General features: G+C 38.2%; 1 protein-coding gene and 1 pseudogene across 1 annotated transcript; one reads left to right on the forward strand and one right to left on the reverse strand.

Annotated features, from left to right (window-relative positions):
• Positions 1-543: 543 nt before the first annotated feature.
• Positions 544-93338, reverse strand: WDR44 (WD repeat domain 44). Its single transcript, XM_012475991.2, has 20 exons — positions 92864-93338; positions 63358-63391; positions 54597-54671; positions 48711-49347; positions 47802-47932; positions 46640-46735; positions 44879-45015; positions 43573-43656; positions 38798-38904; positions 36520-36671; positions 33901-34039; positions 32614-32678; positions 17358-17471; positions 14003-14125; positions 9059-9250; positions 8272-8373; positions 7938-8053; positions 6325-6452; positions 5823-5957; positions 544-1600 (listed from the first exon to the last, which is right to left on the reverse strand). Exons 1-20 carry the CDS (start codon positions 92938-92940, stop codon positions 1506-1508), a joined length of 2739 nt encoding a protein of 912 aa, XP_012331414.2. The 5' UTR covers positions 92941-93338; the 3' UTR covers positions 544-1505.
• LOC105733532 (large ribosomal subunit protein eL21-like) lies at positions 80506-80991 on the forward strand (annotated as a pseudogene).
• Positions 93339-144179: the final 50841 nt, after the last annotated feature.

Below are 144179 nucleotides of genomic sequence, written 5' to 3' on the forward strand. Positions count from 1 at the left end.
ACGAAAAATTGGATCAATCACAATGCCACCCAGACCCTGAGACTAAAGAAACTGTGCCTGGATTTTAGAACGTCAATGGCATAACAATTCAGTCAGTCAGGGAGAGTACAGGAGAATGAGGGAGCCAAAGTAACCAAAGAGAGATGAGGAGAGGGGAGGAGGGAGGGGAGGGGAGAGGGAGAGGGCACAGCACTGGCAAGAAGAAAGCAGCAAACAGTACGTAATTTACTAGAAAGCCCAGAACACTCTAAGACCATGCTAGATTAACAAGGATATGACTGTGGCTCCGCAACTTCTCAATTACATGCTGAAAACAAATGCAGTAAGGAACATATAAGCATATAGATGAATTCTTAGCCATGTTCAATTTAAAGCTAGAATTAAAAAATGTTTAAAGGTATGTAACTAATGCATTATAATTTAGGGATCTAAAATCTGGTCTTCTGTTTGCTAAAATTTAAATGATTAAAACAAGAGTTTATTTTTCTTGCATTCCTTGATTTACTGAAGTTAATTAAAAATAAAGCCATGTTTAAACAAGTGTTGGAGACCAACTTTTAATAATACATATTTTATTTTCAGAAACATATGCTAACCATCAACAACATGATCAGGGTTCCATTGCCCCAGATGTTATTTCATTGGTACATTGCATTGATATTTACAAAGGCTTTCGAATTCAACAACACAAAACAAAACAGCTTAATTTTTAAAAACTACAATGCTTTAAAAAAATGTAAACAGTTTCATTTTTACATTATTGTAAAAAAGAAGACTCACTCCTTAATGTGGCTTAATTTTTTTTTAAGTGAGCAAAGCCTGGTGCTCATGGATAAAGAATGAAAATAATTCTTTACATAGAAACATTGTGCTCCAGTGTGGCAAAGAAAAAAAATTATATGTACACATATAAAGAAAAGAATCTTAAGCCCACAATTTAGACCACAAAAAAATCTTGTCCCCAAATTGAGAAATTTATAAAAACCATTTACACATGGTTATTGACCTACTGGAAACCAGATAACATTTTCAAAACAATAACTCAGTCAAAAGATACCACTTTTCTTAAAAATGAAATTTTGTGCAAAAAAAAAATTGTTTAAGCTAGAAACAAGACTATCTCCCCTAGTAAGAGGCCAAAAGAGCCACTGAAATAATTTAACTCTGTTAGATTTAATGCATGTAACCAAAAGGCACACACATGTGATTAATATATTAATATCTTCTCATGCAGAAACCTGTGCATGTTCATAATTATACAACAAAAACACAAACAAAACACAACATAAAGCCTAATGTCTGGCAATGTTATTCTAGCCATATTCCTTTCTATTCTATCATCCCAGGGTTTCCTAGATCATTAACACTGCCTCTCAAAAAATATATTATATTTGAACAACTTTCAATAAAAATTAAAAAAGTATGTTAGCCTGGAACACTATATTTTTTCAGTTCTGATACATATAGAAACTTACTGATATGTTTATTTTAAATGTCATTTCAAATTAAGATACAGTTTTTCTTTTATTAATAAACACTTTGATTGCTCCAGTGAAGTCAGCAGAGAGAAGAACTTCTGTGTTATCTGTCCTCATAATACCTTAAAAGCATAAAAAAAAGTTTTAAGTTGGTTTGTAAAGGAATATGAAATCTGCTGCCACAATTATCACATGCCCATGACCCTCCACCTTCAGGGGAGAAGATCCCCACCTTTTCAGTCTCCTTTTCTGGCTGGCTCCTGTAATTCTTTCATTCTGCTGAATCTCTCCTCCTCTCTGAGGCTCACTTCGACTTGCTTTGTCTTACCTGGTCTTTCCCTGGCTTGAGGATATTATAGTCTCTTGGGGCCTGGATGCTTGGATTTATTCCTAGGCAACCTAGGCATCTAAGTCATCTAATGCTTCATTGCATGGCAAGAAGCTAGTGTGTCACTCAGCCCCAGGACTTGAGTACTGGCAGAACGGGACCAGCTAGCAAGTCTGTTGCTAACAGGGGTGTCTAACAAGGTTGCCAGTAAGGTTTACTGTATAGCAGACACACTGAAACTGCCATGAAATGAAGTAGACACATTCGCTGTGTGAATGCTGACAGAACCTTTTGCCATATGGTCCTTACTGTAAAGCTATATAACTATGCTGAATGGCATAGATGCTTACCTCTTACATTTGCCAGTTGCATAAAAACATTTAATAAACAAATTCAGTGTTAACTAACTCTATTATACATAGGTAAAAATTGAGATTTTAACTTGAGATTTAAAAAAGAAAATAATCCAAGCTTTAATTGGCAAGTTGTGTACAGGATGAGTCACACAAATGGTTTCATTTAAATGTGCTAAAAACATATCCTAAGCCTTTGAACATTCCTTTACCACTCTTTTGGTGTATCTCATAGCAGTGCTGTGCAGTAGTAGCAGCAGCAGCAAAGGACTCAGGGATATGAGAAAGGATAGAGAAGAAAAGAATTCATCATATACACAAAATGCTTTGTAAGACACAATAATAATGAAAATAACAATAATGCCTACTACATGCCAGGCATTTTGCCAGGCACTTTTATACATACAAGTATATATATATTTTTAGATACAAAGTCTCACTCTTTTGCCCAGGTTGGAATGCACTGGCACCATCATAGCTCACTTGTAACCGCACACTCCTGGGCTCAAAGGATCCTTCCAACTCAGCCTCCCTAAGGCACACACCACTGTGCCCAGCTAGTTAATTTTTTGTGGAGACAGGGTCTTGCTATGCTCTCCAGGCTGGTCTCAAACTCCTGGCCTCAAGTGATCCTCCCGCCTTGGCCTCTCAAAATGTTGGGGTTACAGGCATGAACCACCATGCCCAGCCTATACATGTCATATTTAATTCTTAATAAAACCCTGTAAACTAGGTTATCATTTTACACATAAGGAAAATTTGGGCTAAAATTGCTAAATATGTCAGGAACAAAGAAAGAGGGCAATTGGATGTATTTTCTGATCCCACACTTTCAGTTTAAGACAGAGTTTATTCTTTTTTTTGAGATGCAGTATCACTCTGTTGCCCAGACTGGAGTGTAGTGGTGCGATCTCGGCTCACTGCAACTTCGCCTCCCAGGTTCAAGCGATTCTCCTGCCTCAGTCTCCTAAGTAGCTAGGATTACAGGCATGGGCCACCATGCCCTGCTAATTTTTGTATTTTTAGTAGCGACAGGGTTTCACCATGTTGGTCAGGCTGGTCCTGAACGCCTGACTTCGTGATCTGCCTGCCTTGGCCTTCCAAAGCGCTGGGATTACAGGCGTGAGCCACCATGCCTAGCCTGAGAGTTTATTCTTAGACTACACCTACATGGGTACAAATGACAAACACAAATCTGAGTACAATCCACTAAAATTTGTGGTTCTTGAAAAAGGACCCAGTTAGTTAACTGAATCTTGTTAAAGTGGTACATTTTTGAGAAGTTAAGGAAAAAAACTGTATTTTTTACTTTTCCTCAAATTGTTTTAAAAGCTAGAACTTCCTGTGGAATGTGCAGGGGAGGTATATAGAATGTAAAAAGGTAGCGCTGGGGAAAAAAGAAAAGAAAAAAAAATAGGCCAGGTGTGATGGTTCATGCCTGTAATCCCAGCACTTTGGCCAAGCAAGGTAGGAGGACTAACCTTTTGGGGGCTACAAGTTTGAAACCAGCCCAGGCAACATAATGAGAACTTGTCTCTACCAAAAAGCAAAAAAAAAAAAAAAAAAAAAAAAAAAAAAAATTAGCTAGGCATGGTAGTACGTGTAGTCCTAGCTACTCAGGATGCTGAGGCAGGAAGATTGCTTAAGGACAGGAGTTCAAGGTTGCAGTGAGCTAAAATTGCACCACTGCACTCTAGCCAGGAGCGAGACCCAGTCATTCATTCATTCATACATACATACATATATATATACCTACCTACCTACCTACAAACAAAGGTAATTAAAAAGAAAGAAAAACTTAAATGACTTAAGTTAGAAGAGAGAAGCTGGATTTGATTCTGAGAAGGAAAGAAAAACAGAACATAAATAGGCATTTAGTAAAGGTTTAATCATTCTAACTTGGTTTATTTTTGTATCTTGTACTGAGAAGTGCTAAACTGAAGTTCATCTTTGTTATCAAAATTTTTCTTCAAAGACGAATAGTGTAGCGAGTGGAGTAGATAGTGCAAATAATATTACAAGAAAAATTACTTGAGATTAAAGTACTTGATAACTTTTTAGCATTCAAATACTTTAGAAGTACTCTTTGTATATTGTATCTATTCTTGTGGCTTTATGACCTGTTTGTAATCTGTAGTGTGAGACAATACATTCAATAAACTATTATGCAATAATTTAAAAATTAAAAACAATTTATATATATATAAATTAAAGCAATTCTCCTGCCTCGGCCTCCCAAGTACCTGGAATTACAGGTACACACCACAATGCCTGGCACAATTTTCTTTTTTTTTGAGACAGAGTCTTGCTGTGTCACCCAGGCTAGAGTGTAGTGGCAGGATCTCAGCCCAATGAAACCTCCACTTTCCTGGGTTCAAGCATTTCTCCTGCCTCAGCCTCCTGAGTAGCTGGGATTACAGGCATGTGCCACCACACCTGGCTACTTATTATATTTTTAGTAGAGATGGGGTTTCAACATGTTGGCCAGGCTGGCCTTGTACTCTTGATCTCAAGTGATCTGCTCACTTTGGTCTTCCAAAGTGCTGAGATTGTAGCCATGAGCCACCATGCTCAGCCACGATTGGTATTAATAATACAAACTTGTTTTCACTAACAATTGGTCCAAATTTTCATAGTCTTACCATACTCTTAAGGACTAGCAGGACTACTACAGATTTTTATATAACTGATTGGCACTCAATATTACTTGTTTTCTTCTTCCTTTCTAATATGAGCACTTTGTAAAACTGGAATACTTGTTCTCAAAGCATATGCTACAAATGGCAAGAAATTTGTAGTTCAAGACCAGCCTGGCCAACATGTTGAAACCCTGTCTCTACTAAAAATATACAAACATGTAAACAGCCACCTATCTCGAGAAGCTGTTAACTTGTGGCAAGTAGAAAAATTAGCCCTGCTTCATTTGGGTTTAACTCATTTCATAAGACAGCTGTTCATTAAGCACCTACTATATGTAGGCAAGCACTGTGTAAGACACTGGCAATACAGCAATAAATAAGACATGAAAACTCTCTGTCTTCTAGAGATTAGACTAGTAGAAGAGACAGATAATAAAGAAGGTTTACATTTGTATATGTTGTTTGCACTTCTCTAAAGAGAATGGTTACCTATAAATAGTTATAAACATCCAAATTTTTCATTTTTAATTCTCAGGTGAATGTAAAAGAAGTAAAACTTTCAGGAAATATATTACTGACATGTTCAGAAATGGATATCTGACAACCATTAAGTTGCAAACAAGAAATATTCTTTGGTGGCTCACGCCTGTAATCCCAGTACTTTGGGAGGCTAAGTTGGGTGGATTTCTTGAGCCCAGAAGTTTGAGACCAGCCTGGGAGACATGGTGAAACCCCATCTCCACAAAAAACACAAAAATTAGCTGGGCATGGTGGCATAGGCCTGTAGTCTCAGATACTCAGAAGGCTGAGGTGGAAGGATCACCTGAGTTCAGGGAAGTTGAGGCTGCAGTGAGCTGTGACTGGGCCACTGCACTCCAGCCTGGATGACAGAGCAAGACCCTGCCTTAAGAAAAAAGAAAAAAGAAATATTCTTTATACTAGTGAAAACCTCATTATACTGATATGAGATAAATGAGGCTACTAAGTGCTGACTAGAAAAAAAATAGGGCAAATAAAGATTTACCAGAAGGTGTGGCATCCAAAACTTCAGCATCTTCACTTTTCTCATTCCCTTCTGATTTTTCAGATTGCACATCCAAAGATAACATCAAACTTGGGTTTGGAGCAAAGATGGCTGATGTAACAACTGCATTGTGGGCTGTGGAAAAAATTTACTTCAAGATAATTGACAAATGGAATACCAAACATCAAGATAAACACAACAGTGTATGTTATATACCAAATATCCTTAAAAACTAACACAGAAGTAACTACGAGTGATTTAAAACTCAAAAACATTTTCTAAAAACATGCCACATAAAAGTTCTGAAACTCCCTGACTTCTCAAATTTTAGACCAAAGTTCTTCCTTAGTATAGATAAATCAAACAAGCAAAGCCAAATGCAAAGCAGTTTATCACTGTCAAACTGCCTCTCTAAAATAATGCCTAAATGAATTTACTTCTAGTACATATCCACTTTAACCTGATTCTCTTATAAGACACACAAAAGCAAGTATTTACTTACCTTTAATACCTTCCCAGAAGTCATTACGATCTCTCCTGACTGAAGTAAACTTGCTTAGGTCATGGTAAGTACTCCATATGTAAACATACTTATCTTCTGAACCACTAACGAGGTAAGTAAAATCATGGCTGAATTTGGGAAAGAAAGAAAAAACAAATAAAATGTGAGTGTGTATGTTTAAAGGTTTCCTTTATCAGTGCTTCCTACTTTGTGATACCTAAAATAACACACGAAGGATCTTGTTGAATACACAGACTCATGGTGTCACTCAAGATGTTCTAAATGTGTAGGTATGATGTAGTGGCCTGGCACTTGTATTTGCATCAGTGCTCTAGGTAACTATGATGTTAGTTAATTTACATTGGGAGGAATGATAATTTAAGGTGTGAAAGACAGAAGACGAATGCTTTACCAGTTGAATTACTGGGTAATTACTGTATAATTCAAGAAAAAAGAATTGGTAAGAAAAGGGCTGAAAGAAGAGGGCTAGAAAGAAGAAAAGACAGCTAACCCAATTTCAGGAGAGTGTCCAGAACCCAAAATTTTCTTTTTTTTGAGACAGAGTCTCACTCTGTCGCCACGTTGGAGTACAGTGGTGCAATCTCGGCTCACCACAACCTCCGCCTCTGTGGTTCAAGCAATTCTCCTGCCTCAGCCTTCTGAGTAGCCAGGACTACAGGCACGTGCCACTACACCCAGTTAATTTTTATATTTTTAGTAGAGACAGGGTTTCACCATGTGGGCCAGGATGGTCTCGATCTCTTGACCTTGTGATCTACTTGCCTAGGCCTCCCAAAGTGCCAAGTGCTGGGATTACAGCCGTGAGCCACCGTGCCTGGCCCCTCCTTTTTTCTTTTTGACACAGAGTTTCGCTCTTGTTGCCTAGGCTGGAGTGCAATGGCGTGATATTAGCTAACCGCAACCTCCACCTCCTGGGTTCAAGTGATTCTACTGCCTCAGCCTCCCGAGTAGCTGGGATTACAGGCATGCACCACCATGTCCAGCTAAGTTTGTATTTTTAGTAGAGGCAGGGTTTCTCCATGTTGGTCAGGCTGGTCTGGAACTCCCAACCTCAGGTGATCCATCTGCCTCGGCCTCCCAAAGTGCTGGGATTACAGGTGTGAAACACCTTGCCTGGCCCCAAATTAGAAATTTAAATAATAATGATATGTAAAGTTTTGAATAGAGGACACTGGGCTGTCTGGTGTTAAAATGCTTTCTTAGTGTCCTAAAAGGTTCCTTCCTTTCCTAAAAGGTTCAAGACAATGTGGCAGGGAGGGGAGTGGCAGGATGAGCCCCCTCTTAAAAGCATAAACAAAGGTACAAAAGCAAAAACTTTAGAGATGAGAGTTTTCTAATCCAGGCTCTACAACTATGACTTTAGGCCAATCACTTAATTTTCTGAGTCTTGTTTTCTTCATCTGCGGAACAGGGGAAATTCTAATCCTATAGATTATATAGGTGGACAAGGTAAAGTATTGCATGATAATAAAATACCAGTTGCAAAAGTGAAAAGAAAAACCCCATTAAACATAAGGCACAGACCAATGGAAAAATAGAAGTAGGGGAGAAATGTTCTGATCTCTTTTGGGAATATCTCATTGCCAATTTACCTGAAACTTGCTTTGATCTGGCTGCTGCTATTGACGTAACCCTTATACTTCATGGAGAGTGACAAATCTCTCAAATCATATAGTCTGATTCTGGAGTCATTTGAGGTTACCAATATCTAAAAGTAGATCAAATGAAAAGTTAAAAATATCATCTTTTAATACAAGTTAAGCTACAACCAAAAAAGGGTGTTACACACATACAAATGTACCCCAAAACTAGAAAAAATAGTATTCTACAAGAAAAAGAGTACATTTTTTGCCAAGATAGTAATAACTAACTTTCAAGAATCTAGGTATATAGTATAGAGAGACATGGTTTTGAATACTGTAGTACCTTATTTTCTCCAGGTAAAGGCTCAATGCCAGTAATTTTTCTTCCAACTTTGTTGCGCCCTCTAGTAGATCGGACATGTATTTGTGTATGGTATTTCAAATGCTAAAAATAAATCATACATTTAACATATTAGAATTAGGAGCATGTGTGGTAGCTTGCATCTGTAATTCTAGCTACTCAGGAGGCTGAGGCAGGAGAATTGCTTGAGCCCAAGAGTTTGAGGCTGTAGTGAGCCAGTAATTGCACCACTACACTCTAACTTGGGTGACAGAGTGAGACTTTTGTCTCTATAAAATAATTCTTTTTGCTTGGAAGTGGTGGCTCACACCTGTAATCCCAGCACTTTGGGAGGCTGAGGCAGGTGAATCACTTGAGGTCAGGAGTTCAAGACCAGCCTGGCCAACATGGTGAAATCCCGTCTCTACCAAACAATACAAAATTTAGCTGGGTGTGGTGGCATGTGCCTGTAGTCTCAGCTACTTGGGAAGCTGAGGCACAAGAATCACTTGAATCCGGGAGGCGGAGGTTGTAGTAAGCCGAGATAGCTCCACTGCCCTCCATCCTGGGTGACAGAGAGAGACTCCGTCTCAAAAAAATTTTTTTTTAAATTCAAATTAGAAGAAATCTCAAAAGTCATCTGTTCCAACTCTTAAGACAGACATTGTATTATTTCTCCCAATTTAGAGAAAATGCAGTTAAAGCTCAGAGGAGATAAACAACTTGTCCAAAATCACAAAAGTGTTTACTAAGTATAAAATTATATAATTTACAGAAAACAATAATTTACCTCTGTATCATAGAAAATACATCTGCCATCATATGTCCCAATCACTGCATATTTGCCATTTTGACAGAAATTTGCAGCTGTGATCAATTTCGTCTGACCATCTACTTCATTCCACAAAGCCACTTTTTTGTCAGGTATGTTCCAAAGGCGGAGCTTTCCATCCAATGACCCACTTAGAAAATACCTGTCATCCTAAAAAGGTGGCAAAAGAGAAAGCTTCCATTTTACCTCATCAAGAAAAAACTCATTAGCATATCAAATCAGTAAGTCTATTATAATAGTTTAAAAATGCAGATTTCAGGGCCGGGTGTAGTGGCTCATGCCTGTAATCCCAGCACTATAGGAGGCTGAGGTGGGTGAGTCACAAGGTCAAGATATTGAGACCATCCTGGCCAACATGGTGAAACCCCATCTCTACTAAAAATACAAAAATTAGTCAGGCATGCTGGCACGCGCCTGTCGTCCCAGCTACTAGGGAGACTGAGGCAGGAGAATCACTTGAACCTGGGAGGCGGAGGTTGCACTGAGCTGAGATCGCGCCACCGCATTCCAGCTTGGCGACAGAGACTTCCGTCAAAAAAAAAAAATTCATTTAAAAATTACTATTCTTTAAGCAAGCCTTATTTTATGCACCGAAAGCAGTAACAACAATTAGAAACCTCACTATTCATTTTGCAGAAATAAGGTTCTAATTACTTTATCATATCCTTAAAATGCCTTTCGCAAGATACGGATGGTAACAGATAATGTGTTTGAGTGTGTAGTGTATGGAAGAAGGTTCTGTGATCAAGTAACTTTGAGAAATTCTGGGTAACAGAAAGTTAAACATGATTCTCAGTTAACCTGCATTTTGAACCTCCAAAAAGAGGATAAAGTAGGTAGCATTTTTCAACATATTTAAACACAGACTTTTTTGGGGGGGCGTGTTAGGGGAGGTGCTACACCCTTCAGGAACATGCTATGGGAAATCTATCGTATATTATACCTTCCTCTGGGATACATGTAATGCTTGGATAAAAGAGCAACATCAGTTAGTGGCCCCCAAAACCAGTCATTTTTGGAACTCTAACACCATGTCAACAGATAACTGCTTCATTATTCAAATTCTGCTCTCAAACCAGGGATTTTCAACCTGTGGCAATTTGATCCCACAGGGGACATCTGGCATTATCTGGAGACATTTTGGTTGTCACAACTGGTGGAAGGATCAGGATGCTACCAGTATCTAGTGGGTAGAGAGGCCAGATGCTGCTAAACATGCTATAACACACAGCCTTCTCTCCTCCTATAACAAAGAATGTCAATAGTACTAGGGTTGAGACACCTGCTTTAAACTAAATCAGTCCTACCACTAAGCTTGTTTTGATTTTGGCAACGTAAGATATATATACACATGTATTTTTTTTGGTGATGGGGTCTCCGTTTGTTGCCCAGGCTGGAGTACAGAGGCTTGATCACGGCTTACTGCAGCCTCAACCTCCTGGGCTCAAGTGGTCCTCTCACCTCAGCCTCCCAAGTACTTGGGATCAAAGAAGCACACCACCATACCTGGCTAATGTTTAAACTTTTTATAGAAATGGGGTCTCCCTGGCTGGGTGCTGTGGCTCACACCTTTAATCCCAGCACTTTGGGAGACCGAGGCAAGTGGATAACCTGAGGTCGGCAGTTCGAGACCAGCCTGACCAACATGGAGAAATCCCATCTCTATTAAAAATACAAAATTAGCTGGGCATGGTGGTGCATGCCTGTAATCCCAGCTACTCAAGAGGCTGAGGCAGGAGAATCGCTTGAGCCTGGGAGGCAGAGGTTTCGGTGAGCCAAGATCATGCCATTGCACTCCAGCCTGACAACAAGCACGCGAAACTCCATCTAAAAAAAAAAAAGAAAGAAAGAAATGGGGTCTCCCTATGTTGCTCAGGCTGGTCTCGAACTCCTGGCCTCAAGTGATCCACCTGCCTCAAACTCCCAAAGTGCTGGGATTATAGGAATGAGCCACCATATGCAGCCAAGATTATTCTTTTTTTCCCCTTTCCCTCCACCCTAAGAGTTTCTTTCTGTTCTTTGCAAAAGATTATTATTCTTACCCATCTCTGAAACCTGCCAGAGACAAGCTACAAATGATGGACATTTCCATGGTTATGGTATAGTAGGCTCTATTCAATGTCTGCCAGTAGAAGAGTCGAACAGGTAAAAATACTTTAACTTAGTCTTCTAAGTCAGAATTTTTACATATATCTATATCTATATCTATATCTATATCTATATCTATATATCTATGTGTGTGTATCTCCATTTTGTTATACAGTGGCGGGATTTTGGCTCACTGAAATCTCCACCTCCTGGGGCTCAAGCAATTCTCCTGCCTCAGGCTCCTGAGTAGCTGGGATTACAGGTATGTACCACCATGCCCAGCTAATTTTTGTCTTTTTATTAGAGATGGGTTTTCACCATGTTGGCCAGGCTGGTCTTGAACTCCTGACCTCGGATGATCCACCTGCCTCAGCTTCCCAAAGTGCTGGGATTACAGCTGTGAGCCACCATGCCCGGCCTGTTTTGCTATTTCTTTCATAACTCTGCTACTTTGCTTCCTTTGACATTATAGTAGGAGTCATATTATTTCCTAAAAAAAAAACCTCATCACTACCCTATTCTTTCCCAGTTCCCCTGCCACCGCTGCTTTATTTATTTTTTTTTTTTGAGCAGAGTTTCGCTTGTTGCCCAGGCTGCAGTGCAATGGCACAATCTCGGCTCACTGCAACCTCCACCTCCCAGGTTCAAGAGATTCTCCTGCCTCAGCCTCCCAAGTAGCTGGGATTACAGGCATGTGCCACCATACCTGGCTAATCCCAGCCCTTCTTAAAAACACTCCAGGTCAGTAAAATTTTTAGAAATAGGGCTTCATAGTTTCCAAAATAAAACCAAATAAAAGCACTATGAAAAATCATTGGCTGGGTTGGGTGCAGTGGCTCATGCCTGTAATCCCAGCACTTTGTGAGGTCAAGGTGGGCAGATCACTTGAGGTCAGGAGTTGGAGACCAGCCTGGCCAACATGGTGAAACTCTGTCTCTACTAAAAATACAAAAATTAGCTGGGTGTGGTGGTGCATGTCTGTCATCCCAGCTACTCGGGAGGCTGAGGTAGAATTGCTTGAACACGGGAGGCTGAGGTTGCAGTGAGCTGAGATTGCACCACTGCACTCCAGCCTAGAGACCCTGTCTCAAAAAAAAAAAAAAAAAAAAAAAACTGGCTGAACAGAAACTTTAATAAATAATAAAATACTGCATGGAAAACAATCAGATGGGTGCGGTGGCTCACGCTTGTAATCCCAGCACTTTGGGAGGCTGAGGTGGGCAGATTGCTGGCGTCCAGGAATCCGAGACCAGCCTGAGCAACATAACAATACCCTGACTCTACTAAAAATACAAAAATTATCCAGGCATAGTTGTGCATGCCTGTAGTCCCAGCTATCTGGGGAGCTGAGGCAGGAGGATTGCTTGAGCCTGGGAAGTTGAGGTGGGAGTGAGCCAAGACGGCACCACTTAATTACAGCTTGGGTGACAAAGTGAGGCCTTGTCTCAAACAAAAAAGAAAAGATAAGAAAAAGAATAAAAAAGAAAACGATGACAACCAAATATCTCTTTTCACCCTGATACTTTATAGTTAAAATAGAGTTAGGAAAGATTTATGGATGGAAAGATTTTGCTCACAGTGGTTGATGGGGTAAATGTATCCTTTTGTTATATGTATAGGGGACAGGGATGGGGGTGTTTTTCAGAAAGAAGACTCTAATGACTTGATCATCAAAACTGGTAAGCATTAACATAATCTTTTTTGTGTGTGTATGATAAGAGGTGGAGTCTCACTGTGTTGCCCAGGCTGGTCTTGAACTCCTAGCCTTAAGCCATCCTCCCACCTTAGCCTTCCAAGGTGCTGGGATCATAGGCGTGAGCCACCATGCCTGGCCTAGATTAAATGTTTGTAAATTTCAAAAATTTTTAACCAAGTCTTCTAAGGGTTCAGAATTATCACTGCTTATGTTATAAGCTTGCTCAGGGAAGGAAAGCATATTGAAAACAAGTCAGTCTTCTCCTTTATCTGGGGGAAAAGATGAAGAAATATGAATATGATTAAAATGTTACATTAAAAAGATAATGGGTGTTAAACATATAGGACACCACTGGAAATGTGATCGTAACATCAACATAGGTGAGGGAAACTTGTTGCTAGGGTCAGCTTGAGACCTCTGCTTATTTTAATCGAGCTAGTGTAGTCAGCACCAACACGTGATTTCCTTTTTGCTTACAGTTGCAAAAAACTATAACTAATTTAGCCTTAAGCATTTGGTGGCTCTATCCTCTAAGGGCATATAATAGGTCTGCAATTCCATGACAGCAGATTTTTCTTTGGTTGAAATCATATGAAATACTTGCTTTCTGGGGGAAAGATATGAAATGATTTTCACACTGAAAAGGAATAAAGAAGAGATATCAAGACTAAATACAAATTCAGTATATCTTGTAATGAATTTTGGTCTTTGCCTCTTTCAGTTTTTTCCTCTGTCTCTTCCCTCCCCAGTCTTCTATTTCTGCTGAGGTACTTCCCTTTCTCATTTATCCATCTGCTGTCTCTTCTTCCTCCATGTGCAGTATCTCTCATCTTTAACAGGATACTTAATTTCATTATTTATACTCTGCATGTCTTAATAAAGATTTAGGATAACTTTTTACTATTACGTTTAGAATATAACATCCCCAGTTTTTCTACTGCAGATCAGCAGAATATTTCCTTTCTCATTTCTAAAGCAAAATGAAACACAAAATTAAATTGCTCATAACTATGTAGCTGTTAATAATTTTTTTCCTGTAATCCAATTGCCCTCTAGAGAAACCAGGTTCTCTCACCTTCCTTAGAGGGTAACAAAAACATGTATAAACAGTTACTTACTCTTGGATGGAAAGCTATGGCAGTGACAAAATCTATATGTTGAAAACAGCAAAGGCATTCTCTTCTAGAAATGTGCCATAATCTGACTGTTTTATCCATTGAAGAAGAAAGAAGAAAGTAGTTCTATGAAGAAAATGACACTGATTAGGTTATCACTATATGAAAAAGAACCCTATTTATACAATAAAAGTGAACTTTTGGTTTTTGTATCCCAACAGTTTTGTTATTGTTAAATGCAGCATTGGAAAGAACAAAAGATTATCAAATACACTTGGAGGATCCTATTTTCTCGCAAACAGCTAAATACCATATTTCATTGATTGTAAAACTTTTTCACATTACCTGTTCTGAAATTAGGATGAATCTTGTCAATGTCTAAAGAAATTTGCCAGGCAGCAGCAGAGAACTCTACGGTGTGCCTCAGTTATCATTGCCTGCATATATTGGAACTTAGCTATCAGTATAAGGCATCTATTCATTTTATTGTCACTTTAGTTCAGTTATTTTCACACTGATAACACTGGTGAATTTTAACTCATAAAGATCTCTAATTGTCATTTAAAATGTCTTCAAAAGATTATCCTATAATGCAGCATGGAAATGAAAAGTTATTGTGTACCTGTCAAATCCTAGGCAAGAAAATTAGAGAAGAGCAATTGTCAAATCTTTCAGAATAGATTACAGAATGTTCAAGGCTAGAAGATGGTAGTGTAACTGACTTAGGCACTGTGATGGGCCCATTGCCCAGGAACCAACCATCTATCTATCAAAAGCTTTCAGCTGGCAGAAGCTCATTAATTCCTAAACATAATCTATTTAAGGAGGAGAACTATGAGTTATACTGAATGAGAAAACTCAACTGACACCCCTGTATTCTTTGATGTGCCTAAAGGTGCTAAACAAATCAAGGCAATGATGACATTTATTGCATATTTACGATGTGTAAAGCATTGTTCTTCACATTATATAGCAACCCTGTGAGGTAGACACACTTTATGTGGTATACCTGTTTTCAAATAGATGGTATACTTTATGATTAAAAGTAAGGAATTAAAAAACAGAATTTAGAAGATCTACAATAATCTTTGAAATAATAACTTTTATTTTCAAGATCCACTCAGTTCCAGAAAAGTTTTGAAGAGTAAATGCAGTTTGCCTTATAATTTCCTGTTGACTATTAAGAGCACTGTCAATTGAGTGTGTCCTTAATCAGTCTGAAATGATTTTAACATTGACTTTAATATGTATATGCTTTGAGACTAAGTATTAGGAATAATCTCACAAAGGTCTCATCAGGGGATGGGAGAAACCCTTCCCACTGTGCTGAGAGGGATGAGGATACTGCCAGCCTGCTGCCTGCTAAGCTCCCCTCCAAAAAATCCATGATGTGGAGGAGAAAAAAAAAAATAACAAGTGTATAAAAACAGTCATGAACCTATGTTCATGAAAACTGACTTTATTTGGCTAGGCGTGGTGGTCCATGCCTGTAGTCCTAGCACTTTGGGAGGCCAACACAGGTGGATCATTTGAGGTCAGGAGTTTGAGACCAGTCTGGCCAACATGGTGAAACCCTGTGTCCACTAAAAATACAAAAAAATTAGCTGAGTGTGGTGGCCCATGCCTGTTATCCCAGCTACTGGGGGATACTGAGGCAGGAGAATTGCTTGAACCTGGGAGATGGAGGTTGCAGTGAGCTGAGATCGCACTCCAGCCTAAAGACAGAGTGAGATTCCATCTCAAAAAAAACAAAAACAAAAACAAAAACTAACTGTATTAAATTCCTGCGATAGTTCATTGCTTTGAGCATATGAAAGAGGTATGCAGACATCCCTAAAATATTAAGTGAAGGTGCAGAAGACATGTTAAGACTTGTTCTTAATAAGTATTCTTTAAGAAAGACTTGTTCTTTTATAAGAATTTAATACTTATTAAATAAACGAAATTAAATAATTTTCTTAAACTAAGCACTGGTTTTGGAAGTCAGATAAATTAGATTAAAACCTAAGTTCTACCCATAACTAGTTTTGTGATTTTAGATAGGTCACAGGGGCTCAATCTCTTCATCGAGACAAAATCAAAGCTTGTCTGCCTCATGGGGTTGTTACTGTAAGAATTAACAGGGTAATTCTTGTTATTGGCACAAAATACATCTTCAACAAAGAGAAAAACTCACTATAAACACTGTGCTAGACATTAAAGAGAAACAGTATCTGGTTTGAGTTGGTGTTAAAAAACAAACAAACAGTAAAATAGTATCTGGTTCCTACCCTGGAGGGGCTTAGAATCTTGCTGCAGAAATTTTGTTCCTTTCCTCTGGATGGGGGTGGGGTGGAGGGGCTGGGGATATGAGGATAGACCCTTAGGAACCATTCCTGTATGGGGCAGCACCTCATTGAAATAACTCATCTAGACTAGTGCTTCTCAGACTGGTGAAGGACTGTTTTTTTTTTTTTTTGATTTCTAATGAGTTGTGGACTGAAACTATTTTAAAATACAGAAAATAATTACTACAAAACTGAAATAAAAATAAAAGGCATATAAAATATAAGCCCCATTTTGTATTATTATACAAAATAGAAGCCCAGGTTTTAAAAGATTAAACAGGCATAAACTTATTCTGAAAAACTGCCATAAACACTTCTAAACAGTTTACTCTTGGTGTCTGTACTTATCCCTTCACAGACTGGTGTTCTATATTCATATCATCAGGGACCAGGAAGACCAGGTTGTTTATAGGCTGGCACCAGTTCTTAAAAATGCACATTACTCACTTGAGACAATTAGGTAGCTGGATAGATACTAAATCATATTACTGCTGTCTCCTAAGAGATAGAACGGAAAGAACATCAGGAAAGAAAATATACTCCCGAATAGCTGAGATTATAGGCGCATGCCACCACATTTGTTATTTTTGTCATCCTGTTTCCTTGTAGTGATTAACTATTTTGACACTGGAATGGGCTACAGAGTAATGCTCCAAAGTCATGTGGTTTCAACCTAAAATCCCCTAACTGTAGCTATATGCCTTTAGGCATGTTTCTTAACATGTATGATCCTTGGTTTTTTTAATTCTTGATAAGGAAACATCAACAATCTCATAAGGTTGTTTTGCGGATACGAACAGAGCACATGTCAAGTACTTAACTTTTGTCTGTGTCCTCAGTGCCTAAAATGCACTAGTGATAGTGATAATGATGTGGTAGACAGTGATAATGATGATGATGATCATCACCATCCAATCAGTTGAAGGCCGTAAAAAATCTGACGTTTCCCAGAGAAGAAACTGTGCTTTGAGACTACAGCATCAGCTCGTTACAAACAGAATTAATATGCGATTCAAATAAGAATTTCTTACTTTAGACCATGAAAGATCAAGGAGATCAGCAGTATGTCCTTTATATTTGCAAAATGGCCGTTGCCGAAAGGGTGCATTTTTATCATCAGGGTCTTCATCAGTTCCACCGCATACCTACTTGGACATAAAGATAAACTTTGAAATTGCAATGTAAAACTAGCGAAACCAAAGGTTCACATTCTTCCCACCCCGTCTGTTCTTTCATCATTTTGTATAATGCCTGACTGAAATCTTGAGTCACCAAAAGCAAGCTCCCCTTTATGCTGATTTACTACTTAGCACTTCTTCCTTTCATCTCCTTGCCCTAACAAACCTGGGTCAACCCTGAAGACATCATGCTATCGTAATCTTTTCCCTCCCTAACAAAGCCCCCACTTTGTCCTTTTCCTGAGCATCTGTTCCTTCAGGAGAGGTGAGGGCCAGTACCAGGGGGTGAATCATGATTGGTCTAAGCTAATGAAGATTAGCTGATTTCCCTTCCCAGTGATGACTGGTTAGGTGTTGGTACAATTTCTATGAATTAGACATTAGGCAAAGTTTATGGGGTGGGGTGTGAGGGGAGGCTTCTGGAGAGATTTCCTCACTCTTAAAAAGGGGCATACTAATGGGACTTCTCCTTTCCTGCACCTGAACGTTGCTGTCTTCATGTGACAACTAGGACTATTAGCAGCCATCTTAGGACCATGAGCGTAACAAGCCCAAAAGAACAAAACAAAGAGTACAAAGCAGGAAGATAGTAGGACAATGCTATGAGCTGCTGAATTTAAAAACCCTGGAACTGCCTTACCTCCAGAGTTGCTTCCTCATCGTTTAAGCCATTTTCAGTTGGATTTCTGTTATTTGAGGTCAAAAGCATACTGACAGAGGTAAGTCGAAAATAATGCCATACATGTGTACTGTGCATCTACTTACAACATGCTTTCGTATTCATTATCTGAATGAATTCTAACAACTTTTGAGGTAGGTATTAACATTATAAAGATGAAGAAATTAATTTTAAAAAACCCTGAGGCTCAAAGAGGTTAAAATAATATATTAAAGTCCACATAGCCACCTATGAACAGCAGAATCAAAGCAGTAATACAAGTCATCTTAACTGTAAGTCCAAAGTTTGTCCTTCACATGTTTTACATGATGTAGCATGAGTAAGAACAGAGTGTTAGCCAAGCCTTGCATATTTAGGGAAAGGTAGGTAGGATGAGGACAGAGCAAACAGTACATGGAGATGTAGTAGGAAATTAGGGTAGAAAGGTAGTTTGAGATCACATTTAAAAAGGCCTCAAATTTGTGGCTTAAAAGTTCAGACATGGATAGCCAACACAGGTTTCTGAAGGGGAAAAAAAAAACACCACCATCTTACCGGTGCTTCAGAAAAAGAACTCTGGGCAGTAATGTAAAAGATGATTTGGAGAAAGAGTGAAGGCAGGAAGAGTAGTCAATAAGTTCAGGTAAGAATAATGAGGACTTGAATTTGGACAGTGGCATGGGGATAGATCAAAAACTACCACTACTATATGTGTAGAACTTTACAGTTTATAAAAAACATCTTCACGTCAACCATGGAAGTAGACGAGCAACACGGATTCCTGTAATCTTTGCCAAACACATCTAATGCTAGATGACTACCATCCCCTATTGCCCAATTTTGCTACCAGACTAGTGAGCACTGCCAGGAGACATACAGCTAAACAGGCTTCCCTCATTATATACAAATCAGACTCAGAGTTTCATTCTTATTGCCCAGGCTAGAACGTAATGGCACAATCTCGACTCACTGCAACCTCCACCTCCCAGGTTCAGGCCATTCTCCTGCCTCAGCCCCCCGAGTAGCTGAGATTACAGATGCATGCTATCATGCCCGGCTAATTTTTTGTATTTTTAGTAGACACAGGGTTTCACCATGTTGGCCAGGCTGGTCTTGAACTCCTGACATCAGGTGATCCACCGGCCTTGGCCTCCCAAAGTGCTGGGATTACAGGTATGTACCATCATGACCAGACTAAATTGTTTAAATTATAAAGTAATACATGATCAGTGTAGACAATTCAGAAATAAAAAACAGAAAAATTAAAATCACCCCAAACCTGCTCACATTTTGTCTGTCTCCAATCTTTCATTTTTAAAAAATGTATTTGAAATCATATTGAACATGTAATTTACCAAGCTTTCTTTTTATTATACCATGAGCATTTTCTGTATTTCATACTTTGAAAACATTTAGTAGCTGCATATTATAGATGGATCATGACTAATCATTCTTCCTTTGTTGGTCACTTAGACATTTCCAACTTTTCTGCTAATAAAAACAGCAATTCAGCCCGGCAAGGTGGCTCATACCTGTAATCCCAGCACTTTGGGAGGCTGAGGCAGCCGGATCACCTGAGGTCAGGAGTTCAAGACCAGCCTGGCCAAAATGATGAAACCCTTTCTCTACCAAAAATACAAAAATTAGCCGGGCATGGTGGTGTGTGCCTGTAATTCCAGCTACTTGGGAGGCTGAGGCAGGAGAATCACTGGAACTCGAGCAACAACAACAAACAAACAAATAAAACCCAGCAATTCAATGAATGCCCTGGAACATGAATCTTGGAATCTTTATCCATATTTGACTATTTCCTTTGTTTGTTTGCTTTTTTGAGACTGAGTCTTGCTCTATTGCCCAGGCTGAGGTGCAGAGGCATGATCTTGGCTCACTGTAACCTCTGCCTCCTGGGTTCAAGTGATCCTCTTGTCTCAGCTTCCCAAGCAGCTGGGATTATAGGCATGCGCCACCACACCCGGCTAATTTTTGTATTTTAGTAGAGACAGGGTTTCACTATGTTGGCCTGGTTGGTCTCGAACTCCTGACCTCAAGTGATCCACCTGCCTCGGCCTTTCAAAGTGCTGGGGTTACAGTTGTGAGCCACTGTGCCTGGCCGATTTCCTTATCCTTATATTAGGTTTATTACTGGGTCAAAAGGTCTAAACCTGAAAGTTTTGTTTTTTTTTTTTTTTGAGACGGAGTTTCACTCTTGTTACCCAGGCTGGAGTGCAATGGCGCGATCTCGGCTCACCGCAACCTCTGCCTCCTGGGTTCGGGCAATTCTCCTGCCTCAGCCTCCTGAGTAGCTGGGATTACAGGCGCGCGCCACCATGCCCAGCTAATTTTTTGTATTTTTAGTAGAGACGGGGTTTCACCATGTTGACCAGGATGGTCTCGATCTCCTGACCTCGTGATCCACCCACCTCAGCCTTCTAAAGTGCTGGGATTACAGGCGTGAGCCACCACGCCCAGCCAAACCTGAAACTTTTATAGTCTCTCCTGTTTTTTTTTTTTGATGTCTTGAATTAAAAAATAATACTTCTTAAGTTCCAGGATACATGTGCAGAATGTGCAGGTTTGTTACATAGGTAAACATGTGCCAGGGTGGTTTGCTGCACCTATCAATCCATCACCTAGCTATTAAGCCCCACATGCATTAGCTATTTTTCCTGATGCTCTCCCTCCCCCTCCCCACAACAGGCCCCAGTGTGTGTTGTTCCCCTTCCTGTGTCCATGTGTTCTCACTGTTCAGCTCCTACTTATAAGTGATAACCTGGTGTTTGGTTTTCTGCTCCTGTATTAGTTTGTTGAGGATAATGGCTTCCAGCTCCATCCATGTCCCTGCAAAGGACGTCTTCTCATTCCTTTTTATGGCTACATAGTATTCCATGATGTACATGTACCACGTTTTCTTTATCCAGTCTATCATCGATAGGCATTTGCGTTGACTTCATGTCTTTGCTATTGGGAACAGTTCTGCAATGAACATGTGTGTGCATGTATCTTTATAATAGAATGATTTATATTCCTTTGGGTATATACCCAGTAATGGGATTGCTGGGTCAAATGGTATTTCTGGTTCTAGGTCTTTGAGGAATTGCCACACTGTCTTCCACAAAGGTTGAACTAATTTACATTCCCCTCTTCTGCTTGTTTTAATAAAAGTAGGTAAGTATATCAAAGAAAATTTTAGAAAAACAGAGCATAAAGAATCAAAAGATCTAAAATTTTATCACATAAAGAATATTATTAATAATTGAGCATATTTCCTTAAAGTCTTTTATCTATAAATATTTATAGGGCCAGGCATGGTAGTTCACCCCTGTAATCCTAGAGCTTTGGGGGCTGAGGTGGGAGGATTGCTTGAGGCCAGGAGTTTGAGACCAGCCTGGACGACATAGTGAGACTGTCTCTACGAAAAATCATTATTATTATTTTTTGAGATGGAGTCTCACTCTGTTGCCCAGGCTGGAATGCAGTGGTACAATCTCGGCTCTCTGTAGCCTCTGCCTTCTGGGTTCAAGTGATTTTCCTACCTCAGCCTCCTGAGCAGCTGAGATTGCAGGTGCCTGCCACCACACGCAACTACTTTTTGTATTTTTAGTAGAGACAAGGTTTCACCATGTTGGTCAGGCTGGTCTCAAACTCCTGATATCATGTGATCCACTCACCTCAGCCTCCCAAAGTACAAGGATTACAGGTGTGAGTCACCATGCCTAGCCCAAAAGTTATTTTTTAATTAAAAAAAAAAAATAGCTAGGCATGGTGGTGGTTGCCTGTAGTCCAAGCTACCCAGGAGGCTGAGGTGGGAGGACTGCTTGAACCCAGAAGTTTGAGGTCACAATGTGCTATGATGGTGCCACAACACTTTAGCATGGGTGAGAGTGAGACTCTTATCCCTTAAAATACACATGTATATTTATAGATACTTTTCAGTCAAAATTGTGATAATATTGTATCCAATTTTCCATTCTGCTTTTTTCACTTTATGTTTTATTGTGACCATTTTTAACATCATTAAATTGTCTTTGAAAACAATTTAAGGACTGCGTGTATTTTACCACATGGGTTATACCATAGTTTTTATTTTCCAACTGTTAGAAATTTAGGTTATTCAAATTTTAGCTATTATGAGAACACTAAGATGAGAATCTTTTTACTTATCTTTCAGAATATCTAATAATTTTTTGGTTTGTTTTTGGTTTTTGTTCTATTTTTTGTTATTTATTTTGTTATTTTTTCTTGATTATTCCTTTATGATAAATTATTGAAGGTAGAATTACTTTACTAAGTAAAATGTTATATACATATTTTTTTTCTCTCTACATTTTTTCTTTTTTTTGAGATAAGGTCTTGTTTTGTCGCCCAGGCTAGAATGCATTCACATGACCTTGGCTCACTGTAACCTCTGCCTCCTGGGCTCCAGCGAGCCTCCCACCCCAGCCTCCTGAATACCTGGGACCACAGCCATGTGCCACCACACTCGGCTAATTTTTTTTGTTTGTTTGTAGAGACAGGGTCTCTCTTTGTTGCCTGGGCTGGTCTTGAACTCCTGGGCTCAAGTGATCCTCCCACCTTGGCCTCTCAAAGTGCTGGGATTACAGGCATGAGCCACCATGCCTGGCCACTGTCTACCTTTTATTATGGGCATTTCAAATATATACAAAAGTAGACAGAAGAGTATAATGAACTCCATATAATAACATAATGAATCCCATGCATCCATCACCTGCTTTAACAATTATCAACATTTCACCTACTTTGTTTTATCAATCCTCCCATTTTTGTTTATTTTTGCTGCAGCACTGAAAGCAAGATCTAGACATTAATAATTTTACCAGTAGATACTGGTAATATATACCTCCAACTGATAACCTTTCTTTTAAATATGATTACCATGCCATTCTCATACCTAAAAAATACCATTTATATCATCTAGTATCTAATCCATACTCAAATGTCCTAATCAAAGACATATATATGAGATGGAGTATTGCTCTGTCACTCAGGCTGGAGTGTAGTGGTGTGATCTCGACTCACTGCAACCTCCACCTCCTGGGTTCAAGTGATCCTCCTGCCTCAGCCTCCTGAGTAGCTGGGACTATAGGCACACACCACCATGCCCAGCTAATTTTTTGTATTTTTAGTAGAGATGCGATTTCACCATGTTGGACAGGCTGGTCTTGAACTTCTGACCTCAGGTGATCTTCCTGCTTCGGCCTCCCAAAGTGCTGGGATTATAGGCGTGAGCCACCATGCCCGGCCCTTATCTTTTTATGATTTGTTCTTAGTATAGAAGTCAGAATGATCCTGTTAAAATATATCAGATTATGTCATTCTCTGTTTGAAAACCCCTTGATTCCCATCTTACTCAGAGCAAAAGCTAAAATTCTTGCAATGGCCCATAAGTTCTGATTCCTGCTTCCACACCTCTGTGTTTTCCCTTTCTATTTTCCTCTCCTTCTTACTTACTGGCTCCAGTTGCTTAGTCCTTGTTGCTGTTTCTTGAGCACACCAGAACTCCTGCCTTATAGCACCTTCACTTGCTGTTCTCTCTACCTGGAATAGTCTTATCATATGATCATTTCCTTACCTCCTTCATACTTTGCTCAAACAACTTCTCAATGAAGCTTTGCTCACCCACCTTATTTACTCCCTGCCATCCTACTTTGTCCACTTTATTTTTCTTAACAAAACTGATTACTTTTGGAGATATACATGCAAGAAAATGAAACTGGACTCCTATATTACACCATATACAAAAATAAACTCAAAATGGATTAAATACTTAAATGTAAGGCCTGAAGCTGTAAAACTCCTAGAAGAAAACAGGGGAAAAGCTTCTTGACATTGGCCTTGGCAATGATTTGTTGGATATGACACCACAAGCACCAGAAACAAAAGCAAAAATAGACAAATGGGACTGTATCAAACTAAAAAGCTTCTGCACAACAAAAGAAACAACCAACAACATGAAAAGGCAACTTATAGAATGGGAGAAAATATTTGCAAACCATATAACTTATGAATGGTTAATATCTAAAATACATAAGAAACTCCTACAACTGAATGCCAAAATCCCCAAAACTCAAACAAATAACACAATTTTTAAAATAGGCAAAGGAACTAAATAGACATTTCTCCAAAGAAGACATAAAAATGGCCAATGGGTATATGAAAAAGGTGCTCAACATCACCAATTATCCAGGTAATTTGATTTGCACTGCAAATCAAAACCACAATGATGTATCACCTCATACCTGTTAGGATGACCATTATAATAAAAAACAAACAAACAATTATTAGTTAAGATGTGGATAAAAGGGAACCCTGTACATTGTTGATGGGAATGTAAATTGGTGCACCTACTATGAAAAGCAGGATGAAAGTTCCTGAAAAAATTTAAAATAGAACTACCATATGATCCTGCAATCCCACTTCTGGGTATATATTTAAAGTAAATAAAATCAGTATGTCAAAGAGGTATCTGAACTCCCACATTCAGTGCAGCATTATTCACAATAGCCTAGACATGGAAACAACCTAAATGTCCACTGACAGATGAATGGATAAAGAAAATGTGGCATATACACACAATGGAATATTATTCAGTAAAGGAAATCCTGGCATTTGTGATAACATGAATGAAACTGGAAGACATTATGCTAAGTGAAATTAATCCAGATACTTTTTGGACAAATACTACATAATACCATGTATGTGATGAATCTAGAAAAATCAAAGCAGAGTAGAACAGTGACTGCCAGGGCCTGGGGGCTGGGGAAAAAGGTGGTATTAGTCAAAAGGTACAAAGTTTCACTTTCAAAATGATTAAGTTTGAGAGATCTATTATATAGCACAGTGCCTATGGTTTACAATACTGTATCGTATACTTAAGAAATAAGAGGATGAGAAGAAACTTTTACATGTGATGCTTGGGTTATGGTACAGATTGTGGTGCTGGTTTCATGCTTGTATACTTATCTCCAAACTCATTAAGTTATATACAATAAATATATACAGCTTTTTGTACACCAATAATACCTCAATAAAGTAGTTTAAAAAATTAAAGTCGGGTGTGGAGGCTCACACCTGTAATCCCAGCACTTTGGGAGGCCATGGCAGGTGGATCACCTGAGGTCAGGTGCTTGAGAACAGCCTGGCCAACATGTTGAAACCCCACGTGTACTAAAAATGCAAAAATTAGCCAGGTGTGGTGGTGTGTGACTGTAATCCCAGCTACTCAGAAGGTTGGGAGAGGAGAATTTCTTGAACACGAGAGGTGGAGGTTGCAGTGAGCAGAGATCTCGCCACTGCACTCCAGGCCTGGGTGACAAAAGCCAAACTCTGTCTCAAAAATTTTTTTGTTTTTTGAGAATAGATCATTAGACTCTAGGACTTGGGTAAAGGAAGCTAACTATAAGGGAATGAAAGAGAGTATTTTTGTGAAATGTAGGTATGCAGCATTTGATACAGATTCGTCTTGGTACTATTAATAGCCCCATTTTACAAATGAAGGTTTAGAGATGTTAACTCGACAATTTCACACAGTCATAGCATCAGAATTAGAACCCAGCTCTGTCTCTAGAGCTTATGTTCTTAACCATTATGCTCCAATAGTTGACATCTCGAAGTCTGGGACTATATCTTCATTCAGTCTACAGATATTTATTAAGTGACTACTATTTTTTACTAATCACTGTTCCAGGAGCTAGACATATAGTAAGTAAACAAGAGACAAAAATACCTGTGAACAAAAGAGACAAAAATAGAATGGAGTACACATTCTAGTGGAAGAAGACAGAAAATTAAGTAAATTTCGTAATATATTATAGGTTAATTTTTTTTTTTTTTGAAATGGAGTTTCACTCTTGCTGCCCAGGCTGGAGTGCAATGGTGATCACAGCTCACTGTAATCTAAAACTCCTCAGCTCGGGTGATCCTCCTGCCTCAGCCTCTCAAGTAGCTGGGACTACAGGAGCATGCCACCATGCTTGGCTATTTTTTTAAAAATAGAGACATAGTCTTGTTATGTTGCCCAAACTCCTGGCCTCAAGTGATCCTTCTGCCTGGGCCTCCCAAAGAGCTAGGATTATAGGTATGAGCCACTGCACCTGGCCTATTCTCAAAAATTTTAAGCAGCAGTTAAATGCTGTAACACTTATGCTGACGTTCCCCTAATCATGCACATTAAACATAAATTTGCAAGAAAAACATTAATTGCTAGGTAAACAGCATACTACAGCTTCTAGTATCAAAAAGAAAATTTATACTTGTTAAAATGGATGCAGTATTGATATTTGCAATCTGATGTAATTATCAATTCTTAGAAACCATGAGGTCTAACAGTCTCTGCAAGAGCCAACTATTTAAAAAATCCCTACTTTGTTAAGTCTCTAAGATAACGAAGCAAATTCTTCCTGTCTTCTGACATTTATTGAGCTAATTTTGAAAATTAACAGAAACAGAGAATAGCTAGAATTCTAGGCTTGGCATTACCAATGCGAAGGTGAGCGATCTTGGGTACATCACTCTGTATGTTCAGTGGCATAATACTTTTATATATTATATTTCACACAGATGCTAAGGCAAAAGAGGGAAAAAGTACTTCAAAAGAGATGAAAAAGCTATCACTATCACAAGGAAAAAAGGAATATACACATTAGGAAAATAAACTCCATTGTGTTTACTGTGCCTCACTGTGGCTAGCACTAGGTTAAAAGATAATTCCTGGTGGCAAACTCTAATGGTATGTGCAATAGAAGCCTCTTTTAACTGTCCCCAAATAAAATGACAGAAGGGAAACAAACCTCAAATGATCTCTTCCCAAAAACCATGGATATAAATATTATTTCTCATTTAAAAGGCTTTGTATTCAATAGAATTGAGTTACTTAGGTTTGTTTGGGGTTAGATAGACATAGTTAAGGATCTGTAAGTAGGATTGCTGAAATAAGCACAATGAAAGCTAGTACAGATAGTCTCTATTTTTAACAGTAATCAATGCCTGGAAACTGTATGGTAAATTAAACTAATAAAAGTAAGCCCTTTTCCCTAAAGCAAAGCAGTTAAAATTATCACCGCTACATTAGTCAGTGAGGCTTTATGGAGGAAGTGGGCCATGAAGAATGGGCATGCTTTGAATAGAAAGAAGATCAAGGCATCCAAATAAGGGGAACAACAGGAATAAAGGTCCATAGGCAGGAATTCAACATGATTACAGGCCTAGTACAGTCAGGAATGGAGTTAGATTCAAAGGATACTAAAATCTGTGAAGTACAGTTCTTTGCCTTAAGTCAGCCCACAGCCTAGCCAGGGAGACTAACAAGAAAGACATGGTAATATCAGTACAGAAGTACCTATTATGTACTATTAGAATACAAAGGAAGGACAATTTTACCTGCTGGACTCAGGGGAAATAATATGTTTGAGTTGAATCTTGAAGGGTAAGTAGGGCTTTGCCCTGTGAAGGAAACACAGGGCATCTGTGGCAAAGCAAACAGCAGCGACAGACATGAAGGTGAAAGTGTTTAGTGCACAGACCTATATCAGGCATGCAGATAGGATGCACAGGCACTAGGGAATTAGAACTGAGTTAAAAGTTAACATTAGGCAATATAGTGAAGAATCGTGTTGTGGAGGCAATAAAGGGCCATCAGAAGATTTTAAACCACAAGGCTGGGCGTGACGGTTCATGCCTGTAATCTCAGCACTTTGGGAGGCTGAGGTGGGTAAATCACTTGATGTCAGGAGTTCAAGACCAGCCTGGCCAACATGGTGAAACTCCATCTCTACTAAAAACACAATTAGCCGGGTGTGGTGGTGAGTGCCTGTAATCCCAGTTACTTGGGAGGCTGAGGCAGGAGAATCCCTTGAACCCGGGAGGTTGAAGTTGCAGTGAGCTGAGATCGCGCCACTGCACTCCAGTCAAGGCAAAAGAGTGAGACTCTGTCTCCCAGGACCAGATGGATTCACAACAGAATTCTACTAGACATTCAAAGAATGTGTACCAATCCTTTTGACATTATTTCACAAGATAGAGAAAGAGGGAATCCTCCTTAATTCATTCTATGAAGCCAGCATCATCCTAATATCCAATCCAGGAAAGGACATAACCAAAAAATAAAACTACAGACCAATATCCCCGATGAACATAGATGCTAAAATCCTTAACAAAATATGAGCTAACCAAATCAACAACACATCAAAAAGATAAGCCACCAAGATCAAATGGGTTTCATAGCAGAGATGCAGGGATTGTTTAACATATGCAAGTCAGTAAATGTGATACACTACATAAACAGAATTAAAAACAAAAATCACATGATCATCTCAATAGATGCAGAAAAAGCATTCAACAAAATCCAGTATCCCTCTATGATAAAAACTCTCAGCAAAATTGGCATATAGGGGACATACCTCAACGTAACGAAAGCCATCTATGATAAACCCACAGCCAACATAATACTGAATGGGGAAAAGTTGAAAGCATTCCCTCTGAGAACTGGAACAAGACAAGGATTCCCACCCTTAGCACTTCTCTTCAACATAGTACTGGAAGTCCTAGCCAGAGCAATCAGACAAGAGAAAGAAATAAAGGGCATCCAAATTGGTAGAGAGAAAGTCAAAATGTCACTGTTTGCTGACAATATGATTGTTTACCTCGAAAAGACTCCTCCAGAAAGCTCCTAGAACTGATAAAATAATTCAGCAAAGTTTCCAGACATGAGATTAATGTACGGAAATCAGTAGCTCTTCTATATACCAACATCAACCAAACAGAGAATCAAATCAATAACTCAATGCTTTTTACAATAGTTGCAAAAAATACAATATGTAGGAATATACCTAACCAAGGAGGCGAAAGACCTCTACAAGGAAAACTACAAAACACTGCTGAAAGAAATCACAGATGACACAAATAAATGAAACACTTTCCATGCTGCTGGATGGGTAGAATCAGTATCGTGAAAATGGCCATACTGCCAAAAGCAATCTACAAGTTCAATGTAATCCCCATCAAAATACCACTATCATTCTTCACAGAATTAGAAAAAACAATTTTAAAATTCATATGGAACCAAAAAAGAGCCCATATAGCCAAAGCAAGACTAAGCAAAAAGAACAAATCTGGAGGCATCACACTATCTGATTTCAAACTATACTATAAGGCCACAGTACAAAAACAGCAGGGTACTGGTATAAACATAGGCACATAGAGCAATGGAACAGAATAGAGAACCAAGAAATAAATCCAAATGCTTACAGCCAACCGATCTTTGACAAGGCAAACAAAAACATAAAGTGGGGAAAGGACACCCTTTTCAACAAATGGTGATGGGATAATCGGCTAGCCACATGTGGGAGAATGAAACTGGATCCGCATCTCACCTTATATAAAAATCAACTCAAAAGGGATTAAGGACTTAAACCTAAGACCTGAAACCATAAAAATTCTAGATGATAACAATGGAAAAACTCTTCTAGACATTGGCTTAGGAAAGGATTTCATGACCAAGAACCCAAAAGGAACTGCACTAATAATAAAGATAAATAGTTGGGACTTAATTAAACTAAAGAGCTTTTGCACAGCAAAAGGAACAGTCAGCAGAGTAAACAGACAACCCACAGAGTGGGAGAAAATCTTCACAATCTATACATCCAACAAAGGACTAACTAATATCCAGAATCAACAACAAAGTCAAACAAATCAGTAAGAAAAAAACAGTCCATCAAAAAGTGGGCTAAGGACATAAACAGACAATTCTCAACAAAAATATACAAATAGCAACAGACATATGAAAAAATGCTCAATATCACTAATAATCAGGGAAATGCAAATCAAAATCACAATGAGATACCATCTTATTCCTGCAAGAATGGCCATAATACAAAAACAAAAAACAGTCGATGTTGGCATGGATGCAGTGATCAAGGAACACTTCTAAACTGTGAGAATGTAAACTAGTACTAACACTATGGAAAACAGTGTGGAGATTCCTTAAAGAACTAAAAGCAGAACTACCATTTGATCCATCAATCCCACTACTGGGTATCTACCCAGAGGAAAGTAAGTCATTATTCGAAAAAGATACTGGCACATACATGTTTATAGTAGCACAGTTTGCAATTGCAAAAACATGGATCTAACCCAAATGCCCATCAATCAACAAGTGGGTAAAGAAACTGGTATATACATATGATGGAATACTACTCAGCCATAAAAGGAATGAATTAATGGCATTTGCAGTAAGACTGGATATTATCATTCTAAGAGGAGTAACTCAGGAATGGGAAACCAAAAATTGTATATTCTCACTGATATGTGAGAGCTAAGCTACGAGGACACAAAGGCGTAAGAATGATACAATGGACTTTGAGGACTTGGGAGGAAGAGTCGGGGGAGTGAGGAATAAAACACTACAAATAGGTGCAGTGTATACTGCTCAGGTGATAGGTGCACCAGAATGTCACAAATCACCACTAAAGAACTTATTCATGTAACCAAATACCACTTGTACCCCAATAACTTACAGAAAAATTAAAATAAAAAAATATTTCTATGAATGACTGTTACCATTTAGCTAACTACTCAAGCCAGATACCTGTGATTCATCCTAGGCTACTCACTTTTACTACCCCAGCTAGTCAGTCACCAAGTCCTAGAAATTAGACTTCTTTTACATCTCTCAATTTAGCTTATCTTTACAGTTTCTAGCTCTACTGCTTTCATAATCACAGTAATTGGAATTAGTCATTTCTCTGGGTTTATAACCTCTTACATGGTCTCCTCGTCTCTAACCTGAAGCCCCCATCTAGTCTATCCTTCACAATACTACCAGAATACTCTATTTTTTTTTTCTTGAGATGGAGTCTTACTCTGTCACCCAGACTGGAGTGCAGTGGCGTGATCTTGGCTCACTGCAACCTCTGCCTCCCAGGTTCAAGTGATTACCTGCCTCAGCCTCCTAAGTAGCTGTGAATACTCTTTCTAAAACAAAAATCTGAACATGGTAATTACATCTCTGAGTGAAATCCTTCAAAGCCCCACCCTGCTCCCAGTAGTTTGCAGGATAAAGTTCCAATGTCTTGGTTTAACACAAAAAGCCACTTTAAATCCCACTCCTGCCTACCTCTCCCACCATTCTCACACATGCACCTTTTCCAGTCATGTGCAATTCCTTGTAATACCTTTAACTTACCATGCTACTTTATTCTCCATACCTTTGCACTTGCTATTCTCTGTGTCTGATATGCTCCTTCCTTTCTTCTCTCATATAGCTAAGTCCTAGCTTAAATAACAAGCTTCCAGGAAACTATTCCTGACACTGTGATTTCTAAGGCTAACCTATACTTGTGTAGTGCCTTCCGTAGAATATCACCATCTAATATTGTAATTGTGAGTTTACCCATTTCACTAGTCCACAAGATCCCTGAGGACAGAGAATATGTCTCATTTGATTTTACAGCATGTAGCAGTGTCTGCCACATATAGCAGGCATTCAAAAAACATTTGTTGAAGGAGTTTAGTTTTGGACCTATCAGCTGATATGCTTGAATTATATGTAGGTGAAGAGATCCTATATACTGCTATGTGAAAAGGCAGCAAGCACAATAATATTCTTGTTTAAAAATTATAAAGTTACTGAAAGTAAACAAAGAATTACAGATCTAAAGCCAGTTTAGGACTAGAAGCAGCTCATAAATATGTCTATTGAGAATGGCCAAGAACAGACCCTGAGAAACAGTAAATGCAAGGAGGTGGAAGAAGAAACAGTGGGAGTATAAGAGAACAAGGGAAAAGAGAACCATGGAAAGCCAGGAGAAGGGGCAAAGTTAGTGTCAAATACTGGAGCCAATGAAATATCAGGAAAATACGGTTAAGCAGGTAGACATTTTAGATTCTCTTGTTTATATCACCCTTACCTAATGTAATACACAAGAGGCACAGGTGACAACTTAGCACAGTATTGTGTATTCTGCTTTTTAGGTTTAAAATTGGTTTTATTTAACCTTCCAGCTCTAAAACCAAATGAAAATCATTAAGTTACCTTATCTGAAACTGTGATAAAGTGTTTATTAAACCAAGAAGATTAGAAAATTAAAATACTTAAATATCTTTTTTCTTTCTTTAATTACCTCTTACTTGGGTATCTATTATCCTTATTTTAAAAATATCTAACATGGATTTGAGGGGAGGGGGTTTTGTATTATTTAAGTTTCCATTAGTGGTATAGTACCCTGAAGAATATTACTCACTGTCTGGCAATGTTTAAACATAAAAATTTTCATTTGCCAATTTATTCTAATTGAAGAAACTCTTGTTTCTAGTGATGCATCTTAATTTTAATAAGGTGTCTTTATGCAACTATAATTTCTGATAAACAAAAATACTTTACGAATAACAAATTAAATCATACCATTTCACATAGTAACCATAAAACAATAAACATACCCCTGTATCTGTATCCGATTTTGATGAATTTAGACTTTCCTGAGAGGGTGATGGAGACACACGTCCTAAAACCAACATAAGTATAAAAAAGGCATGTATGTACACACAAAGACCCACCAACATACAGCATTCAAAAGTAATGATACAGCAATGTCTAATAGTTAGAGAACATAGTATTCTTGAAAAATACTAACAAGGGAGGCATAACCCTGTAAGAACCAAAATATTTGTTTCGATCATTTTTACACAAAAACTTCATAAAATGGCTTAACCATTTCCGTAATTTAATAAACAAAATACCACTAAATTCTCAGTATTCAAATAGGACACATTCTTATTAATCATAACAAGTAGCAAGAGGAACAATAAAAGGGCAGAAAGGGTCAGGGCTAGGGTTAGTCTCAAGGGCCACTGAAAATAGTCTTTTTGCTCCTGGCAGGGCAGTAGAAGAAATGACAAACAGCTAGGACTAGACAAATTCACCATATAATAAACATGGTTTAACTTCTTGTTAAATCATCATCATCTTCAACTAAATATTGCAACATAATGCAAGCAATACTCACAGGGTTTACTCAAGTATATGAGGCCTAGCTTGCCAGTTCAGTGAATCTCCCTAGACTTCTATGTTCCTCAAATTGGAGCTTTGACTATGTACTCTCACCCAAGGCCACCTTTTTTCTCCTTTCTCCTATGCCTTATTTCTTGTTTGCAGCCTTACTTGATAGTGGGGAGAGTGTGGAAAAAACTTATTACATGGTTAGTCATTAGAAAAGAATCCCATAAACTAAAAGCCCAAATTTACATCAGTTCTACATACTTTCCCGATAACATCATGATACAAAAATATGTGTACATAGCTGTAATCAGTGTGTACATACAGAATGCTCTGAGCCTTCTCTTTTCAAAATTTTTTCATATATCCCTTGATAGACTGACAAGTCACATTTATTTTCCATGACTTTCCTTAATCATTTTTACTTAATGGATGTATATATGATTTTCATTCTTTTTCTAGTTTAATTAGCAATTCTATTATAACATGTTCTCAATAGTTGATGAAATTAACTACTTACTACACCTGAAAGGGATAAATCAAAAGCTTTGTGGAAACTTTTTTCATTGGGTTTAGAGACTTTTGCTGTTGATGTGTGTCTTACTTTCAAGTTTTTGGCCATTATGATAAGTAATGGTTGCTGCAAATGACTGCCAGAAAAGTAGGGCATTAGTATACCTAAAATGTAAAAATTTCAGATTTCTGTAAATTTTTAAATACATGAAAAATACCTTCAGTATTGTATTTCATTCGCATATTGTTGAAATAGTCAAAAGCATTTTTTAAGGCCCATATTCTCACTACATTGTCTTGTCCAGCTGAGGCAAGTAATCGGCCACAGTGAGAAAATTTCATGGTCCAAACAGCTCCCTATGAAAACAAAAGAAGGTTCAAAGTTAATACTTTACAACTTTAGAGACATTACTTTTGGCTAGGCGCAGTGGGTCATGTCTGTAATCCCAGCACTTTGGGAGGTTGAGGCAGGCAGATCACCTGAGGTCAGGGGTTTGAGACCAGCCTGGCCAACATGGTGAAACCTGGTCTCTACTAAAAATACAAAAATTAGCTGGGCATGGTGGCAGGTGCCTGTAATCCCAGCTACTTGGGAGGCTGAGGCAGGAGGATCGCTTGAACCCAGGAGGCGGAGGTTGCAGTGAGCTGACACCATGCCATTAAACTCTAGCCTGGGCAACAAGAACAAAACTCCATCTAAGAATAAATAAATAAATAAATAAAATAAAGCCATTACTTTACAGCCAAAGTTTAAAATTATGCCAAATTATACGTACTAAGATAATGCTCACATTGCTAACAGGTACTTAAGGCTTTTGGTTCAATGGTGCTATAATACCACAAAAGGAGACTTTCAGAAGAAAGGCAGAATAAGATAGTTGTACTGTTCCATAATCTAAACTAACAATTTCAAGAACTCAAACCTTGTCCACATATTCATGAAAATGGGAGTTCTAAAGTGGTCAGAAATCTTAACTGGAAAAGCACAAATCCTAGTTGGGGATCTCAGTGCCCTAGCTGAATGTAAAGACGGATGGCAGAGCCCTCAGTATAGCACTAACAACTGAGCAGGACTGAGGAAGACTAAAGCCCACCTTGGCAGTGACCCTCACAGCATCAGGCACTTAGAAGTATTACAGTATTGCAATGGGCTGGGTGTGGTGGCACATGCCTGTAATCCCATCCAGTACTTTGGGAGGTCTAGGCAGGCAGATCACCTGAGCTCAGGAGATCAAGACTAGCCTGGGCAACATGGCCAAACCCCATCTCTACAAAAGATACAAAAAATTAGCCAGGCGTAGTGGTGCACACCTATGGTCCCAGCTACTCAGGAGGCTGAGGTGGAAAGACTGCTTGAGCCCCGGAGGCAGAGGCTGCAGTGAGCCAAGATCCTGCCCCTGCACTCCAGCCTGGGTGATAGAGTGAGACCTTGCCTCAAGAAGAAAAAAAAGATAGTAGTATTGCAATGGTGTGGTCTCATCCTACTTCTCTCACTATAAACAAGGTTTCATAGTATATGGCCAGAATCTCTAGATACTGAAAACAGTAGGAAAGTATGTGTGTGTGGCGGGCGTAGAGGAGCAGGGGGCAAGAACATGAACCCCTTAAACTGGAAAGAGCAAACCTTATTACAACAAATACTATTATATACACATCCAAGTGTATCAAAAGAATTATGCAAAAGCCCATTTACTGAAATAACCATTTACTTCTGCAAAATTCAAGTGTATTAAAAAATGAGTCATTTAGAGCCTACTATAATGAGATTTTATTTAAAAACAGGAAATAACGAGTCAATACAGTACTAGGAAATTCACCAATTTCCTTAAGGAAAATACTAGAATCAACTCAAACATTTTATCTGTAGATTGTAAGTAATAATATTTAAATTTGAATTTGGTTGCCATCCAATATATTTATGGTTGCTTCCTTTCAGTTAAGCCAACTTTTAGACTTAAAATGTAAATAGATTCCCTAATGAAGGGCATAGTATTATTTATTCAGTTCTTAATTTTATCACTGCCTTCCTTGTGTTCCTAGCATTTTCAGGGGTTCACTGCAATATAGTTTGTGCACTTCATTTACATTGGTACATCTGAACTTTAAAGGAGAACTTGAACTTCTACCTCTCTCCCTGTTTTAGCTGAATATCTCACTTTATAACATATATTGAGCTGCTGAAATATTTTATAAATTATTTAAAATATGGTTGGGAACATTTTAAACATTTTTCTGAAGTTACAGACCACCCTCTAATTTAACTGCTTTAAAGTCTGGTGCCTTTGCATAGCCTTCTTAGTGATACAGGCTGAGAGTCTGACAATAACCAGTAACACCCTTTTCTTTTTTTTTTTTTTTTTTGAGACGGAGTCTTACTCTTTAGCCCAGGCTGGAGTGCAGTGGCATGATCTTGGCTCACCACAACCTCCACCTCCCAGGTTCAAGCAGTTCTCCTGCTTCAGCCTCCCAAGTAACTGGGATTATAGGCACAGGCCACCAAGTCTGGCTAATTTTTGTATTTTTAGTAGAGACGGGGTTTCACCACATTGGCCAGGCTGGTCTCAAACTCCTGACCTCAAGTGATCTGCCTGTCTTGGCCTCCCAAAGTGTTGGGATTACAGGCGTGAGCCACCATACCCGGCCCGATAAGTCACTTCTGGAATAATTTAGAGACAGACTCTGTATTACCTATTCATTAAATCATGTTAACATAAATGCATCGTTCTTGAGCCAGGCTAGCAAAGTTACGTACGTAGAAGGAGATCAGTTTTGTAGAAGCCAAAGTATTTCTCTTAACAAAGACAGTATCAATCCTAAAAAATGAAAAAGTTGCTTACCATATGTTCACCACTAAGATCTTGCACCACTTTGATCTGATCAAAATCATAAGGTCCTTTGAAACCGTGTGCTGCTTTGAATTTAACTGGTCTTGTATATGGCATTCCTTCATCATCACTTGATGAAGGATCATCTTGATCAGTATGAAACACTGAACAGAAAAGCAACAGAAATCACTACTAGCTAATATAGATACTGCTACTATCATATTTTCATATTTCCTGTTCACCAAGAACATTCACAAAATGGAAGAGCAAAATTTATTTATTCTATAACATACTGGTTAAAAACATGGAGTCCAGGCTGCCAGGTTCAAATCCAGCTCTGTCATTTATTATCTGTGTGACCATAGGTAAGTTACTTAACTTTTGATTTCTCTTAGTTTTCTTATCTATCAAACGGGGATTATGATGGTACTTACCTCACAGGATTTTTATGAGATTAAATGAATACAGATAAAAGTGCCTGGTATAGTCCTAGGCACTGAATAAGTACTATGTATGTTTTATTAAACAAATGAGCACAATAATGACAAAGGCATAGGAGGTTAACATATGTGCAAATTTTGAAAATTTACCTAATTTAAAAAAATTATTTATTTATTTATTTATTTTTATACAAATGGGGGTCTCACTATGTAGCCCAAGCTAGTCTAGAACTCCAGGGCTTAAGTGATCCTCCTGCCTTAGCCTTCCAAAGTGTTGGGATTACAGGCATGAGCCACCACTCCCAGCCCTACCTAATTTTGAAAATATAATAATTCCCTAGTGTCCATGGCAGGACCTGCTATGGGTACCAAAATCTACGAATGCTCAAGTCCCTAACATAAAATGGCACGGTATTTGCATATGACCTACGCACATCCTTTCATGTACTTTCTTTTTTTAAAGACGGGGTCTCAGGTTGGAGTGCAGTGGTGCAATCATAGCTCACTGTAGCCCTGAACCCCTGGGCTCAAGCAATCCTGCTCCTCAGCCTTCTGAGTAGCTGGGACTATAGGCATATGTCACTACACCCAGCTAATTTTTATTTTTTAGTAGAGACAGGGTCTCACTATATTTGACCAGGCTAGTCTTGAACTCCTGGCATCAAGTGGTTCTCCTGCCCTGGCCTCTCAAAGTACTGGGATTATAGGCATGAGTCACCATGCCTGGCCCTGTATACTTTAAATAATCTCTAGATTACTTATAATACCTACTGCAGTGTAAATGTGATATAAATAGTTGTTTTGTTATTTTTTGTATTATGTTTTATTGTTGTATTGTTATTTTTTACGGTTTTTTTTTTTCCCAAATATTTTTCTATCTGCAGTTGTTTGAATCCCTGCATGTGGAATCCATGGATATGGAGGACTGACTGTATTTGTAAAAACCAAATAGCTGGCTGGGCACGGTAGCTCATGCCTGTAATCCCAGGGCTTTGGAAGGCAGAGGCAGGCAGATCACCTGAGGTCATGAATTTGAAACCATCTTGGGCAACATGGTGAAACCCTATCTCTATTAAAAATACAAAAACTAGCCGGGAATGGTGGCAGGTGCCTGTAATACCAGCTACTCCAGAGGCTGAGGCAGAGGAATCATTTGAAACTGGGAGGCGGAGGTTGCAGTGACCCAAGATCATGCCACTGCACTCCAGCCTAGGTAACAGAGTGAGACTCCATCCCAAAACAAAAACAAAAACAAAAACAAAATAGCCTTGGCCTGGCGTGGTGGTTCATGCCTGTAATCCCAGCACTTTGAGAGGCTGAGGTGAGCGGATCACCTGAGGTCAGGAGTTTGAGATCAGCCAGGCGAAATCCTGTCTTTACAAAAAATAGAAAAATTAGCCAGGTATGGTGGTGTGTGCCTGTAATCCCAGCTACTTGGGAAGCTGAGGCAGGAGAATCTCTTGAACACAAGAGGTGGAGGTTGCAGTGAGCTAAGATCATGCCATTGCACTCCAGCCTAGGCAATAGAGCAAGACTCTGTCTCAAAAAAAACCCAAAAAAACAAAAACAAAAAACCAAAACCGAAATCAAATAGCCTTAAAAAACTAATTTATAACTGATTATTGAACACTCAACCCTTTCAGACTGTCAAAGTCACAAAATATGCATAAATTCATTTTTCTTCAAACTCATAAAATGAAGAGCTAGAATACCTTATTTATTGAAACAGATGTCAGCTATAAAGGTTTACTGTTTTAAATAAAATAGAGTGCTTCTTATACACTACAGGCTAAATTTAGATGATTACAAATTAATTGAATATTTAGTTGAAATGTTCTGTTTTAACTCACCTTCATCTCTAACACTTTTAACTTTATTTATAGCACGTTCACCATATTCCTCAGCAAGGTGCTTTGCTCTCTTTACTGATTTTCCAAGAAACTTCTTTAGTTGAGTCCTTAACAAAAATAAAAAAGGTATCAACTCAGTTAACTGTAAAAGTTCAACAATTTGCAGATAAATGTATCAGATGTGACTGATAAAGCACACTATTTGGAAATAACCTTTTTTTTTTATCATAAATAATAGGTGTTTGAGTTCCAAATCCCTTATTCTATGGAATAAACATATTTAAGTCAATATGGCAAAGGAAACACATGCCCTTTCCCCCAATTTACAATATTCATATATTCTAGAGCTTTGGTTTTCAATGGTAAATAAAAATTGATTGGCAGAGGTAGTGAGGGGAGGGAAGTGTTTAAAGTCTAGATACCTGGGATCCACCCCCAGATAATCCAATTCAGAGAGCTTGGGGGTGAAGCCATGAATCTACGGTGAGAGCTTTGAGAAGACTGCTTTAGAGAGCTGTCCTTAAAAAAACATCTTACCAATAGAAAGAAAGGGCAAAGAGATATTTACTTACAAAATTAGATGCTCTGGTAGCTTAAGATGGTCCCTTGTCCCTTCTCTTTCAGTTTGGGTAGTTGCGTGTAATGCTACCCAAGGCTGAGCTTTCCTGGCAGGTATTCCCAAACACCAGGTAATGCAAGTATGCATCTCAAGCTTCCATAAATAGGACTTATTTATTGCTTTTTCAATTAGCTAAGTCTCAGATTTCATGTATTAAGATTATAAAAAGCAAAACACAGTACATGATGATATTTAAAACCAAAGGAAATATGAATCAGAAATACATTTTTACTGATTCATGGGAGCTCATGAGGGATAGTATTTTTAAAAGTTGTTAAGTTACATATACAAAGATGTTCAATGTAACACTGTTTAAAATAGTTAAAAAGTGGAAATAAACTAAATTTTTGTCAATAGAGGAATGGATAAATAAGTGCTGGTATGAAATACAATAAAATGAATGAAACAAACCTCAGCTTTTATATGTGCCAAGCTCTTATAGCAACATCAGAGGCTTTGCATGTGTGGTTATTTCTGCCTGGAACGCCTCTCCCTTGACTAATTCCCACTCACTTTTTAGGTCTCAGATCAAATAGCTCGCTCTCAAAACGGCCTTTTTGACTTTAGACTGAGTTTTTGTTATATAGTCCTCCTTTATCCAAAGTTTCACTTTATATGGTTTCAGTTACCCCAGTCAACCATGGTCCAAAAATATTAAATGGAACATCTCAGAAATAAAACAATTCATAAGTTTTAAATTGCATGCCATTCTGAGTAGCATGATGAAATATCACATCATACTGCTCCATCCTACCTGGGATGTGAATCATCCCTGTGTCCAGTGTTTCCACGCTGTATATGATACCTACTAGTTACTCAGTAGCCTTCTTGGTTATCAGATCAAAGAAACACAGTAGATACAGAGTCTGGTACTATCCATGATTTCAGGCATCCACTGGTGATCTTGGAATGTATACCCCATGGATAAGAGGGGACTACTGTAATACTTCCACAGCACCTGAAACTTTTCTTTTATAGCAATCACTACAAATGTAACTAGATTTATCTGTAGCTAGATTTATGTGTTTAATGCCTATTTCTCCCATTTACCTGGAAGTTCTATGAAGGCAGAGACTATGAATGTCTTTTTTTTTTTTTAATTGAGACAGGGTCTTTCTCTCTTGCCCAGGTTGGAGTGCAGTGGCATGATTTCGGCTCACTTCAGCCTTGACCACCCAGGTTCAATGGACCCACCTGCCTCTGCCTCCTGAGTAGCTGGGACTAGAGGTGCACACTACCATGCCCAGCTAATTTTCATATGTTTTTGAGAGACAGGGTCTTGCCATGTTGCCCAGGCTGGTCTTGAACTCCTGGACTCAAGTGATCTGCCCGCCTCAGCCTCCCAAAGAGCTAAGATTACAGGCATGAACCACTGCACCCGTCCTGAATATCTTCTTAACTGTTATATCTCAAGCACTTAACTCTCATGTCTGGCTCACAGAAAGACTGCAATATATCTATTATTGGTGCTAATATAAAGAGATGTCCATAATATATTTGATTTTCTAAAAAAAAAAAAAAAAGCAAGTTGACAAAACTATAGACATAGAGTAGCCCTGCTTTTGTGAGAAAAAAAAATTCTATGGAGAATACACCATGCTATTAAAACTGATTTCTTTTGATAACCAGAAAACATAGATGATAAAGAAATCATTTTTAAAACCATTATAAGGTCTCTGCTACCTATAACTGAAACTGTATTTTCTGGAAAATTATAGGTTTAGTACCACTTTAAAAGCCAAGAAAACAGACATTTTAATCATTTCAGATGAGAATAGTTCTAAAATATCTACTTTTATGCCTTCTTAAATGGCACTTAATGTTCTCTAAATTTCATTCTTTGATGAATAAGATCGTTGTTACTATCTTTTTGGCTGGTTAATACATTCAGAGCCTTTCTAATGCATTGCAGGTGGGCTATACTATTGTACTGGTTCCCCACTCAGCCTTCAAGGCAACAGGGCAGGACCCAGGGAAGCCTGGGTCAAACTTCTCTGGCCATCAGTTGCCTTATCAGCTTACCCCAGCATTCAGTGCCAATACTACTATGTTCTCTGTGTGTCATGGCATGAGAAAAGGTTGAAAAGCACTGTGGTACAAAATGATTGTGCTATATTATGAGTTCTTTCTTTCTTTTCTTTTTCCTTCCTTCCTTATGAGTTCTTTCTTTTCCTTCCTTCCTTTGGTTGTGCTATGAGTTCTTTCTTTCCTTTCTTTTTGCTTCCTTCCTAATGAGTTCTTTCTTTTCCATCCTTCCTTTGGTTGTGCTATGAGTTCTTTCCTTCCTTTCTTTTCTCTTTCCTTCCTTCCTTATGTGTTCTTTCTTTTCTTTTTCCCTCCCTCCCTTCTCTCTCTCTCTCTCTCCTCTTTCTTTCTTTTTGACAAGGTCTGGCTTGGTCATCCAGGCTGGAGTCCAGGATGAGATCATGGCTCACTGCAGCCTCGATACCCCCCAGGCTCAAGCAATTCTCCCATCTTAGCCTCCTGAGTAGCTGAGACCACAAGTGTGTGCCACCACGCCTGCCTAATTTTTAAAAATTTTTTGTAAAGAGTGAGTCTGTGTTGCTTAGGCTGCTCTCAAACTCCTGGGCTCAACTGATCCTCCTAACTTGGCCTCCCAAAATGCTGGGATTACAGGCATGAGCCACTGTGCCTGGCTATATTATGAGTTCTTTTATCATTTTTCTGGTTACCTGACATTCTTATGTGTCAACTTACATGTTGTCACAGTTTGCTGCTTCTTTTTTTTTGTATTTTTTTTTTTTTAGTAGAGATGGGGTTTCTCCATGTTGGTCAGGCTGGTCTTGAACTCCCGACCTCAGGTGATCCACCCGCCTTGGTCTCCCAAAGTGCTGGGATTACAGGTGTGAGCCACTGTGCTGGCAACAGTTTACTGCTTCTATTTTGCAGTGAGCTCAGACATTAGATGACCAGAGTTTTCAAAAAATGATGTAACAAATAAGCAATAATGGCTCTGAATAAACCTGAGGAACTTTTCTCTTAGAAAAATAATGAGTTTTAGTGCATGGACTATGTGATATCTCTCCTGGATGTTTACCTGTCTCTGAATAATTGTAGTAATTCCTAATTCTCAGGTTCCCAACAACTGCAACTACTAGATGGCCAAGTTCCAAATATCTGAGGTACTATAATATGCCTACAATTTAGGTACATCTTTCCTAAAAATTCTCAATACTTTCTTTGATACACACTAGGAAAAGATAAGACTCAAGTGGAGAATTTACTTTGAACCTTAGACTTAATTATTATCAATTTAGTGACTTGTGTATAATCAAACAAAATGTATAGGCCTGCCATTGATCTAGAAGTTTGTAGGAGAAACAGAAGGATGGCATAATCACAATCCTTTTGCAACATACGCTTTGATTGTTTAATGTGTATTTGTCTGAAAACAGTTTAAGATAATATATGATAAAGGGAAAAAGTAAGTTATAGACTACAGGTATTGTCAAAATTGAGAAAAGAAAGAAAATTGCTATGGACTGGAATAGTCAGGAAGAATCTCATTATAATTGGGTTTAGAAAGACAAACAGGATTGCAGAGATGAAGAGAAAGGGAAAAGACAACCTTAAGGACAATCATGTTCTTCTACTAACACTTCTGATACCTACCTACCAGTAGAAAAACAACACAGGTATTGTGCAACACTTACTGGTCATTTTCTGCATGTCAGATGCTTTATTATTATTACATTTTTTTTTTGAGGCAGAGTCTTGCTCTGTCGCCCAGGCTGGAGTGCAGTGAAATCCACCTCCCAGGTTCAAGTGATTCTCCTGCCTCAACCTCCCAAGTAGTTGGGATTATAGGCACCCATCACCATGCCCAGATAATTTTTGTATTTTTAGTAGAGATGGGGTTTCACCATGTTGGCCAGGCTGGTCTTGAACTCCTGATCTCAGGTGATCTGCCTGCCTTGGCCTCCCAAAGTGCTGAGATTACAGGTGTGAGCCACCGCGCCTGGACCAGATGTCTAAACTAATTAATACAACTTCGTAATTCATCAGCGAGGGGCAAGGAGGATTGGTGGTGAGTAGTCATAAAAACTATATGGAGCACAATTTAAAATAGTATGGTAGTTCTCATTTTTTTAAAATTAAAAGTTGAAATGAAGAAAAGGGATGTACTATAACTCACGTTTTCTGTTTTAACCTTCCACCATCAGTATCTGTTGGCTGAGACTGTAACTTCTCTTCATCATCTGACTGTGCCGCGTCATTACTGTAAGAAGGGGAAGTTGTTTTAAAAGAAACCATTTCTTCTACACTTCTTCTTCTTTTTTTTTTTTTTCCTGAGACGGAGTCTCGCTCTGTTGCCCAGGCTGGAGTGCAGTGGCGTGATCTTGGTTCACTGCAACCTCTGCCTCCTGGGTTCAAACAATTCTTCTGCTCAGTCTCCCGAGAAGCTGGGACTACAGGAGCATGCTGCCATGCCGGGCTAATTTTTTGTATTTTAGTAGAGATAGGGTTTCACTGTGTTGCCCAGGCTGGTCTCGAACTCCTGAGCTCAGGCAATCCACCCGCCTTGGCCTCCCAAAGTGCTAGGATTACAGGCGTGAGCCACTGTGCCTGGCCTATATAATTTTAATTTAAATGATGGACCTTGAGAACTGAAAGGCTTCAGAAATTGAAGAAAAGAATCTTTAAGCAAGGTACAATGTACAACATATAAATGAATGCAATTTAGAAACTTATGAAAAACCTACAAACAAGGCTTTTGCTTGGCAAAAATATGCTATAGAGAAATAATAAAGTAACTTGAGGGCATCTTCCTTGCTACTTATTAGGTACAACATGCATTACATTTAATAAAATAGCTCCTGCTTTTGCAGAAATGATTCCTTAGGTCGACATACATCTCATAGTAAAGTCACTCATTTCATTTTAAAGCCATTTTCTGATCCTACAAAAACAGTGCAAATATTTATACAATTTATGATCCTTAAAGCAAGGTTTCAGAAGACTAAGTGTTCATTCTACACAGCTTTTTAGCCTCAATGTTTTTTGTTGTTGTTGCTGTTATGATTTTTTTTTTTTTAGTAGATATGAGGTCTTACTATGTTGCCCAGGCTCCTCTCTAACTCCTGAACTCAAGTTATTCTCCTGCCTCAGCCTCCCAAAGTGCTGAGATTACAGATGTGAACTACCACACCTGGCTGCCTCACTGTTTTTTATTATCTCAAGTATAATATAAATCATTAAAAAAAAGAAACTAAGTGCTATGGGATTTAATATTTATACTATTTCCCCCAAGTAACTGTACAGTCATAATGGAGAGTCAAGTTAAAGAATACATACATTATCTAACTCTATTTTAATTTCAGAATAAAAAAAAAGGGTGAATGAAACCAAGTTAGGGATTGTCATAGTTTATTAACAGAGAAATCTTAATGACTCCGAAATAATATAAATGACAAATGACAAATAACAACATTAGGCCATACCTTACATATTCTTTTGTCCTTCTCATGATGTGTAGAGTGAGAGGATTAATGCCTGTTGGTAGTTTCTCTTCTGCAAGACTCAAAGGTATTTCTTCTCCAGTATCCAGGTTCTTAATCATTACACTGGCTAAAATTTCCTGAAGTTAAAAAAAAAAAAAAAAATCACACCAAGATTACCTACAATTTAATTATATTTTTGAGTCTACAGAATCTCCCAAAATGTAAGCTAAAGGGCTAAAGGCTTTTTAGATACATTCAATACTGCCACAATAAATTCTAAGATTTTTATTGAGATATAATTCACATACCACAAAATGCGCTCATTTAAAGCACATAATTCAATGGTTTTTAGTATATTCACAGAGTTGTACAACCATCACCACTAAGTCAGAACATTTTCTGCACCCCAAAAGGAAACTCTCTACCCATTAGCAGTCACACCTCATTTCCCTTTCCTCCTAGCCCCTGGCAAATACTAATCTACTTTCTGTCTCTATAGATTTGCCTATTCGGGACATTTCATATAAATTAAATCACACGGCCTTTTATTTACATCGGTTTCTTTAACTTAGCATGACGTTTCCAAGGTTTATCCATGCTGTAGCATGTACCAGTACTTTATTCCTTCATTCCTTTTAATTGCTGAAAAATATAACATTGTATGAATATACCACATTTTATTTACCCATTAATTAGTGATGGACATTTGGGTTGTTTCCACTTTTTGGATCTTATGAATAATGATGCCATGAATATTTGTGTACATTTTCTGTGTGAACATATGTTTCCATTTCTCATTGGTATATACAAAAGAATGGAGTTGCTGGTTCATGGTAATACTATGTTTAACATTTTGAGGAACTACCAAACTGTTTGCCAAAGTGCAATATTTAAAAAAATGTATTGCTTTAAAGAAACATAAACTAAAATTTTGCTGTAAAATTTAATTCTGAATAAGTTGGCTAATAGGCGCATACTAAATTTTAATGGTAAGAAACCATTAAAATAAAAAAAAATTATGTTGGTATAACATGTATTTATAAAATCAAGTTCTTTTATTATTATTATTTAAACAATTCTTTTTCTTGAGACAGAATCTCACTCTGTCACCCAGGCTGGAGTACAGTGGCACAATCTCAGCTCACTGCAACCTCTGCCTCCCAGGTTCAAGTGATTCTCCTGCCTTAGCCTCTGAGTAACTGGGATTACAGGCGCACACCACCATGCCTGTCTAATTTTTGTATTTTCAGTAGAGACAGGGTTTCGTCATGTTGGCCAGGCTGGTCTCGAACTCCTGACCTCAAGTGACCTGCCCACCTCAGCCTCCCAAAGTCCTGGGATTACAGGAGTGAGCCACCACACCTGGCCTCAATATCATGTTCTTTTAAAGCTCACTTTCTATAATACATGAACCTTGCTTTTAATATATTTATTCCACTATATAACAAAAAGGGCAAGTTTAAGTCAGAGATGCAACATCCAACATATCAACAAAACAAAGACAATCTTCAATCTTCATTTTTTCATCTGTATTTTTTTTTTTGTCTAACAGCAATAAACTTAAAAAAATGTTTAAATTGTAATAAACTACACATAACATAAAGTTTAACATTTTAACAATTTTTAAGTATATAGTTCTGGGTCATTAAATACATTCACATTGTTATGTAACCATTATTATCATCCAACTCCAGAACATTTTCATCTTCCCATTATGTCTTTTGTACTTTATGTTTTAAGAACAAAAAAATCTATTTCTACCTCATCAGTAAGCTCTCTCCCAGAGTTGGATCTAGGTCTCTGAGGGCCCATCACTTCACCTGCTATCGTCTGCCCATCAGGTGCTTTTCCATTTTCCTGGAAATATAATTTTATAAACAGAAATTAGACTGAATCAATTTCTATAAATTTTCAATTACCACACACAGTTCTAAAGAATTTCATAATTCAGATAATGGAGTCTGCTGAAAATCTAAATGGAACACTACATTTCAGTCCTTCATTTTTCCCAGCATGCTGAAAAACATTAGGAACCAAAACTATTGCTGCCCATGAAATAATGTCTTAGTATTCTTGAAAACAAATAAATGTTCTATTTGAACCTGACCAAAAAAGTATTTCTCTACTAAGAGGGCTATTAATCTGGACTGTATGTAGCTATCTCAAATGTAGGGGTCAGAAAACTTCTCTCTATAAATAGCCACACAGTAAATATTTTAGGCTTTTTTGTTCATATAGAGTCTTTATTGAATATTCTTCTTCTTATTTTAAATGACTTTTAAAAACGTAAAGAACATTCTTAGCTTGGGGACCCTACCAAAGCAGGCCACGACTGATCCTTGCTTTAAGGCTATAACAAGACTATAGTGTCATATGTTCTAGTCCAGTAACACGGCCCACCATAGCTACCAAGTAAGTAGCTCTGAGATGCAGAATCTAGCTGTGGTAAAATTAATGTTATCAAGTCTTTTGTGTAGCCCACTGCCTAGTATATAAAGTTTTTTCTGATTGGGAAAAGGAAATTATAAAAAAAAAGTCTTCCATTTTGAGCAATACAGGACAGGTAAATATAGACTACAGTTGGTGTTTATTAGTACCAACAATATTACAAATAGTAGCATCTGTCATTTTTTGAATACCTATTACCTGCTAGATACTTGGCATATTTTAGCTCATTTCAAACCCTCAAGGAAGGATTTTTCCTCCATGTTATTGATGGAGCATCTGAGATCCAGATGCTAAACAGCTTGCTAGGCTCACCCAGTTAGTTTGCAGCAGAGCTGATCAAGAGAAGTAAGGAGGCCAGATTTGGGGAACAAAGAAATATTTGGTCTGCAAAACATAGAAGCCTCAACAATCAACAAACCAGTCAGTTGGAGACAGCTGATAAAGCCTATATGGAATAGAACACTAATTCACCAACCTGGGCAGTAACTATTTTATCTCCACTGGTAGCACTTGCCAAATCAAGAGAAGGCTGAGACTCCTTGACCGTACTCTCTGAAGCCATGTTTGCAGTTAGGAGAGAATCAGACGTAATATTCTCTTTGGGAACTGCAATGATAATGATAATAATAATAATAACAATTACAACCTTTTTTGTTTGATTCTTATAACAACCCTGTGAGGAAAGTGGCTTGATTATTCTCATTTCCTATTCAGGGAAATCATGGTTCAAACAAGTTATTTAAGTTCCTCAAGACTAGACAGCTCATACAAAAAAAGATGCAGGACTTGAATTCAGACTTTAGGTCTCCAAATCCCATGTTTTTGTCACCGTTCCACTCTCTCTCAGATGGTAATAGATTTGAAAGTTTGAGTCTGCTGAAGTGTTCAATTAAAGTAACTTTCACAAATGTAAACATTTTTACATTTTGTCTATTACTAAAGAAATAATTTTAATAACTTGGTTGCCAGTGTTTTTTTTTTCAATAAACTGAAATAAAAGCAGAAAGGTAAATAGTTTCAACTCTAAAATTTCACCACAAAGAGTTATTTCTCTCTCTTTCTTTTTTTTTTGAGACAGGGTTTCACTCTGATCACAAAGGCTGGAGTGCAACGGCATAATCTTGGCTCACTGCAGCCTCTGCCTCCCAGGCCCAAGCAATTCTCCTGTCTCAGTCTCCCAAGTAGCTGGGACTACAGGCATGTGCCACCATGATCGGCTAATTTTTTTATTATTTTTTTGTTCAGATGGGGTTTCGCCATGTTGCCCAGGCTGGTCTTGAACTGAGCTCAAGCAATCTGCCTGCCTTGGCCTCCCAAATTGCTGGGATTACAGGCGTGAGCCACTGTGCCCAACCAACAGAGTTATTTCTCAATTAATACTTGCCATCTAGATCAGGCGTTTTCAGAGTCTCAAATTCCAGTTCGCTTTTCTTTTTTCTTGGTGGTGGAGCAGGTCGAGATGGAGGTGGAGGTCTAGGAGGTGGGAAATTAGTTGGAGGAGGTGGGCGTGCTGGAACAGGCTTCTTTGTACTAGCCACTATATCAGGTTCGGGAGTAAGGTGTCTTGGGGGTTTGGCAGGGGCCACTTCTTCCCCAGTGGCAAAATCTTTAGTAGATAAGGAGTCTGAGGACACAGGCTCTAGAACATCACTTCCTTTGACTTCCACTGCCTCCTTGTTGAATACTTCTGTTTCAGTTTCAGGCACATTAAGCTGCTCAGTTGAACTTACTTCAGTTAACTTCATGGTTTCATCTATTGGTTTCTCACAGGTTTTATCAGAAGGAAAACATTTTTTTAATTCTAATTCAGTCTCTTCAAATGTATTCTGACTCTCTGCTGTTTGGGATTCTTCCTGTAGTACTTGATCTGTGGCTAACAGTCCGGGTATATTGCTCAGATCTGTTCTAGCCACAATAGGACTGGCAGTAGCCTGATCAGAGAGTTCTTTTCCTTTGGAATCCAAAGAGTCATCTTCAAGCTGTAGTACTTTCTGACTCTCCTCAATAATACTTTCAATAATCTGATGAAAGGGTTAAAAGCAGTTTTTAAAAATGAAGCTATTTATAAGAATATAATAACAGCTAATCATTTACATAGTACTTAGTACATGCCAGGCAATGTTCTTAGCACTTTACATATTTTAATCTTTACAACAACCTTATGAGATTCCACTCCTACTGTCACCATTTTACAAATGAGGAAACTAATCAAATGATTTGTCCAAGGTCGCAAAGCAAGTGAGTGATGAAGTAGGTATAAACCCAGGGAGTTTGATTCCAGAATCTATACTCTTAACCCTCATAATAAGGAATTTGTGTTAATACTTAGGCACAAAAGGTCAAATAACCCTGTAAAATCAAGTTCAATCCTAAACTTACATTAAGACTCAATATCCTGATTCATTTACATATTTATGCGAAACTAGTTATAATACCAGCCTACTGGTTTGAGCCTACTTAACAAAACCATGATAATCCAAATCCGCCCAGGAGAAGAATTCAAGTTGTTTAGCTCTGAACTCAAGCTTATGACCCAAAAACCAGCAGATGCAGGGAGATTAACATTCTTAAACAGACTACACCTAAACTCCACTATATAGAGTGATGGCAGGACCATGAAAAGAGTCCAAATACCCAGTTAACCTTGTCTTATCCCTCCTTTTCTTTCTTTCTTTTTTTTTTTTAAACGGAGTCTCACTTTGTTACCCAGCCTGGAGTGTAGTGGCATGATCTCGGCTCACTGCAACCTCCGCCTCCCCTCAAGCAATTAATTCTCCTGCCTCAGCCTCCCAAAAAGCTGGGATTACAGGCGTGTGCCACATGCCTGGCTAATTTTTGTATTTTCAGTAGAGATGGGGTTTCACCATGTTGGTCAGGCTGGTCTTGAACTCCTGACCTCAGGTGATCCGCCCACCTCGGCCTCCAAACATGCTAGGATTACAAGCATGAGCCACTGTGCCCGGCCCCCTTTATTTCTTACACGTAGTTGAAAATATAAACAAGCTTTCTATTATCTTCTACTAACATTTAGAAAAAAATATATTTTCTCCCCAGTCTTGTCATTAAATCTCCCAGATCACTTATCCCGCCACCATGTCCAACCATGAATAACTTCTGCTTTCTCAATTCCTTGACTTCAGAAAGTTAATGGAATGTATCACAGAATCATCCTAATCTGGTTTACTACAATTTCATGCAAACTTGAACTGGGTATTACTGCTGCTCAGTAATATTCATCCTTAATTCCTTAGCATGTTTGATATGTTAGTTTTTCTCAATCTTCAAATTGTTAACCTTAGAAATTACCTTGTTTTCACCAGAACTAACCAGAGTCCAACTAATTTGTCAATTAGGTGGTTACTGAGCACTGAGAACCTCAATGATAACAGTGATAGCAGAAGTCATACCACAATGGATTTGGGAATTAATAAGAGGTAAAGATATAGAGACATTAGCACGGTCTGCATTTTCAAAAATCTTAGCTATAAATGCAAAAAGACTTCAATAAAGTGACCTAGCACTTTTATAACCTGAAGGGAAGAAACCACTGGAAAAGAAGATAATAGAGCAATGTTCTGGAAAAGAAAGGAAAGAAGGCCTACTGTGTATTAGAACTAGTATATACATTTTCATTTAATTGTCATACAGGCCTTTGTGAGGTAGCTGGATTACCTCCCTTCTAGAAAAGCAGGACTCCGAGGTAAAGGCATTAAGAACTTTGCCAGTCACACAATTAATAAGCTACAAAGCCAAGATTGAAATCCAGGTCTTTCTTAAAAATCCAGCGATCTTTGTATTATACCATACTACTCTGGACAGAAAACAAGAATACTAAATCTTCAGTGATGGATGACATGAAAAAGAGGTAAGAAATGAAAATATATAGGTAAAGGAAGTGAGAGATGATAGAAAGGAATGAGTTCAGGCTTATTAGCCTCTAATACTTACGTGGAGTAGAAAACAAGGTTATCTGCCAAAAGTAAGGGGGGGTGTGAGTGGGTACAGTGAGCATGAGGAGAGTATAAAGGTTTGAAATAATCACTACGCATAATGGAAATGTCTGTGCCATAAGAGGGGTCTAAAATGTGGTTGAAAATCCTGTCTTCCCCAATCCCTTATCTAAGAACAATCTCTCCCTCCTCTGAACTTCTATTTTTCTTCTTACTGTTCAGTAAAGTATGAACTATAAAACAAATACAGAGCAGTATATGGGCTAGCTCTATTTACTTTCTCTACACCAGATAATTAGTTCCTGGAGAGCAAGGTCCATGTTTTCTGCCTCTTGATATGCTCCATGATGCCTTCTTATGGTGCCTAGCCCTGTCATTTTTTTCTGGGTTTTAGGAGGCAGTTAAAAGGGAAAGAATAAGGAACAGTGAGAACCAAGACATACATAGAGACGATTATGCTAAAGCACTGTTTGCTTCCAAAAGCTCACTGCAGCCAGGCACAGTGGCTCACGCCTGTAATCCTAGGACTCTGAGAGGCCGAGGTGGGCGGATCACCTGAGGTCAGGAGTTCAAAACAAGCCTGGCCAACATGGTGAAACCCTGTTTCTACTTAAAATACAAAAAAAAAAAAAAAAAAAAAAATTAGCCTGGCGTGGTGGTGTGTGCCTGTAATCCCAGCTACTTGGGAGGCTGAGGCAGAAGAATTGCTTGAACCTGGAAGGTGGAGGTTGCAGTGAGCTGAGATCACACCACTGCACTCCAGCCTGGGAACAGAATGAGACTCAAATCTCAAAACAAAAACAAAAACAAAAACAAAAACAAAACAAAAAAACAAAAACCTCACTACTTTCCCAGTGATTACAAAATAAAAAGCACAGTTTAGTATGACACAAGGCATTGCTATAATCTGGCCCTAACTTTTCTCTCTAGTTCATCCTCAAATGTTCTGCACGTTCCCTACCTCCATGCCTTTAGAAATGCCTTTCCTCTCCCATCTTGGCATGTCCAAATCTTATGCATTCCTTAAGAAACAGCTCAGATGCTACTTCCTCCATGAAGTCATCCTCATTCCTACCCCCAAGCAAGAAGTCTCCTTTCCTTTGTGTTCTTACAATAGTTTGTAAGTGTATTTGAACACTTACTGCATTTAGTTTTGTGTTTATCCAATTTCCTCTACTAAAATGTAAGCTACTTGAAAGCAGAGTGTGCCGTCATCCAGGGTATATCCCCATAGTCTTTATCATTAGCGATTCATACTTAATTTAATTGAAAAGGCTAGAACGTAAAAAGCTATTATTTAGCATCTTAAACCTCACTCTGCTCCATAGTGTTTTCTCACTACTTTTTCAACTTTTAAACTCTCCTTAAAAACATCTTTTTGGCCGGGCATGGTGACTCACGCCTGTAATCCTAGCACTTCGGGAGGTGGGGTGGGCGGATCACGAGGTCAGGAGATCGAGACCATCCTGGCTAACATGGTAAAACACCGTCTCTACTAAAAACACAAAAAATTAGCCGGGTGTGGTGACACGCACCTGTAGTCCCAGCTACTCGGGAGGCTGAGGCAGGAGAATCGCTTGAACCCGGGAGGTGGAGGTTGCGGTGATCCGAGATTGTGCCACCGCACTCCAGCCTGTGCGACAGGGCGAGACTCTGTCTCAAAAAACAAAAACAAAAACAAAAACTTCTTTCTCCATTAACTAGAAATAGTTACCCATTTGTAATTTTTCCTAAGAAAAACATTCTTTAAAAAGATAAGAAAAGCTATAGTGGAAAAAATAGGAATATTTTAAGTTTCAACAATAAAAATGGCTAGATATATTGTAATCCATTTACTTGATGGAAATCAATGCATCTGAGTACAGAAATCATATAGAAATATGAGGAAAATCTAAAAATGGTAAAAGACAGAATATAAAATTCTACCTACACTACAATTAGGCAGAAAAATGTATGCTAATAGATGAGAACCAGAAGGAAATGCTGAAAAATCAAGACAACTGTGTGTTATAGTATAGAATTGTAGGCAATTTCTTTTTTTTAAAAAAAATGGTTCAATTCCTGTTAATGTACACTGGTATGCAGTCCACCATTTGTTCCAAAAGGGAATATTTTTCTTTTAAACGACAAAGTATGATCAATATTAAAATATGTAGTCTGGCTGGTCACAGTGTTGCACACCTATAATCCCAGTGCTTTGGGAGCCTGAGGTGGGTGGATTGCCTGAGCTCAGAATTTCGAGACCAGCCTGGGAAGCACGGCAAAACCTTGTCTCTACATAAAATACAAAAATTAGCCAGGTGTGGTGGCACACAGCTGTAGTCCCAAGCTACTCAGGAAGCTGAGGTGGGAGGATCACTTAAGCCCAGGAAGTAGAGGCTGCAGAGAGCCATGATCGTGCCACTGCACTCTAGCTTGGGCGAGAGTGAGATCCTGCCTTTAAAAAAAAAAAAAAAAAAAAAAAAAATGTAGTCCATTAAAGTTCTAAATTCCATCAGGATAGAACAATGATTTTCCATTAGGGGTTATTTTGTTCCATACCCCTCCCCAGACATTTGCTGATGTCTGTCATAACTGGGGGTTGGGGATGCTACTGGCATCTAGTAAGTAGAAGCCAGGGATATTGCTAAAACATATTACAATGCACATAATAGGCCCTACTCTCTATTAGTCCAAAATGTCAAATAACACTATTGGAGAAACTCTGGGGTGGAGAATGTGTCATTCTGTTATCCTCTGGAGAACCATTGGCTAGAACATTGCCTAGGACACAGAAAACACTTAAAATATTTATAAATGAATAAAAACACACCATCCTGTCTTTCTCCTTGAGTTTTATTCTGATACTGTGAACTGCCCATTTTCAAATTACTGATCTTGTGCTTGGTCTCTTCTAGTAAACCAACCTTTGAAGCTTCATAGCATCAATTTTTTAAAAGGTATCAAAGGTACTATCAGAATAAGGACTTCTTATAACTTCTGATCCTAAAGACATCAGAATGTTGCTGCGCTGAGCTTTTCAATACCCATAACTCCTGGTAGTAATCTCAGGAATAGTTAGGGCTTATTCTGATGAAAATACAATACAAAATAAAATATTTTACAAAATACTGTCACAAGGATAAATTACCAATTAGACTATGAAAAGGACTTCTAAAAAGCCTGAAATGTCTTCAACCACAAATTTGACAGATTCATGAAATATTTTCTGAACATCAACCATGTACAGAGCACTATACTAAAAGAATATAAAAACTGTTTGAAATATACCGTATAAATATGTGTGCTATAAACTAATATTGATATTATATCTTTCCAACCTTTTTAGACACATCTGGTTTCAATTCTTGTACAGGTGACTCATTTCCAACTTTGTATGCAGTATTCTCTGTTTCCTGTTTGAAAAAGAAAAGAAATAGAGACCAAATGACATCTTTTCTTTAAAAATACACTTTAAAGGGGGACAAATGAGAAAATGTTGCATTAATAAATCAAAGGCCCTTAAAGGGCTTAGATTTCTTCTTTTTTTGGGGGGAACGGAGTCTCACTCTGTCACCCAGTCTGGAGTGCAGTAGCACCATCTTGGCTCACTGCAACCTCTGCCTCTTGTCTCAGCCTCCCGAGTAGCTGGGAATACAGGCACGTGCTACCACACCTGGCTAATTTTTGTATTTTTAGTAGAGACAGCGTTTCACCTTATTGGCCAGGCTGGTCTCAAACTCCTGACCTCAAGTGATCTACCCGCCTCAGCCTCCCAAAGTGCTGGGATTACAGGCATAAGCCACTGTGCCCAGCCTAAAGGGCTTAGATTTCTGAATACTGATTGATGCCCAGAAATTTTATGCCAAATGGGACCATGTAATTTGCATAAGAAAGTTACCAATCAGCACTATTCTATTATTCTGCAATAGGATATTTACCTTTAAATGTGAAAACTTGCTCAACTTTTTAACATTAGAAAACTGTAACGGAAGATAAGAACTTCTAAGTACCTTTGTAGCTAAAAAGAATTAAGGATTTAAGCAAGGGGTTGAATCAAAATTATTGTTTTTCCCAAAGCATTGCTCCAAAAATATGCACAAATACAAAAGTATGCAACACAGAAAACCACATTTAGGGAATAGTTTCCTTAAAATTCCACATACTTTAGATAAAAGAAATCAAGACTTAACCAGAAGTTAAATGAAGCCCCTAAAAGTATGAAAAAAAGATGAAAATAAACCCACCAAAAATACATATATATCTACGTATACATTTATATACACATACGTACATATATATATATATTTGGGAGGTTAGAAATTGGTACTGCATTTCTGCTGGAAAAAATAGGTTAAAATAGGGCAATCATATTCGCAAATCTCAATACAATACTCTTCTCAATCTTAAGTTGTCTTTCTACTTATGGAAGTACAGCAATTTGAATGCTACTCTTGATAATAAGAAAAAAATCATAATTCTTTGTACACATCACAGAGCTTGTTAGAGGAAGGTCACTATAACCATTTCAGACAGATAAGGGACCCAAGGCAAAGTAATTATTTATACAGTTATACAAGTATCAGGATATGATCATAATAGGCTCATTAATAAAATTACTCCGGAGATTATTAAAATGATAAAGATTTAACGTGCCAGTGAAATTTCTGTAGAACTTGCATTATCTTTGAGCATGGAATTCCTCTTCAGAATTTGGGGAATACTACCAATCTTACACAGATTTTTCCAGAAAAAAATTGTTTCATGGACTCTTAAGTGTTAGATAAAATCCAAACTCTACCAAGGCCCATGAAGGCCTAAACACGACATGGCCTCTGCCTTCATTTTTGTTATCTTCTACATTCCTCATCTCCCTCAAATATCACTCCCCCACGATTACACTCTGGCCAATAGGATGGTTCCTTGCCATCAGGGTCCCAGCTCAAGTGCTATTTTATTAGAAAATACTTCCCTGACCATCTCAAAACAGACTTATCTAACCCCTTAACTTTCTATCATGCTATCCTATTTTTCTTTTTTTTTTTAACTTTTAAATTCAGGGGTACATGTGCAGATTTGTTACATAGGTAAACTTGTGTTATAAGGTTTTGTTGGACAGATTATTTCATCACCCAGGTATTAAGCCTAGTACACATTAGTCATTTAACCTGATCTTCTCCCTCCTCCCACCCTTCACCTTCTTATCGCCCCAACATGTGTTGTTCCCCCCATGTCTTCATGTGTGCGCATCACTTAACTCCCACTTATAAGTGAGAACGTGCAGTATTTGGCTTTCTATTCCTGCGTAGTTTGCTAAGGATAATGGCCTCCAGCTCCATCCATGTGCCTGCAAAGGACATGATCTCTTTCTTTTTTATAGCTGTGTAGTATTCCATGGTATATATTCACATTTTCTTTATCCAGTCTATCATTGATGGGCATTCAGGTTGACTGCATGTCTTTGCTATTGTGAATAGTGCTGTAATGAACATTTGTGTGCATGTGCCTTTATAATAGAACGATTTATATTCCTTTCAGTATATAAAAAATAATAGGATTGAAGAGAGGATGTCAAAATATCCTTGTTTGCAGACAATATGATCTTATATCTAGATAACCCACAGTCTCAGTCCAAAAGCTTCTTAATTTGATAAACAACCTCAGCAAAGTCTCAGGATACAAAATCAATGTGCAAAAATAACTAGCATTCCTATACACTAATAACAGTCAAGCCGAGAGCCAAATCAGGAACATACTTCCATTCGCGACTGCCACAAAAAGAATAAAATACCTATGAATACAGCTAACTAGGGTGGTGAAAGGAGAACTACAAACTACTGCTCAAAGAAACCAGAGACGACACAACAAATGGAAAAACACTCCACCTTCATGGATAGGAAGAATCAATAGTGTTAAAATGGCCACACTGCCCAAGGCAATTTATAGATTTAATGCCATTTTTATTAAACTACCATTGAGATTCTTCAAAGAACTAGAATTTATTTTAAAATTCATAAGGAACCAAAAAAGAGCCTGAATAACCAAGGCAAATCCTAAGCAAAAAAGAACAAAGCTGGAGGCATCATGCTACCCAACCTCAAACTATGCTACAGGGCTACTGTAACCAAACAGCATGATACTGGTACAAAAACAGACACACAGACCAATGGAACAGAATAGAAAACACAGAAATAAGACCGCATACCTACAACTATCTGATCTTTGACAAACCTTATGAAAATAAACAATGGGGAAAGGCTTCCCTATTCAATAAATGGTGCTGGGATAACAGTATCCTATTTTCCTTCATTGCACTTACCGTTTGAAATAACCTTATTTACTTGCTTATTTTTTTGTCTATTCCCTGTCCCACTAGAATGTAAGCTCCATGAGAGCATGGACCTTGCTTGTTCTAGCTACAGTTTGTTCAGTACCTAAAACAGTGTCCGGCACTAAATAATCATTTGCTGAATGAATGTTGAATGATGCATGCTTTCTTCAGTTAATACATACATCTTAAGTATATATAGGCTTTAATTGGATCCTGATTTTATATGAAAGAAGGCCAGGCATGGGCTGAAACCTGGACTTAGAGACCAGCCTGAGCAACATAGTGAGACCCCGCCTCTTAAAAAAAAAAAGTCAAGGAAAGTGGTACACATCTGCAATGCCAGCTACTCGGGAGGTTGTGGCGGGAGGATTATTTAAGTCTAGGAGCTTGAGGCTGCAGTGAGCTATGATCATGCCACTGCATTTCAGCCTGGGCAAGAGAGCCAGACCCTGTCTCTAAAAAGAAAAAAAAGAAAAAAGAAAAAAAAATCTAACCAACACCAATTGGTAAGATAACCTTGACAAGATGGAGGGAGAATACTTGGAAGCTGATCACCAATAAGAATAGTTGATACTCAGCAGAACAGGGTCCATAGGAAACCATAAAAAACAAAATAACAGTTGACGCATATTAGAGAAACACCTTCAACTGTCCTACTAATTATTTTTATCCAATTATTTTCTAGTAACTGTTCATCAGTACAAAAATCAGAAGCATTGTACAACATAATTCTGTGGCTATTTTCCCTGAATTAAGCTACACAAAATTACACATTAATAATCTTTGGACCTCAATTTGATTAACTGACTGATTTTTAGAGGCAGGGTCTCACAGTTTCCCAGGCTGGAATACAGCGATCCTCCCACCTTAGCATCCCAAAGTGTTAGGATTACAGGCGTGAGTCACTGCACCTGGCCTATTTGTCACTGCGCCTGGTCTAATTTGTTTCAATTATTTACTTATAAAAGATTAACATTCCCACACTGGCCAAAACTGCCAAGCAGTGATTAGACTTCTATTTTATTTGGCTTTAACAAAACTGTCTTGGAGTCTGAACTTTTAAAAGATAGCAACTCCTTTAAGGTACTCTGTTGTTTTAAGTCATAAGCTTAAAGGAGTGATATGGCACCTACCAGAGGGCCTGATCTCCAGAGAAGATTTCTTAATAAAATCAGACTTAGGATTTATAGTCAACTATGATTCTCTCTCAGTGATGTATAAGATCCAGGTCCTTCTAATACCTTGATCAGGCTTTTGGGACAAAGGAATGGAGGCCAAGAATGCACAGACAAGCAATGCCAACTTAGTTACACTTGAGACAGTCCATTACCTACTTCTGGTGATGTGCTGACCCATTATTAAAATGCAGTACTTACTAAATCCCAGCTTCCCCACTATCAGGCCATTCCTTTAACTCCTATCTATCACAGTATCAAAAGTTTGCTTCCTTAAAAGGTATGGTAGCTTATTCAATTTTTAGCAATTCATATCACAGTTACCTCCATCTGTGTTAGATAGTAGAGAGCTGTCTGTAACTCCCTTGCAGCATTTGGTTATAAGATTTCAGCTTTTTAATTTTAATAAACACTCCCAACAAAGTATTTGTATGAAAGTGATCTACACTCACAGAAATCTTCATTATTACCTACTAAAGAACATTAAGCTAAAAATATTAATTATAGAAAAATTCAGGTAACTTGTAATTTTTAGTAGTAAGGGAAGGGAAGCTACTAAAGTGAAAATTAAAAAAAAACCAAAAACCAGAAATGTGACTTCCACTCTTTTTGCTGATACAATTGTTTAAAAAAGTAAACAATTCTTAAATCGCTATCATATCCATACTTCCATTCCTTTCCTCTCAATGCTGTTCCCTTTGTTGTAGTCTTATGTCTTGATATTTTAACTGCCTCTTGACAGCTTTCTCTGCACTTTAGTCTTTTTCCTCCAAACTTTATTCCACCCTTCCACCAGTTTTCTTAATTGCCCAGCCAAAAAAAAAAAAAACCTTGGGCAACATAGCTGTAAGACATATAAAAATTGACTTTTTAAATGTCCCATTTTAGGCCTGGCACAGTGACTCATTCATGTAATCGCAATGCTTCGGGAGGCTGAGGCAGGAGGATGGCTTGAGGTCAGGAGTTTCAGGCCAGTTTGGACAACCTAGCAAGACCCTGTCTCTAAGCAATAAAAAAAAAATAAACTAGCTAGGTGTGGGGTTGTGAGTCTGTAGTCCTAGCTACTTGGGAGTATTAGGTGGGAGGAGTCTTTGAGACCAGGAGTTTGAGGATATAGTGAGCTGGGATCGTGCCACTGCATTCTAGCCTGGGTGACAAAGTGAGACCTTCAAAAAACAAAAATATCCTGGTTGGGCCCAGTGGCTCATGCCTGCGATCCGAGCACTTTAGGATGTCAAGGAGGGTGGATCACTTGAGGTCATTTGAGACCAGCCTGGCCAACATGGTGAAACCCTGTCTCTACTAAAACCACAAAAATTAGCTGGGTGTGGTGGCAGGTGCTTATAATCCCAGCTACTCAGGAGGCTGAGGCAGGAGAATCGCTTAAACCCGGGAGGTGGAGGTTGGAGTGAGCCAAGATTACACCACTGTACTCCAGCCTGGGTGACAAGAGTGACTCCATCTTAAAACAAAACAAAAACAACAACAACAAAAAACCCACAAAAATAATCTGCTTCAAAAGTTTAAAGATCAGAGTTCTTTTCTAAATTTTTTAAAAACTTGAGACAGAGTATCACTCTATTGCCCAGGGTGGAGTACAGTGGCACAATCTTGGTTCACTGCAACATCAGCCTCCCAGCTCCAAGTGATTCTCCTGCCTCAGCCTCCTGAGTAGCTGGGATTACAGTCGTGTACCACCACGCCTGGCTAATTTTTGTATTTTTAGTAGAGATGGGGTTTCACCATGTTGGTCAGAATGGTCTCTAACTCCTGATCTCAGGTGATCTGCCAGCCTTGGCCTCCCAAAGTGCTGGATTATAGGTGTGAGCCACCGTACCTGGCCTCTTTTCTAAATTAAAATTTCAGTTTCTAAAATTAAATTATTTAATTTTTAATTTGTAATTGACATATAATAATGATACATATTTACAGGGTACAATGTGATGTTTCAATGCATGTACACATAGTATTATGCTCAAATCGGGTAACCTGACATTCAAGGCTCATGACAATCTGGCCTTAATTTACTTTTCCAATACTCTACCACTGAAGCTTTTACACTGGTCACACTAGTCTTTCAATTCTCCTAGCAAATCCCATGATTTTGCACCTTAATTAGTCCCTACCATTTCCTAACTACAATGCTTTCCCAATATTTCTCTATCTACCTACACGAACTCTCCCAATTTTCAAAGCTCAGCAAAAGTTCTATTTCCCTTTTCTCTGCTATTCTAGGTAACAGTGCTCTCATGTCAACTCTATCTTCCTCTTGCTCCTCCAAACCCCTTGTGGCAGTTAACATGTCTAATCTATTTTACAAACATTGAGACCTCATAAATCACCCTCTTACATACATGTCTCTTCCATCAGAGTGTAAAATCACCAATAATCAGAACTGTATCAAGCCTTTCTTTATATTAAGGTATCAATAGATATACTGTTATTCATAATATACACTCAATACCCTCAGTACACCTTTATCATAGAATGCTACTTGGCAGTAAAAAGAAACAAACCACTGAACAACTTGGATGGATCGCGATCCTTTCAGCCAATCCCATAACATATACAGAACATTTCTCAAGTAAGAAAATTAATAGAGATGGAAAACAGATTTAGGGATGATATGGGGAAGGTGGTGGGTGTGATTATAAAGGGGTAGTACAAGGGAGATCTTTGTGATGATGAAATAGTTCTGCACCTTGATGTGATTGTTTGTTACACAAACATACACCTATGATAAATTGCCACAGACTATACACTCACATTGCCATGTCAAATTCCTCATTTTAAAATTGTACTATAATTAAGATATAACCACCAGGGAAACGGTGAAGAATATACAGAACATACAGGACCTTTCTGCATTATCTTTAACACTTCCTGTGAATCTATAATTATTTCAAAATAAAAAGTTAAAACACTGAACAATATCCAACTTCATATTTATTTACTAAATATGTATACTCGTCATCTAATTTTATTCAAGTTAAGGACAATCTATAATTACTGGGGTAAAGTAAATTCTCCAAATCTATTTGTTATTATCTAAAAATATCTTAGAGCTAAATGACTTTTAAGATCTATAAGCATAAACAGTAATTGCCTATGGATATGAAGTTTGAGAGGTGGGGGATAAGAAGTGGAGGGAAAGCTACATTTTCAACCATATACCTTTTGTCCTGAGTAAATTTCAACCCTATGCATATATTACTTTTAAAACTGTTCTTATTAAATATTCAGTAAATACAAAATAATTTTTATTTAACATAGGAAAAGAATAAGCTTTCTTAATTAGTTTTCAAGTCTCTTGTGTATCCTTCTCCATTTCTATTACAATCTCTCCCCCTCAAAAAATGACCAATATCCTAAATTTTGTGTTTATCATTCCTTTGTAATTCTTCAGTTTTACCATGCTTGTATCTCTAAACAATCTATTCTCTAAACAATATATTCTTTAGTTTGGCATGCTTTTGAACTTAATATAAATGGAATGTTACAGTATATTTTTTCTACGAGTAGTTCTCCCCTACTCAACAGTTTAGTGCTGAAATTCATCCATGTCACTATATATAATTCATTCATCTCTACTGCTGTAGAATATTTCATATAAATATACCATAATTTATCAAAGAGACTGGTATCCAGTGTGTATAAATAGAAGGTCGGTATACTGGAACTGAAAAAAATAGAGCATGTTTGAGACTACACAATACATATGAATATACATATACACATATACAATAAATACTCTATCTGATATAAATAGTTCTGTTTGGTGATATACTTAAAATGCCTCTCAGTGGCATAATGTCTCAATACCAAACTCCTCTGCCTGAATATAAGCTGGAATTGATTTTTATATATAGTGATGATGGTACATGAGCCCACAAGAAGTATACATGAGTTTCAGTTACTGTACATTTTTGTCATGCAAGTATTAATTTTTCTTTCTTTTTGAGACAGAGTCTTGCTCTGTCACCCAGCCTGGAGTATTGTGGCAGGATCTCGGCTCAACGCAGCTTCCATCTCCTGGGTTCAAGCAATTCTCCTGCTTCAGTCTCCCAAGTAGCTAGGACTACAGGTGCGTGCCACCACACCTGGCTAATTTTTGTGTGTGGTTTTTTGTTTTTTGTTTTTTTTTAGTAGAGATGGAGTTTCACCATGTTGATTTGAACTCCTGACTTCAACTGATCTGCCCACCTCAGCCTCCCAAAGTACTGAGATTACAGGCGTGAGAGACTACACCTGTCCAAGTATTACTTTTTCAACACATGCGCACACGCGCACACACACACACATTCTTTTATTCTAGATATTATCACACACACACACACACACAATAGTGTTCTTTTATTCTAGATATTATAAACCAAATAAAAATTAGTTAAAATCAAAAAATACAGTTCCTTCCTTACAGCATAATATTTAGTTTGGTATTTCTAGAGTATCTATTTATACCAAGTAGGACATAATGACAATATTACTGAGCACAAAATAAGTAAAAGAAAGCAAAACCAAGAAAATGAAGAATTACATATAAACACGAAAACGATACAATTTCTAAAAACATAACTTTCAGAAAGTACAACTTACCTTGAATGTTGAAAGCCCAACTTTTCCTGGAGACCTGTTCAGAAATAAAAGTAAGGAGGTGTTGAATAGAGGAGATGAGAAGAGAAATACTTCTATACACTTATCACAGACAAGTCCACATTTAAAAAACGTGCATATATTTTAGGATTGAAAAGTCTTGTGTGCATATAGAAAACGTAGAAAACATTAAAAAGTGGAGAAGAGGCCAGGTGCAGTGGCTCACGCCTGTAATCCCAGCACTTTGGGAGGCTGAGGCAGGTGGATCACCTGAGGTCAGGAGTTCAAGACCAGCCCGAACATGGCAAAACTGTGCCTCCACAAAAAATACAAAAATTAGCCAGGCATGGTGGCGCATGCCTATAATCCCAGCTACTTGGGAGGCCGAGGCAGGAGAATCACTTGAACTAGGAGGCGAAGGTTTCAGCAAGCCGAGATCATGCCACTGCACTCCAGCCTGGTCAACAGAGCAAGACTCCGTCTCAAAAAGGAAAAAAATAGAGAAGACTAGTCTGGTCAACAGAGTGAAACCCTGTCTCTACAAATAATTTAAAAATTATCCAGGTGTGATGGTTATTGCCTGTAGACCCAGCTACCTGGAAGGCTGAGGCACGAGAATCGCTTTAGCCTAGTAGTTCAAGGTTGCAGTGAGCCATAATCGTGCCACTGCACTCTAGCTTGGGTGAGAGAGCAAGATCCCATCTCTTTAAAAAAGAGAGAGAGAGAGAAGAAGAAGAAATTAAAGTGATTCATATATAATCTTATCACCTAGAGATCTGAGTATCTTTTGTCTTCATATATGTGTGTGTGTGTGTGTGTGTGTGTGTATAGTTGTATATGACATAATACTACAACAAATATCCTTGTAAATGAAAATTTGTACATTTCCATAATACATCTCCTTGAAATAAGTTTCTCTAGAAGTGGGATTAGAAGTCAGAAGTATACAAACTTTCCAGAATTTTGAGAAACTTTCTCAAACGCCAACCAGAACAGTTGTACTTGTTTACACTCCTACTGCTCTATGGATGCCTGTTTCTTAATACACTCACCAAAACTATTATTTTAAACTTTTTACCAATTTGACAAGCAAAAGTATATCCCATTGGTGTTTTAATGTATACTTCAATTTCTAGTGTAGATTAAAATTGTCATACATATTAGATATTTACATTGCTTTTGAAGAGAGATATCATTTTTGTTCTCAGCTTTTTCTTTTCTTTTTTTTTTTAAAGACAGTCTTGCTGTTGCCCAGGCTGGAGTGTGGTGGTGTGATCTTGGCACATTGCAGCCTTGACCTCCCGGTCTCAAGAGATCCTGCCTGAGTCTCCCAAGTAGCTGGGACTACAAGCATGCACCACCACACCCAGCTAATATTTTGTATTTTTTTTTTGTAGAGATGGCATCTCACTATGTTGCCCCTGCTGGTCTCGAACTCTTGGGCTCAAGCAATCCTCCCACTTCAGTCTCTCAAAGTACTGAGATTACAGGAATGAGCCACTGTGCCCCGTTCTCAGCTCATTTTTCTACTGGAGCAAGACTGTTCTGAAACATAGACTACTCTGGGTGTAATATATGTATTTTTGAGACAGGTCTCACTCTGTTACCCAGGCTTGAGTGTGTAGTGACATGATCATGGCTCACTGCAGCCTCAACCTCCTGGGCTCAAGTAATCCTTCCACCTCAACCTTCCAAGTACTGGGACTACAAGTAGATGCCACCATGCCCAGCTGATTTTTGTACCCTTTTTTATAGAAACAGGATTTACCATATTGCTCAGGGGTGGTCTCGAACTTCTGGGCTCAAGCAGCCTGCTTGCCTCAGCCTCCCAGAGTGCTGAGATTACAGGAGGGAGCCACCAAGCATGGCCTGGATGTAATGATTTTTAAAAGTAATTTTTCACCAATTATTTTCACCCCTTCCCTGGCATTTTTTTCCGAATAGGAACAGTCTGATATCTGCTTCAAAGCATAAGGCTACTTAGTATACCTTGGAGTTATGCAATAAAAAAGTTTTATATAATATACCATTCCTAATTTTTTTTTTTTATAAAATCTAATGATTACATGATGCAACTTTGACTTGAAAGGCACCTTCAAGATGATCTAATCACATAGCCTCTTTTTACAGATAAAGAAACAGATTCTGAGAGATTAAGTGACTTTTCCCCAAAGTCATATTTTGGAGCACAACCAAGAAAAGCATCGAGTCCTACTAACATGTTTTTTATATGCCACATTGGGTAATGACATTTGGTAGAGGAATCCTTGACCTCTAATAAAAACTTAGTTTGATAAAAAATTACTTTTGAATAACAGAAAATGAATCCCTTTATGCAACAAACATTTATGGGCTGGGCACAGTGGCTCATGCCTGTAATCCCAACACTTTGGGAGGCCAAGGCAGGAGGATCACTTGACGTCAGGAGTTTGAGACCAGCCTAGGCAATATAGTGACACTCGATCTCTACAAAATAAAAATAAACCAGCCAGGCGTGGGGTTGAACACCTGTAGTCTTAGCTACTTGGGAGGCTGAGGTAAGAGGATCACTTGAGCTCAGAAGCCGTGAGCCATGATTGTGCCACTGCACTCTAGCGTGGGTGACAGAGTGAGACCTTGTCTCAAAACAAAAAACAAAACCAGACCCCCAAAACCAACATTTATGAATTATCTACTATGTACCAAGACTAGAGATACAAAGATAAATTAGATACAATTCTAGTTTGCAGGAGGGGTTAAAGTTTGTTTAGAAAACAAAAAAAAAGTAGTTGTCATAAAATAGTACCCATTTAATTACAATGTCTGTCAACATAAATATGTGTTAACAAAGGACAATTTCCAGAAACGAAAACTTATATTGCTAACTATTTGGGTCCTCTAACAAACTTATACTGCAATGTATCAAAATCCTGTTTATCTAGAGTTGATTAGTTAGGACTGAGGCTAATTCACATTCAATAAAAGATTCCACACAAATGGATGTCTTAAATAATACAAATGCAATCAAAACAACAACAAATATTAAAAAGTAAAAATGAAAAACCTTTTTTTCTTTTTTTGAGATGGGGTCTCACTTTGCTGCCCAAGCTGGTCTTGAACTCCTAGCCTCAAGCAATCCTCCCACCTCAGCCTCCCAAAGTGCTGGGATTACAGGCATGAGTTACTGCACCTAGCCCAAAAATTCTTTAAGGGGCATAAATTTCCATGCAGTACAAATTCAGAATACCAATCACCTGCAACAAAGGCATAAAGGCAAGAAGGGTAAGATATTTTAAAATTATGCCCCATATGAGGTAGAGAACGGAAGAAATTTGGCCTTTCCAGCAACCCTCACACCTTGAGAAATCTGACCAGGCTTTTTAGCTGTCTGTCAAAAAAAAAGAACAGGAAACCACATTTCTTGTATGTCACTGGCTTCAAAAACAGCACTCTCTGGCTGTTGATTCATAAGATCAAAGTTACTGGCTAATTATTGACACGTATGGAAATATTCTAGATGGACTCTGGTGGGGCTTTACATATAACTGTATACAAACTATATAGAATAATTTATTATTTCCTTCTCAAGAGACAAGGAGATAGTACAATACAGGTTTTTGAGCAGATGAACCTTGCTTGAATATTGTTTCTACCATTTATCCTATGTGTGATGAAATCATTTAATTTCTCCAAGCCTCAATCTCATCCTCTGCAAAAGGGGGTAAAACCATCTGTTTTATAGAACTGCTATGAGGATTAAGTGAGTGAGTACATGGGACACACGATAGCGTAGCCTCTTCAGCAGCTCTGAAATGCTCAAAGTTTCTCAAAGGCACTTTGTCACTCTGTCAGTAGTGGGGAGCCTGAGACTAATTTCTGGAATACAGAAAAAGTTCCCTATAGCCTGTAAAACTCTAGCACATTTAACAACAGGGAACACGAAAAAGCCAGATCATATTGAGCTGGTGATTAAAATGGGATCCTCCTTGCAACTGGGTGACATCACTAAATAAAAAACTAGTAACAAAAGACACTCATGTTTGAAGCATATTTTAAATGTTACAAAGTTGTTAAGGCCTTGGTAGGTAGGAATATTTCAAACTACTACAGTTTCAAGTCTATTAAGCCTAAAACTGTCTTTAACAGGGTAGTCTATAAGAGAATTCTTTTGTGACAAATTTTTAAATCCATTTATAGAACATTAATGACTAGTAAAAAAAAAAAGTCTTATTTATAACTTGCAAAGTTGACTAAAATGCTTTGTATCATGGGCCAAGATGAAAAAAGAACAATTCATTTCATCCTAAGAAGCAATAAAAACATTATTTAGTATTACCACACAAAACTTTCCTAATAGGGGCCGTGTAAAAATAATAAAACACTGCATGTTCTCACTCATAAGTAGGAGCTGAACAATGAGAACATATGGGCACAGGGAGGGGAACATCACATACCGGGGGGCCTGTCGTCAGGTTGGGGGTAAGGGGAGGGACAGTATTAAGAGAAACACCTAATGTAGACGACCAGTTGATGGGTGCAGCAAACCACCATGGCACAGGTACACCTATGTAACAAACCTGCACGTTCTGCACATGTATCCCAGAACTTAAAATGTAATTTAAAAAACAGAAAAAAAATACAACGATGGCTATCATTTATTAAGGATTTGCCAAAAACTATTAACACTTAACATGTTTCAGCTTCTTTGGTCCTCATAGCCCTCCTATTAGGTGGTTATATTACTTGCTCTATTTTACAGAACAAAAAACTGGCTTGAGTCAGATTAGATCATATACACTGTACAGCTAGTAAACAGCTGGGCCAGAATTTGACCCTAGGCAGTCTGACTCCAGAGCCCATTCTCTCAACCACTTTGCAATATTGTCTCCTCTCTGGGTAAGGATTTAAAAGATAATTATGAAAACATTGTAATTGGTGTTGTGTATCAGCACCAAACTAAAGGCAATTAGAGCTGCTTCTTGAATTGGATTAAATTAAGTCAAAGGCTCTGAATCCTGACTTGCCTTTAACAGCTACAATCAACACCCAATTGCTGTGGCACTGCTAGGGAATGAAATAATGAAATGTTCCATATGTAAAATTTCCAGAGAGATGAAGCTTTCGAGTGCCAAACTTTTGATAATATTTGAACTATTTTTGAATTTAAAATCTCAAAAGCAACTTGTAAATAAGTTCGTGAGTAGTAGTTAAACCTTGCAGTTTCAGCACTCTTTCCCTGAAAATATATTCTTAAACAAAGGATATACAATTTTCCTTCTTAATTATCATGCTCAAACACTACACTATATTTTAATACACTTTAGGGACCCTAAAGTACAGATTTATTTGCCTTCACAGTAAAGGACCCTAGGCCTAGTTTATCTGTGTTTTATAGTTTTATATTTCCTTCCTCACTTAAGTGGTCACTGCTGTTGTTCTGTTTTTTGAGAGGGAGTTTCGCTCTTGTTGCTCTGGCTGGAGTGCAATGGCGAAATCTCGGCTCACTGCAACCTCCATCCCCCAGGTTCAAGCTATTCTCCTGCCTCAGCCTCCCAAGTAGCTGGGATTACAGGCACCCACCCCCATGCCTGGCTCATTTTTGTATTTTTGGTAGAGAAGGGGTTTCACCACATTGGCCAGGCTGGTCTTGAACTCCTGACCTCAGATGATCCGCTCGCCTCAGCCTCCCAAAGTGCTGGGATTACAGGTGTGAGCTACCGCACCCGGCCAATAAGTGGTCACTTCTTAAAGAAGTCAGCCATGTGCCTGCGTTTAAAAGCTTTTTTCCCACTGTCCTCATTTGTGCTTCAAATTTGCATTGAGCTAGGAAACCAGATTTCCTTAACATGAAATTGTATGGTGAAGGAAGAATCTAGGGATCCTAAGGATCTTCCTACAAGACTTTATGTACATAACCTTATTTTGAACTTTGTGGCACTTTTTTAAAAACTGAACTATTCAGAGGCTTTTTAAATGCTTATTTCTTGTTTTCAGCTTTATCTTGAGAACTGTCATTACCACAGAGGTGGCCACCAGATAAGTGAGGTGTTATTAATCTTCAGTATCCCTAGACAACTCAACAATTCTCTGTAAATAAGTCTCTAATTTCAAAGTAGAGATAATAACAGTAGACTATTTCAGTGTTTACGTGCTTAGAGAAAACAATTATTCATGTTCAAGTTTGGGGATGGGAGGGAGAAATGAGCAACCAGATGTCAAGAAAATTAAGTTCTACTCCTGGCTCTCCCACTAACTAGCAGAAAGATCTTAAGCAAGGGGTTTTAGAGTTCCTGTAATTTTAGAGAATTTTGTCTTAACACCTTTCATTAGTTTGAGAGTGAAGATATAATTTGCACCATGATTAATGATCTAAATATTATGTCCTCTAATTTTCCTTAAATTTGAAATATATTAAACATGGATATAATCTGACACACATGCACATACCCAGACATGTCCAATAATACTTTGCTATATCTAGTTAACTAGAAAAATATGTTTTATCCAGTGATAGTAGGGAGCTAAAAAAACAAATTAAAAAAAGAAACATAGAAAAATCTTTTCTCAAAATATTCTGTAGATACTAAATGGAGTAAATTAGATTTATCCTTTTTACATATTAAGGTAATTTTTCCCAGAAATCGTTCAAATATCTACATAAATAACTTTATTACACCACACACACGTGGAAAAGTTACATATAGACATATTTGAGTATTGGTGATATGTTCCACTTTAAAGAAAACCTGACAAATCAAAATGAGAGCTTCAAAAGTTCACTTTTCCTTTCCAAAGCTTTCAACATAGGACACCCTTAAATCAAGTATTTCTGATGCATTTAGCATCAATAAATCTTTAAATAATAAATATGCTACTTACAAAGTTGAACAAAAATATAACTTTCAAGAGCTAGGCTTCCTTCCTCACCTAATAGCAGAAACAAAACAAAACTCAAACTTCTAACAAATCAATTATAAATATGGTAAATCTTTAAACCAAGTGAATTAATACATTCTTCACTTTACATACTGATCTTTTTTTGTGGTGAGAACATTCAAAATTTACTCTCAGCAATTTCGAAATATACATTATTATTACAGCCATCATGCTGTGCAATAGTTCTTCAGAACTTATTCCTCCCGTCTAACTAAAACTTTGTATGCTTTGACCAATATTTTCCCATTTCCAAGGTGCTCCCTACTCCCCGAACCCCTGGCAACCACCATTCTACTCTCTGCTTCTATGAGTTCATCATTTTTACATTCCACATATAAGTGAGATTATACAGTAGTAGTCTTCCTATGCCTGGTTTATTTCACTTAACATAATGTCCTCTAGGTTCACCCATATGAACTCCACCTCCCAGTTCAAGCAATTCTCCTGCGGCAGCCTCCCAAGTAGCTGCGATTACAGGCACAGGCCACCATGCCAGCTAATTTTTTGTATTTTTAGTAGAGATGGGGTTTCACCATGCTGGCCAGGCTGCTCTCAAACTCCTGACCTCGTGATCTGCCCACCTCAGCCTCCCAAAGTGCTGGGATTACAGGCGTGAGCAACTGTGCCTGGCTCTGCCACATACTTTTAAACAACTAGATCTTGTGTGAACTCAGAGCAAGAACTCATTCACTGCGAGGACAGCATCAAGACATTCATGAGGGATCTGCCCCATGACTGAAACACCTCCCACTGGGCCCACCTCCAATACTGAAGGTCACATTTCAACATGAGATTTAGAGGGGACAAAACATCTAAACCACACCATATGTTTTGCAAATATTTTCTCCCAATCTGTAGGTTATCTTTTCACTGTTGTTTCCTTTGCTGTTCAATTTTGTCAGACCAATTTTAGTCTGACATAATCCCATTTGTGTATTTTTGCTTTTGTTGCCTGTGCTTTTGGGGTTAAATAAAAAAAAAAATCATTGCCTAGACTAATGTCAAAAACAGCAAATTTTTAATTTTGCAGCATAATTTCTGAAATTGAAGATGGTGTCTATCAATGCTGTTATTGAATTTAAACATAAAAAGCAATGTCTGAAACAGCTTCAAAATAAATTCTGCTTCAAATAAGTACTGATATTCTATTAAAAAACCCACATGGCTTACAGATCAAACACTAAAATTATTTAGTGTGTCTTCCACTTAAGTTTTGAATATAAAGGCAATTTTAAGATTAGTACTTTAGCAACTTTCAATATAAATAGAACATTTTAATGCATTATATCCTGTTTTCTATTGCAAAGTTATTTTCATACACTAGCTTACATTTAGTTTATATTAACAAAACTCGTTTGAATATAAAATAATTTGTTACATGCTTTCTCCAGTCCCTATTCATTTAGCATTTTAATTATAGAAATTTTTATGGCCAGGCATGGTGGCTTATGCCTATAATCCCAGCACTTTGGGAAGCCGAGGCGGATGGATCGTCTGAGGTAAGGAGTTTGAGACCAGCCTGGCCAATGTGGTGAAACCCATCTCTACTAAAAATAAAAAAATAAAAAATAAAATTAGCCAGCCATGGCACATCTGTAGTCCCAGCTACTCGGGAATTTGAGGCAGGAGAATCGCTTGAACCCGGGAGGCAGAGGTTGCAGTGAACTGAGATCATGCCACTGCATTCCAGCCTGGGTGACAGAGCAAGACTGCATCTCAAAAAAAAAAAAAAATCACAGAAAGTCACTATTTCAAAAAAATTTACATGGCTTCAAAACACTGTTCCGGTAGTTTTATAAGATAGTATAGCAATTATTTTTCTTTTATAAACTCTGACCTGATTTAGTGATAACCTTCAGATACCTGAAGCAAAATTTCATAATAAGGTCATTACTCCCAAAGATAGGAGCCTAGTCACTGATGTGATGATAGTAACTGCAACTTAACCAAAAGTTGCCCACTGATTTTTCCATGGGAAGCAAAATCTCAAATCCTTTATAAACTCTGACATAATAGTACTGCATTCAATACAACTGGAACAAAAAGTACAAATATGTAAGCAAAGGCAACATTTTATTAACCCTCTTAGGTGGCTACACTCTGGAACTTGCTAAACCTGACTCTCTAATTTAGTATGTTGAGAACAGTACCCATGTTATTTAAAGAAATAAATACCAATCCAACAGAAAATATAGAGCAGTAGTCTATTTTTAAAGAGATTTTGATGTAATATAACAACTGTGGTTTTTCTATCACAGTTATTTAAAGTGAGCATATTACTTACTGATGTTACCCAGTGTTAAATAAATTTACGGTAATCCTTTTCAAAATCCTAAAAGGCTTTTTAAAAAATTAGTCAGAAGGCAAGAGTACTTTTTTGTAGTATTTGAAGGAAACTTAAGAATCATTTAGACCAATTGTCTCATTTTACATGTGAGGGAAATGATGCCAGATGTTAAATTAATCCATTGATTCAACATTTACTGATGATTTCCATGTACCAGGCATGGTCCCAGGTATTGGGTATAAAGTAGTAAATAAAACAGACATGGTCTCTGCCATCTTAGAACTTACGTTAAGACCTAGTGAAGACTAGGACCCAAGTTTCTTTGCTGGTTTTAATAACCCATGCAGCCTCCCTACACTAATAAGTCTAATGTTCCTTATGGTTTCACATAGGTAGGTAGCCAGTCAAGTGAAACTGTGGCCCTTTAGTAAGGCCTTAATTTATCTAGAAGTAACCCCACAAATTTCTCAGGTAAAGCTTGTGGGTCCCAGAGACTGAAAGGACAACATGACATCAATCTGAAAGTACAAGAGCTGTAATTTTAGCTACACAATAAACCAAAGAGCTGGAATCAGGAGACCTGAGTTTTATTCCCAAGTCTGCCAGTAACAATCCACGTGACTAAATATTTAGGGGGAGTTTTTCCAACATTTACTTATGGATATTTCAAACATATACAAAATTGGGAGAATATTATAAACCCAAATATACAATATATTGATCATATTCAATAATGATCAATATCAGTACTTCCCTTCTATTTCTCTGCCAGATTATTTTGAAGCAAATACCAGAAATGATTTCATTTTTAAACATAAACATTTCAGTATGCATCTAAAAAGAATAAAGATTTCTCTTTAAACATAACCACAACACTATTATAAAATTTAACAGTTCCTTACTATATACAATATATTATATTAATAGATTATGTATATTATATATAACATGCTGTTATATAACATTCAGACTTCCCAGACTGCCTTAATTTTTTTACATTTGGTTTATTTCAATCAAATAAGGTCCATATATTACAATCAGTTGATATGTCTCTCTCAGTAAATCAGCAGGTTCCCCTTCAGTCTCTCGTATTTCTTGCAATTCATGTGTTGAAGAAAGTAGGTTGCTCATCCTGTAGAAATTCTCATGTCTGAATTTTGTTGACTGCATCTCCATGGTGACATGTCAGAAGAAATATTTTTTTAAAAAAACCATGCAGGAGAGATTGGAGGGATGGAATAGGCACATATCCAAGAAAAGTTGCAAAAACCTGTAAGAACATTATCAGAAAGGCTGGCACTCAGAATGTGCAAAGATTTTAAAAAACACTGGAGACAAAGATTTTCTTTAATTTATACTCAGAACAAGCACAACAAAAATAAAGTGCAGGTCTACTTATATGTGGATAAATATAAATTATTATAATGTAAAAGGCTATCTCAATTCTTTTTTTCTATTAAGATTACTGATAGTCAAACACCAGAAAGGGAAAAACAAATTGTAGAATGAGGAAACAGAATCCCAAAGCATTCAAGGAGATAAAAGTACCTAACTATTAATGTTATAAGTGACTTCCATTCTACCCTCCCAAATTATGTCCCAGTGTATCTGAGAATTTACAGAACTCAATTTCCATCTAAAAGCTTTGAAGAATCAGGGGAATGGAAGGGGATGAGGTAAAGAAAACACTAATAGTCAACAATGTAAAGCAGGTAGATGCCTAGATGCCACCAAGGACAGACAGATTGATTTGATGTCAATTCCAAACAAATTTTTAAACACTGTTTAATTGTTTAAGTGCCCTATGCAAAAGAAAAAGATATTAAGAGTCAGCAAGCATTCACAGAAGCCAATCATACAAGATTAACCTAATTTCCTTTTCTGATAGGGTTACTGGCCTAAAATATAAAAGGAATATTATACGCACACAAAAAAATTTGGTTTTAAGCACGAAATTTTCTACCCTACTTGATGTTCTTACTAATTTCTTGGATGAGGACACTGATAGCATATCTGCTAAATTTGCAGACAACCCAAAGTTGGGAGAGACAGGTAATATACTGGCTGACACCAAATATTTCCTTTTTTTTGGATACAGGGTCTTGCTCTGCTGCCCAGGCTGGAGTGCAGTGGCACGATCATGGTTCACTTGCAGCCTCGACCTCCCAGGCTCAAGCAATCCTTCCTCCTCGACCTCCCAAAGTGCTGGGATTACAGGTGTGAGCCACTGCAACCAGCTACGAAAATATTTCAATGGGCTAGAACAATGGGTCAAATCTTAACAGCATGAAATGTAGTACGGACAAATGTAAAATGCATCATGGGGGAGACATAGCTTAACAGTAAATCATGTGAAAACATTCAGGTATTTTGGTTGATTGCTCAAAGACTGTGATATGGCTGCCCAAGCTACTGTGTTTTTAGGCTGAATTCTCAGAACTATCATGTCCACAGTGAGGAGAGTGGTAAATTCTATTCTACTTCTCACTGATAAAAGCACACTTAGGAACATCATATACTTTTTGAGATTCATTTTAAAAGGAACATTGATGAAATGGAACATATCCAAAAGAGAGAAATCAACTTGGTGAATAGTCTAGAAACTGAGTGGAATGATATAAAGAACTAAGGATGGCTAACCAGAAGAAGAAAAGGAAGAAAAGTAGTTGTTTTCAAATGTTTGAAGCACCATGCAGCAGAACTAGGACCAAGAGTAGCAATTACAAGGAAATAGGCTTTTGTTCAACTTAGCAATCTCAGTAACAACCTGAGTTTAGAAAAAGCAATGAGCTGCTTCCCTGACAAAGTATTAAAACAGAAACTGAATGATGTCCCAACAGGGATATTGCAGAAGGCTGAAACAGATAATCTCTGTGGTCTCGTTTCTATTTCTAAAGTCACAATCTCCTTAAACCTCAGTTTCCACACCTGTAAAATGAAGGAGGTGTATTAGTTGAGCCTTTAGGTCCCTTCATTCAGTCAACAAATCCTTACTGGTTATCTACCATGTGCCAGGCACTTTCAGGCACTGAAATGAAAAGGGTGAGAAAGATCCAGCCCTTGCCCAAAGAGTTGTCACAATCTGATACAAATATAACAGATAATATAATGTAACAATTGCAATGAGAGACAAAAGCACATGATAACCCTGAAGCACAGAGGAAGGGCCCCTAAGTGTGTATGTAAGTGGGGGAAGGAAACATACTTGGACAGGCTTTCTGGAATAGACACTCCAACTATTTCTACAAGAGAAAACGGTATAAGACTATATAGAGAACTAGAAGTGCTTTAAAACACTAAATAAATATATACTACACACTAACTTCAGCTTAATGCTCTAAACTGGCACTTGCTAAAGATGAATTTTTTTGCTTACTGATGGATACTGTAGACTGTCATAATAGTTTTTTACAAAGGAGGGGTTAGAAATCTAATTTTTAAAAATTAATTAAGGAACACAGAGATTTCTGATTTTTTGTTCTAGGAATCCTAACGTTTATGCCTAGCTCATCTGAATTAATCACATCATGCATGCTCTAGCTGTTTTTTTTTTCCTTTAACTTGGTATATAATATATTTGAACAATTAGTAATCTTTCCAAGTAAAGACAAAAACTGAAGCTTCACCACGGTAGAGATCAAATAATAAAAATGAAATTTTCACAAACCAAAGAGTTTAATTATTTTACATGTATTACAGCAGACAAGTAACCATTCTAGAATCTACTAATTACTCAATATGATCTTTAGCAAACTGGTAAAATTTCGGAATGCCTTTTGACCTTTTCGGATTTTGGATTTTAGAAAGTATATACAGTTAAATTCTGCACATAGGCTAATTTTCTTATTGAAGTCTCTGTTTTAATTTATCTTTTAAACTGTTATACTGTATTTGATATGTGCAATGTGTACATGTAATTATGTAGCATAAAAAAATACATCCTGTCACTTACCATGTTACCTGAGAATTAGCATTAATACCAGCGCAGTTACTATGTGCTCTATTCCATCTGCCTGCCGCTCCCTTAGAGGTAACCACTAACCCAGATTTCGTTTATTGTTCTATTACTTTTTTGTTTTCAAAAATAGTTTCATCACACATGCATGTATCCTTAAACAATATATTGTTATATTTTACAATTTTTTTCTTTTTTCTTTTTTTTTTTGAGACAGAGTTTCACTCTTTTTGCCCAGGCTGGAGTGCAACGGTGCAATCTCGGCTCACTGCAATCTCGACCTCCCAGGTTCAAGCGATTCTCCTGCCTCAGCCTCCTGAGTAGCTGAGACAGTAGGTGCCCACCACCATGCCTGGCTAATTTTTGTATTTTTAGTGGAAATGGGGTTTTGTCATGTTGATCAGGCTGGTCTTGAACTCCTGACCTACGGTGATCCTCCTGCCTCTGCTTCCTAAAGTGCTAGGATTGTAGGCGTGAGCCACATTTTACTATTTTTGAGCTTTGAGCATTGATGCATTTTCAAAAACAAAGAGTGTTGGACACTAAAATAAACACCGTTGCACGAAAAAAGTCCCACAAAACTTAGTATTCCTGTGGGAGTAAAGGTTACTCTTGTCATTGCATGGTGTATTTAAGTCTCACAACTGTGCCTCTATCTACTAGTCTCCTGCTTCTTCCCCATCTAGAGTTGCTAGATTTAACAACTAAAAATATAGGATGCCCAGTTCAATTCCAATTACAGATAAACAATGAATACATTTTTAGTATGTTTATCTGAAATTGGAATTGAACTGAGTGTCCTGTACTTTATCCAGCAACTCTGCAAATACTGTATGTACAGTATTATGTACATTCATCAAAAATGCTCAGCAAAAAGCAGGAAGGTATATAAACAGCTTCATTATTTTTGGCTTAGACTGCCCCCAGAGAAACAAGATGGCTATTCTAATACACTGACAAAATCTCTAGATATGTGAATTGACTTATAATCATTGAAACTGTCCTCAGCCAACATGTTCAAAATGAAGTTAACCTATATAGGTCAAATAACCATCAACAGCCAACTTTCTAGATAAATGCCAATTAAAATTATGTTGTCATTAAAAAGGGATTCAGTTATTACATATATAAAGTCATTTTAGAACAGTTTCCTCACTTTACAAAAAGGGTATTAGAAATATTTCAGTTATATTATTTCTATATCAATCTAAACTCTGATGAACTTTCTGCAATATGAAGTAGAATTTGCTTCTCAATTCTGTCAATGCATAATCTCACAATTTTCCCACAACTGAAGCACTAATAGCTCCTAGATTTGAATGGCAATCGATGTTAAGTATATATTAAGAGCCCGTATAGATCAGATTCCCCAAATAGAAGCTACTTGCACTGTCTTGCCTGGCTTACTGCAAAACTCATATTCTGAAAGCAGCTACTGACATGGCCAACTACAGTAGGAATCTAACTTGGTTTTTCATAGCCTCTGCAAGTGGTTTTTCTACGGGTAATTATTGGTTTTCTCCAGGCAATTATAGAACACCTTTTCCAATTTTAAACTCAGATCTTCAGCACTCGTGTTATGGCCTTCAGGACTTAAAATAATGGTGTAAGTACTTAAGTTTTTTTTCCTTTTTTTTTTTTTTTTGAGACAATGTCTCACTCTGTTGCCCAGACTGTAGTGCAGTATAGCATGATCTCGAGTCACTGCAACCTTCGCCCCTCAGGCTCAAGCGATCCTCCCACCTCAGCCTCCAGAGTAGCTGGGACTACAGGCATGCACCACCATATCTTGCTAAGTTGTTTTTTTTTTTTTTTGGAAGATACAGTTTTTTGCCACAATGCCTAGGTTGGTTTCGAACTCTTGGGCTCGAGAAATCTGCCTGCCTTGTCCTCCCAAAGTTCTGGGATTACAAACACGAGCCATTGTGCGCAGCCAAGTCTGCTTTTTAAAAAGAACTTTAAATTTCTGTGATTTCAAAGAGCCAGAGACCATAAACCATCCTACAGCTAGTTTCTCACTCATTAGCTATAGACAGATCCTTCTGCCTCTTGGGCTTGGTGTTTCTCTATTCCTTACCTGAAGATTATCTAAAAACACACAAACCCTTCTGCGAATAGGAAGGAATCAATGTGTAGACTAAATCTTCATTTGCCATCTGCTTCATATTCAACTAAACAACTAGGAACTCAAAGAACCACCTCCTAAAGTACAAAAATGAAATATGAGAGCAATCTCACGCTTACCATTATTTTCAGTCTTTTCATTATACTCAATGAAAAGAATATGCCAGAACAATTGAACAACAGAAAAAAATTGACTAACAAGCTCTCTTTGTCTTTTTCTAACAGTAAGAAGACTCACTTTTTTTTCAGGCCCTGAGGAAAAAAAAAAAGGTGGTTGGCTCTGCAGAAGGCTTTTATCAGGTTGCAAAATTCCTAACAGATTCCTAAATAGGTAAAAAGGAGCAATGACATGGAAGGAGGGAGTATGGAGTGAGTCAGCTAGAATAAAGCTGGTTGCTTGGGAAACATTTTTCTTACATGAAAGTGACTACAAAAGGTTCACCAGGGAATTACCCTACAGCTTGATTTTGTTTTTATCCCCTCTATCCTTTGTTATAAGGAAAATATAAAAGTAAGATGAGCTTAAGCAGTGCACCAAGGAACTGAACCAAGCAGAGCAAAGAATAGCTTGCCTGTACAAAGAAGGTGCTAGGATTCTAAGGTCCTTGAGGTGAACAGGGCATGAGCATAGATAAGGACTTAGCCAGTCATTAAGGTAAGCAACTAATTTAAGGGTTTTGATTTCCAAAGCCCAGCAAGTTGAAACAGTAAGATTTGATAACAAACTAAGACCAACACTGAAGTGCTAAGTCTAAACAGGGAATCAGATATGTTTGGGGCTCAGAAAACACTTAACAAGGACTCTTTCTTGGGCCCACTGAGGCCAGGCAGAAAAATGATGACAACAAAAAATGAAGCAAAAAACAAAAATAAAAACAAATAAAGCAACTAACCCTAGGTTGAACCAAAAATTAAAAACACTTCAAGTTTAGAGAAGAAGAGACTGTTCTGCTTTGTTCTTAAATCTTGCTCTAAGTGCACAGTTTTTAAAATTCGGTATGTAATATTGTACACCGGAGTTGAAATGTATATAAGCACCTTCAACCTAAAGACAGTACTACTCAAATTGAAGAAATGGCAACTAAGAGCAAAATCATCTGCTGGCCTTTCAAATCCAAATCATTTGTAACAGTACCACTCTCATTCTCACAGTCCTATTTTAAGATGACTATGAATATTTTAAGTTGACTACCAAAAGTGATAATCCCAACTAAACCTGAAAAGTCTAAAAAAAGCAGGAAAAAAAGTGCTAGGCAATCATAAACTAGTCTGATTTGCCTAGTATATCCCAAAATGTCATGTAACTAGGCAGCAGAAAATAGAAATCACTCGAATTTCCTTGAAAACAAAGCAATACTGGTTTATTAATAACATTCACAAAAAGCTGAGAATATAGTTATGACAATTATCTAATAGGAAATTAACTGAATCTTCAAGATGTGAATTATTACTTTATTACCTTTTGAAAGAACATTTAAATTTTAAATACTATGAAAGCACAGAAGAAAATATCTAAAAATAACTAATAATTATTTTATCAATGATATTAATAGAAATAGATAGTGAGAATATTTGGCATAATGGCCCTATGTCTTTTGAAAGGTTTTGTGGCAATATTTGAAAATAATCTTCAATGAATATTTATAAATGAACTTCAATGAAATCAAAGGAAACTTTGTTATGAAATATACATCTGTTGACATACAGGGTAATTACAAAACTTCAAGTGGACCTTTAAACAACTATATCTTATCTAAAATGACAACGTGATTTTTCAAAAATGATATATGCAGTGCAGTTTTATGCCATATTCCTAAAAGAACAGCTTGACAGCCTTTCGGCCAGAACTGCCATCTTCCAGTAATTTGCCAAAATGACAAACACAAAGGGAAAGAGGAGAGGCATTCTATATATGTTCTCTAGGCCTTTTAGAAAACATGGAGTTGTTCCTTTGGCCACGCATATGTGAATCTATAAGAAAGGTGATATTGTAGACATCAAGGGAATGGGTACTGTTCAAAAAGGAATGTCTCACAAATGTTATCATGGCAAAACTGGAAGAGTCTACAATGTTACCCAGCATGCTGTTAGCATTGTTGTAAACAAACAAGTTAAGGGCAAGATTCTTGCCAAGAGAATTAATGTGTGTATTGAGCACGTCAAGCACTCTAAGAGCCGAGATAGCTTCCTGAAACCTGTGAAAGAAAATGATCAGAAAAAGAAAGAAGCCAAAGAAAAAGGGACCTGGGTTCAACTGAAGCGCCAGCCTGCTCCACCCAGAGAAGCACACTTTGTGAGAACCAATGGGAAGGAGCCTGAGCTGCTGGAACCTATTCCCTATGAATTCATGGCATAATAGGTGTTAAAAATATAAAAGAGCTCTGGACTGTAAAAAAAAGAACAGCTTGACAATATATTTACTGACATAAACAGAAAACCATTTTCCTGGGCCTACTCAAGAATTCCAAACTAAAAACATTCTATTCTACACATTCACAAACCATTCCATAAATATAAGACCAAGGTAAGGCAGCTATATCACAATGTCCCAATTTGTCAAAGTAGGTTAGAATAAAAGTCAAATCTATTATTGACGTAATTTCCAGTAAAATCGAGACAGAAACAGATAACTAAATTTATGTCTGCCTAGAGAAATCAATATCTAATGCAATCATGCTAGATCACGGTTACTTTTGAAAAAGTAAACAAAATGTTGGGCTACAGGCTGTATTATAAAAGCTTTATCAAGTTAAAGTGCTAAGATGATTTTTTTGTTGTTGTTTTGAGACAGAGTCTCACTCTGTCGCCCAGGCTGGAGTGTAGTGGTGTGATCTTGGCTCACTGCAACCTCTTGTCTCCCTGGTTCAAGCGATTCTCCTGCCTCAGCCTACCGAGTAGCTGGAGGAGCTCCTGTGTACCACCATGCCCGGCTAACTTTCTGTATTTTTATTACAGACGGAGTTTCACCATGTCGGCCACGCTGATCTCGAACTCCTGACCTCAAGTGACCCACCAGCCTTGGCCTCCCAAAGTGCTGGGATTACAGGTATGATACACCGTACTTGGCCATATTAATTTTATAAGTTACCTAAAACATTAAGTGGAGTACTAATGTGTGTGTGTGTGTTTTAAGAGCCTGTTGCCCAGGCTAGAATGCAGTAGTGGGATTATGGTTCACTATAGCCTTGAATTCCTGGGCTCAAGTGATCCCCGCTCTCCATGTTCACCTATCTAAGACTACAGGCAAGCACCACCATCCCTGGCTAACTTTGAAAAAGTATTTTTAGAGACAGGGTCTCATTATGTTGGCCAGCATGGTCTCAAGTACCTGGCCTCAAGGAGTCTTCCTGCCTCGGCCTCCGGAGTAGCTGGGATTACAGGCATGAGTACACCTGGTGGGGTACTAATTTTAAAAAGTAAGTGTCAGTAACTTCTAAATAAAAATTAGCATTCTAAAGCACCTATCCAAGGTCCCCTTTTAAAAAATTTAAATTGATAAATTCTATTACCAGTGAACTGATTACTCAGACTTCAAGATTCCTTATTTTTCTTCTTCTGAATTCACTGCTCATCACCAAAGGTGAGCAGAGGAACAAAACCCAAACCAAACCATTTATTTTTGAAAATTAAAGAAAACCTACTGTTACTGTCTCTGATAAAAGTTTTGATGGGAAAGAAAGTTGTAAACTAATGACTGAACAGAGATTTTGGTGTAACTGGTAACTTTTAATTATTCATGTTTTCCCACAATATCATGAATAATTGAAACTCAAAGATACTTCAGTAAAATTTACTACTAAGTACTTTATTTTCTAAATTTAATTTCTATGGTTTACGTACTTGAATTTCTACTTCTATATTCTTTTATGAAATATTTATTAATGACTTGATTATATGTATTCTACAAAAATCTTAAATTATCTAGAATGCTTACCTACAGAAAACATTATGTAGGCCAAGTTTAAGTCCTTTACTATTTACTATTAAAAATTATTCAATCTTATTTATAACTTAAATAGTAATTACTAATGATTTAAAATTGTAATCACCCAGCTGTTAGAAATGTATTTTTCCCATTAGTTTGATAGCCAATAGAGGTTTGATTGGGTGGAAAATGTTAATAACTACACTCTTCGTGATTGCTACAAAACACATTTGAAGGCAAAGGGAAAAAGAAACATTGTGTTTCTAGTTAGTGGCTTGTGGCCAAAAAAATGAATCAGTTATACCGAAATAAAAACAAAACACAACACAGTATTGTGGCCTAACTAAGCAACTGGCAACAATCTATAAAACAATTATAGTGGGAAAAAAAATCCGGGATTAAGACTTTTTGACATGGCACTGAAGCCCAACTCAGCAATGGCTCACATCCTGAGGGGGTTTCCCTTAGGAACAAAGAACATAAATAATCCTTTGAAATTCAGTGAGCAGTGTCTGGGATTCCAGCTCTTTCAGTAGCAAGGTCATTTTCTGACCTGGCTACCATACTGTAATCAATTATGTCAAAACTTAAAATAAAGGGCATAAAAATACTGCTTTTTATTTTAAACAGTAAATTATACATACCTAAATGGTAGGGTTGGCATTGCCATTCTAAGGATTCACATTTAAAATGTGAATCGCACAATGTTTATAGTTTAGAAAACGAAAGTAGGGAGGAACCTAACATTTTACATCTCCATTAAAAACCATTCATTTAAGTACCACAAGTTTGCAAAGCATCACCTCTTGATGGCTGTGCTTTACCCACCTTGAGCTGTCAATAATTGCCCTACTTATCTCACAAAAATTGTCCTGACCATCTTACAGAACTGCTGAATAATCGGAAGCAATAACATGAGTAAAAGAACTTTGAAAACAAATGCCCACTATTAGTTAGCATTATGCCATTATCATTGTTTGCATGTAACATGTAGCACTATAATACTTCTTTCTTACTGTGAACACATTCATTTCCCCCCTCCCAAAAAAGTTGGTAACAAGGAACTGATATGAATACAGGATAACTGGCAACACCTCCCAAGGTTTCATTGTTAACATTTAATATTTACTGGGTATAGGATCTCCCCAAGTTATGAAGATCCTATACATCCAAAGCTCTCTCCTTGCCTCAGCTCCCTTACCGCCCTCCTCTTACAGGAACTAGTACCTGTGTGTGGTTAGAGGTGACTGGAGATTGGAGAGAATCAGGAAGTTCAAAAACAGAAGCAACTGTGAAGAGTAGTAGCTACCATAGAGCATGCTTACTCACCACCCACCTCCCCAACTAAACCTTCTGTGCACTGCTACACATAACTGTGGACTATGCTGGGAAATAAGGCAAAGGTTAAAAGTCAACAGCTGAGGGCTATGATCTGGGACATAAGAGGCACAATAGTCACTTAAAGGAAAAAGGACTGATCTCAATCATTAACCTTAACCCAAGCTAATAAAGATAAAATACCCATTGCAAAATACAGACAAACCTACCTCCTTTCACTCACAAAGGTACTAGTTTTATCAAGCTACCTGTTCATTCTGCTCACCTATCTTTCACTAATTCAATGAGTAAGCCCCCCTCCACCGTAACACTAAACAATCTTTACCAACTTGTTCACCATATACAATTTAAAAGATTTTTCCCTTACTCCTTCCAAAAGTTCCCAGCCTTTATGTCTCTTCCATCACTGACCCTTCTCAGTTTTAAGGGACAATAAGTAGTTATACTAGGAAACCTCTGTACTAATGACATTAGGTAAGCTAGGAAAGAAAAAGCTGGCAGTGAAAGGGATGGAGTTGGGGCTGAGGGAAATGTTCAATCCACCTGCTATTTTAGTTTGGCATGGGTAGGTAAGCATATTTTAAAAGACAGATTTTTAAAAAATACTCAATTGTTAACAGTACTGCTAATAACCAGAAAAATGATTCCCTCAGTCTTCCAATTTCAATAAAGACTTTCAGGTGCATAATGAAAAGAGGACTATGGATATTAAGTTCATCCGTAGCTATTCTTGCCAGTTCAAGAACAATGTCAGAAAGAACACTCCCACCTCTTCTCTTGAGCTTGCTTAGTAATCAGGATGCTTGCTTCTGAGACAGTGAATTTGCATACAGCACTACATACTCTTTATTGGTTCTCTAGAAAGTTTGATCTGTGGTTCATAAAAATACCCATGGTTCACTGAGTTTTGTACTGGAATAGTCTATCACAATTAGTAGTGGCCAAGTAGGTTTTATACAGGTATAGACAGCTTGTTACAGGTATGGCTTGTTCTGCATAGGATACCTATTAGAAAATACCATTCAAGTTTTCCCTCAGAAGTTTCAAAAAAATCTTATATTTCATCCTCAGATTTTGAAAAAAGCTGACCCCTCCCCTCCTTTTAAAAATTTTAAAGACCAGGACTCTGTGGAGAAACTGAAACTGCTCTTAAGTCTGTTTGTACAATTAAAGATTTCCTTGAAGCATTATCAGAATTTAACTATAGTTTTTTTATTTTATTTTATTAATTTATTTTTTTGAGATGGAGTCTTGCTCTGTTACCCAGGCTGGAAGTGCAATGACACAATCTTGGCTCACTGCAACCTCCGCCTCCCAGGTTCAAGCAATTCTCCTGCCTCAGCCTCCCGAGTAGCTGGGACTACAGGTGCATGCATTCATGCCCAGCTAATTTTTGTATTTTTAGTAGAGATGGGGGTTTCACTGTGTTAGCCAGGATGGTCTCAAGCTCCTGACCTCATGATCTGCCCACCTTGGCCTCACAAAGTGCTGGGATTACAGGGGTAAGGCACCATGCCTGGCCCACTATTTTTGTTTTTTAGAAGAGACAGAGTCTGGCTGCAGTGGTGTGATCACGGCTCACTGCAACCTCGACGTCCTGGGCTCAAGCAATCCTCCTGTCTCAATCTCCCAAATAGCTAGGACTACAGGCATGCACCATCATGTCCAGCTAATTTTTTAAAACTTTTTGTAGAGATGAGGTCTTGCTACATTGACGAGACTGGTCTTGAACTCCTGGCTTCAAGTGATCCTCCCAACTTGGCCTCTCATGGCACTGAGATTACAGGTGTGAGCTTCTGTACCTGGCCAATCCTTATTTTGAGGAAAACAGGTAAACATATTTATAATTTAAAACTATTTTAGTTATATGAATTCTGAGGTTTTTAAGAGAGAAAATAAATATAAAAAATATGAAAGACATACGGCTTTTAAAAAATAAAGATCCATACAACTATTCAGTCTTTACTGTTCTCTTCCTGTTTATTCAAGGGCTACAAAAGAAAGATAACACTTCCTATTAATTTTCTAAACAGTTTTCTCAAATTCAAATGAATTAATTCTAAAGGCCAAACATTATTTCTACAACCTATAGAAATCATTTTTGTTAAAAGCTGGGTTATTTGTTAGCCGCTGATGATCAAGATGTTTTTAAGTCATTTTAGCTCGTTTGTGATACTGAGTCTAAAATCACATTTGCAAGTATATTTCCTAAATGGTCACCCTTGATCCGGAAATCGATTCTACTTATTATTACAAAGGGATGGCCACTGGATACAGTGATGCAATGCATTCAATCTTCAAGGCAATGACTAACACTGGACTGAGAAAATTAGTATGAGGAAATTGCTGCCTAAATACGTTTTTGTTAAATTTTGTATGTTCAAAATGTTTAAAAAGGTTTGGAGACAAAAAGGTTTTGTGGACTTAAAAAACAAGTGACTCTGATGGAATGCCAAATTGTGAGCTGCCAGATAGTTGCAGCTGGTAATAGAATTCTAAGACCTGAAGCACTCTGGCAGAACTTGACTATATGATAATCCTAGTATCTAAGGGAAGGCAAAAGAGCTAGAAGAATAACTGATAGACTGGTTGCTATAGTAAGCAAGATAAATTTGTATACTGACTGAGGAAAAATATGAGGGTTGCCATCAGGTATGAGGCCCACATTATGTCGAAGGTGTTTTTTCCTTGGTTTTGAATTATGAGATGACAGACTAACACAAAGACTACTCAGTCTGAAATAAGGGAATAGAAAGAGTTTCACTCTGAAGAGTAAGGAAAGCACCCTATTAAAGGTTTGGCTGGTTAGATGAATAATATGCAACTGTGAGAGGGGAACAGACCTTGTGAAAGTTTGTAGCTATTAGTATAACTATGGATAGAAATGAGAAATGTAGGTTATTTATCAATTCAAGCTAAATATCAGTAGGGCATCATAAAGTACCTACAATTTTTGTTACTTTAACTTTTATTTGAGGTATTTCTTATAGGTTATTAATAAACTCTTACAGAAGGGGCTATTTAATTCATGCTGTGAACATGTGTATCAAATGATGGGAGTTGTCTTATCTCAGTTATCCATGCCCCGGGAAGCAGCACTGTAACTTGGTCTCTATACCTACTGCTGGGGCTACCTTTACCTCCTCCACCTCCATCACCACAACCTGCATGATCTCTTTATACTCCCTTCCTCCACCTCCACTACTACCCCAGGAAGTAACTATCAAAATTGCAGAGTATGAGGAAGAAACAAAACAACCTCTTAAAGGCGCTTGCCTGGCAAATTCACCTGATTTTGTCAAAGTCTTAACAACGAACTGAAGAGAACAAACACATGGAGTGTTGGGTAATGTAAAGGCTATACTGTAAGTCTAAAATACCAATAATTAGAAATTATTTTCTGTTTAAGACCAACACTGTACTTCATATCCTACAACTATTCAGGATTTTAATATTTTTTAAAATCAAGGGCCAGGCACAATGGTGCATACCTGTCATCTCTGTACTTTGGGAGGCCGAGGTTGGGCGGATCAGTTGAGCCCAGGAGTTTGAGACTAGCCTGGGCAACATGGTGAAACCCCATCTCCACAAAATACACATACACACATACACACACACACAACTAGCGGGGCATGGTGGTGCACATCTGTGGTCCCAGCTACTTGGGAGGCTGAGGTGGGAGGATCACCTGAGCCTGGGGAGGTCGAGGCTGCAGTGAGCCAAGATTGCACCACTGTACTCCAGCCTGGGTGACAGAGTGAGACCTTGTCTCAAAAAAAAAAAAATTATCTGCCCTATCTTATGAAGTAGATCATCACAAGAACAGAATAAAGTTTTTAAATTACAGGAGTATATACAGATTCAAATTGAGCCCCCAAATTGCCATGCCACTATGGACTGTATTGCCCCTATGAGTTACCAATTGACAGTTGGATGTCACTAAACATAGTTTATTTATTTATTTTGAGACGGAGTCTTGCTCTGTCACCCAGGCTGGAGTGCAACCTCTGACTCCCGGATTCAAGCAATTCTCCTGCCTCAGCCTCCTGAGTAGCTGGGACTACGGGTGCATGCCACCATGCTCGGCTAATTTTTGTATTTTTAGTAGAGATAGGGTTGGCCAGCTGATCTCAAACTCCTGACCTCAGGTGATCCACCCACCTCAGCCTCCCAAAGTGCTGAGATTACAGGTATAAGCCACAGTGCTCAGCTAGATGTCACTAAATTTAGAACTTGAATTTACTAATTAATATGCGAAGGGTTTTTTTTGTCACTTCAATATGTTACATGAGTGTGATAAAACAGCATTTGTAAATATATTTCTATCACGCCACAAAGTCTTCATTAATCAAATTTGTGATCAAATATATATGATTAAATGTCAACTCATCAACAAACAGCCATTTTTAAGGAAACTTTCCTAAAGCAATAAATATTGTACAGCTATTTTTTAAATTAAAACTTGTATCAATGTTCAATTCAGAGAGAAATGTTTCTGACACCTAAGTAAAGTGAGAAGCTGAGTTTTCAACAAAGGCAGCTACATACCTTTTTATTTTTCAGACCTAACAGTTCTTCAGGACAGTTTGGTCTGGGTTCCCATGATTTAAGATTTTATCATCATTCCAGTCTGAATATGGTAGATTGCAGTTAATAGCAACTAAATGCTTAAGAATAAAATGAAATAATACAAATAATCACTGTTCTTAGACAAACTATTTTGCCATTGTTTTTCACCCTGACTTGGAGAAAACTAGAGAGCAAAAGTTAGGATCCTAGAACAGTTAAAGGTCTCTGATAGGCAAGGTATGAAGAAACAGTCAAGCAGACCATCTTAAGAGCCCAGCTAATAGAGTAAGTGCCAGAAACCTATGACAGGAATACCCAGCAATACTTTCCCTCCTTCCGCAGATGGAGGTGGTATAAGTGAGGAATCAAGAGACCTGTGCTCTAGTTCCAAGTCTGCCCCTATTAGCAATGTGTCACCTCCCCTCTCAGATGCTAAATTTCACTTTCAGTTAAAAAGGAAGGCTGGGCTAAAATGATCTCCAATCCCTTCCTACTCTAAAAATGTTATGATTCTAGCCTTCTTCCAAGGCCTCAAAAATATTTTGGCTGCCACTAAAAAAATAAAGAGTGCTGAAAATGTTACATTTATTTTTACAACATGTTCTCAGTGCCCGCCTTTAGTATGTGTAAGTATAAACCACATGAGTTAGCAGGGGCATTTATCTCATATATAATTTTCCCAGTAAATACTTTATTTCAAATTTATGAGTTTTGAACTATGTACCAAACACCATTGAGTTAAACTAAAAGGTTAAAAAAAAATCACGGAAAGATTTACCAAGAACAAAAGCTTATCAATACAAGCACACTATTAAACCTCACCATAAAGACATTTAGAGTTAGAAGGGTTCTCAAGAGTGTAATCCCTCAATTTAAAGATGAGGAAATAAAATGACTCACACTCCAGGGCTCTTTTCTAGTATACCACACAGTTCCTCCTCTCTTTCCTGCTGTATCAAAAGACAGCCCGGTAGTAGAAAGAACACCAGACTGTCAAACTGAACCGGGTGCTAGACCTAGTTCCACCATTAATTTGCTGTGGCAGCTTTTACAAGTTCCTTTCTCTCTCTAGGCTTCAGTTTTCACAACATATTACATGAAGGAATTTAACTAGATGTCCCTGTTAGCTACAATAGGCTATGATCTTACAAAACTCCTATCTGACAAAACAAAAATACACTTTCCTGAAAGAAAGTGGAATTTCTTACCAAGAGAACAAAAAAGTTTGGGCTGCTGGTTTTAAAGAATATGTATCAGTTCAATTCAGCAATTTGGTCTTAAAGCATTTTACTCCAGAATCCACTAAGGGAGAATCTCTTTCTACCTCTTTATCACTCCCCTCACCACCCTCGACAGAAAAAAAAAAGAATACTGGACTAAGAGTCTGAAAAGCTTGTTTCAAATCCCAGTTCTGCCACTTGAAAGGTGTCTCCTAGGGCAATTCACTTAACTGTCTCTGAGTCTAAGGTTCCTCACACATAAAAATGAAGATAAGAATGAGAAAACCTGGGCCTGGTGAGATGGCTCATGCCTGACAGTAATCCTAGTGCCCTGGGAAGCTGAGGTGGGAGGATCACTTGAAGCCAGGAGTTTGAGACCAGTCTGGGCAATACAGCAAGACCCCATCTCTAAAAAACCTTTCTCTAAGCAGGGTGGTTATGCACCTGTGGGAAGATAACTTGAGCTTAGGAGTTTGAGGCTGCAGTGAGCCATGATCTCGCCACCACTCCAGCTTAGGCAACAGGCTTTCTTCCCAAGACTCTGTCTTAAAAAAAAAAAAAAAAAGAATAAAGAAAACCTGACCTAAAATATCAATTAAAAAAAGCATTATAAATATGGTATATATTGCAAAGCTGGGCAAGTGAAGATGATCTGCCACTGTGGAAAAGTAGGCTGTATTGTAATTAAAACTTTCTATAAAAAAACTGGGCTGATTTTTAATGTATCAAATTTGCTTTCAAAGAGTAGATTAATAAAGCTGAAAACACTGTACAGAAATGCAAGAAATAAATTAATTTTAGGAAATAGACTGTGTATTAGGATTCCACTAATTAACAAAACATGAGACAAATCTCCACTGCCTACTCAGTTTACTACAATTTGATGGCATAGTCTGTGTACTCCCAAACACACAACAGCAAGGTACATTTCTGAAGTGCCCAAATTCAGTCTATTAACTTTAAAAATTATATGGTTTGCCACTCCAGGTCATATCAAGGAACAAAACATATTTCTGATGACCAATATCTAGTAAGGCAATCTGTTTCCACAAATCAAGATTTCTCACTACATTTCTAGGTTATAAGTTGCCCAGCCAGATCTGCTCACAGTGTCTTATGCAAATGATACAACCTTCCACAAAGGATAGAGGAAAATGTAAATGATGCTAACCTTTTACTGCCCTCTCAGTCCTGCCAGTTCTTTTCAGATGCAATTCTCCAGATTAGTCTATTCTCTTTCCAATCCTCTAATACAGTAAGGAACTCTGAAACCCACAAACTGACCCTGTAGTAGTTTTATCCATAGAGCTCAACACACTTAGTAATTGGGCAGGTTAAAGATAAAATTAGAAAACTGAGTTCCAAGCAACTTTTTCAGTTTTCACCTAATATCAGAGGATCAAAGTGCTTGAGAAGCTATATTACCTCACGAGAGAAGTGACTCTATCAGTTCTATCAAAATGACTCATCTGGTTTAGATAAGTAAAATAGCCCCAAGTTCTGTATCTCCCAAAGTAAGCTCTGTGTAAAGTTAATGAATTTGCCAATGCCAAGAAAGGAAGGAGAAGATCATGAACATTCTGAATGCTTTCTCTGTGCCCAGGTACTAGACTAGACAGTTTACACAGGTCCTGATATAACTTCCGTCCTTTGAAGTTAAACTTATTTAATGGAAAGAAACAATATCCACACAGTAGTTCTAAACTGATCATCTCGTAAACTGATTATTTCCCTCCCCCCCCCACACACAAAAGTACCAAAGGACTTGGTCTCTCATTTAACCTGAATTGTCAGTTCATTACTTTGAAGGGAAAACCACACAGAAAAAAGTTAAACTTCACGGAAATCTAATATATTTCAAAACCCAAATGTATTTCCTATCCTCTACTACCTAGCTCTAAACTTGTCTCAGATATTGAACTTGAAGGAGATTCAGTGCCATCTCAAGATTGGCCACTGCCACCCCAAAATCCAAAGGTTGGTGGAAAGACATACATCTGAAATCTACCAACGTACACTGCTTTCTGATTTTGTACTGTAACTTTTTGGTGCATATTGTGTATAAACATACGTTAGTTTTTAGAATGACTTCTGGCATGCACGGCTAACTGTACTTGCATCAGAGGGGGCATTTCTCCCACGGAGTAAGTTCGAGAATTGAAGCCAGTTCACTTCTGTAATCATATTAGTCATTTATACTAACATACAAATTTTACCAATCTTCAAGTTCTTACAGCATGAAAACATATTTAACTGCCTCTAATTCCACGAACATTCGCAGGGGAGTTCGGCGAAATCGTTTTAAAGCACTACTTCAACTTTGAAAAGTGGAGAAGTGGGAAAGTAAATACAAGTCCTAGTCAAGCGAGCATTCCAACTACTGTACTTCCTATTCAGAATCACCCATATTAATCACCACTAAAACATCTTGCAGAATTAGATAAAGAACACAAAGCTGGGGCTCTCCTTCCAATCACCAGATTACTCAGCACTTGTTTGTCCCTCTGTAGTCAGTTGTGTAAATTTCTGTCTGGCCATCCTTTTAGACCGCATTCTTCCTAATGGTAGGGACCGTGTATTCGATCTCCTTTATCTCACGGCAAGGTGTTACTTTAATAAAACACTGTTGATCTAGAGTACAACAGCTAGAGGACTTCCTTAAGCAAATATCCAACCTATCCCCCGCTCCTTTTCGCTGTGTGCAAGGCAAACAGGGGAGAGTTACAGCCACTTCTGAAATGAATAGGTAAGTTAGGGGCAAAGGGGAGAATAAAAAACTACAAGTTACATTTCTCCTTTAATCTACGGTCCCCGAGGCCAAAACGGATGTTTGAAAGGTAAGCTCGGAATCCCACAGATACAAATCTCCGGCTCTCAGGCATGTAAGCTGTTCCCCCTCACAGAAGGCTGGACCAGACGAGAAACGGGCTCTGAGAGAGACTCTGGGACCGTTCCGTAGGGAAACTGCCTGGAGGCTGCCCGAGGTGGGCGACTCCCCTTCTCCGAGTCACCCCGCCCTAAGAAGCCCAAGGTCTGGGTTCTGAAGTGCTCCAGTGAGACGGAGAGGAACAGCGGTGGCGGACACAGCGGGACCTGGGAGGGGTGTAAGGGGAAGGCACAGGAGATGCAGGGGGCTAGGGATGTCCGGCTTCCTGGACATAGCTGCGGTTACTTACCCCACGAGGCAGCCGCCCCCTAGGTGCACATCTTCAGGGGCATCATAGAATTCCTCGGTGTCGCTTTCCGACGCCATTTATAGGACACACCCGCGGGTGAGGGGGCCGGCGCCGCCTGGAGGAAGGGTGACTCTCGTCTTCTCCTAGTCGACCTCCGCCCGGGAGAGACTGGGGAAGTGGGTCCCGGACGAGGGTGAGGGAACGGACGATCTGTAGCGAGGAGACTGTTAAGGAAAGGGGGCCGCCCTCAGTTGCCGGGCTTCGGGAATAACCCGCAGAGCGGCCGCCTGAAGAGGCGGCGGTGGGTCCAGAGACTCTTGCTGCCACCGCTCCCAGTGATAGGTGTATAAGGAGCGCGAAAGAGGCGGTGGCTCTTCGCAGTGGGGGAGGGAGGGCGCGCCGGCGACAGCGGCTCCAGTTTCTCCCGCAGCAGCAATTTACAGCAGCTGCCAGAGCTAGTTGCCCGCAAAATACCGATGCGCACCTACCATCGCGAGATTTCGGGAGGGGCGGTAACACGTAGGCGGGGCGAAGAGGTGGCGGGGGCGGTTCCAGAGAGACAGCGCTCCGATTACTTCTGCCTGAGAAGCCTATCAAAACAGCGCAAGCGCGTTGAGGGTTCTCGGTGAGGGCCGGAAGTAGCCGAGAACGGAGGGAGTGAGCCTCCCGAAGGGAGGAGTCTAGGACCTGCGCAGGAGCAGCGTGGTGCCCGGACTGTGAGGGCGCGCGCCCGACGTAGGTGGGGTCGGGCGGAACGTCTTCCTCCCTAACTCTGCAGTTCCAAAGAGACGCATTTTGAGAGGGATGATTTTGAGTTGGTTTTTTTTCTTGTAAAGAAATGCTCTCGGGAAACGTTGGTGGGGACATTTTGACATATATTTACAATGTCTTACTATCCAAGCCCGGAATGTCCCACCCTAGGGCATCGGCAGGTCCACCACCTCTAGCGAGTTATTGCAAGAATAACTCGCCCTTATTCTCTACGAGTTATAATTGAGATCCCTAGATACGATCCTGCCGGCCAGAAGGTGAGGTCCTTAAGATATACACGGGGAGTGTGCCAGTTCCATGGAGTAATGATGGATTTATTGCTGGAGCTGAGTCAGTATAAGGCCTCCGGTTACTTTTTGTCCGCACATCACTGTCGCTGCCGACACTTGATGTAAGAGAAGTTCTTACATACTGCCCAAGTTGTGCGTCAGCTAAATGGTAAATACTTATTGAGCAGATATCATTGCAAGGCTACGAACTAATGGCTTAATTCTGATCCTCAACTGCCCAGTGTCCGGTGATAAAAATAGAAAGGTACTTTTTAAAAAACCGAGATGTTCCTTCTTAAACCACGGGTCCATCAAGGTGATAGCATTGACTCAATATGATCACAAAGCATATTTAGTTCTCCAAATGACATTATAATAGGCATTTTGAGCTGTTCCTGCAGCCTCAATTACTACTCAAGAAAAGACTGGATTGGAGCAAAGGGCATGGCCTCAGGCTGGAAAGGAGCACTAGACTTTGTCAAGCAATCAGGGCAAGGTCTGCTGTGGTCTGCTGGACTTGGGTAAAACCAAATGTCATTTACTGTATATTCTATAATATCCCAGGGAGTTTAGGGAAAACACTGCATAATCAAATATATTAATAGTTTTGCAGCAAGACATATGATTGTTCATATGGGATAAATAAATACTAATAAATAGCCTCATTCAGTTTGAGTCAGACGCTTCTGCCAAATAAGTTTAGGATAGATCCATTTGACTGTCAAATAAATTACTAAAAAAAAAACAACCCAAAACTTGGTTTCCAGAGCTTTTTGGGTTTCAGGATTGGAGACAAGGGATTTGTGGATCCTTGTGAGAGTTTGACTTTTGTCAAAAGCTAAAAATTATTAGGTTTTATGTGTCTTAAACATGTTAATTAACTTCCTAGGTATAAAAATGTACCTCAGAATACTAACTTTGAAAAATGTTTTGCTAAGATAGTTTTTTTTTTTCTTTTTGGATTATGGAAAGATACACGGTATAAGGTAAAGAAAGATATATTTATGGAAAGATATAGCTACCTGAATATATTTTCTTCCTAGTTATCTAATAGTGAATTTACGGTTTCCTAAAAAAAAAAAAATTAGTTTTCTCTATATGATAGAGGTATTAGCTCTAGGTGCAGTGTCTCACATTCGTAATCCCTGCAATTTGGGAGGCCAAGGCAGGTGGATTTCTTGCACTCGAGTTTCAGACCACTCTCGGCAACATGGTGAAACCCTGTCTCAACAAAAAAGTTCAAAATATAGCTGGGTGTGGTGGCATGTGCCTGTGGTCTCAACTACTCTGGAGGCTGAGGTGGGAGGATCACTTGAGCCCAGGAGGTTGAGGCTTCAGTGAGCTGAGATAGCACCACTGCACTCCAGACTGGGCAGCAGAGCCACACCCTGTCTCTCTCTCTCTCTCTCTCTCTCTCTCTCTCTCTCTCTCTCTCTCTCTCTCTCTCTCACACACACTCACACACACACACAAATGCCGTATGTGAAAACTAGTCACTCAGTTCAGTAAACATATACAATTTGGTGCAATTTAGACCCACTCCGGTGACTCACACCTGTAATCCCAGCACCTTGGAAGGCCAAGGCACATGAATCACTTGAGGTCAGGAGTTCGAGACCAGCCTGGCCTACATGGCAAAAGCCTGTCTCTACTAAAAATTCAAAAGTTAGCCGGGCATGGTGGCACTTGCCTGTTGTCCCGGCTACTCAGGAGGCTGGGGCAGGAGAAGCCCTTGAACCCGGGCGGTGGAGGTTGCAGTGAGCCAAGATCATGCCACTGCACTCCAGGCTGGATGACAGAGTGAGACTCTGTCTCAAAAACAACAAAAACAAAACAGAGAAAGACAACTTCAGTTTCTGCCTATCAGGAGCTAATAATCTAGTAGTGGAGACAAATATGGAGTCCTAGTTTGGTGCTTTTTTATTTTTTAATATACCATATCAGCTCTCTTGGACCTTTTAAGTTGCCTTAAACATTATACTTAGAAAAAGATAAAATGGATAAGAATGATAAAGTGGTAATATTTTTAGAGCTTTTAAAGTTGCCCACTTAAATGCTTTTATCAATTGTATGAGAAAGTGAATTGCTAGAATGAATTGCTGGAATATTAAAACACATATAAATACCACCTAGCATCACTTTTGAAGACGTAAAAGATGTGTTTATTTTGCCTGAAATATTAGTTCTTGAGTTTTAAAGCAGCAGATTTTAGGTATCACCCAAGGCAGCAATTTTGAAGCTTTTCTCTGTATTAGAAATGGAACCTCAATCAAACTTAATTTTATGCAAAAGTTCATGTAGCATACAAATAAAAACTGCTCTGTTTGAAACAGGGTTTCAAAGTTGAGGTCCCTGTCTGTTTGACCTTCCTTGAATCTCCAGAGACTGTCCCAAGGCTTCATAGAAAAAGAGGAAATGAAAAAGCAGAGGTTTGGCAAATTATACTCCACAGGACAAATCTGTCTCACTCTCTGTTTTTGTAAATGACATGTTGTTGGAACATAGCCAGGACTATTTGTTTATGTATTGTATATGGCCACTATCATGGCAGAGTTGAGTAGCTGGGACAGAGACTGTGTGACCCACCAAACCTAAAATATTTGCTATCAGGCCTTTTTTACAGAAAAATTTTATAGATCCTTGGTCCATAAGGTACTATTTTCTAGGGTACCTCAAAACTAAAAATACCCTCAAATTAAATGGTTTCAACAGATCACATGATGTTGCAAAATCATATGTGTAGATAAAAATAAGAATAAAACCTTTCCCTGCTGGCTCATTCCCAATGACTATAAAAATTCATAGATCTAAGGGTAAGGTGAGTTTAAGGAAAATTTTTATGCTTAACTAAATTCCTTATCTGCATAGCAAATACTCTACTTTCCAAAGACTAGAGGTCACAGCCACTGTATGGAACAACTTATCTGTGGGATGTTAATTCTCTCCTCTTGGCAAGAATAATACGAACTGGCAACATCCTTGAGGCCAATTTTGCCGAACCCCAAGGGTAACCAATCACTCAGAACATCAGTGTTCCATGTACTTCCTAATAAGTGTAGCCTTTTATTACAAACAAGAGCTAAAGTGATAACTCAGGAAAAATAATTTTTTTTTTTTTTTTTTGAGATGGAGTTTCGCTCTTGTTACCCAGGCTGGAGTGCAATGGCGCTATCTCGGCTCACCACAACCTCCGCCTCCTGGGTTCAGGCAATTCTCCTGCCTCAGCCTCCTGAGTAGCTGGGATTACAGGCACGCGCCACCGTGCCCAGCTAATTTTTTGTATTTTTAGTAGAAACGGGGTTTCACCATGTTGACCAGGATGGTCTCTATCTCTTGTCCTCGTGATCCACCCGCCTTGGCCTCCCAAAGTGCTGGGATTACAGGCATGAGCCACCGCACCAGGCCCAAATAATTTTTTTTAATGTACCATGTTAGGTGACTTGAGACACAATGTTGACATAAAATATTTAATATTACTTAGTATGTTGCCCAGTTGGTCTTGAACTCCTGGCCTCAAGTGATCCTCTTGCTTTGGCCTCCCAAAGTGTTGGGGTTACAGGTGTCAGCCACTGTACCTGGTCTACAACCTGCAACCCTTCTCATACCTACTTCCACAAGCAAATTTCAGGTCTTTTTGAAAATAAAGTGCTGTTCTTTATTGCAGCATTTGTGTATTTCCTAATCATTTTACATGTGCAAAACTGTGCTGCCATTTTTATTAGGTTCATATCTTTTTGTGTTGGTATCACTGATGAAATTTTTAAATGTTGTGCCCCTAACCCATTTTCCCCATAAACCTTGTGGTTTTTATTGAATAATTTTGCATAGCAGAGTGACTTTTAGGAATGCCAAGGTCGCTTTATAGCAGAACTGACTGTAGTCCAAAAGTGGTAGCTTCAGGCATGGCTGTATCCAGGGCCCAAGATGTGTCAATACTCTCTCCTTCTGTCCATCTCCTTCGTTTTGTGCTTTGACTTCAATTTTCCTATTGCAAACAACTTCCTTCTTGTAGTTAGTGAAGACGGCTGCAAGAAACGTTAGCTTATAATGAATAACTCTCAGTCCTAAAGGAAGGGAGACTTTCTCTGTCAGTGTTTATATATTAAATCTCAGAGAGGATATTGATTGTTCTTAGGAGGCCCATCTAACTAGGAGCATACAGAACTCTCATTTGTTCAGGCCTGGGTCAGCTGATTCCTTGCCACTTGCCAAATCAGGAGAGACTGTTGTGATTATCTTCCTTACTAGGACTGCGCAGAATATTCAGTGGATGTTTTTTCAAGGAAAGGATACTAGCAAAACAAACAAACAAACAAACAAAAGGACACAAAGGATACTAGCAGACAGTAACAACATGTTTATATAAGTTATTAAGGGGTAAGTCTCCATATTCATTGACATGAAAAGAGCTCATAAAGTGTTAAATGAAAACAGATGTTACAGAATACTGTGTATAGAATAATCCCATTCATGTAAATCATTTATCTATGCACATATGTATACCTATGTGTATGGAGAATTCTGAAAAAATATTCACAAAGGATTTATTGTGTCTTTGGTTACTGATTAAAACAATAATATGAGGTTTGTGCCTTATTTGTACCTTTGTGTAATGACTGAATTTCTACAATGAACATGTATTACTTTTTAAATAAGGGGGAATTATTAAAAGAAAATGTATAACCTATCATATACAAGGTAGATTTACATACAGGATTAAGATCTAAAATTAATTTCCAACATAGTGCATAACTATGAATCCTGAGCCTATTGTAGGTAAAATGGTTTCTGGAACACTTCAGTAAATGACACCAAGAAGCTGAACTTTGAAAAAATACCCACAAAGCAAATCTTGAAATGCAGTTAGTCTATCACTCGAAAGTCATATTTTCTGCACTGCAAGCCTGATACATAAAGAGAATAAGTAATGGTAACTTCTAAAGCAACTAGAAATGGTGAATCTGTTAAACAGATATGGAGCTCTTTGCATCAAGGTAAAATGCTGGAGGTATACTTCTAACAGTATGGACTAAGCATAGTTTTGTTTTTCAAAACATTGAGTATACATGGCATGATCTAAAGAGAAATAAAGACATATGAACTTTAGTCTTCAAAAAAATTATTCTGGGTCACAAACTGGAGAAGATATCTTTTGTCCACCACTTATGGCATCTTTGTTTATTTTTTAATTGCTTGAAACTCAATGTAATGGCAAGTATTTATATAGAAACGTCAATCACCAGACTAATATACACATACACACACTCAATAGCAACAACTAGAATTTTCTGGTGCTATAGAGTGTGTCTTTTCAAAATTCATGTGTTGAAACCTAATCCCCAATGTAATGGTATCTGGAAGTGGGAAGGAACTTCAAAGGTTACTTAGTCCAAGCCTCATATCTCATACATGAACTCCTTCTACAAACTTCACCAATAAATGGTCATTCAAGGACATTGAGTTTAGTATTTATCCAATCAATTTTTTGGTAACTTCTAATGTTAGCAGATTTCTTCATTTTATTTAACCCAAATCTACATTTCTGCAATTTTCATCCACTGGTTATGATTCTGGTTACTAAGTACATACAAAACCTTTCATCTTTTCAAAGATGATTATCAAGTTTCTGTAGTATATTTATCTTGGGAATATATACTAATATGCTTACACTGAATGTGTTTAGAGACAGATAAATGGGAATTTTGACTATACAATTAAGATGGTGCATTAAATAAACATACAATAATATGTGTAGATACTATATATGTCCACCATATGTGAACAGTACCCACATAATGGTATGTTCTCTATGTGTACGTAGTAATAATATGTTACAAAACAATACTTTCTAAGACAGTTTCATCTATTATTTAGTGATAATATAATCACTATCATTAAATTACTGCTTACTAGGTAACAGGCACCATAATTAAGTACTTTGCATATATTATTTAGCTTAATTCATATACTATTTGAAGAAGATGCTACTATTTTCCCCATTTTACAGGTAGAGAAATTGAAGTTCAATAGAGTTAAGTGATTTGCCCAGTGTTTCACAGCTAGTTTTTGGTGGTCAGGATTTGAGCCCAAGGTCTTCTGAGTGCAGAGCCTGAACTCTTAAGCACTTTGAGGGTAGGAAAGATCGTGTTATCACCTTTACAAGTGAAAACTGAGATGTTGAAAGTGATGATATGCCTAAGGTTACACATTGATTTGATTTTATTATTTTATTTTTTTCATTACCTCTCCAGAGTTTGGAGTTTCATTAGCCTGCAGCAAATGAGCCATGTTAATGAGTAAAGTATCTAAAATAATAATATTGCAACAAGTAAAAAAGCAATTGGTTGATATTTCTTTTTTCATTTTTTATGATATGCTTTATCTAAATGGGTACATCTCAACATTGGAGGGTTGTGGTAGGCAGAATTCTAGGATGGCCCCCAGGATTCCCAGCCCCTGGTATACACACATCTCCCAGTTATTCAATCCAAAACTAATCTAGACGCTGTTGTGAAGAGATTTGTCAGATGTGATTCAAGTCCTAAATCAGTTAACTTTAAGGTTAGGTAGATTATATAGGTGGATCTAACCTAATTACATGAGTTTTTTAAAAGCAGAGAGATTTTTTTTTTTCTGGCTGATGGTGAAGAGGAAGTCAGAAAAATACACTCTGGCTGGCCTAGAAGAAAGCAAACATCTATGCTATGAACTGCCTATGAGGGCTGTGTGGTGTGGATTGTGGGTGGCCTCTAAGAGCTGAGAATGAACCCCCAGCTGACAGCAAGGAAATGGGAGCCTCAGTTCCGTGGCTGCAGGGAACTGAATTCTGCCAACAGCCAGCAGGAGCTTAGGAGAGGACCCCAAGATCCAGATGTGAATACAGCCTGGCTGACACCTTTGTTTCAGCCTTGTGAGTCACATTGTACTCAGATTTCTGGCTTACAGAACTGTGAGCTAATAAACTGGCATTGTTTTAAGCCACTAACCTTGTGGTAATTTGTTATGAAGCAATAGAAAACTACTGCAGGGGTACATATCCCTATCCTCTCTCCTGGTTAAGAACCACAGATCTAGGTAGGTCATGGTAAAAGCACGTGTAATATATCAACGTGGACTGTTTGCTTTTTGAAGTTCTTGGGTGCACTTTGGAATAAATGTAACACTGGAGTGAACATTATGGTGTGTTTCTCTTAAGAGAAAAACAGTGAATTCAGAAAAAAAAACCTAACATGCATTTAAGATATGAAAGAAATGTTTAGTGTCATATATACACTACACACACTGTACCCCAAATTCAATCCCATTTACAAAACCTTCTCCAGAACCCCAGCAATCCTGCTATGCATGTGATGTTAGGGACTGTCTGATCCCTGCCTCTGCGGTCTTTTCCCATTGGGTGAATCTGCTTGCCTTTAGAACTTGAGCTCAGTTCCAATGTTAATTTTTATTTTTTTCATTCCAGATACTTTTAGATTTTAAGGTATAATTGACAAATAAAAATTGTATATATTTATGGGGTACAATGTGATGTTTTAAATATACATACACACATTGTGAAATGATTAAATCAAGCGAATTAACACATCCGTCACCTCACATACATATCACTATTTGTGATGAGAACATTTAAGATCTACTTTTAGCAATTTTCTTTATTTTTCATACCTTAGACTTTCTAATGATGTACTTGTGTGTGTGTGTCTGTGTGTGTGTGTGTGTTATTATGCAGAACACTTGCAGAATTCTTTCAGACTGAAAACTCACATCCTTTGAATCAGGCAAATTCTCCATTATTTGTTTGCTAATTTCCTGCTTCCTATTTTTCTCTGTTCTCTTTTCTGTAATTTATATTAGCCATTGGTCTCATTTTCCATGTTTATTTTCACTTTTTCTTTGTTTAACTTTAAGCTCAGGGGTACAAGTGCCCCTAACTGACACAAGTTGTTACATAGGTAAAATTGTGTCATGGGGGTCTGTTGTAGAGATTATTTCATCATCCAGGTATTAAGCCTTGTGCCCCCTAGTTGTTTTTCCTGATCCTCTCCCTCCTCTGAACCTTCACCCTCTGATAGGCCCCAGTGTGTGCTGTTCCCCTCTGTGTCCATGTGTTCCCATCACTTAACTCCCACTTATAAGTGAGAACGTGCAGTATTTGGTTTTCTGTTCCTGAGTTAGTTTGCTAAGGATAATGACCTCCAACTCCATCCACGTCCCTGCAAAGGACATGATCACATTCTTTTTTATGGCTGCAAGCAATTTTCAAGTATACAATACATTATAATTAACCATACTCACCATGTTGTGCAATAGATCTCCAGAACTTATTCCTCCTGCCTAAAACTTTGTATCTTTTGACCAATATCTTCCCATTTCTTGGCTGTGGTCCCTTACTCCCCCTAGGTCCTGGCAACTGCCATTCTACTTTCTGTCTCTATGAGTTTGACATTTTTAGATTTCACATGTAAGTGAGATAATGCAGTAGTTGTCTTTGTGTGCCTGGCTTATTTCACTTAGCGTAATGTACTCCAGGTTCATCTGCGTTTTCACAAATGACTGTATTTCCTTGTTTTTAAAGGCTGAATAGTATTCCTCAATGTTAATCTTACTAATAACCTTCTGGTGTCATTAATTGATGTCACTGTGGTTGCCTTATCATTCATCCCTTCTTCAACAGAATTAGCAACAGATTAAGGGCTCACTATATGCCAGGTATTGTACTACATATTGGGTTAACAGTGGTATGGCCCAGTCCTTGACTGAGCTTTTCATCTTCGTTGTTTAAACCTGGAATCTGACACATGATCCATATCATCTGGGGATGGGGCTCCCATTAGTCATTGGCCAGTCCCTGATAAATGAAATCCCTAACTTTTCACTTATGGTTTTTTTTGTCTGTGTTCCTCATCTTTGAAGCCAAATATTCTGCATATTAGACTGCTGTGAGTATGGTCTTCCTATGTTCCCTGGCCAATACTAAGTCTGGACTTGAAGCCTAGCTTGCCCTGCTGGATTTTTTTTTGCCTTCTTCTGTCATCCTGTGCACCGTTACACACTGCCCACCTAAGTCACAGTGGCTGGCTGGTATGGTTGGGAATATCTATTCTTTTAGACCTGCCATATACCTCTTGAAGTTGGGAAACGGTAGACATAATTTTAGTTTTTCAAATTTTCTGACAAAATTTTATACCAAGAATGATCATTTTGAGAAGAGTAGACAACTCTTCTTTGTGACCAGGTACAGTGACTCATGCCTGTTATTCCAGTAATTTGGGAGGCCAAGGCAGGCAGATCACTCGAGGTCAGGAGTTCAAGACTATTCTGGTCAACATGGTGAAACTCTATTTCTACTAAAAATACAAAAATTAGCCAGGCATTGTGGCACACACCTCTAGTTCCAGCTACTTGGGAGGCCGAGGCAGGAGAATCGCTTGAACCTGGGAGGTAGTGGTTGCACTGAGCCGAGATTGCACCACTGCACTCAAGCCTGGGCAACAAAGCGAGACTCCATCTCAAAACAAAAGAAAACAAAACAAAAGAGTAGACAACTTGTTTAAAAATGAAACATGGATCTGGCCTCAGTCTTGGGCAAAAGTCTGAAAGTCATGACCTAAGAAGAGGGTTGGGGGTAAAAAGGGAATAATAATTTAGTCTGTACCTATGATCTAACATATTTTACAAGGTATCTCAATCATTTAATTCTCAAACCTTTCCCCACTGTATTTTTATTTTCATTTTGTAGGTAGGAATCTAAAGCACAGTGACAGGGTCAAAATTTGAACTTAGGTGAGTCCTGAGCCTTAAGTGCATGCTTTTCCTGGTATACCACACCAACTGCATACTTTTATCTCCATTTTTCCTTTTGGAAATTGCAGAGTGGCTGAGCTAGGAGTTAGAATTAACGGAGCTCACCTACCACATGCTGCTTCTGATTCTGAAAAGAAGGTCTACATTGACCATACATAATTTCAATTCTAGTGTTCTGAAACAACCCATGAGGCTTATTCAATCAAGTGCACTCATTGTCCCTTGCTCTTTTAGAGGCTGACATCATGAATGGGTACCTTGACTGTGGTCAATCCAGGATTCTCATGTAGGCTAATGAAGGATTGGCATTAGCCTAATTAGTTTAGTAGAAAGAGTGAGGATGCTAATTAAATGTGGCCTGAATCTGAAGATTTGTATATTTTGCTAATTTTGGAAAACTCTCAGTCATTAACTGTTTGATACTGCCTTTCTCCTATTCTCCTTAATATTTTCTTCTGGGACTCACTTTAGATACACACTGGTCGTTCTTATATCACCCATACACCTTAACCTGTCTTTTGTATTTTTAAAATGTGTACTATGATCTTTATTTGTGAACATATATTCATTGGAACTTCCTCTTTGGAAACTCATTGAGAGAAAGGTTTAAAGTGTATTATTGGCTGGGCACGGTGGCCCATGCCTGTAATCCCAGCACTTTGGGAGGCCAAGGCAGGCAGATTGCCTGAGGTCAGGAGTTCAAGACCAGCCTGGTCAACATGATGAAACCCTGTCTCTACTAAAAATACAAAAAATTAGCTGGGCATGGTGGCAGGCACCTGTAATCCCAGCTACTTGGGAGGCTGAGGCAGGGAGAATTGCTTGAACCCTGAAGGCAGAGGTTGCAGTGAGTGGAGACCACACTACTGTGCTCCAGCCTGGGCAACAGAGCAAGACTCTGTCTCAAAATAAATAAATAAATAAATAAAGTGTATTCTTCCAGAGAAGAGTTGTACTTAACCTTACTATCAATCCAGATTGATTTTAAGCCTAATTTCCAATGTGAAATGTCTTGACCATACAGATAGTGTGAAAGTTGAACCTAGGCCTGAGTACAAGTTTGGGGTTATGAAGCATTTTTTTCCCATACTTCACAGAGCTAAAACTGAGGCAGGCCCATACCTCTACCATCTGCCTCTGAGTGGTAGTTTTACCCCATGTTCATTCATTATCATTTGGGTGTCTGACTTTAACCAGAGAAGAACAGGGATGGTGTGTATCTGATCCAATGTATAACCTTACTTGGGCTCTGGGATTTGTCTCCTTTGTCCTATGCACTTGAGTGATCCGTTAAAACTACTCTCTTGGGGACAGGTGTGGTGGCTCACACCTGTAATTCTAGCACCTTGGGAGGCCGAGGTGGGTGGATCACCTGAAGTCAGGAGTTCTAGACCAGCCTGGCCAACATTGTGAAACCCCGTCTCTAATACAAAAATTATCCAGGTGTGGTGGTGCATGCCTGTAATTCCAGCTACTTGGGAGGTGGAGACAGGAGAACTGCTTGAACCCGTCAGGTGGAGGTTTTGATGAGCCGAGATCACACCACTGCACTCCAGCCTGGGTGACAGAGCAAGACTCGGTCACAAAACAAAACAAAACAAAACAAAACAAAACAAAACAAAACAAAACAAAACAAAACAAACTACTCTCTAGGGTTACTAGGAACCAGTAGCTATCCAAAGGCAAATGCCAGATTCATAGCTTCCTTTTCCTTCTGGATTAATACTAACATATCCTTACTGGCTCTTATTCTCACCATCTCAGCTATCAGTCATGTATTTAAAAGGATATATTCTATCTAACTATTCATCTATCTACCATCTATAATTTATCATCATTTTAAGATGTGCTATACTGGGAGGTATTTCTTTGGCTATCTCTTCTGCCATATAACCTCAGTTAAATTCTATTCCACAGAAAGATGGAGATTTGGATAGGTTGGATTAAGTTCTGATGGAGTTGTCATGGAGGCAGTCTTTTAGGCAGAAAGTAAAACTATACAAGTTCTGCTTTTGGGACTATATTGATTAGGATATTACATAGTTGTTGCAGTGGATATGTCATTATTTATAGTGTAGTATTAGTCTGTTCTTACACTGCTATAAAGAAATATCTGTAACTGGGTAATTTACAAAGAAAAGAAGTTAATTGGCTTGCAGTTCCACAGGCTGTATAGGAAATATGCTGGCATCAGCTTCCGGGGAGGCCTCAGGAAACTTACAATCATGGTGGAAGGCTAAGGTAGAGTTGGCACTTCACATCTTGGAACAAGAGGAAGAGAGGGAGAGAGAGGGAGGAGGTGCTACAAACTTTTAAATAACCAGATCTTGTGAGAACTCTATCACAAGAATAGCACTAGGGGGATGGTGCTAAACCAAACCGCTCCTGTGATCCAATCACCTCTCACCAGGCAACACCTCCAGCGTTGAGGATAACATTTCAACATGAGATTTGAGTGGGAACACAGATCCAAACTATATAAAATATATTTGGAAATAATGGTGTTTGAAGTCCTGGATCAGATAGCGTGCCATAGCTACTTCTACTAGCAGCAGGTCCTGAAGAGGCCAGTTACTCTTGGGGCTGGGTAACTGCAGAAAGTGGATCAAACACTGTTTGGGTAAAAGGTGAGAGTTCTTTTTTTTTCCAAGACAGTGTGAGGATATCTAGTCTGTCCAGAAAGTATAGAGTTTCAATCCATTTGAAACTGAGCTAATTTATTATTGAGGATCCATAACTTCTGTCTAAAAAGGAGTCTGAACCTATTAATTATGTTGTTTTAAATAAATAAATAAAAAGCGTCATTGATTGCTTTGAAATCCAAGTTTTCTTCCACTGAGTCTACATTTGTTAGTGGACAGCCATTCAATGAGGAATGAAACTCAATGAGGCCAGTAACAGAAACCAGTTTCCCCCTGTCATATATTATAGGTAGGAAACTTGAAGTCTAGGCCATGTATCATACCAGCCCTGGGAAAGACTTTCAAACGATCGGTCTCCGAGGATGCCCATTGTAAATCCAGAAGTCATTCTATAAATTAGGGGGTAGAAGGCAAGAAGTGATTAGTAATACCCTGAGCTGGTGCTCCCCCAGGAGTAAGGATTGGGATGGTAGTAGAGGAATGTTTATGGTGTTATGCAGGAAGTGTTGTGTTATGGACCTGTGTAGTGAAGAAAATGGGAGAATTTGTTTTCAGCTTACACTCCAAACCAGGAGTGGCTTTTCCAACAAAAACAAAAAAGCAAAAGGGATTTAAAATGCACCTCCCATTGTCTCAACTTGCTGATTTTAAAAATGAGAGAATATAACAGCTTCAGAGAACGCAGATTGCTGGTTAGACCAGGGATTCTTGACCGCCATTCCCCACCCACAAACTTGGGTCTTGCCAAAATCTCATATATCCTGGGCAGAAAGCACGTGTCACTTGAAAAAGCTCCTCAGATGATTTTCCCTTCCAGCCAACTCCTGCTTTTGGAACTGTTGGATTAGACATTGACTGAAAGTATTGCCAATTCCTATTAACTAGTACAGCAGGTAGCCCACCAATTGCAGAGCACATCAGAAGGAAATAAAGATTGATATTGGAATACATAATTTTTTTTTGATGCTTAGAGCAAGTGCAGGGGATTCCTAATAAGCATGCTGAAGTGAGAACTGGATCTCCCACATCAGTCATCATTGGGATGACAACTTGGGAGACATAGATGATGATTCCCAGACTCTAAAAGGAAAATGTATACAGGGTCTGTTCCTGAGAAAAGAGGACCTGGAGATTGATATCAAAACCCACCACAGACCTTTATAGTTTGCTTTATTGAAATATATGTAATAAGTAAATAAGTAGTGTGTATCTGTGTGTGTGCACGAGCGAGTATATAGTTCTTGGAGTTCAGCTTCTGTTTCTCTCTCTCTTTTTTTTTTTGAGACAAAGTCTTGCTTATCATTCAGGCTGGAGCGCACTGGTGCAATCTCACCCCACTGCAACCTCCGCCTCCTGGGTTCAAGCAATTCTCCTGCCTCAGCCTCCCAAGTATCTGGGATTACAGGCACATGCCACGACACCCAGCCAGTTTCAGTTACTCTCAACAGATATCTCTTCTGTCTTCATAAAGTCTCAAGTTAAAGAACTTTCCACACACCACACTCTTACAGGTGCATTGCCTGCTGACCACTGTCAAGATCCTGATGCCTAAAGTGAACAAAGCTACATAAACAGCATCTGTTATTGCAGTGGTTTTCAAACTATACGACTCAACTAGAGAGACGTTTAGAATACAGATTCTGGGACTTCACTCCAGATCTATTGAATTTTGACCTCTGGGAGGTCCCCCAAATCAGCATTTTTAAGAAGCTTCCCCAAAATGACTGTGATGCAGGTGGTCCTTAGATAACACTTCAAACAAAGTTTATTTGAGGAATCATTGCATCATATTTTCGTGATGTGAAGATTTGCCATTTCATTGGCAGGTTGAGGATTCCAGCCATAATACTCAGAGACATCTATGGAGAAACACCTTCCTTCCTCCAAGTGACTGTGAAACTTGGAGAGGAGAGTTCAGAAAATGGAAGTGTTAAAATATAAACATAAGAATCTTAAGTATCTATAAATGCTTGTGGCAATTAGTGGTGGCGGGAATGCTTTTGAAGATGTGTATTGTTAATTTTTGAATGGGAGGAAAGTATAAACTGGAAGAAGGTAAGGACATGCAGCCCAATGGCAGGTGAGTGATTCATAGGTGTAGACTTGTAAAAATCACATTCAAGTCTGGGTGCGGTGGCTCATGCCTGTAACCCCAGCACTTTGGGAGGCTGCGGCAGGTGGATCACCTGAGGTCAGGAGTTTGAGACCAACCTGGCCAACATGGCGAAACCCCATCTCTACTAAAAATAGCTGGGTGTGCTGGCACGGGCCTGTAATTCCAGCTACTCAGGAGGCTGAGGCAAGAGAATCGCTTGAACCCGGGAGGCAGAGGTTGCAGTGAGCTGAGATTGCACCACTGCACTCCAGCCTGGGTGACAAGAGTGAGACTCTGTCTCAAAAAAAAAAAAAAAAAAGAAAAAAATCAAATCCAAAATTCAAGAGTGTTTTTGGGGAAAAAGGAAGAGACAAAAAACACATGAGATGATCAGTGTCAGGGTCAGGGAGAAGCTTATGAGAGCTGGGTACAGAATATACGATGGTGGCTGCAAAGGGCAGGCTCCAGGCATGGTGGCAGACATTCAGTATGTTATAACCCTGTGGACAGCGACTAGGAATAGTGTGGGAGCAGAGCCTCTATCACAAACAGGGAGGAGGAGATAGGGAGAAACAGGACATCCTAGGAGCAGCCAGAGGGAAACTAGTCAAGCGGGTGACGTGAGGTAGCCAGGAAGTTAGTGCTCTTTCAATCAGAAGCCAAAAAACTGTGTCTGTTGAAGACCAGATAACAAAGAACTTTGCCTCTTGAGAGACCAAAAAGGAAGTTAAAGCCTTCATTGTAATCTGGAACTGAAAATTGGAAGTAGGGAAGATTAATTTGAAAAACTAAAACTTCAAGTTTGGGGTGTAGTGACTATCGTCACTGTATTAGAGGGAGTGTTAACAGTGAATATTCAAAAGACTTTGTTAGTAGGCTGACCTGTGCAAAGTTAAGCAATCATTTGTCATCACTACAAATATAAGTAGCTCTTCCCCAAATTTTCCTTTCATTGCTTTCAGTTTAGTTACGTTCTGGAATAGACTGAGAGAGCCAGTAGGAGTCAGCTAGAGGGTGTCCATGTTCATTTCACTGCATATGCAACCCCCAATCAAGCTTTCAGTTGAAGAACAAAGATGCTTACCCATTAAGTACTGAAAATAGGAAGAATGTTTGTCATTTTTATCCCAAAGAGTCCTTGTTAGACTATGGTTGAGGCAACGTCTAGCTTCCTTGTATCTAACTTAAGACTATGTTCCTACATAAAAGTTTGTTGATATGTATTTCAACTACTTTTCTTTTTTTTTGAGACGGAGTCTCTCTCTGTTGCCCAGGCTGGAATGCAGTGGTGTGATCTCAGCTCACTGCAACCTCCACTTCCTGGGCTCAACTGATTCTCCTGCCTCAGCCTCCCAAGTAGCTGGGACTACAGGCATGCGCCACCGTGCCTGGCTACTTTTTTGTATTTTCAGTAGAGGTGGGATTTCACCATGTTGACCAGGCTGGACGCGAACTCCTGACCTCGGGTGATTCACCTGCTTTGGCCTCCCAAAGTGCTGGGATTAAGCCACCACACCCGGCCGACTTTTGAACCCTGGCTTTCTTGAACTGACTACAGGTAAACAAAGCACTTTCTTGCTGCCAGCTCATGGACCTAGAAAATATTCAGGTCCCCTTTCTTTTGGAAAGAGGTAATGGTCCTGGCCCACATGTACCCTATATGCATCTGGGTAAATGTGGTGAAAGGAGTTGAGAGGGCTCTCTAACAGGATACCCCTGCCAAAGCAGGGTGCAGGTTTGAAGAATACATGTCCGAGACTCAACTCAGGCTAGATATTCACATTTCCCCATTGCCAAAGACCTCCAACCTATGGTTAGGCACTCCTACATAGGATAAAGGATCAAGTTTTCTAGTGTCTTTTTTTGTTGTGAAATGACAACAACAGGTGTCCTCTATTTCCATGGCCTCCTAACTATCTCTCTTATAATTCCAGAAATATCTTCAAGTTTTTTGAACTGGGCTGGCTGAACTGTCCTCAGAACTTTTTAGCTAAGCAGCTGTTGATAAGAATGTGATGGTATAATGAAGTCATCTAGGGAAACTGCTCTTGGGATAAATTGTCCTTGGTGCCAGGATTGAGTTCTGCCTAAAAAAGAAAATTTTAGGTGGCTTCATTGCACTCTGAGTCTGTTACCAGGCCCTGGAATGTTGCTGCATGCCAATAGTAAATTTATCCCCAGGAAGTAGGAGTAACTGAAATTATAAATAGCTTCTGAATAGATTTATTAATTCACCTATAATAGTTTTATAATAAATTATTACAGGAAGTTGGAATTATTATGGGTATATTTCTGAGCAGGTTGAGGTTGATGTCAGTGAGAAAAGCCATTTCTTTTACAGTGTTGATGACAATATTTAGTCTAAATCAGCAAGACATTTTTTGTAAAATACGATGTAGTTACCTTATAAGAGTACAGGTATAGCAAGACAGTACTCTTGCTATACCTGTACTCTTATGAGGTAATGCTACATCGTATTTTACAAAAGATAATTATATATATTTATGATACAACAAGAATATTAAAGGAAATTTGTGCTTTTCTATTACTGGTATAATCTATGCTCTCAATCATGTATTCTCAACAGGAACGGGGATTGCAAAATTGAATATGACATGGTTTCTTCCCTCAAAGCCCTTATAGTCTAGAAGGGAGGACAGATATGCTAAAAACTAGCTGAAATGCAATATAGTGTTAAAGATATGTGGTGACTGTGGTTCTCAATCTGGGATGCACATCAGAATCACCCAGAGGCCTTTTAAAAACCTGATGCCCAGGCAGCACCAAAGTGATTACTTTTGCCTGGCAAGAGAAGGAAACCTGTTAGCTGAATCTTGAATGCTGAGTAGCTCACCAGACTGAAAAGAGGAGGAAGGGCATTATAGGCAGAGGAAATAGCACTTGCAAATGCATAGATGGAGGAACTGCAAGTTCAGAAGTGTCAGATATTAGCATGCAAAAGAAGGGGCTGTGAAAGATGTGTTTGAGTAAGTAGGCAGGAGCCAGATCTTAAAAGGCCCTGAAGAGACATTTGTACTTTATGTATTTTTATGGAGCCAGTGAAGGGTTTTAAGATTAACTGCCATAATCATGATCAACTTTTAAATTAAATTTAATTTTATGTTTAGTTCCAGGGCAATCAACTTTTTGTTTTATTTGCTTACTTCAGATGGAGTCTCACTCTGTTGTGGAGGCTGGAGTGCAGTGTCACTATCTGGGCTCACTGCAACCTCTGCCTCCTGGTTTCAAGCGATTCTCCTACCTCAGCCTCCTGAGTAGCTGGGATTACAGGCGCCCACCACCATGGCTGGCTAATTTTTGTATTTTTCGTAGAGATGGGGTTTCACCATGTTGGCCAGGGTGGTCTTGAACTCCTGACCTCAGGTGATCCACCTGCCTCAGTCTTTCAAAGGGCTGGGATTACAGGTGTGAGTCATTGTGGCCAGCCAACTTTTAGGTTTTAAAAGCTCACTCTGGTGGCAGTATTAAAGAAGGAGTAGATGACCCCAAACTGAGTCAAACAGACTCAGGAGGTTATTAAAATAATCCAGGTGAAAAGTGCTGGGGGTCTGGACTTAGGCCATGGCAATAGGGATAAAGGAGAAGAAATGGATGTGAGAAATACTTGGGAAGTAAAATCAGCTTGAAGCATGGAGGGAGGAGGCACATGGGAAAAAGAGGCACAGGAATGTGGAGTTTGCCATTTAGGTGAGTGGAAGAATAAAAACATCATGGACAGAAACAGAACTTAGAAGTAGGTTTTGGGAGGGTTGTGTTTGATTAAATGCGAGTGATGGACAATCAGGAAGACATCACTAGGATGCATTTGAATATACAACGCTGTAGTTTTTTTTTTTTTTTTTTTTTGAGACGGAGTGTTGCTCTTGTTGCCCAGGTCGCAGTGCAAAGGCACCATCTCGGCTCATTGCAACTTCCATTTCCCGGGCTCAAGTGATTCTCCTGCCTCAGCCTCGAGAGTAGCTGGGATTACAGGCGCCCGCCACTACGCCCAGCTAATTTTTTGTATTTTTAGTAGAGTTGGAGTTTCACTATGTTGGTCAGGCTAGTCTCAAACTCCTGACCTCAGGCGATCCACCCGCGTTGGCCTCCCAAAATGTTGGGATTGTAGGCATGAGCCACCGCTGTAGATTTAAATGGTGGACAGGGCTGGAGATGGGAAATTTAGGTTTGTACTCATCAAAGTGATAGGAACTGACGGCGGGTGGGGGCAGGGGGATGAATTCTCTGCAAATTTGAAAACTTTCTTCTTTACTTGCACTTTTGCTTACCTTACCTGACAGCCCTCTAGTGACAACAAGTACACACTACATTTCTTTAAAGTGCCCCATCTCAGTTAATGTGATCATGAAATAGATATTCAAGCCCCTGGGTTTGGTAAAAATACTAATGTAAGCCGGGCGCGGTGGCTCACGCCTGTAATCCCAGCACTTTGGGAGGCCGAGGCGGGCGGATCCTCTGAAGTCAGGAGTTCAAGACCAGCCTGACCAACGTGGAAAAACCCTGTCTCTACTGAAAATACAAAATTAGCTGGGTGTGGTAGCACATGCCTGTAATCCCAGCTACTTGGGAGGCTGAGGCAGGAGAATTGCTTGAACCTGGGAAGCGGAGGTTGCAGTGAGCCGAGATCATGCCACTGCCCTCCGGCCTGGGCAACAAGAGAGAAACTTCATCTCAAAAAATATTAATGTATTAATAATTTCAATATTACTGAGTGGTGGCACATCTACCCACCAAGGTTTCCAGCTTGAGCCTAGAGTTGTTATTTGTTGTAATTCAAAAAGGGTCAAGAGGACTTAACATCGCTCTACTATTTATATGAGGAATCCATTTATATGAGGAATCAGAGTCCCCTGTGAAAGAATTTGTTCTTAAGCAGTGGTTGTCAACCTTGGCTACACATCATAATCACCTGGAGAGCTTTAAAGACTCCTGACGCCCAGGATGCATCCCACACCAATTAATGAGAACCTCTTAGGGTGGGACCAGGCCAGGCATTAATATTTATTAAATTTCCTCAGGTAATTCTATGTGCAGCCAGGCTTGACATTGGCGTTGACAACAACACTGGCAGTATTGGTGATTGCATTAACAGGGGTTCTCTAGAGGGACAGGACTAATAGGATAGATGTATATATGAAAGGGAGTTTATTAAGGAGTATTGACTCACATGATCACAAGGTGAAATCCCTTAACAGGCCATCTGCAAGCTGAGGAGCAAGAAAGCCAGTCCAAGTCCCAAAACCTCACAAGTAGTGAAGCCGACAGTGCGGCAGCCTTCCGTCTGTGCTCGAAGGCCTGAGAGCCTCTCGAAACCACTGGTGTAAGTCTCAGAGTCCAAAAGCTGAAGAACTTGGAGTCTGATGTTCAAGGGTAGGAAGCATCTAGCACAGGGGAAAGATGAAGATGGGAAGACTCGGCCAGTCTAGTCCTTCCATGTTCTTCTGCCTGCTTTTATTGTAGCTGTGCTGGAAGCTGATTAGATTGTGGCCACCCAGATTGAGGGTGGGTCTGCCTCTCCCAGTCCACCAACTTAAATGTTAATCTCTTTTGGCAACACTCTCCCAGACACACTCAGGAAAAATACTTTGCATCCTTCAATCTACTCAAGTTGACACTCAGTATTAACCATCACAATGATGATGACTCCTTCATTTAGCCAAATTTTATTGAGAACCTGTGCTATGCACCAGCCAGTGTTAAGTGCTGTGCACAGCTTGAAATAGAGTGATATGGTAGAGAATGAGTGGGTGCCTATGTGGATTGGTAAGTCAGGGAAGGTTACTTTCTGCAGAAGTAATGTTTGAGTTAAGATATGAATGACAAGAAGGAGTTAACCATATGAAGAATAGGGCGAATAACTTTCTAGGCAAATAAACTCAAATACAATGACCCCAAGGTAGACGAAAGCTTAGCATGTCTGAGGAATAGAAAGGAAGCCAGTGTGGCTGGACCAAACTGATTAAGGAGAGAATGGCACAAGATGAGATTCTAGAGGTAGTCAGGGCAGATCATATACAACCAAGGATATCATGATAAGGAGTCTAAATTTTAATCTAAGTATGATGGAGAGTCACTGAATTGTTTTGAGCAGAGAACTGTTAAGACCATATATATGACCATATATGTGTGTGTGTGTGTGTGTGTGTGTGTGTGTGTGTGTGTGTCTAGGACCTGCTCAATATATATCATGAACAGGGAAGTGATATATATATATATATATATATATATATATATATATATATAGAGAGAGAGAGAGAGAGAGAGAGAGAGAGAGAGAGTGAGAGAGAGAGAGAGAGAGATAGGGTCTCGATCTGTCTCCTGGTCTGAAGTGCAGTGGTGCGACCATGGCTCACCACAGACTTGACCTCCCAGGCTCAAGCAATCCTCCCACCTCAGCCTCCTAAGTAGCTGAGACCACAGACATGTACTACCATGCTCAGCTAATTTTTGTACTTTTTGTAGAGACAGGCTTTCACCATGTTTCCCAGGCTTGTCTTGAACTCCCAAGCTTGAGAAACCTGCCTGCCTTGGTCTCTCAAAGTGCTGGAACCATAGACATGAGCCATCTTGCCAGACTCTAATTTATATTTTAAAGGATCATTCATATATGGAAAATGTATTGGATTACTGCAAGAGCAGAAAGAAGGAGATAGATTAATAGGATAATTGCAGTAGCCCAAATAAGATATGGTAGTGGCTTGAGCCAAGGTGGTTATAGTGAACTTGGAAATAAATTGGCATATTTGAGGTATGTTTTGGAGGTTAAATCCATAGGACTTTTAGACAAATTGGATGTGGGAATGAGGGGAAATAGGTACCGAGATTATAGTGATGTTGGCAGCAGTATTGGTAGTGGCATTGTTGAGGGAAGTAGCTCTGATGGCAATAGTACCCTCAGGAACTTTGACAAACAGCATTGGTGCCTTCAGCTCAGACATCAGCCCATGAAGCCTTCATGGGCATTGTTGACATACTAGCTGCTCTTGGTGATAACAAGAACAGGAGACATCATTATTGGAGGAAATGGCAGGCATCACACAGCAGCCAAACTGATTCATTTTAGAACACATGTAAAATAGCCTCTAAGAGCTTATTCCTATAAATATTTGGGAAAAACTTAAGAATGGTTATTTATAACTTCTGCAGAGCAGATCAGAGTCAGAGATATGTAATTTTGTCATGATTGTGATCTCATATTATTCACAGGCTACTTTTACCAAAGTAATCTGGATTACTCACAAAAGAGTTCCCAATCAAATGTATACCAAATTAATTATACATTGTCAAATACATTATTTGGTAAAAATTCCTTCCCAACTATGCAAATATAAACATTTTTATTCAGATATAGGTTGATAAAGATTCAAACAATATAGAAGTTAAATATTACAATTTTCATTAATTTTTTGAGACAGAGTCTCACTCTGTCACCCCAGCTGGAGTACAGTGGTGCAATCTCTACTCCCTGCAGCCTTGACCACCTGGACTGAAGTGATCCTCCCACCTCAGCCTCCGGAGTAGCTGAGATTACAGGCATACACCCTATGCCCAGCTAATTTGTCATATTTTCTGCAGAGTCAGCTTTTCGCCATGTTGCCCAGGCTGGTCTTAAACCCCTGAGCTCAAGAGATCCACCTGCCTCAGCCTCTCAAAGTGTTGGGATTACAGACATGAGCCACTGTGTCGGGTGTCGGTAGACAATTGATAGTCTTTCTGCAGTCACATTCCCCCACAAGAGATAACCATAATGAATAGTTTAGTGAGTTTCCTTCAAAATATTTTTCTTTTCTTTTATATATATGCATATATATACATACAAATGCACATGTATTCATATAGAGAGATTTTTTCATAAAATTATACTGTAAATATTCATCTGCATGCTGCTTTTTAAAAATATAGCCATAAACTAGAGGCATCTTTCCATGTTTGTGCATCTTCTTTCCCTCCCTCCTTTCTTTTCTTTTCTTCTTTTCTTTTCTTTTTGAGACAGGGATTCTGTCGCCCAGGCTGGAGTGCAGTGGTGCTATAATGGCTTACTGATGCCTCGACCTCCCATACTCAAATGATCCTCCCACCTCAGCCTCCAGAGTAGCTGGGACTATAGGCATATACCACCATGCCTGGCTAATTTAAGACCTTTTTTTTGATAGAGATTGGGTCCCACTATGTTGCCCAGGCTGGTCTCAAACTCCTGGGCTCAAGTGATCCTCTGGTCTTGGCTTCCCAAAGTGATGAGATTACAGGCATAAGCCACCGCACCCGCCCCATCTTCTTTTTTAAGCAAATGCATGAATTTCGTTGTGTGAATATTTTACAATCTATTTAACCAGTTGATGGGCATTCAGTTTTATTTTTCACCTATACTTTGTGCCCCTGTCTGAGTGCATCTGAAGGCTACCATTCTAGCAGGGGAATTTTCAACCTGAATTCTAGCAGGTTGAAAATGCATTTAAGATATTGTTAGACATAAAACCAGATTGTCCTCCAAGAAGAAGGTACCCAATTACACTCCTGCCACTGGTGTTTGAGAGACCCTGTTTCTTTACACCCTCACCAACACTCGATTTTATTGATCCATTTTATGTTTGCCAACAAGATGGGTGAAATTTGGCATTTCGTTATTGTTCAATTTATTTTTCCTAATATTAGTGAGATTAAACATTTTAAAATATATTTACTGTTTGCACATTTTTCTGTGAATTGTCTGTTGATATTCTTTAACTTATTTTTCTCATGGATTTTTTTTTGTCTTTTTCTCATTGCTTTATAGGGTCTTGTCAGATATTTAAAGTCTTAATTATTTTCTCACATAGTAGAAAATCTTCCTTCCTACTCTGTTACTTGTCTTTTAAGTTTGTTTAGGCTAGGTGTGGCGGCTCATGTCTGTAATCACAGCACTTTGGGAGGCCGAGGTACAAAGATTGCTTGCAGCCAGGATTTCAAGACTAGCCTGGGCAACACAGCGAGACCCTGTCTCTATAAAAGTTTAAGAAAATTAGCTGGGCTTGGTGGCACATGCTACTTGGGAAACTGTGGCAGGGGAATGGATCACTTGAGCCCAGAAATTCGAGGCTTCAGTGAGCTATGACAGAGCCACTGCACTCCAGCCTGGGTGACAAAGTGAGACCCTGTATCTAAAAACCCTCAAACTTTCTTTTGGTTATCTTTTGTTTTACAGATGTTTTAAATTTTTATGTCATCAAATCTGTCCATTTTTTGGATTGTGAATTTGGAGTCTTGCTAAGGAAGTTCCTCCCAATTGAAGGTTATATAAAAATATTCTACTGTATTTTGTTTTAATACATAATTTTTCATTTGTGTTTTCTTTCTTTTTTCTATTTTATTATTTTTAGTTATTAACCTTATCTCACATAAAAATAATATAGGCATAATAATAAAATAAACACCTATGTGCCCACCATACAGCTTAAGAAATAGGACAGTTTCAGTATCTTACAAGGCCCCTGTGAGTTCCTCCTCAATTATTTCCCCCTCCATCACCAACAGAGGCAATCGGTGTCTTGTCTTTTGTTTTAAACATTTCTTTGTGTTTTTTCTTTATGTATTAACTATACATGTATATTATATTGTTTTATTTTAAAAAAAAATGAGTCTCAAGCACTGAACTTGCTGTGATAGGAAAGGGCAATATTGTCACTATTAAATAAAGGATCCTAGAGGAAGAGTCTCCCGGGCACAGCTTGTCTTCTGCTTCCCTGGTAGTTTATGAGAATTCCTTCTAAGGAAATTAGTGGGCAAAGTTGTGAGAGCTGCCGTGTCACACAGTGGAGTGCTGGAGCTGACTGATGGTTTCAGGAAACTGATGCTATATTAGCAGCTTGAAATCGCCCATACGGCAGGAGATGGGGTGAGGGTGGGATTGGATATGTGGAAATGTTGGTCAAAGGATACAAAATTTCAGTTAGACAGGAATAAATTCAAGAGATCTGTTGTACAGGATGGTGACTATAATTAATAACAATGTATTGTATATTTAAAAAATGCTAAGAGAGTACATTGTAAGTATTCCCACAAAAATGATAAGCATGTGAGATAATGCACATGTAAATTAGCTAAATTTAGTCACTCCACAATGTGTACATATTTCAAAACATCATGTTGTACATCATACATATATACTAGTTCTGTCAATTAAAAAATAAATTTTAAAACCTGCCCATAATGGAAATGTGTATGTCATTAAAATTGACAAACTAAAATAAGGGCTTTTATTTCCTTTCTTTCTTTCTTTCTCTTTCTCTCTCTCTTTCTTTCTTTCTTTCCTTCCTTCCTTCCTCCTTCCTTCCCTCCCTCCCTCCCTCCCTCCCTTCTTTCTTTCTTTCCTTCTTTCTTTCTTTCTTCTTTCTTTTCTTTCTTTTTTTTATTGAAACAGAGTTTCATTCTGTCACCCAGACTGGAGTGCAGTGGCATGATCTTGGCTCACTGCAACCTCCACCCCCTGAGTTCAAGTGATTCTTGTGCCTCAGCCTCCCAAGTAGCTGGGATTGCAGACATGTGCCACCAGGCCTGGCTAATTTTTGTATTTTTAGTAGACACAGGGTTTCACCATGTTGACCAGGCTGGTCTTGAACTCCTAAGCTCAAGCAATCCTCTTGCCTCAGCCTCCCAAAGTGCTGAGATTACAGGTAAGGGCCACCACACCTGGCCAGGGCTTTTTCTTTTAATTAAAAAAATACTTTTGGAGAGCCAGCTAACCTGACATCACTTGTTCTAAGAAACACATGACTCACAATGGTCAGGATGTTTGCAAGGCTACAGTGTAGACCAGATTTTGAACATCCTGCAGAAACATGACTGGAGGGAATGAGATTAAAGCAGTCCATTTCTCTATATCCTCATCAAGAGCACTGGTTATTATTTAGTATTTAGTAAAAAGAAAATATTAACAAGTAAAAAGAAAAGATCTCATTGTTTCTACTTGTATTTTTTATTACTAGCAAGGCTGAATATTTTTAAATGTTTTTATCTTTGAATTGCCTCTTTGCTTAGTTTTTCATTTGGATTCTCTTTTCCTATTGATTTGAAAGAACTCTATTTTTTATGTACCTTAAATCCCTTAATTTGCCAAAATATTTTCTCTCCGATTTTTTTTTTTTTTACTTTTTAAAAAACTCTTGATTTTTGTTTATGCTGTCATTTGTTGTACAATTTTAGATTTCTGTGCAATGAGAGTTATCTTTTTTTCACTTTATAGCCTGGAGGTGTCGTGAGTTGTTTAGAAAGCTTTTCCTACCTCAATATTGTCACGAGTCATCTGTATTGTATCCTTCTGTATTTCGTTTTTTACATTTAGATCTTCACTTCATCTGGAATTCATTTTTGTATATGGTCTAAAGGAGAGATCTTAATTTTTTCCAAATGAATAAAAAACTGTTCTAACTCCATTTACTGAATAATCATTGTCTTCTCTCAGATATGAAACTTCACTGTTATCACATACAAACCCTCCAGATAAACACAGATATGTTCTGGATTGTTTTCATTGTTGTTGCCTTATGTAAGTTTTGCTTTCTGGCAGAGCAAGTCCATTCTCATCATATTTTTTGTTTCCAAAAAATTTCTGGAATACACTCTTACAGATGAATTTTAGAATTAATTTTTCATGTTTCCAAAAATGTTCTTTAGGTTTTTGATAAAAATTACATTAGATTCACATGTTAATTTTGGAAGAATTCTTTTATTTAGGCTATTGCATCATCCCCTCCAGGAACTCCTTTGCTTTTCCATTTTAAAACATGTTCCTTTAAGTGTTTCAGTGAAGTTCTATGGCTTTCCTAATATAGATTTTACACATTTCTCTAAGTGTTTTATAGTTTTATTATCACAAATAGTTCTTATTGCATTTTCTAATTAGTTATCATTATACTGAAAGAAGTATATTTTTGTGTATTCATCTTGACTCTTGTGATTGTAATAGTTCTTATTTTAGACTTTTCACTTTCCCAGTTAGACTATGATATTATCAGCAAATACATATTCTCTTCCTTTCCAGTATTTAGCACTCAGTTATTTTTCTTCTTTTTATTATTTTTACTTAGACCAATGTAATGAAAGTGGGTATTTTTTTTTCTTGTCTCTTAGTTCCTATAGTGCCAACCATAGATGACTTCTGAGTCTACACTTCTAGCAGTTTAAATTCAGGTCCGTGTTTCAATGTTGGCTGGATGTTTCCTGGAACCTTGAGCTCAGCATGTCCGAGATTGAATGTAAACTCCTGATTGCCCGCACCTGCCCAAACTTGCACCAAGTACTCATTTCTTTATTTCTGCTACTCAGACTCAAATGACTCAATTATTCTAGTTATTCAAGTTCAAAACCTTAAGTCATCCTTGATTTTCTGTCTTCTTTCCTTGCTCATACTATCTTCATTCAGAAACTCTTGATTTGGTCTCTCTCCCAGTGTTATAACACATATCTCCTCCATTCTAGTCTTACTGTCATCCCTTTCAATCTAATTTGACAAACTATTATTTAGGACCTTCTATGTGTTAGGTACAGTATAGACAGATACAAATGTAAATAATCAAAGTTCCCACTCTTGAGGAGTTCACAATTAGAGGGGTGATGGTTCTTAAATTCAACTATACTCCAATGTAATAGGTGATACAAGAGCTACATGTATAATGAACTATGGTAGCGCAGAGGAGGAAGTAATTAGTTCTGTTTCTGTTGAGCTAGAAAGGTTGACATTTGAGCTGAAGCCTAAAAGACAAGTATAATTTTTTTCAGGTGGAATTGAAGTAGGAGAAGAGGCATATCTGGTAGAGGAAACAGTGTGAATGTATGTCTTACACATTCATTCAACAAGCATTTATTGAGTGCCTACTATGTGTCAAGCATTGCACTGGATGTGTGGCTTTAAGAAGTTCCTAATCTTGTGGGCATTGCCCATAGTAATCTGAAAGACGCAATTCCTAAAGTCTAAATTCCTAAAATGTCAAATCTCTAACATCTAATGGAATCCCCAAAACACAACGACAGATTTGGAATTAGGTCCAATCAAGGCTTCTAAAAGTGAATTTTAAGATGTTACCAATAAAGTTTTTATTTCTATTCAGCCCAATGCATTTGGCAGCACATAAAGATGAGTGGATTGGCCATGCAACACAGCAACAACAAAAACTCCAGTTTGAACATATATCATTTGTTGGCCGGGCATGGTGGCTCACTCATGTAATCCTAGCACTTTGGGAGGCCAAGGTGGGTAGATCACGAAGTCAGGAGTTCAAGGCCAGCCTGGCCAACATGGTGAAACCCCATCTCTACTAAAAATACGAAAGTTAGTCAGGCATGGTGGTGCACGCCTATAGTCCCAGCTACTTGGAAGGCAGAAGCAGGAGAATTGCTTGAACCTGGGAGGCAGAGGTTACACTGAGAGGAGAACCCACCACTGTACTCCAGTCTGGGCGACAGAGCAAGACTCTGTCTCAACAAAAAAAGTATCATTTGTCTGCATTGTCATTCCTGCCAGCTGATGAAATTCAGGGAGCATTCAATGAATTAAAGCCACATTTGCCTGAAGAAGCAGCGAAGTTACTGACTGATTAAAACATAATTATGTACATGGTAGGATGAAAAGACATGCCACAGTGTTATTTCCACCAATGAATGCATGTGGAGTGAATTTCCTCATGCCCAGAACAACGTATCAGCAAGGCACAGAATTTAATAGGGAATGCTCATGTTGGTGTATGTTGAGTTACAGAAGAATTTCAAAAAGAGCAGTGCCATGTAGAAAATGAATGCTACCGTGTTCTCTGAACATAGTCATGCCCTAAAAGAAAAAAAAGCAGCTATTTATTGCCATGCAAGACTTCAAAATATAGTTAATGATTGTGAAAGTTGGTCAGCTCTTATGGACTACCTCTATGCAATTGCCCATAATCTCTCCCTGTAATACACTTCCTCATATGTCAAGTTTTCTTTTTAGTTTAGTTCCCCCCACTATTTTAAATTGTCAGTGTTATTTTTTACAGTTCATTATGCAATGTGTTTTATCTTCACATCATTTCCAATACTGAAAGTGTAACTTGCGTAAAGACTTTAGAGAATTCTAATTTATTTTTTGCATTTTTTTGCAAATTTGACTCCATGAAAGTACATTATCACAACATAGACTTTATGTGTACACATTGTGCATGTACATAAAAATACTGAAACTTCCTCAATAAATAAAGAGATATCCTTTTTGTATTAAATACATCTGCATTTGTGAAAGATAGTTTGTCTAGATCTCAGCTCTTTGGATGACTAAATATATAGTGGTGACTTCTTGAAGTTTTTGATAGATCTCATCAAAAGACAGGTTGTCTGTCATGATATTTTAGTTAAATGAAGTTATATAAGTGATTTCTTTATGAACACAGTTTGTCTGCTTAAAATTTAAACCCGTGTAACTGTTGTTAGTATGCCTGAGTGTTTGTGCTTGCTAAATGATGTATTATTATTATTGCCTATTTTATTGTGTAAACTGGCCTACGAAGTGTTTTGTCATGTTTTTATATGTTTCTGAGACAAATCCCCTTTTAGGCCAGGCGCGATGGCTCATACTTGTAATCTCAGCACTTTGGGAAGCTGAGGTGGGTGGATTGTTTGAGTTCAGGAGTTTGAGACCAGCCTGGGCAACATGGTGAAACCTGTTACTACAAAAAATGCAAAAATTAGCGGTGTATGGTGGTATAAGCCTGTAGTCTCAGTTACTTAGGAGGCTGAGGTGGGAGGATTACTTGAGCCCAGGAAGTGGAGGTTGCAGTGAGCTGAGATTGCTCTACTGTACTCCAGCCTGGGTGACAGAGTGAGATCCTGTTTAAAAAAAAAAAAGGAAAGAAAGAAAAAAATATCTTTTGAAAGTGTAAATAAATATCTTTTAAATAATTTTTTTAAAATTATTTTTTCTAGAATTAGATTTTTAGGATTTTGGTCTTTTGGGATTTTAGACTTTGGAGATTTTATTATTTTTATTTTTTAATTTTTTGTTTGTTTATTTTGGACTTTAGAGATTTTGATCTTTCAGGATTTCAACATTCAAGATTAAGGCATTAAGGATTGTGTCTTTTGGGATTATGGGCCAAGTCTCTTGAGGGAAATGTAGACACACAAACAGATAATTACAATAAGAAATATGTAGCGGCCAGGCGCAGTGGCTCACATCTGTGATCCCAGCACTTTGGAAGGCTGAGGCTGGCAGATCACGAGGTCAGGAGTTCGAGACCAGCCTGGCCAACATAGTGAAACCCTGTTTCTACTAAAAATACAGAAAATCAGCTGGGCATGGTGGTGGGTGCTTGTAATACCAGCTACTCAGGAAGCAGAAGAATGGCTTGAACCCGGGATGTGGAGGTTGCAGTGAGCCAAGATTGTGCCATTGCACTCCAGCCCAGGCTGCAGTGTGAGACTCGGTCTAAAAAAAAAAGAAAAAGAAATTTGGTAGAATACAAATTATTCTTCATTACATAAGTTCATGCAATGAAGATGTCCTTATGGCCAAGTATTTGGGTTGGAAGCTATATATGCACAATACTAAACAGTCTTAGCCAAATTTGACAAGTTTTGTTTTGTTTTGTTTATTTAATTTATTTATTTAGACAGAGTCTTGCTCTGTTGCCCAGGCTAGAGTACAGGGGCATGATCTCCACTCACTGCAACTGCGCCTCCCAGGTTCAAGCGATTCTCCTGCCTCAGCCTCCTGAGTAGCTGGGACTACAGGCACGTGCCACCATGTCCAGCTAATTTTTGTATTTTTAGTAGAGACGGGGTTTTGCCATTTTGGCCAGGCTGGTCTCAATCTCCTGACAGTGATCAGTTCACCTTGGCCTCCCAAAGTGCTGGGATTACAGGCGTGAGCCACTGCACCCAGCTGACAAGTTTTTCAAAGCATGTTTAAGACTGGGTTTGTAGCAGACTTTTTTCTTCCCTCAAGGCACTTTATTGTTGAATTGGGGGGGGGAGGGAATTGGTTTATCTATCAAATGACAGGATTTATTTGTTAATTTACCTATCAAATGACAGTTCATTTATTTGTTAATTTAATCAGTGAGCATTTATTGACGGTCTATTGTGTGCTAGATATTGTTAGACCTTGGGAATACAGCAAGAGATAAGATTAAATCTCTGTTTAGAGAGCTACCTATCAAATGGTTTCACTGGCATACAAAAACATAGTCATAATACAATGATCTAAAAACTGTGATAGAATTTTACATTTTATATTATTGGAGGATGTATGAGAGATACTGAAGCCAGCCTTTGCAGAGAAGATACTAGGGAATATTTCCTAAAGGTGATATCTGAGCTGAGTGTTAAAGAATATGTAGCAATTAGGCAGATGAAGGGAATAGGTGTGGCTGAAGCATTCTTAGAACGCCAGCAAAGGCAGGGAGATAAGAGTAGTATGGTGCAAGTGGAGAACTACAAGCAGTTTGAATTGCCAGTTCATGAAATGCAAGACAGATAATGGTGACAAATTAGATTAGAGAAGTAAGAGATTAGATCATGGACAGCCTTGCATACCATGAAATAAAGTTTGAACCTCATCCTTCAAGTGAAGGGGAACCATGGAGAGGCTTAAAGCCTTAAAGGAGGGGAACTACATGATCAGATGTGCATTTTGCTATCATTATGTTAGCTATGTTGAGGATAGATTTGAATGAGCAAATTTAAAATATGAAGTCGGCTTGGGACGAAACCTAAAAAGTCATGGTGTCTTTGGGGAGTAGCATGGGCTAGTGTGGTGCCTACTGGGAGAGACCTGGAGAAGAATGACAGAAGCTAGAAAGAAAACAGCTTGTGGCCCAATTGTGAAGGATGTTGATTGCTAAACTAACCAAGGAGCTTGAATTTGGCTTATGTGACAGGGCATTTGCTTAGTGATTCCACCTATATTAGATGTGAAACTCAAATATCTCTACAAATACCACTCTGTTTGTCAAAAACTGAGTTTCTGATTTGCCGAGTTACTTAATCAATGGTGTCTGACCTTAGAATCACAGGGACTTGAGGACTTTGAAGTAGTATATCTCTACCTGGGAGACAGTATGTACTTAACTTCAACCAAAGCCAGATTCCTGAAGAAAGCACATGAAAGAGTAAGATAATATACTTTGGAGGAAATAAGGAATTAAATGGCTCTATCCATAGAATCAGAGTTCGGTTTTAATAACTTAGGAGCATGTGTAGGCTAGGCAAGGATAAAGGGAAAGATAAACAGAGGTTTCAGATGCTGGCATGCTGTGGCTGCAGCCAGGGACCTTGTCAAAAGCCCTCCTTCCTTTTTAATAGGTCTAGTAGAAAAGATATTAGGATGGAAAATAGGGGGAACTCCAGTAATTGATTGATGTTCTTAATAGTTCAGGGAAGTTTCCACTTCAATATAATTGATACATTGTCCAGTTATCTTGAATGTCCTTTGCAATTCTATGCTTTCTAAAATAAATATCTTTTTTTTTTTGAGACAAGGTCTTGCTCTGTCGCCCAGGCTGGAGTGCAGTGGCACCTGACTTCCCAGGCTTGTGTGACTCTCCCATCTCAGCCTCCTGGGTAGCTCACCACCATGCCTGGCTAATTTTTTTTTTTCTTTTTGTAGAGACAGGGTTTTGTCATGTTACCTAGGCTGGTCTTGAATTCCTGAGCTCAAGTGATTCACCCACGTTGGCCTCCCAAATTGCTGGAATTACAGGTGTGAGACACTGTACCTGGCCAAAAGAAACATCTGTGGCTTGGTTCAGGGATATTATCGTAACAACTGAGGCTCAAGATGTTCTTCAGGACTAGCAAAACTCTGACTAGGAGGTTGTGAGGAATCCCATTGATTGATTAGGGTGTGTTACATAGGGCAGAGGGCATTATCAGATATTCCACCTCTCTAAAATTAATTTGGAAGAGCCCTTTCTATTTACCACTCACCTAAATCCAGATTAGTGTGTGCCTGCCTAGAAGGTTAGATTAGTTTGGTTAGATCTAGGTTCCTCAGAGTTAGTGTAATGTCAGAAAATAAGGGCAGTTTATGCTAGTCACTTACAATTGCTATATTGAGGTCACAGTGTTCTGGAAAATTAAGAACATAATATTTTTCTTCCTACAAATGGGCACCACGACATTAGGCAACTTGTTAATCATTTGGGAAAAATGAACCTTAATTCATATCTTGCACCAAAATAAACTTCAAATATATTAAATACTTAAATTAAAATATTAAAATATTAAAGTACAGAATAATATGTAGATATTTATTTATATCATATTTATATGTGAAAGACCCTTCTAAGCATGAAAGCAAAACCAGAAAACATAAAAGGAAAAAAAGTCTGATAGATTTGACTTCATAAAAATTTTTAAAAAATTGAAAAGCAAAAAATGTTACAAGTAAAATGTAAAGACAAAGGCAAACTTGGGTTAATAGTCTTACACTATCTAGAGCTGTCATAAATCAATAAGAAAATATAAAAAGACCAAAAGAATAATGAGAAAAGATTATGAATAGAAAATTTACAAAACAAATAAACCTATCAAAAATATCAACCTCACTGAACTCAAAGAAATGCAAATTAAAAGATTGAGATAACAAGATTTTGCCCAACAGGTTGGCCAAGTTCTGTGCTCACTGTTGAAGGACAATGGGAAACAACATTTTGTATACTGCCACTGAGAATTTAAATTGGTGTCGTATTTTGCAGGGTAATTTGGTAATACATATTAAGGCTTTAAAATGTATGTGATGTGCATAATAATAATTTTTCAAATACTTTTTAATGTTTTTCTTCTGGTAATCTGATAACTTTCCATTATTAAGGCACCAGGGAATGGAGAAGGTGAATGCCACCTTGAGAAGGAGGGCACATTTCATCTCATCTATATAGGAAGAGGGAGTCATGTATAGCCCTTTCTGGTTCCTAGAGGAGGGTGCCTAGGAAGGAGAAAGAGGTGGTTCCAAGTAAGTTTGGTAGATTCTTAGAGCACTAAAACCAGTTCCTTGCATCCCCAAGTGCAGGCTGGGAAAATGATAAATTCCTCTGGACAAGTACCACGTCCAACATGATGCCACCCAGATAAGAGATTCAAAATTGTACAATAGACAGGTACAGTGACTCATGCCTGTAATCCCAGTACTTTGGGAGGCCAAGACAGGTGGATCTTTCAAGCTCAAGAGTTTGAGAACCACCTGAGCAACATAGTAAGACCCCATCTCTAGAAAAATACAAAACCAGCCAGGCGTGGTGACATGTGCCTGTAATCCCAGGAATTTTGGAAGCTGAGGTGGGATGATGACCCGAGCCTGGGGAGGTTGAGACTGCAGTGAGCCATGATCACACCACTGTACTCCAGCCTGGGCAACAGAGTGAGACCATCTCTGAAAAAATAAAATAAAATAAATAAAATAAAAATGGTATGATGGCATAATAAGTTGGAAGAGGGCAAAAATTATCCCCTAGTTTCCCATTGCACTACGATTTCAAAACTGAGGCCTGGAGAAGGCTCTGGAAAGTTACCATAACATGGGACAGGCGTACTCCTCAAATGACAGTGAGATGAGAGGACAGCAAGCAGAGGCTGTGAGTGACTAATCTCTAGAGTTGAGTCTTAGGGACAGTTGTCATGTATGTGTAGGCACTTCTATACTAATAGGCTGTGATTGAGGTGCCATATGATTGAACCAAGAAGGTAGACATCACCAGTCTCAAAGATCAGACTAGGTGAAGACACCAGCACTAGCCCCATAGGCTTCCAAAGATGCCCAGAGACAACATAGAGTGAACTACCAGCAGAGACTCAAAGGACAGACGGCCGTCAGGATCCCACCCTCAGTTGCCATGAAGACATTTTGGTAAGGAGAAGGGAGATAAAACTTGAACGTCTGAGCATTTCCACAAAGGAGATGATTTGATAAAGAAAATATTGTTTTTTAAACTTGAAAAGTCAGATTATCTTTAATTGGCAAGTTTAAATCTGCATGCCTCCTGTATCATACAGAAAGATGGGAGTTTGTGAGAAACTTTAGATAGAAAAAAATAGAGAAACTGCACATATTTGCACATGAATTATAAAATGTCAATTTCATGTTCATAACCTTTAATCCAGCCATTACACATCTAGCAATTTATTCTAAAGAAATAATTGGACAAGGGTCTGAGGATATATCCTCATATATGCACATATAACAAAGTGTTCATCATAGGTTTTTAAAACTTAAAAATCTGGAAACAACCTAAATGCTTGTCATTTGTGCAGTGGTTATGAAACTGACCCAGTACAATAGTCCCATAGACATTTTTTTGTCTTGGTGAAACATAGAAATTGACCCTTCTGCTTTTTTTTTTTTAAGACGCGTTTTATAAGGAATATTAAAACGCTTCTTGTTTTAAAGATTGAAAATTTGTTTTATCTAAGTTCTTTCCTCAGGAAAGGACCCTCAGGTCTCTCAAAAGTATCAAAGAACTGAAACTCACCAAATCATCACATCCAGACAATGAAATGCCAAGTCCCTCATTCCTTCTCTGGAGTCCCTGTTCTGTTCCTGGAGTTGGATTTTGATTTACATATTTTTCAGCTCTGTTGTTTGGTGCATATACTTTAGGATTGTCATGTTATGATGCACCGATCCTTTTATCATTATGTAATATTCTTCTTTGTCTTGGGTAAATCTTTGGGGTCTGAAATCAATTTTATTGTATACTCTGTCTATATGTTTATTATTATTTATTTGTATGTTATCTATTTAATTCAACATAAAATATATACTGATTATATATAATGACATATAACATATATAGCTAACATATTTGTGTGTATGTGGTGTCTCTATATATACTCTGATACTAATGTAGCCACTATTGCTTTATTTTGCTTAATGTTTCATGATATTACTTTTCTATCCTTCTACTTTCAATCTGACTATATCATTATATTTAAAGTGAATTTCTTATAGATAGCATATAGTTAGATTATGTTTTTTAACACAATCTGCCAGTTTCTGTTTTTTAATTGGTACATTTATATAATTTAAATTTAATATAATTATTGCTACTTTAAACTTAAAGCTGCCATCTTATTCTTCCCCTCTTTTATTTCTTTTTTCTGTTTTCTCTCCTGCCTTCCTATAGATTATTTGAACATTTTTTAGAATTCCATTTTAATGTATATACAGTGTTTGTGAGTGTATCCCTTTGTATAGCTGTTTAGTCATTGCTCTAGGTATTACATTACATGTATACATCTATCTATCTATCTATCTATCATCTATCTATCTATCATCATCATATATCTTATCACAGACTACTGGTGTCACTACTTTATCAGTTTGAGTGGAGTATAGAAACCTTACTTCTCTTCATGTTCTTTTACACTTCTTCATTACAATATATTTGTCTTAAATATTTCCTCTACATACATTTAGAACTAATTCAGACAGCATTGTAATTTTTGCTTCAATTTTCAGCATAATTTGGAAGACTCAAGAGCTTCAAATTTTTCAGCATAATTTGGAAGACTCAGAAGAAAATTCTGCTCACCAATATTTTTTCTTCCTTTCTCATGTTCCAAGATTCATTTGTTTAAAAAAAATTATTCCCTTTTCATTTAGAGAACTTCCTTACACCATTCTTTTTGGGTATGACAGCTAGTGATAAATTTTCTTAGTTTTTCTTCATGTAAGAAAGTCTTGATTTCCTCTTATTCCTAAAGGGCATTTTTGCTGGATATAGAATTTTGGGTTAACAATTCTTTTCTTTCAGCCTGCTGCTTCCTTCTGAACTGCATGGTTTCAGATGAGAAACCATTGTTATTCAAATTATATTTCCCCTATGGATAAAGTATCTTTTCTCCCTTGTTGCTTTCAAGAATTTTTTCTTTGTTATCAATGTTCAGAAATTTAACTATGATGTGTCTTGGTGTGAAATTCTTTGAATTTATCCTGTTTGAGGCTCACTCATTTCTTTAATCTGTAGGCTTGTCTTTTGCCAAATTTGGGAAGTTTACAACCTGCCCTCTTTCTCCTTTTTTTCTTGCGTTCTAATGACATGAATGTTACACCTTTTGTTATAGTCCCATAAACCTCTGTTCATTTTTTCCCAATTTTTGTTCTCACTCTTGTTTACATTGGGTAATTTTCATTGTTCTTTGAGGTCATTGATATTTTCCCTTCTAATCCTTCTATTCTGCTGTTGAGCTCATCACTGAATTTTTAAATTTCAGCTATTGTATTTTTCAGTTCCAAGTTTTCTATTTGGTTCTTCTTTATATCTTCTGTTTCTTTGCTAAAAATTTCCTGCTTTTTTATTTGTTTCAAGTGTGTTCATAATTGCTTGCAGAAGTCATTTTTTAATTAATTTATTATTTTATTTTATTTTTGAGATTAAGTCTCATCTGTTGCCCAGGCTGGTGGGCAGTGGCATGATCTCAGCTCACTCCAACCTCTGCCCCCCGGGTTCAAGCAATTCTCCTGCCTAAGCCTCCTGAGTAGCCGGGACTACAGGCGCATGCCACCACACTGGGCTAATTTTTTGTATTATTAGTAGAGATGGGGTTTTCACTGTATTAGCCAGGATGGTCTCAGTCTCCTGACTTCGTGATCTACCGGCCTCAGTCTCCCAAAGTGCTGGGATTACAAGTGTGAGCCACCGTGCCCGGCTTCCTAGGCCTTTGGAAAGAGAGAGCAGCGTTTTGTTAGGGCTTTTTATGTCTGTGCCCATTTTTGTTTCTGGGTTTTCAGCTTCTTCAGCTTGAAGTCTGGTATGTATAAGGCAAAAAAATACCCAAGGAACTTAGCATCACGTCATATCTTAGACCCCAAGGTCTCTAACCCCTCTGTTTTCTTTTCTCCTCCTTTCATAACCTTATATATATTTTAAAGTAATATATATAAAACAAGTATATCTACCTATCTTCCTAGAAACAGACTGAATTTATTTTTAATCTGACCTGAAAATCTTTATTTTGAAGTTGATTTATATTTACTATATTTGCTGATATATTTGGATATATTTTCACTGTGGTATTGTATGTTATTTGTTCTGCTTTTTTCCCAATTCCTTTTCTTCTGGTCTATTTTTGGCTTGATGAAGGCTGTTTGGTTTTAATTTTCAAATATTTTTAATTTTACTATTACTCTTAAATTTTTAACATGCATATTTGACTGAATAAAGTCTCTTTGCTAATGAAATAAACATCCCTACTCTTCTAAAACAAAACTAGAACTTTAGAATGCATTAACTTCACTCAGTCTCCTCTCATTTTATTTGTTGTTGCTGCCCAATATTGTACCTCATCCTTATCCAAATTATACATCATTATTACTGTTTTATGCAGTCAATTATTGTTTGGCTTTAACCACATGTTTTCTAATTTCTTTATAAGCCATTTCTTCTTGTGTCTTAGTCCTGGGTTCATTTTTCTTCTTTCTGAAGTATATTCATTAGAATTTCCTTTGATGATGTTCTATTGATGAAACTTTTAGTTTTCTTTTGTCTGAAAATGTCTTTATTTTGCCCTAGTTCTTGATAGATGGTTTTGCTGTTTCATAGAATGGTTTCACAATTCCAAACCATAGAATGGTTTCACAATTCCAAGTTGGCAATTACTTTCTCTCAGCACTTTGAAGATATTATTTTATTGTCTTGTATATTTTATTGTTGCTGTGGGGATGCCTGCTGTCAGTTTAATTGTTTTTCCTTTTTAGATAATCTATCTTTTCTCTCTGGCTGCTTTAAAATATATTGTTTTGATATTTAACATCAATGTGTTTAGATGTGGAATTTCTTTTTAAAATTCTATTACATGATTTGTGTCTTTTAAATTTGGAGATCTATAGCTTTCATAATTCTGTAAGTTCTCCGTTAATATCTTTTTGAATATTGATTACTGACAAGTGCAAAAACACCCAGAGCTGTTGAAGCATTAGCATCCATTACAGTTATGTTCTCAGCTTCTTTTTCATTTTTTGATCTCTGGAGATTTCCTCCTCTCTTTTGCTGGCTGTGTTATGTTATATATCAAAACGATTAAAAATAAACCTACATAATTTATAGTATTTTGTAGCAGAAGAATTTTTAGAAGATCTAGTGCTCCATATTCCCAGAAATGGAAGTCCAGAGGTACTCTCATCCTTTCATTTGTCTCTGAGACTGTATGGATGACATTATTGTAAACAACATTTGAGAATTAAGTTTAAGATAACACTAAGAGTTACTGTTTAAGGTTCATTGAAGCTATTAGGCTGGTGGCAACTGGCACCTGTTCCCATGAAGATGAACCCAGGGTGAGGGCTGGAGAGATGGAGTAACGTGTAAAATGAACAGAGTTTGCTTACCCTTCAGTTTTTCAATCCCTCTTATTCCCTTCTTGACAGTTGCTAGCTGTGTAAGTGTTGGGTGCATTTCTTGAGGTCTTTCAACCTTAGTTTCATCATCTGTCTAATGAAGACAGCAATATAATTTTGCAGGGCTGTTATAGAATTAAATGAGATGGCATGTGTAAAATGATTGGTTCAGTGTCTGACACAAAAAAGATGTTGAAGGAATGTTAGTTCCTCCCTTTCCTTTAGTAGCATCTTTTTTTTTTTCCTGTCTCCGTTTGCAAGCCAGCACTTAGACAAAATTGAACTAGGACTGGGCAGAAGAGATACTAGGTAGTGGAAGGAAACATAGTGGTAGACAAAAAGAGATAGACGAGGAGAACCCTAGTAATATAGGAAAGGAAAAAGGAATATTCACTTCCATTCCCATGGGGCAGGCATTCATAGGTAATTTGGGGACACGTAATTAAAGACCACCTTCCTTTGTGTCATCTGAAATAGGCTGGCCATTCTTCTGTTTTTCAGCAGTATTTCAATCTTACAATTTTAATTTATACACAAGTCTTTGAAAACAGGAATCAAAGGGAAAAAGGAGAGGATGGGAATGAAAAGAGTCCAGAACTAAATCATAACTAAGAGAAAATAGCATATCATTCCCATTGCTTAGAATTAATGGCATATAGAATTAATGACATAAAAATGTTTCTGGAATTTCTTTAACTGGAAAAATATCTTTTTCAGAGGAATAACTTGTTTTCTGCACATTATCGGCTTTTGTTTTAGATCAAAAGGCCCAAATCTATGTTAACATGCAGTTTGAATGAAAACAAGATATACATCTATGTAGTGTGGTATATGCTGTAGTATTAAGATTCATACGAAGGATTAAAAGTAGAATTTCCATCTCAATTCTTAATTTACGAGTTTCAGGGTGATAGATTTTATAGTAATTTATATATGCTGGCTTCATGGTTTAATTTTACCCATGTATTATTGATCCTAATTCAAATGCCAGAGTCTTAGATTAAGGACTCAGAGAGGACTTAAATTATGGGCTCTTGCTGTTTTTCACTTGCCTGATTTACCAATTGCAGTAAAGCATGAATTATAGCCTTGCTAGTCTCTGGAAGACCATGACTAACACTAGAAATAATAATTGTTGCCGCCCTTAAATCAGAAGAAACAGCATAAAAGCAGTAACTGATTTGGGATGTAGAAGCTAGATTTATTTCTTTTGGAGTGAGAATAAAAAATAGGTAATTTGCATATAGTTTAAGGGAAAGGATATAAGATTGGTTTTGTGATAATCAGTTTATTGTTATTCAAGAGGGACTTTGAGAGACCATATAGAGAGAAGAGATCATTTTGAAAACTGGGGAGAATGTGAAAAAAAAAAAAAGGACAGGATCTGTGTGTAATTCAGAGGATGTCAGGATCAAGCTCAATTATTTAGCATATTTTTACTAGTACATCACTCAAAACAAAATCAGGATTACTATTTTAAAATCTTTATTTCTCATATGACTTCTCAACTATGAAACAAGAATCTTAAATATCAGTGTTAGGTATATTAACATATTTGGTTAGAATTGTGTTTTGTTGAATATAGTATAGAATGAGGATTATTATTACAAGCTGTACGAAAAATTTTAAATAATTTATACGAGAAAGAGAGTTGAGTCTTTAGAGCATTGGTCTCATGTGCTCCTAGTAATTGTACCTCTGGGCCTTCCCTGCCATATCCCTCAGTCAAACCTCAGGAAAACAATCTTTCTAATTTCTCTTCCTAGCCCTTCTCTATAGCAATGCATTCTTTGGTCACTTAGCATAAAGATATCAAAGCTAAGGCCGGGCGCGGTGGCTCACGCCTGTAATCCCAGCACTTTGGGAGGCCGAAGTGGGTGGATCCCGAGGTCAAGAGATCGAGACCATCCTGGTCAACATGGTGAAACCCCGTCTCTACTAATACAAAAAATTAGCTGGGCATGGTGGCGCGTGCCTGTAATCCCAGCTACTCAGGAGGCTGAGGCAGGAGAATTGCCTGAACCGAGGAGGCGGAGGTTGCGGTGAGCCGAGATCGCGCCATTGCACTCCAGCCTGGGTAACGAGCGAAACTCCGTCTCAAAAAAAAAAAAAAAAAAAAAAAAGATATCAAAGCTACTCTATTGAGGGGAGGGTTCAATTACAATCTAATTAAAAGCCATTTACAGATACAGAGAATCTTGACTGAGTCCAGCCTGAGTAGTTAGATGTCTCTCATTTTATGGTGATTGATTTAGAGAAACTTTGAAATCAAGAAATTTATGCATTTAGTAAAATACAAACAGCAAATCCTTTTTGTTTTTAAAACGAAGTTGCTGCTATTGTCACCTACTTCCGCATTCATCATCAGCAGAAATGCCAAATTCCTTTCTCAGCATAGTGGTTGAGTTCAGGCTCTGAAATTAGTGTGATTGCATATCATGTGCTACCACTTATTAGCTGTGTGATCTTGTTCGAATTACTTAGCTTCTCTGTGCCTATTTCTTCTATAAAATATAGATGATAATGTTTTCTGCTTCATAGGGTGTCATCAGCTTTAAATGTGACTAATATATGTAAAACACTTCACACAGTGTCTAGTATTTAGTGAATGCTCAGTAAAATTTAGCTATTACTATAACTAACCCTATCTTGGAATGACAAATGACCTCAAGCAATTAATATCTAACTATAATCAGCATTTTGTCATCTCAACAAACACTATTCTGATGCAATAGTATACCTTAATGAAAGCAGCACCCCCATTATGTTAGGAATAGCAGAGTCACAATTTAATTTTGCTAATCGTTTTTTGGACATTAATCAACTACCAATCAACTGCATATCTAAACAGACCTACTTTATGTATTATCTTCTCTTATTAAAGCAAATCCTTTAACAAACCATACAGACTTCATCTGTTAAAGATAGCTGTTCAGCATTTTTTTTTTTTTGAGATGGGGGTCTCACTCTGTCCACCAGGATGGAGTGGAGTGGCATGACAGAGACACAGGGTCTCTCTCTGTGGTGCCCAGGCTGGTTTTAAACTCCTGGCCTCAAGCAATCCTCCTCCCTCAGCCTCCCAAGTTACTGGGATTACAGACATGAGCCACCATACCCAGATTGTTAGAGATTTGGAAAAAGGATGGTAAATCTAAAACAGGAAGAAATACTAGAAATGATGCAAAACTGAGTTTTCCTAGTGAAACTAATCCTATTGCCAGAATAGCTGACATTCTAGAATTTTTTTACTTTTGGTGATTCTCTTCTGCGACATTTTGAGTAAAACATGCTATTTATTATTTTAATGCTAATTATCATTCTTTCCTCGAACACTGAAAATTCTGCTATATCCGTAAGTGTATTTTTTTAAATAACCAAGGAACAAAATTCTTCCCAGGGCAATATGGGGTTGTAGGACAAGTCAATGAAAAAAATGAGTTCCTTGTTCAGTAAATTCTACTTTATAGTAAGCTTTTTAGAAACATAGCAATTGTGTTAATTTAGGGTTACCACTGTAAATATTCAATGATAGTGTGTGTGATTACAGGGGAAATCAGAAAATATGTTCTTTCCAACACTTTGACTGTAGCTTGCATCTTGCAGCTAGAAGTAGAGCAAGGGGTTGTTACAGAGAATGCTTCTTCAGTAATTCCCCGTGGCATGCATTCAGCTCTCTGCCCCCATGGTTAGAGACCTCCATCCTTTTGCCAGCTGCTGTGTTCAGTTGTCTGGGTTATTTTGGGTGGCAGTGGGTTGATCCTAGGGGGAAAATGATTGCATACCTTTGGATTTTAAAATGTCCTGTACAAATGTGTTATGAAAGATTTGGGGGCCATGGGGAATTATAGCTTTTCTAAAAGGTTTCTGTTTGAGTTCTGGTATATTGACCAGGTTGTTAAATTCAGAAGGCTGCAGAATGTAGTAAAGAAACCAATCCTTTGTTAGTTTTAAATACCTGCTCTGAGCAGCACAGTGAGAAATAGAATGTTATGGACACTTTGCAGTAAAACACTTGGATCTCCAGATATCCTAGGGAAAAGGGGGAAGAGGGGATGTGAGTGGAATGATAGATGGTACAGTCAATTGAATTGGTAGCTTATTAGCCAAAGCAATGGATTGATGTGATCCTGGAGAGAACTCTAGTCCCATCATCAGGGCTCTGCTTAAGTCCTGTCATGTGTTAAATATTTTAATCAATTATTAGGATGAAACCTGGAAAGCATGCTTGCCAGATTCAAGGGTGCCATAAAGATGAATGCACTGGATCCAGAATCATGATACAAAAAGAGGCTGGCTGACTGATCCTATGGACTAAAATGATGAAATTTAACAGAGATACAGGAAAGGTCTATATTTAAGATGGAGGAGGTATTGTTGATTGGCTGAATAGTTGTTCATATTTATAAACTTCCAACTCTCTAATAAATAATGTAGCCAGAAAATTGACTCTAATATGAAGCTGTTGAATCCTGGAGGTATTTCGATTTGTGGATGTGGAGAAAGTGGTAGAGACCAGTACCTCCAGAGAACCTAAAAAGTGTAGGACAGGGAAAAATTATAACCCTTATTATCTTGAATTATTTTTAAATAAAAGTTTAATTTTAAGAAACCAAAATTATATACTCCTTGCCCAAATGTTCCAACATGAAAACAAACTTAAATATTTTATTCACGCCAGAGTAAACTTTGAGGTTTCTTTACTCCTGTCCAACCTTGGGGAAGTTACTTAATCCTGCTTGAGACTCACTTTCCTCATTTATAAATATATGTTCATGGTAAAAAATAACTAACAGTGCGAAGGAACATACAATGAACAATGAAAAGTAATTCTCCCATGTCCCCAATTCCTAGTTTCTTTCTCCAGATATATATTTATGTGTGTGTGTGACTTCTTCCAGAGACAGAGCCAAGGCATATATGTGTATAAATTTTCGTTCCAAAATATCACATAACATGTATATGATTTCCCCCATGTAATTTGCTTTATTTGCCTAGCATGGAGGTTAAAATAATAGATTCTGAAGCCACATTATCTGGATTCAAAACTCAGCTCAACCACTTGACTGTGTGACCTGGGCAAGTTATTCTGCGCCTGCAGGGGTGACTTAAACATGAAGCACAGGGCCTAGGGCCTGTTTAGGGGCCCACAAAAATATTTAATTTTAGGATCTCATGTGTTTTCTTTTAAAATCAGAAGGAAAAAATGCATATAAAATAATGAAATATAATGAATTCAGCTCAGATTATGTTTGTTTTTATATACCAAAGCAATTGTAAAATACAATTTTAAATTTATTTTAAGAGATGGGATATTGCTATGTTGCCCAGTCTGGAGTGCAGTGGCTATTCACAGGTGTGATCATAGCATACTACAGTCTTTTTTTTTCTTCTCTATCAAATGTGGTTTTTTATTCAATTCACAAGCACTTTTCTACAGCTGCACTTGTGGAACATCACATGGCAAAACCAGGGTTTTTTTCTTTAGACGTTTCTTTTTTATTTTTAATCTTATTAAAAATAAGGTTGGTCCAAACGTGGGCTCACAGGCTCTAGGAAAGGCCAGGCTGCATCATGGGACTCCATCTCCATCAGGATAATCTCATAAAATGTGAAATCACTGTGGTGGCTCCACATTGAGATTTGCCACTGCTTGGACGGGGGCAGCCCTTCTTCCAAGTACCAAGGCCCTGCTGCTGGGTTTTCTCAGCCCCTCAAGAGTACCTGGCATCCGCGGCCATCACCTTCTGAGAAGTTCAGCAAATAACCACTTTTCTGCTTCTAGCCTCACTTTGGGAAACACATACTACAGTCTTAAACTCCTGGGCTCAAGTGTTTCTCTTGCCACAGCCCTCTGAGTAGCTGGGACTACAGACATGTGCCACCTCACCCAGTGGCTATATATGTATATATATATGCAGGAAGGATCCCATAAGGGCCAAAGTGACCAGGGCCCATGGAAATCATAATGTGACCTGGCTTGCCTGGGCTTCCTCATCTGTGTAATGGAGATAACAAAAGTGCATGTGGCCGGGCATGGTGGCTCATACCTGTAATCCCAGCACTTTGGGAGGCTGAGGCAGGTGGATTGCCTAAGGTCAGGAATTCGAGACCAGTCTGGCCAACATAGTGAAACCCCATCTCTACTAAAAATACAAAAAATTAGCTGAGTGTGGTGCTGGGCGCCTGTAATACCAGCTGCTAGGGAGGCTGAGGCAAGAGAATTGCTTGAACCCGGGAGGCAGAGGTTGTAGTGAGCTGAGATCACACCATTGCTCTCCAGTCCTGGGCAACAAGAGTGAAACTCCATCTCAAACAAAAAAAAAACAAAAAAACAAAAACAAAAACCAAAAATCGCGTGCTTCATAGAGTTGTTATGAAAAATATCTGAGTTAATATTTGGAAAGTTGATAGTACTTAGTACAAACTAATTTCTATATGTTTATTAAAAAAAAAGTTTAAAAATAGGCATAGTAAAAAGTTCAAGCAGTACTGAAAACGTACATAATGAAACGGTAATCTCTTTTTAATTGCAGATCCCCAGTTTCTCAGTTTCCTTCTTCAGAAACAGCCACTGTTACCATTTTTCAGATATCTTCTGGAGATTGCTTATACAAACATACAGGTCTTTTATTTATTTAAATTGTCTCCTGTTTGATGGGCATTCAATTGTTTCCAGCCCTTGCTGTTGCAAACAATGCTGCAATAAATATCTGTGTGCATGTCATTTGCAAATGTTGGAGTAGGATAAAACCCCTGAAATACTGTTGAGTCAATCATTTTAAATTTTGATAGATATTGCTAGATTGATCTCTATGCTGCTTGCACCAATTTAAACTCACATTAGAAATGTGGGGCCAGGCACTGTGGCTCATACCTATAATCCCAGCACTTTGGGAGGCTGAGGTGGGTGGATTGCTTGAGCCCAGGAGTTTGAGACCAGCCTGGCCAACATAGGGAGACCCCTATCTCTACAGAAAAATACAAAAATTAGCTGGGCATGGTGGCTCATGCCTGTAGTCCCAGCTACTGGGGAGACTGAGGTGGGAGGATTGCTTGAGCCTGCAAGGTGGAGGTTGCAGTAAGCAGTGAGCACTCTAGCCTGGGCGACAGAGGGAGACCCTGTCTCAAAACAAACAAACAAACAAAAAATAAATAAAAGAAGAAAAAATGTGGGAGAGTGCCTGTTTTCCCATACGCACATGAAAAATAGTCATCAAGTTTTTGGATCTTTGGCAATTTGATAGGTAAAAATGGCAACTTATTGTAAACATGTGTTTCTTTCATTATGAGTAAACTTCAGTAATTTTCATGTTGTAAAAGCAATTTCTGGCCAGGCATGGTGGCTCTCACCTGTAATTCCAGCACTTTGGGAGGTCGAGATGGGAGAGTCACCTGAGGTCAGGAGTTGGAGACCAGCCTGGCCAACACGGTGAAACCCTGTCTCTACTAAAAATACAAAAATTAGCCAGGCGTGGTGGCCCATGCCTGTAATCCCAGCTACTCGAGAGGCTGAGGCAGGAGATCACTTGAACCCGGGAGGCAGAGTTTGCAGTGAGCTGAGATTGCACGACTGCACTCCAGCCTGGGCGACAGAATGAGACTGTGTCTCAAACAAACAAAAAAAAATGCAATTTCTGGCTGGACGTGGTGGCTTATACCTGTGATCCTAGCACTTTGGGAGGATGAAGCGGGAAGATCGTTTGAAGCCAGGAGTTTGAGATCAGCCTTGCCAAAAAAGCAAAACTCTGTCTCTACCAAAAATATAAAAATTAGCCAGGCATGTGGCTTGAGCCTGTAGTCCCTGCTACTCAGGAGGCTGAGATGGGAGGATCACTTGAACCTGGGAGGTGGAGGCTGCAGTGAGCTATGATCGTGCCACTGTACTCCAACCTGGGCAAAAGAGGGGGACTCTATCTCTAATAAAAATAAAAAAATACCTGTAATCCCAGAATTTGGGGAGGCAGAGAGGGTGAATTGCCTGAGCTCAGGAGTCTGAGACCAACCTGGGTAATATGGTGAAACTCCATCTTTACAAAAAATAATCATCATAATAATAAATAATAAAAATAAATAAATAAATAGAACCAATTTATTTGTCTTCCTGTGAACTGTCAGTCCATTTCTTTTGTCTATTTTGCTATTGGTATTTTTCTTTTTAAGTTGTAGGAGCTCTTTATTTTTTAAAAAATTTAGTGCTGCATCTGTGGTATGAATTGCCAATATTTGCCCAGCTTTTCTTTACACGTTGTTTATAGTGTTTTTTCCATGCAAACCATTAAGGATTTTACGCATTTAAATGTGTCAGTCTTTTCTTTACGGCTTTTGGATTTCATATCTTTCTTTGGAAAGACCTCCATGTTGGAGTTATTTTTAAAAAAGTCCATGTAATTTTTATGATTTAAAAATATGTTTAAATCTTTCATCTATCTAGAATTATTTTGAGGTGAGAAGTTTTTTTTTCCCTGCCGAAAATTTTAATTTTTAATCTATTCATATATATCAAAATTGTCCTTATGGCTTTTGGCATTTTGTGTCGTGCTGAAATGGACATTCCGTCTCTTAAGGTCATAAATATATCCAGCTAATTTTAAAATACATTCTAGTTTCTTAAGAATCCCTTAATCCCATCTGGAATTTGTTTTAGTACAAGGAATGTTGTAGGTATCCAACCTATGTCTAGCCAGTTGTCACTATGTCGTTTGTTGAATGCATCCTTTTCCCCCACTGATTTGAAATGTGGCTTTTCTTACTAAAGTCCCATATATATTTGGCTCTATTTCTGGACTGTATTCTGTTCTGTTGCTATGCATGCCTGTTTGTTTATGCATCAGTATCAAACTTCTTAAAATAACATAATGGTAAGCAAGTATGTGTCTATTCTTAATTTATAAAGAGTATTTTAAATCAGAAATGGATGTTGAATTGTTTCAAATACCTTTCAGCACCTATGAAAATGATCATATTATTTTTTCTTCCTTGCTCTATTAATATAGTAAGTTATATTAACAAATCCCCTAACATGAACATAAATTTGACTTCCAGAAATAAAACTACTTGGTAATTGGTGTGTTATTCTTCCCGTGGGCTATCTAATTCTGTTTACATTTTGTATAGGATTTTTGCATTGATATTCATGTGAGCCTGAGCTATTGCTTTCTTTGAACATTGAAGAAAATAATTTGGATTCTTCCCTGTGCTATGGAACAGGTGAAGTAACATTGAAGTTATTCAATGCTTGACTGTTTGGTAGAACATATCTGAAACTTCTGAGCCTCATGTATTTTGTGAGGTACTCTTTGACACCATTTTCCAAAATTATTTAGAATAATTTGTTGTTTATTTGAATCACTAGTTAATTTTTCTTTTATTTTTCCTTTTTTATGGCTTTTGTTATGTTTTTCCAATGAATTGAGTTAATTCTGATAATTCAAATTTTCATGGCAATAGTCCATTTCACCCAAGTTTGCAAATGTATTTGTATAGAGTTGAGCAAATTCTTGTGTAATTCTTTTGATTTCATCTGTCTATGGTTACTTCTCTATTTTGAATTTTGCAGTTGCTCTCTTTATTCCTTGAAACCAAATTTTATTATTTGATTGATTGAGACAATATTGATCGATTGAGACAAAGATTGCACTCTTTCGCCCAGGCTGGAGTGCAGTGACACAATCATGTCTCACTGCAGCTGGGATCTCCCTGGCTCACGTGATCCTCCCATCTCAGCCTCCTCAGTAGCTGAGACTACAGGCATGTGTCATCATGCCCGGCTAATTTTTAAAAATTTTTTTGTAGAGATGGAGTCTCACTGTGTTGCCCAGGGTGGTCTAGAACTCCTAGGATCAAGAACACCTAGGACCAAGTTTTAAAAACTGTTTATTGAGATATAATTCACAAATCATTCAATTCATCTATTTAAATAGTATAACTCAATGGTTTTGGTGTGTTCAGACAGAAGTGCAACCATTATCACAATTTTAGGACATGTTCTACACTCCCAAAGAAATACTGTATCTATTAGTGGTCATTCCTAATTCACCTACAAAGCCCTGAGGCCTGGACAATCACTAATCGCTTTCTGTCTCTGTAGATTTGCCTATTTTGGATATTTTATATAAGTGGAATCATATAATACATAGTCGTTTGTGACTGATTTCTTTCACTTAGCATGTTTTCAAAGTTCATCCATGTTGTTATAAAATCAGTTTAAAATGTAGATTAATAGTAGTTTTTATAATGTGCCTTATCAGTCTACTATTTGGATTAGTTTGCTAGGGTTGCCATTACAAAATACTACAAACTGAGTGGCTTGAACAACAGAAATTTGTTTTCTCACAATTCTCAGGCAGGTTTGATTTCATCTGAGGCCTGTCTCCTTAGCTTCCATGTGTCCTCACACGGTCTTCCCTCTGTCTGTGTGTCTTTGTCCTAATCTCTTCCTCTTTCAATAAAGACACCAGTCATATTGGATTGGGGCCATCCTAATGACCCCATTTTAACTTAATTGCCTCTTTAGAGGTCCTACTTCCAGATAGTGTCATATTCTGAACTAATAGGGGTTAGGGCTTCAACATGCCAATTTTGCAAGGAGATAGTTCAGCCCATAACACCACCATAAAGACAAAAATCAAGCCTGTATAGCCTAGTCTGTTTCTACATATATTTTTGATCAATTTGGCCTGTCAGTCAAAATGCTCAAACTAGTTTGTGTATGTGTTTGTATATGTGTATAAAGAATCTCAGTCTCGTCAGTCTAGCAGGTCTAAATTTTAATTTCTTTTCTGATTACAAAATTAGTGTGTACAGTATATAAGATTCATAAACGTGTACATTGAAAAGTGAAAGTATTTCAGAGCCCCCATTGTTAACAATTTACAGCTCATTCCTCTAATTTTTCTTTCTTTCTTTTTTTTTTTTCCGAGATGGAGATTCACTCTTGTTGCTCAGGCTGGAGTGCAATGGCATGATCTCGGCTCACCGCAACCTCTGCCTCCCAGGTTCAAGCAATTCTCCTGCCTCAGCCTCCAGAGTAGCTGAGATTACAGTCATGAGGCAGCATGCCCAGCTAATTTTTTTGTATTTTTGGTAGAGATGGGGTTTCTTCCTTTTGACCAGACTGGTCTGGAACTCTCGACCTCAGGTGATCCACCCGCCTCTGCCTCCTAAAGTGCTGGGATTACAGGCGTGAGCCATCATGCCTGGCCTAATTTTTCTTTCTTATGTACAGATACCAACAATGAAAATGGGATCATATTCAACATAGCATTGCACAGTATACTTTTTTCACTTAATGTATAAGCACATCTTTCCATGTTGGTACTTATGAATCTCTGTGTGTGTATGTGTGTGTGTATATATATATAACATTTCATTCTGTGCATATAGC

This window comes from Aotus nancymaae, unplaced genomic scaffold (assembly GCF_030222135.1).
Source record: "Aotus nancymaae isolate 86718 unplaced genomic scaffold, 86718_ANA_hifiasm-v0.15.2.pri h1tg000004l, whole genome shotgun sequence".
Classification (NCBI taxonomy): Eukaryota; Metazoa; Chordata; class Mammalia; order Primates; family Aotidae; genus Aotus; species Aotus nancymaae.

What these genes read in the sequence shown, in the direction of transcription:
- WDR44 (XM_012475991.2), bottom strand. Translation starts at nt 92,940, where the DNA reads ATGGCGTCGGAAAGCGACACCGAGGAATTCTATGATGCCCCTGAAGAT. An exon ending in TTGATCTTTCATGGTCTAAA is followed by an intron (nt 14,126 to 17,357) that starts GTAAGAAATTCT and finishes TTTTCTTCATAG; the next exon opens with AACTACTTTCTTCTTTCTTC. An exon ending in GTATTTTCTATGATACAGAG is followed by an intron (nt 8,374 to 9,058) that starts GTAAATTATTGT and finishes ATTTATTTTTAG; the next exon opens with CATTTGAAATACCATACACA.